Source organism: Monodelphis domestica, chromosome 5, assembly GCF_027887165.1.
Source record: "Monodelphis domestica isolate mMonDom1 chromosome 5, mMonDom1.pri, whole genome shotgun sequence".
NCBI lineage: Eukaryota > Metazoa > Chordata > Mammalia > Didelphimorphia > Didelphidae > Monodelphis > Monodelphis domestica.
The window spans coordinates 30,687,553-30,826,038 of NC_077231.1; the positions used below are offsets into that span (position 1 = coordinate 30,687,553).

The 138,486-nt window shown below is 47.9% G+C and overlaps 9 protein-coding genes and 2 long non-coding RNA genes across 18 annotated transcripts in view; 1 reads left to right on the forward strand and 10 right to left on the reverse strand.

The window, feature by feature from the left end:
* Positions 1–6,066: 6,066 nt before the first annotated feature.
* On the reverse strand, positions 6,067–50,770 carry HOXC4 (homeobox C4). 4 transcript variants are annotated; one of them, XM_056798018.1, is made up of 4 exons: positions 27,164–27,284; positions 8,917–9,175; positions 7,782–8,350; positions 6,067–7,278 (listed from the first exon to the last, which is right to left on the reverse strand). In XM_056798018.1, exons 3-4 carry the CDS (start codon positions 8,218–8,220, stop codon positions 6,920–6,922), a joined length of 798 nt encoding a protein of 265 aa, XP_056653996.1. In that variant the 5' UTR covers positions 8,221–8,350; positions 8,917–9,175; positions 27,164–27,284; the 3' UTR covers positions 6,067–6,919. The 4 variants fall into 4 exon arrangements, with proteins under 4 accessions (XP_056653996.1, XP_056653998.1, XP_056653995.1 ...); XM_056798020.1 differs by lacking the exon at positions 27,164–27,284 and adding an exon at positions 50,059–50,770 and having other exon boundaries at positions 7,782–9,175; XM_056798017.1 differs by having other exon boundaries at positions 7,782–9,175.
* Positions 30,047–35,036, reverse strand: HOXC5 (homeobox C5). Its single transcript, XM_056798022.1, has 2 exons — positions 32,180–35,036; positions 30,047–31,443 (listed from the first exon to the last, which is right to left on the reverse strand). The coding sequence occupies exons 1-2, from the start codon at positions 32,631–32,633 to the stop codon at positions 31,229–31,231; spliced, it is 669 nt and encodes a 222-aa protein (XP_056654000.1). The 5' UTR covers positions 32,634–35,036; the 3' UTR covers positions 30,047–31,228.
* HOXC6 (homeobox C6) lies at positions 35,172–47,437 on the reverse strand. 2 transcript variants are annotated; one of them, XM_007506208.3, is made up of 2 exons: positions 37,256–47,437; positions 35,172–36,477 (listed from the first exon to the last, which is right to left on the reverse strand). In XM_007506208.3, the coding sequence occupies exons 1-2, from the start codon at positions 37,653–37,655 to the stop codon at positions 36,146–36,148; spliced, it is 732 nt and encodes a 243-aa protein (XP_007506270.1). In that variant the 5' UTR covers positions 37,656–47,437; the 3' UTR covers positions 35,172–36,145. The 2 variants fall into 2 exon arrangements, with proteins under 2 accessions (XP_007506270.1, XP_001364878.1); XM_001364841.5 differs by having other exon boundaries at positions 35,172–36,453; positions 37,256–47,433.
* Positions 50,771–55,569: 4,799 nt separating the features above from the next.
* HOXC8 (homeobox C8) lies at positions 55,570–63,030 on the reverse strand. Its single transcript, XM_056798021.1, has 2 exons — positions 58,874–63,030; positions 55,570–57,341 (listed from the first exon to the last, which is right to left on the reverse strand). Exons 1-2 carry the CDS (start codon positions 59,307–59,309, stop codon positions 57,049–57,051), a joined length of 729 nt encoding a protein of 242 aa, XP_056653999.1. The 5' UTR covers positions 59,310–63,030; the 3' UTR covers positions 55,570–57,048.
* Positions 63,031–66,838: 3,808 nt separating this feature from the next.
* On the reverse strand, positions 66,839–69,919 carry HOXC9 (homeobox C9). The gene is made up of 2 exons (XM_056798023.1): positions 69,166–69,919; positions 66,839–67,246 (listed from the first exon to the last, which is right to left on the reverse strand). The coding sequence occupies exons 1-2, from the start codon at positions 69,701–69,703 to the stop codon at positions 67,002–67,004; spliced, it is 783 nt and encodes a 260-aa protein (XP_056654001.1). The 5' UTR covers positions 69,704–69,919; the 3' UTR covers positions 66,839–67,001.
* A 10,815-nt stretch (positions 69,920–80,734) lies between these two features.
* On the reverse strand, positions 80,735–95,566 carry HOXC10 (homeobox C10). Of its 3 annotated transcripts, none has more exons than XM_056798026.1 (3): positions 95,486–95,566; positions 85,494–86,019; positions 80,735–81,823 (listed from the first exon to the last, which is right to left on the reverse strand). In XM_056798026.1, exons 2-3 carry the CDS (start codon positions 85,906–85,908, stop codon positions 81,546–81,548), a joined length of 693 nt encoding a protein of 230 aa, XP_056654004.1. In that variant the 5' UTR covers positions 85,909–86,019; positions 95,486–95,566; the 3' UTR covers positions 80,735–81,545. The 3 variants fall into 3 exon arrangements, with proteins under 3 accessions (XP_056654004.1, XP_056654003.1, XP_056654002.1); XM_056798025.1 differs by lacking the exon at positions 95,486–95,566 and adding an exon at positions 86,420–86,558; XM_056798024.1 differs by lacking the exon at positions 95,486–95,566 and having other exon boundaries at positions 85,494–86,376.
* On the forward strand, positions 86,652–88,607 carry LOC130454391 (uncharacterized). The gene is made up of 2 exons (XR_008912036.1): positions 86,652–86,837; positions 88,072–88,607. It is a non-coding gene; the product is annotated as an uncharacterized LOC130454391 (long non-coding RNA).
* Positions 95,567–96,434: 868 nt separating the features above from the next.
* Positions 96,435–100,745, reverse strand: HOXC11 (homeobox C11). 2 transcript variants are annotated; one of them, XM_056798027.1, is made up of 2 exons: positions 99,764–100,745; positions 96,435–98,411 (listed from the first exon to the last, which is right to left on the reverse strand). In XM_056798027.1, the coding sequence occupies exons 1-2, from the start codon at positions 100,438–100,440 to the stop codon at positions 98,030–98,032; spliced, it is 1,059 nt and encodes a 352-aa protein (XP_056654005.1). In that variant the 5' UTR covers positions 100,441–100,745; the 3' UTR covers positions 96,435–98,029. The 2 variants fall into 2 exon arrangements, with proteins under 2 accessions (XP_056654005.1, XP_056654006.1); XM_056798028.1 differs by having other exon boundaries at positions 98,104–98,411; positions 99,768–100,744.
* Positions 100,746–101,717: 972 nt separating this feature from the next.
* LOC130454394 (uncharacterized) lies at positions 101,718–108,959 on the reverse strand. Its single transcript, XR_008912037.1, has 3 exons — positions 108,711–108,959; positions 106,053–106,211; positions 101,718–103,466 (listed from the first exon to the last, which is right to left on the reverse strand). It is a non-coding gene; the product is annotated as an uncharacterized LOC130454394 (long non-coding RNA).
* Positions 108,960–120,097: 11,138 nt separating this feature from the next.
* Positions 120,098–121,820, reverse strand: HOXC12 (homeobox C12). The gene is given in 3 exon segments (XM_056798029.1): positions 120,098–120,362; positions 121,210–121,466; positions 121,468–121,820. Coding segments are annotated over 3 exon segments (834 nt in total). The 5' UTR covers positions 121,806–121,820; the 3' UTR covers positions 120,098–120,123.
* A 9,516-nt stretch (positions 121,821–131,336) lies between these two features.
* Positions 131,337–138,486, reverse strand: part of HOXC13 (homeobox C13) — a 7,750-nt gene continuing 600 nt past the window's right edge. Inside the window, exons 2-3 of the mRNA XM_056798031.1 lie at positions 138,219–138,486; positions 131,337–133,212 (exon numbers count right to left, since the gene is read on the reverse strand). The exon at positions 138,219–138,486 is cut by the window's right edge and continues 392 nt beyond it. Coding sequence (XP_056654009.1) covers positions 132,956–133,212; positions 138,219–138,486 — 525 coding nt within the window. The 3' untranslated portion in view covers positions 131,337–132,955. The remainder of the gene's footprint in view (positions 133,213–138,218) is intronic.

Here is a 138,486-nt window from a genome sequence, read left to right on the forward strand (position 1 = left end):
TCCTTGGGCCTAGAGACCCACAACTGGCAGGTTTCACCCTGAGCTCTGAGATCCCGGTTCTCTACCTGGGGAGCCCTGATCCTATTCCCTTAAATGATTTTCCTTGGGAGACTCCGATTTCTAAAAAGCTTAGAGGAAATGAAGGGGGGGGGGATCTGCTAAAGGCTCCCTACCTTTAGTCCTTGCCTCCCCAAATTCTTCCCTTTGCCCAGACTCTTCAGGTCCCCTCCAGTTTTCCAGCCCACCAGATGCAACTGCTTACCCCTAACTCTCTAGACCCCCGTCTCTTTTTCCCTCTGGCTCAGCCGCCAGCCACGCTGGGCTGACAGGGGAGTCAACAAGTAAATTCTGTCCAGACCAGGCTGATCTAATTCACAAGACAGAAAGGAGGCCAAGGGGCTGAAATAAGGTGGGGCAGTTTCCTTGGCACTGTCCACGGCTGCCGGGCAGGAGGGGGATTCCCTCCAGAGGAGCTCTCCCCACGAGACTACCCCCCCTCCTCTGGTCTCCCCCAACACAAAGCTGTCATGCTTCCAATTCCTTCCAAGTTTTTCTTTTTGTCTTGATGTTCAAGGCTTGGTCCCATTTCCCTCACAAAAGCCTTGGCTATTCCAGAGGGTGGAGGTAATTATCTGGATAATTCAATCCCAGCCTAGGTTGTGACTAATATCCTGCAGATCTAGAAAATGCTTTAGCTGGCATCCTGAATTACCTGGCCTCCCACTTTCCTTGGTCCCTTTAGGGTAGGTGTAAGCTCTGGTCGAGGGGACCCAGGCATTCTTACAATCTGCCAGTGAAGCTCTCCTTCAGAGACTGACTACAGCAGGGTTTGGCTGGGGGGGGGGGGTACAGAGAAAGGGCCTGCTCCATTTGGGGGGGGGCACATTTTAAGTAAGGGTTCGACCCCAGAACTGAAGGGAATGGACTCATGGGCCATGGAATTCACCATTCCATGAACCTGCTCTAGGCGCCTATTCCCGATCACCCACCTCGGCTGCCCCTGCTCAACCCGCTATTGTCCTGCTGTCCAAAGCTGGGGCCGTGACCCAGAAGAATGCGAGAGGGCAGCCCTCCCAGCAGACACTGGAATGGAAGGTAGGTGCCCCAGAAACTTGGGAGGAGGAGCCTGGGAATCCAAGAAGAGGGCTCCCAGGAGGGCTGGGAGAATCCCCAGGCTTCCTCCTTCGCCCTGGACCCCCTAAACTCCAATCCTGTACAATGGGGGATACGTCTAAAAAGGAAAGGAAAGAATTTCATGGAAAGATCCCACGTCCCGTCCTTTTGTCTCCCAGCGTTCCTCAGGAAAGCAAAGACTATTTGGTAGGAACCAAGAGCAGGAGGGAACCTGCCTCCTACAGGTGCGGTTTTCTGATTTCTACCACTGCAAACAAAACCAGACCTTACCCTCCCTCTCCCCACCCTGTGACAAAGAGAAGACAAACAGGAGGCCAGGGGTAGAGAGAGGGGGTGGGGGACCATTTTCTTGACCCTGCCAGGAGTTTAGGTGTCCACTTCAGGTTAGACAAGCCAGAGAGATCGTCCTAGCCACGAGCATATTCGGATGGGGATGGGAAATTGAAATTCTTCCCTACATTGCTATCTGACCCCATAACCTCCCTGGCAGGCCCTCCGATGCCCTTCCCACATGCCTTTAAAAGCAATTTTACTGCCTCATCTCCCTTCTCTCTGACCCACCAACTTTTTGGACCACCATCAAGGGCCAGTGAGGAGTGGATGAAATCACAACAGCCTGACAGAGGAGATTTTGAGGTGGTTTGGGGGCTGACAAGACAGAGGAGGAGGGATATTTTCCAGTGTTCTGTCTCTGTTTTCTGGTAGGCTTAGAGCTGAGTTGGGAGAAGAGAGGAGAAAAACCCGGATCAAAAGACTTAAAAACAAACTGCTTCCTGATACATCCACTGGGGTTGTTGAGATGCTTAAGGGAATCTACAGCCTGGAAATTGGGGAAGGGGAAGAAGGAACGGGCAGGGAGGTTTCTGTGCCCAAAGAAGACTGGCAACAAACTAAGGATTTGGGCTTTCTCTTCCCAAGGCAAGCAGACCCAAAAATGAGTCAGAGAGAGGACCGAAGTTAATTTCAAGAAAGAAACCAAGGTAGTGAGTGTGTGGTTAAGATGAAGGTCGAGTCTCTTCTTTCAATCTTCTGATAGAAGCATCCTTTCCTATTTTTAATTCCCAAAGGGAAAACGGGAGGCCAAGGCAACAGGGGACCCAAGTCCACCCTGAGGAAGAAAACCACCCCAGAACTGGGAAGGAAGGGAGGAAGAGCCAGACCCAAGTGAGGCTAGCAGGTGAACGGGTCGGCAAGAAATTCTCCTGTTTCCCCAAAGCCCCCAAATGTTTAGTTTGGGCCCCTGCCCATCCAGATAAATCAAGACGACAGGTTAGGAAGTTCATAAAATTATATCTGTGGGTAATGACATTCAGAGTGCTAACAAATTGCCCCTCCAGCTCTGGTGGCTGTGGGGTAGTATCGTATGTATGGGGGACGAGGGGAGGGGATACTCTCCATCTCTGTTACCCAGCCAGGAGAGGGAAGACTGGGCTTTAATTAAAGTGAATCTCTCTCCAAGGTGGGGGGTTAAGGGGGGGGGGGAGAGAAGCTACTAAAAGAATAAGAAATATCTGAGAAAGATAGACTGGGGAGAAAGGATCCACAGCTTCCCCTGAATAAGGTGGAAAAGGCAATGGGGTGGCAGTGGGGAGGGGAGGAGACCTGAGAACAAAATTCCTCCTATACTCACTTTTTTCCCTACTCCTCCAACTCCAGAACCACGGCACCCTCTCACTAAACCAGCCTCAAGTCAACAAATCCAGTTCCCCCTCCATCCTAAGGAAGCAAATGAAAAGTACTGAGCATCTGGCCTGAGTGGCCCCCAGCTACCATCTGGCTCACCCCTGCCCTCCTCTCTTCTCTTAAGAAAGGGAAGACTTTGTACCTTCCTTCTGTCCCAGCCCACCTCCTCCAGGAAGGAGCCTGGCCTAGATTGAAGGAGAGGGAAACTTGGTGGGGAACTTCTTATAAAGAGGAGCAGGGCCATCCCGAGAAGAGAAGCAGCCAGGGTTCCTTTCTGCCTTTCAGTCCCTCTTTCTTTCTCAACGTTTTCCCCATGAGCTTTAACGTCACCCAAATGTGCTTCCCTCCTGAATTAGGGATGGGAATGCAGCTCAGACTCTACCACACCGAACAGACAACTTTCTTTCTCTGGCCTCCCTTCTCCCTTCTTCTCTGGTGGAGGACAGAGGAAATTTGGAGGGAAAAACTGTGTGTGTGTGTGTGTGTGTGTGTGTGTGTGTGTGTGTATCCACGTACAAATATCCACATCCACATAGAGAGAGAGATCGCCTCCCATCCCACCCCCAGACAACTCTACATGCTAACTACTTACATGTCAAGCGAATTTTTGACCTGTAGGGAATCACCAGGCGCTTGGAGAGGGACCTTGGAAGGATTGGTCACCGCTTCACCCACATCTTCTTTTTTATTTAGCCATTCGAGAGAGACACAATGCAATAACATGCATTCAGCTCGACTTGGCTCTCCCCTCCAGTCCACCCCATTACCATGGGGGAAAAAATCCACAGCCTTACAAAAGCTTCGAGACCCAGGGATGGTACATGGTGCAGAGCCCAGAGGGTCAGAGAAGGGGGGAGAGGTCAGGGCAGCTGGGGAATATAAAAGCGATGGCAGAGAAAATGTGTCCTCTCCGTGAACCTGAGTTGCATTCTCCCCTTCGCCTTTCCCCTCTTCTCCATCCAACTTCAATACCCCCCCTTCCTCTTCACCGCGAAGGCAGCCAGAATGAAAGAGTCCCGCTGGTGGGGAAGAAGAGTCAGGCTTGGGGCTCAGAGCCCCATTCCTTCAGGACAGCTTCTCCCCGGTTCCTGGTGGTCACGTCCAAGGCAAAGAAGAAATTTTGGAAGCCAGGAGAAGGCAGGCAAACTAGTTAAAGACGGGGCCCAGAGGCCAAAGCTACCTTGGGAACCAACCGAAACGAAAAGAAGTGCTATTATTAGTATTATTATCAATTATCAATAATGATGATGATGGTGGTGGCGGTGGCGATTGTTTCTCCACTGATCCAAACACAGAGAGAAAAGGCGGAGGAGAGCAAATAAACAGGACTCAAATCAATGTCCCAGATCCATCCCCAGTTGACCCCAATTCTCCTCTCTTTGGAAACGGAGGTCCCTGTGCTGAAGCAATTCTCATTGAGTAAGTTCAGGCAAAACAAGAAATTGGAATGCGCTGGGGGGTTGGAGTTTTCTCTCTACAACTTTCAGAAAGAGAAAAGCAATCCCCAAAGAATAGGAGGTTCCCGGAAAGATGGGAAGGCCCCGTTCTCTACCCCCTCCTTCACTTCACTTCACTTTTACAGATACTTTTTACAACCCCTCTGGAACATGCAAATCCTCTCCCCTTCTGACCCCAAACCAATTGCCTGGAGATGATGGAGGCCCGGGCTGGGATTTGGTTGCTAATTCACTTGATTACATAAAAATAACTTGGGATAATTATTGGCCTGCTCTCCTGGAGCTGGATGAAAGGGGCAGTTTTGCCCTCTCAAGAGTATGATCGAGGGTGGAGAGAAGAGGAGGCCTGCAGGACCCTTCTGATCGCCAAACTACAGCTCCACGACTACCCTATCCTGCCAGCAAGTGGATTCAAGGGAGAGGAAAAGCCAAAACACAACGGTTCACACAAATGTTCCTGGACAACTTGGCTCCTCTATCCAGGGAGGCCTTGCTCTCTGGTCCTGTCACCTTTCACCCTCAGATCTGGTCCAAGAAAGCAAGATTTTGAGGTAAGCCAAGCCAGAACAGTTTTTTTGTTTTTTCCCTTTCTGAAAAAGAATAGTCTCTAAGCTGCCTCCATGCCCTGAAATTTGGGCAGACTTCCTGGCCAGGAAAGAGTTTGGAGGGAGATAACTCCGATCCAACAGTCCAGTGGATTCAGACGCTGCCCTTCCAATAAGCAAACAAAATATGTGGATAGAGGTCACTTGGGCCTGGAATGACTGGCCTGAATTATCCAGATAACAAGGGGGGGGGAGGGCATTTCGTTATTTCTGGACATTTCGTCTTGAATTTCCAATTTGATTATAAACAGAATTGCTCCTTTTTCTTACTCAATCCTTCCATGGCCTAGATTGGGTTTGGGGGGCACATGGAGGTGGACTCTCTTTCTCTCTGCCTCTGTCCCATACCTGTCTGGTCTACGATAGGAGTTAGGAAAAAAAATAAAATCTCTCCATCCATTATCTCCCAACACAAGGCTCTGAGGCCTAGCCATGGAAGGAGGCCCCCAGAACCCCTGCCCTTCGCCTGCTCTACCATCACCACTCTCAAGCTAAACAAACAGAGGAGGGGGCTGCCTTGAAAAGGACTCTGCAGGTGTGTGATAGGTTGGGGGCACATCTCCCTTCTGCCCCCTCCATCCCAAAGGAGAGATGGGAAGATTGGGGGAAGCTGGGGAACTTGTCCCAGGCAACTCTCAAGACTCTAAATGGGTGAGAAGGTGCCCCCCTGCCCTTCCCTCTTCCCTGGGGAGCTCTGGTGATCTAACAAAGTTCCGGGTCCCCTTTAGGAAGGAAAGGAAACAAAAGATGAAGGACACCAGTCCACCTTCTCCTCTAGGACCAAGCTCTACTCTAACACCAGGAGGGAGACAGGGAGAAGAGGGTCCCTGCACATCCAGACCCTCTCTGCCTCCCTGCTGAAGTGTCCCCACTCCCAGAAGATGCCTCCCTCTCTGGACACTCAGGTGGAGGAAAGGGCAAAGGAGAAGGCCACCCTAGGGTGCCCTGTGAACCTCTGAGCTGAGCCCTCAGCCCCCCACACACAGACACCCACACACAGTCACCAACACACACCTCCCTTCCCTTCCTGGTCCTTCTAAGGACACTGGAAAACTGGAGGATGTTTGCTTAGAGTAAACTTAGCAGGCAACTAGGGAGAAGGTGGGATTAGAGCAGCAGCAGCAGCAGCAGCAGCCCAAGTCCCCAGGAGGAGAGGGGGAAGAAAAAAGAAACCATCAGACATGAAGTAAAACTAATTCACATTCACTGGTTTATTATTGATCACGGGGCACTTCACACCAACACTAAAATTCTTTATTGCAAGTTTTACAATAACCAAGGAAATTCAGTCCCCAAACCACAATGAGCACGAGGGGGGGGGGGGGGCCGGTCCTACCTAAGGGCTGGAGTTTCCGTCTCAGAACGGAAAGTTCTTTTTGATATTCTTTTGGCTCCTCAAACTGAACAGCTAGGAGAGGCTCCCGAGATGCATTTAGCTTTGTCTGCTGCCTTCCCCCCCTTCTCCTCCCACTCCCCCCCCCACAATGATACAAAAGAACTTCATAGCTTTGTTCTCCTTAAAATGACTTCCCCTCCCTCACCTCCCCTGATGCATTTCTCAATGCAAAAGGCCTAAGGGGGAAAAAAGGAAAAGAAGAAACAGAAGAATTGGCCTAAAAACGTCTCTTTCCTTTCCCTTCCCTCTTTCCCCCTGCGAATTCCCCAGCCCCGGACCATCGCACCTTGCAATATATAATCTCTTTTGTTTTTGTGTCTTTTTTTGCTTCTTTTTTTTCTTAAAAAATAAATAAAACCCCCAAACGGCCTAAAAAAAGCCCCGCAGGTACCATGCTAAGACAACATCACATGCTTCAAAGGGTCCTTAACAGTGGAAGGGAGAGAAGGGATGGGGAGGGGGTGGGGGCTCGTTTCCACGTAGCTGTTGTTGTTTCTGTTTGGAATAAGCGAAGGACGAGAGGTGGGGGGGGGAGGGGGGAGAAAGAACCAAAATATATATTTATATATATTAGATTCTATAAATAAGAGTCAATTTGTGTGGGGGTGGGGTGGGGACGGGGGCGAGGGGGTGTGATTTATGTTTTATAACCTGGTAATGTCCTCTGCTCGCTGCTGCTCCTGTGGTGTTGAGCTTTGGGAATGGTCTTCAGTAGGGCCGGGGGTGGTGGCGGGCAGGGCGCTGGGCGCCGCTCCGGCGGCCGGTGGGGCCGATCTGACTTTGGTGTTGGGGAGCCGGTGGTCCTTCTTCCATTTCATGCGACGGTTTTGGAACCAAATTTTGATCTGCCGCTCGGAGAGACACAGCGAGTGGGCGATCTCGATCCTTCTCCTCCGGGTCAGGTAGCGGTTGTAATGAAACTCTTTTTCTAATTCCAGGACCTGCTGGCGGGTGTAGGCTGTCCTCGAACGCTTGGGTTCCCCTCCATTATAATTGGGGTTCACTAGGGGGGAGGGGAGGGGGATGGGAAAAGCAGATAGGGGGTTCAGAGGCAGCAGGCTTTCCTGACCCCCAACCCCCACCCCCTTCTCAGCTCGGAGGAGCAGGAGGGGGAAAATAATCAAGTCATCGAACTAAATGGGTTATAAAGAACTTGAGGGACGGACGCAGAAGACTTTGTAGTCTAATAAGGGGGGAATCCTCATTGTAACGCCACTGAATTATTTATGCGCCCTTAGAAAGCGAGCAGAGTTTTCTCACATACATAACAGATCCTAGCACATGGCTCGGACTGCCCAGAGTAGCTAAGCCATAAAATTTATGGGGGATGTAATTACCCATTCTCGCTCGTAAATCCAGTTCAATTGTGCTAACCCAGAGACGCTCCTGGAGAGAGAGAGGGGGAAGGAGAGAAAGGAGGACGGGAGCCGGAGGGGGACTGGGGAGGGTGGGAAGTGTAGGGGAAGAGGGGAGGGAGGAGGAGAGCAAAAAAGCAAAGTTGCCTACCCGTGCTAACGTGGATTTTTTTCATCCATGGATACACTATGGGCTGCTTGGATGCGGCGCTGGAGGGATGATCTGGGGCTGGCTGGCTGCAGGCTGGCGGGGCTGGGGAGGGGGAAGTGGAGGAGCCGGAGAGAGGAGCTGGCTCGCAGAGCGGCTGCGATTTCTCGGGGTGATGGTGCCCCGCCTGAGCCGGCCCGTGGCCTCTCGGATTGCCCGGTCCCTGGAGACTGGTACAGCTATATTGGCGCTCGGGATAGCTAGACCGTGGAGGTGGTGGTGGGTACAGCTCTTGGTGGTGATGTTGAAATCCTGATTCCCTGGTCCGGCCGTAATATTCCGGACTATGCTCAGGGATGTAGCTATTTTGCGAATATTCCTCGCATGGAGGAAATTTCGGATCGATGTAGTTAGAGTCCATCAAATAGGAGCTCATGATCATTAATTTCTGGAGTGGAAAATAATTTTTCTCGCTTTGTCGTTTTTCTGCTCCATAAAGCCCTCCTACTAGCTAGCGACCCTGTAAAGTTACTTTCACCATGTGACTCCGCCGGCCAATCACGCCAAGCAACCTAGTCCCCGGATAAGGAACAGAATCGCTTTATTCAAAATGTATCCAATTTTTTTCCTGGTGGTGGTGGTGTGGGGGTGTGTGGGGGGCTTTGTCAGGGGGAGACCAGCCCCAGGCTGCCCGGAACTGGGGTGTCTCCCTTCAAGCCCTCACCCAGTTGGATCCCTCCAGCCCAAGAAGGCGAGGGGAGCCCCCCAGGCAGTCCCAGGCAGAAAGGAGGAGAATCTGATTTGGGGCGTAGGAAGATGGTGTGAGGGAGCCCCACATCCCAGTTGCTTCGCGTCTCCTCGTTTGGATGTATTTTCACCCCCCAATGAATACATTAATGGTTGTGTGTCTCAGTCTGTCTAGGTCGAGGAGCAGCTCTCCCTTTTCCCATGAAGAGTGTGAAGTTGGAGCAGGGGACTGGGAATGGAGGTTGGGTGGAAGAAGGCACCAGACTGAGCCAGAGAGGCTGAGAAGATCAGAATCCATGCCCTTCTCTGCCCCACTCAGACGCGCTCTTTCCAGCCCTCCTCTCCCTCCCAATCTGCCTGTGGGGAGGGGGGTGGGGAGAAAGAATTTTACCTGGCAGGTAGAGCTGGCTGTGTGCGAATGACTTTGATGTCATGCCTGAAGGTCTGGATACCCTTAACTTGGCTGGAGAGAGATGCTATGTCTTTGGAAAAAGGCAGAATTCAGAACTCTTCCTCTGGGCTCCCCCATTCTCACAGCCTCTCCCCCTAGAAGCAGAGCTTCACCTTGCCTTCCATTCTCACTGGTGGGACTTTTTTCAGGGTCCTACCTTGGCTTTCCAGCTCTGGCAAATCATCTAAAAGGTCTGCATCTGAGATTTGGGAAGGAAAAAAACTGGTAACATTTACAGAACTCGACCAAGACTGACCTCCGTCTGGAGCTATTGCCCAAAGAGATGCAGAGAGCCATATACCCACAGACGACTCCCTTTTGGTGTGATAGAAGGCTGTGTGATTTCATGGGGATACCTGACAGTTGAGTGTAAGGCAGCATCTAGGGTACACGTGTGTAAACACACTCACACATGCATCCCAGAACACCCTTGGCTCAAGGCTGAGTCAGAAGAGCAGAACTTCCCCCGTCCTCCTAGCAGCCAGAGTTTGGGGGAGACAGGGAGCCTGGTAGGAGTGGGGTCCTTTTGGTGGAGGGAGCACTGGAAACCGGGGAAGGGGAGAGATTCTGGTCTGCAGAACTAGGTTCTGACTCAGCTGGGCCTAAGGGGCGGGAAGGGAGGGACAAGGAAGAAGAGAGAAAAGAGTTGGGGGGGGGGGCTGGTATTGGGACCTGAGGAGACGCCTACCGAGGCCCTTCTCCATCCCCATTCCCCTCAAATTAGACCACCCTGACGGCTTCCAGAAGGGGGAAGGGGGAGAGAAGTAGGAACCCCACCAAGGTGGGGGAAATGAAGGCCCAATACACGGTGCCCTGGCCTGAGCGGAAGAAGCCACTTCATGACATCGATTCCAAGGAACTGCCCCTGGATAAGTCCTGGTTTGGGGGGTGGGGGCAGGGGGGCAGGGAAGAGGAGAGGAGAGAAGAGTCAGGAAGGGAGGGAGCCGGGTCCCCTTGTTGTACTCGATAACAATTATAGTTTAAAATCATAGCTTGCCGGGCCCAGCTATATTTTACTTGATAACAATAAAAGTGACACATAAAGTTAACTGTTTATGTTTTATTTATTAGACTAAATCTGCCAGCGGTGGTAGGAGCGTTTGCCTCGTCGCTGCAGCTTTTATAGGGCTGTAAAACGTCATAAATCAGTCTAGGGGAATCGCCGAGGCTCTTTGTGTCGGAGTAGGCGTGCTGCTGGCGGCCGCTGCCTGCTCCCTTCTTTCCACGAAAAGTCATAATGTGATTTTTTCCCCCTCTGATTTTATTATTATGATCGCCGCCGTGATTAGTCAATCTACCTTTAATTCGCCACCCTGCGCTGCCACTGCCACTACGGCTGCCTCCCCTCCCCTCCCGGCCTGGTTGACACTTGAATAAGTACCTTTTAAAACAGCATAACAACTATTTGAGGGTTTAATTAGAACATCTGCAATTAAGGGAATGGGAAGGGGAAAGGAAAGGGAGAGAGGGAGAGGGAGGGAGAGAGAGAGAGAGAGAGAGAGAGAGAGAGAGAGAGAGAGAGAGAGAGAGAGAGAGAGAGAGAGAGAGAGAGAGAGAGAGAGAGAGAGAGAGACTAGAGCAGGGAGAGTCAGTGCTCATCCCGTCTGCTTCTAGAACTTGGATGGGGAGAGGGGGAAAGATCTCCTCTCCCCCTAAATTAAGCCCCCTCCCTCTCATTAAGAGATTGAGGCGAAGAGGGAAAGGGAGGGGACAGAGGAGAATAAAAAGAAACCAAATTAAACCTCCAAATAGCAGCTATACACTGCTCTGATTGTTGGCAAACAAGTTTATTCATCTTGAAAGTGCTACCCACTCCCATTTTCCTCTTTTTTGTTTCTCCTCTGACCCAAGGCTTCAGATCAAAGAGTTTCCTAGTCTTTTTCTACCACACCTGCCCACCAGTATTATACCTATATCCTTCAGTACCAAGGTTGTGCATACCATAGACTAGGAGCTTTGGCTATGCATGGGGGTGAGGGAGTGTGTGTAGGGAAAGGGGCACATTCCTTCTCCCAGAAGGGGAGAGAAAGCACCCTTCTGGTGCACACACATACATACCCTCAATGGGATTGGGGTGGAATGCTTGAATTCCCCGGAGCCCTGAATAATCCATTCTGGGAAATCAGAGGCTGAGTTTCCAAACTTGGTTGAAAAAACTAGGTTGGGGGTGGGAGGGAGGGAGCAGGAGAGGCTGATCTGAGCATACTGAGTTGGAGCAGGGATTAATTGGGGGAAAGGAAGATTCTGTTGGAAGGAGGAGGTAAGCAGAGGAATTCCAGGCTAGGGGAGAGAATGACTGGCTAATAATCATGGGCTGGAAAGCAGTTTTCTCCGCTGGGACACTGAAAAGTCAGGATGCTATCAGGTGAGACTGAGAGAGAAGAGAAGGTGAAGAAGCTTTTCACAAATATTCAGAATCTCCTTTCTAGGCCTGATGCTGGTGGAATCTTCCTCTTGGATCCTTATCAACATTCTGGATACATGCAAACACACATACATATAGGTCTTATGCATATATGTGCATGTATCTGTGTGTATACATACACATGCATTTACATGTGTGTATATTTACATATAATATATATCCATCCTTCATTTCCTCCCCTCTCACCTGTGACTTCATCATTTAAGGGAGCTTCCCAGTGAGGAAACACCTTCACAAATGGAGAGAGAGAGTGAGAGAGAGAGAGAGAGAGAGAGAGAGAGAGAGAGAGAGAGAGAGAGATGGATGGATGCATAATTGATGGATGGATAACTGATGGATAGTCAGATAGATAGGCAGACAGATAAATAAATAGATACTTTCTCTATGTGCATGGATATCAGAGGGGAATGGCTTTCATCATATGTTAGGGGACTCATCCACTGAGATTTTCTCTGGAAACATCTATCACTCTCTCTTCCCAGCCCCAGCCCTCTGCTCTCCAAACTCCTCACACTCTCCTTCCTGTTTCCAAAGACTAACCTTTGCTAGACTCAATTGCTTATCTGCACGGAGGACCACACAGATGCATGCCTGAAAATCTTCTGGTTTTGCAGGTACGGCTGTGTTCCAGAGACTACCCTGCCCACAGGGCCAGGGATTGAATTTAACTGCATTTAGCTAATATTAACGACATTGTTAGCTAACAATATACACACAGACATCACGCTAAATGCCAGCATGTGCGCCATAAAGATGCCCACACACCGGGATTTAATACCATATTTGTACATCTCAATGAATTTTTGGATCCGAAAAGAAATCTGGGTGCTGATAGCCACACACTTGGACGGCGATAGGACTCTGTGCACACACACCTATTTCTCTATATACACATATATATTTGATGAGAACTGCATACACTTTCCCTGTGGTTTGAAAGCTATTTTGTGGGCAAGCATATCCATAGGTTCTTTACCTCTAATGACATACATGGTTCAACCATGGAATATTCCACATACCCCAACTTGCTTCCTTCTATAGATTTGCTGCTTGTACACAGGACCCAAAGAGGAGCCACTGGGGCTTCCATGGCGTGTGAAAAACACTTCCATCCTAATCTCCTCAATCCTTTTGTATTCCCCCCTCTGCCTTCCCACCCCCATGGCCAGCTAAGCTCATCCTCCTCCCCCTTGCCTTATCCTAAGCAGCCATCTCTCACTCCAGCCATACATGCATCCATCCTGCGATTTCCTAATTTTATTTTTGTTTGCTTGGTACATTTCCCCCTGCATTTACGGTCTCTGTGCCCCCCCCCCCCTCCTGTCGCCTTTCTCTGCGTCTAGATCTGGTTTCTCTTTTCGGAAACATGTTTCAGTACAAAGCGCTTCCCTTCTGACAGTACTGAAGAAAAATAAGTGTTCATTGTGTGTGTGGCGTTATTGTGTCCGGCATTACCATATTGACCGTTGGATAACCTATATTCGCTCCCCCCTCCCATTAACAATCTGTGGCCCGAGAACATAAGTAGCTCTTGAGACTTTGTGATGCTTAAAAAAAAAAAAAACAAAACCACCCTCAGCCTTTAGGCTTGCCCCACTCCCTCCTTTTCCAAGGGAGAAAGTGTGTGGGGGTGGGGGGGAGGAAGGGGTGCTTCAATTTGGATTTGGCGATTTTTTTTTTGTCTTTTTGGTTGGAGGGAAAGAATGGGAGAGAAGATCATGGTCGTCCCCTCCCCCACTCCACAAACTGCAGGATTTTTTGAAAGAAAAGAGACTTCCACAGCCCTCCCTCTTTTTCCTTTCTAAATAAGTTGACTTCTAGATGACAAGTAATTAATTCCATTTTAATTTCTGCCCCCCCCCCCCCAACAACTTGAAAGCTCCAAACTGAAGCGAGGTCCCCTTCTGGTTTTGTTCCTTTATGACGCCTGGCAGACAGGACTAATGTATGCAAAGGAATATGCAAATGCTTAATTGATTTTTTCTTAAATCTCTTGTCAGTAAAAGTAATGAATTGGTCTAAAATGATTTTAATAACCCGGACGTGTCACTAGAAAATGCTCAACCTTCCCCACCCCCCACAATCGCCCATAGTCTCAAAAAAACCAATTATGGACCCGTTCATTTCCCCTCTTTTAAAATATTAAAGATGAATTTCTCTTGTTTGTTCGCAGATCATGGACAAGGTCCTCTTCTGACTCGCCCCCCTTCCCCTTCCTTTCCCTGGAATTCAATTTTCTTCAAATCTCGTTTAAAGTGGCTTTTTAAAAAGTGGACGCATTTTAATATTGGTTAGACAGAGTGACCCGCATTTCACCTCGGTTGTTTGACTTGTTCCAATAGGTCACTGCCATAGAGTTATTGATGGGGAAACTCCATTGAAATTTGTCTCTTCGCAAATGGCCTTTAGATCTTCCAGTGAGTTCAATAACTAGTTATAATGTGGAAGGGGAAAAATGAAGGCCCTGGGCTAACGAATTTGATGTTTCATTTTTATGCTGGAGAAATTGTTAGTTTGGGCTTTGGTCTCCACATCCCCCCCCCCCAGCCCCCTTCACACAGCCCGTGCGGGTCGACTGAATTCCACCCCCCTCAATGTGAGCCTCTGCTCTTGACCCCCCACCTCCTCCTCCTCCTCCTCCTCCTCCTCCTTTTTTTAAATTTCATTTTTACTTTTTCAATCTCCGACCCTTGGATGGAGGAAGCTGAAACTACTGGAGGTCTGTAAGCCGAACTTTCATTCTTGGAAAGGAAAGACTTTTACTTTTAATGGGGGTGGGGGTGGGAGTGCTGTTGTGTCTTTTAAGGGCCTGCAAACCAGCCTGGCTTTAGCACGGCTTAGTGAAGGCGCTCCCAACCTTTGCTGGCTCCTGCAGCTGGGCAGAAATATTTTAGCGAGCTTGCTGAGGACTCCTCTAAGCCATTCAATATGGTAGAAACTGCGGGCAGACTCAGCTTTGGCCCCACTTTTAGTGGAGAGGAACCCAAGGGTTCTGGGGCTGGGGGCTGTTTTAAAGGAGGGGTTGGAAGAGAGGCAAACAGGCTTCTTTACAAGGCCTCGGGGCCAAAATGACTTCTTCCAGGCCGACTCGCTGGCTGGGGACTGGCTAGGGGTCCGTCACCCATTTGCTGGACTTTCTCTCTCCTTAGCCATCCCTACATTCTCCTGGGGAAGCCTAGAAGCCCAGGAAAGTGGGATCAATAAGGTTGATGCAGAGGGAGCCTAGAGAAATGAAGGGGTCAGTGGAGAGGATCTGCTTTTTGCATACGGTTTCCCTCAGGGAAAAGGAGGTCCTTAAGCTTCTCCAAAAATTAGAAAATAGCAAAGTTGCTGGGGGAAGTCCTTAGCTCACTGCCGAAATAAAGCTGGGGAAAGGATAATGCGTTGGAACCTCTGCTCTCTAAACTCTCCTCAGGTCTATCTACTTCTCAGCTGACCCAGAGTCGCACCAACTTACATCTCTATCAACATTATTATTAATAGTGATAATAGCAATAATAACGTTTTTCCACCGGCAGGTCAGAGAGCCCTGTTTTTCCCTTAACATTTGCCCCCTTTTCAAGCAGCGATCCCCCCCCACACACACACACACTTCTTGCCAAAGGACCCTCTAGGCCAGCTCCCTAAGCCTTAGGGACCCCTGTTTTTGAAAATACAGAACTCCCTTACCAACAACCCAGTCACTACAAAACCCTAGGCTTCCCATTCTCCAGAAAGAGGGCACCGAGGACAGATTGACGGATCTAGGCGTTCTCTCCGCGGGCCTGAGACCTAAGACCCCAACCCCCTCCCTCAGTACCTCCAGATGAGGTTGCTCCAGCTCGACTGAGCCCATAGATAGGTTCTCTCAAGGACAAATCAATCGTCTCCGGGGATGAGTACCCCACTTCCCGAGCCTCAGACCCGCTAGAATCAAAACCAAAACAAAAACGAGGGGGGGGGGGATAGGAGTGGTAGAGACCAAAGCAAAGGCCTGAAGCAAGGCGGACTTCTGAGAAGAGACATCCTATGTCTTCTCCGGCCAGGCGGGGAAATGAATCAATAGTGACCGGTTAATCAACTTGATAGAAATCCCTCTCGCTTTCCTGACGCCGTCTCTGCCTGAGCTGTGCGCACCTCTCTTCCACTGCAAGCTAGAGAATTCCAATCCGCCTCTTATGTTCTCTCACCCTCTTTCTGAACCCGAAAACTCTCCCCCCTGGGAACAGAAAGAGCCCTTACCTAAGTGAAGCAAGCCACCCAGAGCACTGGAGATTCGCTCCCACGTTAACAATTATTTTTTATGTTAAAAAAAAATATATATATATATTTAATCTAGTCTGTCTGAGCGTTTAAATTTCCCCACTTCCCTTTAAGATTTTCCTCTCGGCTCTGAACCATCTAATACACTTAGTATCGCTGCTGTTTCCACACTAGGCTGTTTTCGCTTCAATAGGATTCTCCCCGAATTATTCCATCTTGCTCTAGCGTCCAAAAAAGAAAATAAAGCCATCTTCTGTCTCTTCCCTGGGTATGCTATGCTATCTCAAATGCTGTTCCTCTTTCAGTACCCCTCTAGTCTGTTCCCAGTTCGAATTTAACTGTGTTTCGCATTCGGCTACTGTGCCATCCAGAAATATATGCAAATATAGACCCTTCAGTTTGTTTGCGGGTGCCTTGACAGAAATCGGGACAGCAACCTTTTCTGTATTTGCGCCTAGTGATCCATTCAGCTCTTTAAGCGCGTATGGATGGGGCTAGGGATGAGGCAGACCCCTGAACAGACAGACACCTCTCTGTGGAGTCCGTCTTTGGGGTTGTCACCAGTGGGTATTTTCTTACACCTCTTTCTCTGTGTTCCAACAGTTCGGCGGGTCCCTGCTCTCGTACGTTCCGGAGTTGGGGCTCCAGTAAAAAGGTCTCCAGTCATGACCTCTGCAGGCACAAATGCAGACCCACACTTCTGCAGAGAAGGTAAACCCCTTCCCAATCGCTGTGCTCTCTCCACTGTCTATGGCTAAGGGGAAGACTTGCGTATAACGAAACAGTCCCAACTTGAACCTGGAAGAGCGAGTACGAACGCAGAAGGACGGGAAGCTGGGTTTGCTTTTAGTTCTTCCCTGTATGCCTCCCCACACCTTCCCAAGGTGCTCGCATACCTGCTCAGGAAAAGCGGGGGGGGGGGGGGGGGGGGGGCGAGATCTTTCTGTCACTGCTCCCTCTTCATTCCTCGTAAACTAAATGCCGGAGGCTTTGAATCTGCCCAGGCCGGGGTTGGAGGGATTTAAAGAGGGGAGAAATCAAGGTGCAAGAGAACTAACTGTGTGTGCAATTTCCGAGGCTCGGAAAGAGGACCCAAGAAGGGATGGCGATAACCTTTTCCCGCGCTGACTTTCTGCCTACAAACTATTTGATCGGCCATCAGCGTATTTTTCCAGTTTAATTTCTCATCTGTTTACACCTAATAAACGCTTCTCGCTTATTCCCTCACGTCCTTTTCATTCTCTGATCCCTTCCAACACTGCAGCCATTAGTTACTATTATTGGTATTTTTATGAGGCCCTTTCCCCGAGCCCAGGGGGCTGGGGGGGGGGGGGACCTGATTTTGGGCTACAGGGAAAACTTCAGCGAAACTTCACGTAGTTACAACCTTGACCCCCTTTCCGCCCCCAAGACTGACTCCCCCAGCCTCAGTCCCCTTCCCAGAGCAGAAACGTTACAGGATAAATAAGAGTTCGCCTGCTCTTGGTTATTAGAATTCTGAAGACGTTGGCATGTGTAGTGATCATTAGTCAAACCCGCGGAAGCCAAAGGAGCCGAGGAGTTGGACAGAAGAAATCTTGGAAATGATATACAGGAGCCGGCTGGAGCATCAATTCAGGCCGATAAGAACGGGGCTGCTGGGAGCTGGAGGGGGGGCGTAATGTTTAATTGGGTTTTGGGTACCTTTCATAATTGGGGAGGAGGAAAGGAGCATTGAAAGCCCCAAAGGGGAGACATTACACTCTTTTTTGGTCCCCCAATGAAAACCATGAAGATTGGGGACAAATTGAACCCCACCTCCGATACTCTGAGATCCAGGGGAAAGAGGAGGTGTCCAAACTAGCTTTGGGGACAACTTGAGAAGAGAGGGAAGGGAAGAAAGTTTTAGGGTGCTACCCTTTTGGTAATATCTCAGGATTCTCCCTCACTTCATTCCTTCTTTTTAGAATGAAGCAGCTAGGGCAGGAAGCTCCAATGAGTAGAGTCAGAAGGCAAACGGGTGAGATGAGAACTCAGCCCAAGGATGAGCAAAGAATTTGGAGGAATGGCAAAGTATCTCAGGGAGTCCACAAGACCAGGCAGCACGAGGGATATAACCATTCCCTTCTTCTCGTTTAGGCTCCAGCATGCGATATGGAGGTTGTAGGGCAGGAATGCAAAAAGTAGGTTAGGTCAGACCTAGGAGTGGCCAGGGAGCCATTTAGTCTGCTGAGTAAATACTCCAGAAAAATGCCTGTCCCCCTATACCCTTCATAACAGAAATGGACAGAGGTATGAAGAGACAGCCTCCACCCCACTCCCCAGTAGACATTTATGGCTAGGTAGGGGCCATCTCTAAAAAAAGTCTAAATACACAAATATGCATCTGAAGAAGGCCAGAAAAGTAGAAGTGTAATAAAGAACGGATATTTGAAACCAACCAATTACATGATAAGAATAGACATGTATAAATACAAAAGTAGTTTTCTGCATTTGATTGCTGAGGAAATGTTCATTTAAATTAATAAGGGAGGTTAATAAATATGTACTAGCAAATTCATTGGTATACACAATCCATACACTGGGCAAAGGGCTATCAGTGTGGATTTGAATTTAACTGAAATGTCCAAATATGCACCCACCTATTAAAAGAAATGGCTAAAATGTACACTCAGGTATGGTAGAGAGAGAGCTAGCCCCTAGTGAAAGACCCCTCAACAGACACTTCTGTGGTAGGGCAGTATATGAAATAAATAGTATCTGGCTGTATACCCAGAAGAAGATCTTGAAATACACAACCACATGTACAGGACTCTCTCTAGAAAGGCACATTTTTCTCTGGACACGGATGTCCAAGTTAATGTGTCTCTGACGTCTAGAGGTATCAAATGCAGACGCATCTCCAAGCCAGGAAAGGCACTGGGTGTGATCGCCATACAAGGACCCCATAAACAGAGAAATACATACCCTCATTTATAGCATATGGGGTATTTCTCTTGAGAGAAATATTAACCCTCAAGTCTGGGGGCGGGGAAGGCGGGGAGATCCGAGGCATTGCTTCTGGTGGAGGCAAAACTGAGGCCGCAGGTGGGGGATTCATTTGGCTCTATCCTCTACCCCCTTCCCCTCCTCTCTTTCTCTACCTCCCTCCCTCCCCCCTCACCACCAGACCAAGGGAAAAGCTCTTCCGACATGGGCCTCGGATACTCCTCAGGCAGACTCAGAGGCAGCGGGGGGCTCTGGGTGTCACGAGGGGAAGGCTCGTTAACATTACGAAATGGGGTCATTTGGATAAAATATGATTTTGTTTGGAGGCAGCTCCACAGAGAGGAGACATCAGGCGTGTATAGCATAAAGCCACCAAGGAAAGAAGGCTACCCACACTTACTCTCATTCACTCGCACACAGCTCTTAATTACTCTGTGCCACAGTCCCAGAGCACTGGCTTGGATGGGCCAGGAGCTTGCATTCCCCTCCCCCTCTCCCCCCACCATGATTTTTCTCTTTTGCTCACACAAGCCCCAGTGTAAATCTCACAAACCCTATATCTGGGGGAGAAGGGGGTCAATGGAGGCAAGAAGGCCCTTGAAGAGGGAATCCTTCCCGATCCTGTCTGTATGCCCTGTCCCTGGTGCATCCCAACACGTTCAGATTGCTAGTACAAATAGCTCTTTTCTCTTTTCATTCAGTGTTATTTGGGGGCTGCCTTGAGGTTTGTGGAGTTTTTATCTTCTTGGGGTGAAGGGATGGGGACAGGCAAGACAGACCAAGTGTCTACACCTACAAAATAAGAGGGACAGTTGGAGCAACTCTCCCCTCCAAGGGGGGAAAAAATGAAGGCAGTCTTTTTTTGCTCCACAGAAAAGTGAGAATTTCGGGGGCCAGGAGGGAATGGAAGAGTTCAGTTACATAACTTCTAATTTTCCAATTTATGGTGTGTGTGTGTGTGTGTGTGTGTGTGTGTGTGTGTGTGTGTGTGTGTAGGCCATGAAGAAGCAAAAGGAGGACCAAAAAGAGACAGACAGACATACAGAGTCAGGCAGAAACAGAAACAGAGGGAGACCTCTTCCCATATAGGTGCGCTGGGGAGCTAAGAGTCAGAACACAGAATTTCCCTCATGCTTCCTCTTTAATTGGGTTTTATTGGGGGGTGGATTTGTCGGGGAGGGACAATAGTGGAGACTTGGGGAGTGAAATGCCTTTTAGATAGCAGGCTGGAGAGCATTTACAAAGCAAAGCCTCAGATGCCATTTCCTGGGAAGGGACCAGATCAAAACAACCTCCTCTCTGCGTTTATGACCCTGTCTCTCCTCCTGGCGGAAAAACACCTTCAATAAAACTTCAGTTTACACCCTGTCCACTCCCCTCCCCATCCCACCCCCAACACTCCTGCACCAGGAATGGAAAATCAAGGAAGCATAATTCAAAACGGCATAGGCAATAACCACCACCACACCCCTTACCCCTGATTTTTCCAACTGATGAGAAAATTATCTTTTTTTTAAGTACTTACTGAAAAAGATTTTCTCCAACGTCTGTGCAATCAAGAAGTCCAAGAGGATTTAAGTAACAGATATTCCAATGGGCTAACTCCCCAAGCAGTGGGGGAGAGGGAGAAGGAAGAGGGAAGCAAAAGAAGATAAAGTTTTCCCCTTTGCCATTACCAGAGTTTAGCCAGTACAATCCTGGCCAAGACAGAAATAAACACACCAAAGGTCACTGGAGAGAAGGATCTGTTGCCAGTGGGGTCTGCTAGGTGAGTTTGGGTTTCTGAGGCACAAACTTGGATCGACTGGGAATTGCCAGAGGGATAAGGATAGGTGAGAAGGGAAAGAGAGAGAAGGTGAGAAAAGAAGGTTGGTTTAAATTGTTGGGGGGAGAGCAGCTAACTTCCTGCCCATTGGAGAAACCGGAATCTTTGCTACATACACAGATCTACAGGCACAAACATGCACATGTTTATAATAGAGAGACAGAGGTCCAAAGAGATGTAGCGTTGTATATGATATCTACACCCATTGTTAGGTGAGCATATAGAGCTCCTTGCTGGGGATATCTCTACACATCTGTGGGTTTGAGGATAAACAAACACATCCCACTACACACAGGAACACGCCAACATTGTATGCAACATATTATGTTACAGACCAGATGTTATATTTGATATCATTAGTTACACCTGGGATTCCTTATCCAGGAATTCCTAAAGTATGTTCTAAATCACATGGTGAAGCTAGTATTGAGTTCTTCCCAGGGTATATGGATGGTATAAAAGAAAGAGAGTACAAAGAGGCCCTGGGACAGCAGCAATGCAGAGCAGCTCCAATCCCCTCCAGCACACATTGGGCAACATGTTAAATCTAACATATTTTTTTCAAAACCTTCCCTACTGTCTTAGAATCAATACTAAATACTGGTTCCAAGGCGAAAGAGCGTTAAGGGCTAGGAATTTAGGGTTAAGTGACTTGCCCAGAGTCACATTGCTAGGAAGAATCTGAGGCCAAATTTGAACCCAGGACCTCCTGTCTCTAGGCCTGACTCTCCATTCACTGAACCACCTACCTGTGCCTAACATGTTTTGCAATACATTGGATATACATTCTGAAGGACTTTGGAGGAGATAATCTATTCCAATCACTTTATATTATAAATGAAGAAACTGAGGATCCAAGAGAACAAACACATAGTAAAGTCACACAGTAGCAGAACTATGGTTAGAATTCATATCTTTTCATTCCATATCCTTCCACTGTATCATAAATTCATTTTTTTCTGACTGGGTTTCCTTCTTCATTCCCAAGGAACCATTGGAGAGGAAAAATCTGGATCTCTAAAGGAATAAGGAAGCACATGGGCAAAGATTGATATTCCTCACATTCCATTCTACAACAAACACCCTCTGCCCCAAGTGCTGAAGACCCTTCCAGGCTCTTTTCATTGGCATAATATACAGAAGGAAAAAGCTATTGATTTATTGATTTATTATTATTATTGATTTATACAGGCTCCATAAAAAGAAGGGGACTAGAAAAGGACATCTCCTTTCCTATTTCTCCTTTCTAATCTCTCTTCCTCAGAACCTCAACAGAACTACTTTTTCAGGAGGTCCCTTGATGTCCTCATTTCAAAACTGGGTTTTCTCCTACACTATAGTATAACCAAGGGGTTGAATTCAGAGCCTTTCTCTTGCAGAAAAATACTCAGAGGTGTTGTCTATGCAAGCATAACAAAACAACAACAACAAAACAGGGAACTTCAAACAAACAAACAAAAATCTCATCTCTACTTCTCTCCTTTCAAACCTACTAGTCTTGATGGAGAGTGAAAGTTGGTTTAGTTTAAACAATCCTCAGGGTCTATCTTTACTCAACTGAAATTCTCCAGAGAAAACATTTCCCAGTGACAAGATCAACACAATTACTATATTCTCTCTCCACCCACACCCCTCACAGATTTAGTGGCTTCAGTTATCTGAAATCCAATCTGATGATGCTGGATTTTGAAAATTCGGTCCCCAAGATCTGACCTCATAGCAAAAAAAAAACTATATATATATATATGTTTATATATACATATATAATTATATATGTACATATACATATATAATTATATATATATATATATTTCTGAATAGTAAAGAGAGGAATATAGGATGGGTGATTAGGTGATCTGTAGAAGATGGGTTTTCAAATCAAAGATTCAATCTCAACTTCCACCATCTGTCCTTCTTTCCTTCAGCTTTTTTACCTAATCTTTTTACCTGACCCCAGGGATCACGTCAATGTGGCTATTTGCCCTCCCCATTCCTCCACTTAGAAAAGCAAATAAATATAAAGAACAAGTCAAGAATTGGAACAATGGACACTCCAACTTTTTCTCCATTTACCCAATTAGGCATCCTCCCCATTCTTTTTTTTTTTTTAATCCTTACCTTCTGTTTTAGAATCAGTACTGGGTATTGGTTACAAGGCAGAAGAACAGTAAGGGTTAGGCAATGTGGATAAAGTGACTTGCCCAGAGTCACACACAGCTAGGAAGTGTCTGAGGTTAGATTTGAACTCAGGACTTCCTGTCTCTGAGCTTGACTCTCAATCTATTGACCCACCTAGCTTCCCCCTTAGAACTCAGTTTGAAGAAAAGGAAAGAATCCCTCCCAACCTAAAGAGGGACAATTGGATAAGATGACTCGAGGTTGTATGATATATCCAAAGTGTGGAGGGGAGAAACCAACATTTTAGGTGAAAGGAAGGGGTCATGGAGATGGGGTGGGAAATGAGGGTTTAGAAGCAAAGGAGAGAGGCATTTCCCCTTGCCAGTTGGACTGCAAAACAAGGGAAAATATTCTTGGAACAAAATTCTGAAAAAAAAATAAAGTTGGAGGCAGAGAAGATCCTAGGTGTCTGTATCACCCTTATGATTGACTCCAAAGACAGGTATTTTGTAAACCAACCTTCACCACTTTCCCTGCCCCTTAATCCATTTTCTAGCACAGACACCCACCCACATGAACTCTGGTTAAATATATGCCCTCTTAAATAGGGCACTCTCACTACACCTTCTTAGACACATTAATGCACCATCATTCACACGGATATACATATGCAGAGACAGACTCTCTACACATGTACTGTTACTCTGTTAGACTTTGCACATATATACACAAACACACACACAGATCCAATAATTGACATTCTTCTCTGGATAAACTAACCTTAAATAATATTTTTAAAAGAAAAGGAGGGAAGAATTAGCAACCCAAACAGATTTATGGTTTGCATCAGAAACTCTGTGCAATATCCACTTGACTATTGGCCCTTTCTGGACTTTCTGGCCTGTCAGGCCCCTCCATCCCCAGTTATGTTTAGGCTTCTCCCCCAAACAGGAACCACCAAATTCCATCTTTACAAAATCTTCGCTCCTTGCCTTCTCTCTTCAAACACTCATTTCTACCACAAACTCTTGACTCATCTTTAAGGACGTTTTCTCCCAGGTCTTCCGAGTCTTACTTAAAAGGTAAGTTCCTAGAGTCTCTCCTGACTCTGACCCCACTATCCCCACACCTCACCGCAGCACCAGGCTCTCTCCCCGGTCGCTGACAAAAGTGAAAACTCGAGGGAAATTGAGCACTTGTGAGATTAGGTTCTAAAAGTCTGCATCAAGGGGATTGCTTGGAAAATAGAAGCCATTAAAGCTTACCATCCAACACAAAGGGGACAGGTCCACACTAGGAATCACCCGCACAATTCCCTTCCACCCCACCCGTGAGCCTCAGTAACCCTTTAGCTTTGGACTTTGAGGACTCAGATTTTGATTAGAGACCCAACATCCTTAAAATCAGGTCAGTCGAGCTCAGGGCTCCCCAAGGTAGGATGGGAGCAAAAGAAAGAAAGAGTCACAAAGAGAATGCCAGCACCATTCGCGGAGCAATATGGCTCCCAGTCTTGCCTTGTTGGTGAGGGCAGATTAATGTTGGGGGTGGGGGAGTGAGTGTGGGGACAAGGAAAAGACATGGGGGGCGGGGGGAGGGAACAGAGAAAGAGACCCAAGGACTTTTTGTTGATTGGTTGGAGTTAGGCATGTGACCCTGCTTAGCGCATGCCTGATTGGTTGTTTGACCTCTCCCTGGGTTAGAGACCTAGGAACAAAAATACAAGCATTCCCTCCTGCCGCAGTGAGGATACCTTGGCACCTGATGAAAGGGCAAGCAGTGTTTAATGCCCCTTCTCCTCTCCTCAGAGGAACCAAGTTCATGCAAAGGTGGCTCGGGGCGATAGAAGGACCAAGAAACTGAGTCCCCTATCAGCACCTTCCTGTTTCCTGGTGAAAAACACAAACCAGTGAAACTGGCCAAAGCAAAGTGCCAAAGGAGGGCAGGATTGGGGGTGGGGAGCGGGGGGTGGGGGTGGGGTGGAAGAAGGCGACTGGAAATACTATGCCTAGGAAAGTGAGTAAGAGCCCAAGGGAGGGAGAAGAGAATTTTCGACCAGATTTGTAGGTCAGACACACGCCAAATATACGTGTTTGTGTGCTATGTTTAAGCTGGGGTTGTACGTGAGGCTTCAAGTCTTCATGTTGATATTGATATTGATATTGATGTTGTTTGTATGTCCACGTTTGTCTTAGACCCAGATCTCCTGACTCCTTCCTTTCCTCGGAAGGAAACTCAACTGTCACTTCCATCAAAGCCGTGGGGAGAAGCGAGAAAGCTAGAGCAATAGGATGAGGGGGAAGGGTCAGATGGGGAATATATCCCAAAGCAGAGTCAAGCCCAGCGCCCCAAGAGAGACGTTGCCTTGTGCGCCCTACTGCTATCCATTTTCCCAAAGTCTCCCAAAGGTGACACTTAGAGTAAGGCTGAAATTAGGGCAAGAGAAGAGTAGATAGGAAGATGCATACTTAGGGGTGAGGAAGGAGCCAACAAGTGGGCAGAAGGCTTGGGAAGATTAGGAAATGGGAAGGGGCTTCTGAAGAAAGATGATTAATAAACATATAAATGGTTATTAATAGAAAGACTAGCCAAGGGGGTGATGTCGAAGAAAGGACCCCTTGATACTTAACATTCCTAGAGATCCCATTCTGAGGTTAGGGAAGGCCAGGCTCCCTACCCCTTCGGGTGAAAGGAAAATAGAGGGCATTTGGATGCTTTTATTGGCCAGGTCCCAGACCTAAGCTGGAGCAGTGTGGTGAGGATAAAGCAGAGAACAGGATTTCTTAAAACATTCATTCCTGTTGCACCCATTTGGTGTGGGAAGAATAGATTTAAGCCATAGCTAGAGTGATCCCCTAAATAACCCCCTCTGGCTCCATAGCTCTCTATCTCTGTCTCTACCCTCTCTACCTTTTCTGTGCCACTGCCTTTGTCTCTGTGGATCTCTTTCTGTTTCCCTCTCCCATTTCAGGCTTTTGGTTTGCTCTGAGTCGATGTTGGCACAACCCTTTCTGCCCTTCTCCCACCTCCAACATTGTTTTGACATCCAGGTATCATAGCCCCTTTTCTTTGAATAGGTAGTTGTAATATCTTTCCTCTTTTACTTCCCTAGCCCCTCTTCCTCCTGGTTCCTGGGTTTGCTGGTTCATTTTGAGGAGCTAGCATTTATCCAGAAGCAATTCCAACATATCCCCATCTCTCTGCCATGAAGACTCCTTCAGGGACATCAACTCACCTAGACTATACGTGTGCACGCTTTTCCTACGTAGCAGATGGTGACGCATAATGGGGGGAGGGGAGAGCATGTGCTTTCAGGTGTGTAGGGACACGTGCCTCTAACACACAGGTTTACACACTCTTCTCTTCCTCCTCCCTATATTTAGATCAGACCTTAGGAACTCAAAGCACTAGAGACGTACCCATCTGAGCAGAGTGTTTCCGAAAAGAGGATTCTTTCTCCCTACTCTACCCCATTCCATCTAGATTCACAGGGCTCACAAATCCCTCTCAAGAAAAACAAATAAACAAACAAAACCTTCCATCGAATTATCCTAGTTTCCCCTGGCTCTCAGGAAACTCCTGACCATCCTACAGGCTAAGAAAGGAAGGGGGATTTTATTAGCAGCTTGAGGGAGTAAGAGTAGCTGAGAATCCCTCCCTCTTCTCTCAGACTCTACCATGACATTGAATTCTAAGGACCAGGAGGGAAAAGTTCCTTCCTTTTTCACCTCAACCACTGGCTTGGCCTAAAAAAAAGCAAAACGAAGGAGGGGTGAGGTTTGGAGTTATTTCCCTAAATCCTGGGACCAGCTAACCTCCAACTGAGAACTCCCTCTCCTCAGCCCAATTTGGGAGCTCAGGAGTGTCTAAGCCCTTGAAGGATGAAGAGAGGGGAAAAAGTCAGGGGACTCCAAGCTCCACTGGGGGAATGAGAAAGCAGATAATCCTTTATTCCTCCCCTCCAGCCTACCTCTCATTCCAACCAGTGCTCATGTCTTCAAGACAGTCCAATCCAGAAAAGTTTTGAAGTCAATTAATTATAACCAAGGGCAAGAGTGGAGAGAGTGGGTAGAGGAAAGAGTGAAAAGGGATGGGAGAAGAGGGAAGTTTGCTTTGCACTCAGAACAGGAAGATTTCAACAAGCAACCAACACAACTCTGTCCCAATCTAGACTTCTCAGTTCTCCCAGGCTGGAAAGGTTAGGGGAGTGAGGTAAATGAACTAAATCCTCCCTCTTCCCTAAGTCCCTTATATTGAATAACTTGTGATTGGGAGACACTGCGGTGAAGGGGCAGGAGGGAGAGATCAGTCAAAGAACTTAGCACCCCCCCACCCCAGCCCCCCACCTTCAGTCTTAACCTACTACTCTCAAAGGACCTCAGCTCTCCTCACCCAGACCCAACCCCAGGCTGCCTTGGCTGTCTTTTCTTTCCAAAGGACTCCTTACCCTTCTCTCCCTTGAACTGTTCTCACAACTAGATGGGGGAGTTCTGTGGGTAAATCGGAGAAAAGGAGAGAGAGAGAGAAGAGAGAGAGAGAGAGAGAGAGAGAGAGAGAGAGAGAGAGAGAGAGAGAGAGAGAGAGAGAGAGAGAGAGAGAGAAAATTAACTTACAGCGTTCGCCTGGGATTCATTTGCGAAGATGTAACCTCTCTTAACATCATCCCCAGCCGCCGTAATCCCCTCTAACTGCCTGGCTCTCTGTCCTAGCATTAAACCTCACCAGCAGCTGCGTTGCTGGACAGTTAAGATTATATATGATGTAAATATATTGTGGGTTTGTCAGCTCTCCCTACACCATAAAACTTGGTTTAATGACATCACGTGGTCCCCCAAGAGCCACTCACGGGCCTGCCTTCAGGCCATTCACATAAATAACCTCCAAAAGTTTCAAACTCCTAAATTCACATAGAAGCCATGCGTTATTTCTCGAATGCTCACTTACACTTAAAAAGCCCTCTTTGCTTCCTCCCTGTCCCCCACCCCGCACCCCTTGCATGGTGGGGGGGAGGGGGAGGGTGGGTCCTTATTTATTTATTTACTTACTTAGTTACTGACTTATTTTCATAAGGACCTGTCGCCTTCCGTGGTCGTGTGATTTTTTTTTCCTTCTTTTTTTTTCTTCCTCTCTCCTCTTATTCCTCAGAGTGGGCCCGTGCCCCCCCTCCCCACTCCCTCGGGAAGGTAAGTCATGCTTCTTCCCCTTTTTTTTTTTCTTGCTGCCATAAGGGTTGGGCTCTAGGGAGAAGGGAGGGGGCAGGGGAGAGAAGTGATCCGTGGTCTCCGTTTGGAACTCCTATGCAGCCCACCCCCCAAAGCAACTCTCGTGAGAAACGCAAAGGCCAAATATTTAGACGTTGTCTGTAGTTGCCAAGATGTTCGAGTCCCAGGCCCTGAGGCTGGAGATGGGGTGTCGATTGGGAGCTTTGACTGTTTTGGTCTGGGAAACGAAGCAATAGAGAGCCTGGGTGTTAGGAGGCAGGAAGGCCCAAGGCCACCATGACAGAAAGCTGAGCAAAAGGAGACGCTGGAGCTGGCTCAGAGAGACAGCAGCAGAGTCTATGCAGGCCTAGAGGAAGGGGAAAGTGAAAAGTGACTCCGGGTTTTTCAGGAAGAGAAGGGATAACCACCTGGGAAGAGGAAGTCATTGGGGTTTCCAGCAACGGTCTTCACAGGTCCCCTGGGGTCCTATTGAGAGCTCCATTCTTCCACTCCCCTGGGTGACCCTGGGAGGGCCCCACTGGACGGAGAGGGACTGGGGAGCAAGCGCCGCATCCTCTTTCTTAGTTAACTGCTACCCATCAGGAGACAACAGCGATTTTCCTTGCTTCAGCGATCGCCCAATAGTTTTACTCAGCATGGAGAAAAAATTAAAATAACTCCCTGAAGAAAATTATACATTTTATTTCAGAGAGAAAGTGAGCTAGCGAGACAGATAATTTGCAGGGATCACAGGCAGGGAATGCAGTTCCAGGGACCCCAGAGGAGGGAGTCACAACACCAGCCAAACCTTCATTTAGAACTGGGTGTTCAGACCGAGTTAAATGGCCTGGAAGGGGACATAGAGGAGGGTCTATAAGGGGAAAGGACCCCGTAGATCCCCTCACAGAAATAAAAAACAAACAGAACAGGCTGTGCTGAAGGGAAGAAGAGTCAATACAGAGGATTATAATACATCCCCAAACTCTCCATTCTTAATAATCATAAATATGATCCTCACTTTCCCTCCTACCCAACCCCTGGTCTCCACTTCCTTGGGACTTTCTCTTTGGGGGCCTTAGTAAATTGAGGCCCAGTTCCTGGGATTTCCCCTCCCACCCCCCATCCCAGGCAGTTCAGGAGGGTGGGGAAGGGTAAAATGGCATCAGACTCCAACTCAGGAAATTACCCCCATTGTAGAAGGCGGGGAGGAAATGCTATAAACTTTTATGGGTCCTTAGACTGCTGTTACATTTGTTTCTACTGTACATTGCTTCCTCATCCTGCCACCCTCCTGTCCCCACTGTCCAGTGAGGAGAATCCACAGTGTGCCCCCCCTCCACAGCCAGCATCACTGGGAATTTTTTGCCTCCTCTTTCCCCCTAAATGGACCCTAAAGGACATGCAACAATAGGTACGTCAATAAAACACAAAATAGATTTGAGCCTGTACTGCTCCAATTACCCAGATAATTAGCATGCCTGCATAGCCCCTTGCTCAACAAAGTGGGGAGACAGACCTAACAGACCTATTTTATACCATACAGACAAAAGCCCGTCTCTTTCCCCCTTCCATCTTCACACACACACACACAATTTCATGTAGTTCTTCCCAACAAGATTTTAGCGAGAACATCATATGTCACCACCTCTTTTTCCCCTGTTACCATCAAGATGCCCAGACAGGGTGAGCGGCTTCATCCCAGGAGATACCACTTGGGGAACCGTCTGAGTCCCTTTGTGGACAGATTCAGCCTTTCCTAGGTCCCCGTCTTTCCATTTGCCTTTCTCCTACTCCTGACAGTCTGTGCCAAAGGACTCAAGAAAGGAAACCTGCTACTTAGTTCCCCCAAAGCTTCCCCTCAAACTGAGAGGGGAAACCCTGGCCACTGAGCCATGAATCTTCAGCTGCTTTTTAGCAGAGTTCAGTCACTCAACAGGACCCAGGGAAGGGTGCCCCTATACACAGATTACCTATATAAACAGAGATTATATCATCTATACAGAAGGAACACATCCATACAGCAGAGCATTTATAACTGGTTCTGTTTCAATGTATGCCCCCAGCCAAACCAAGCAGAAGGTGCTTCCTCCCTCCTCTCCAATTCTGGAGGCCTAGCTATCTAAGACACCCTTCTCTCCTTGCCAATCAACCTGGGATCCCCAAAGTGGGTCTTCAAAGCCCTTCCTTAGGAATGACCTCCGAAGGTAGAGGGCACCCTACAAAAACTTTGGATGCCCCCACCCCGTTCCCTCTCCCTTCCCCGTCAAGAAAAAGAGGATTCGGTGGCTACCTTCGGACTTTATGTCTATTGGTCTTTATTCAATATGACAAAATATAGTTTCATAATGGACCCGGAGTCAATAAATAGGTGGGTGACAGTGGTGGAGGAATTTCCTCCAAAGAAAGTTGCCAGAAAGGGACTACATGGTCACCAAGCGTTGGTACTGGAGTCAGAGAGCACATCACATGAAGGTGGACCCCAATACATACAAACAGTGCAGGGACTCCGGGGAGCTGGCCCTCGGCATGCGGGGAGCTGGTTTGGGGTGAAGTTCTTCCCCCCAAACTCAAAGGAAGAGGAGTGCTTAGGGACATCGAGAGGGCCTGGAAGAGGGGGTCCAGAGTTCGTTAAATTTTTCCCCTTTCATATGTAAATCATAAAAAAATAATAATAATCTAGTTTAACAAACAGAACAAACCAACGAGAACAAAAAAACAAGCCCGCTCACACACAGTCAGACATCATCACTCACACGTAGAGAATCCCTCAGCACTGGGAAAAAGCCACCCGGCCTGGGCCTGGTCCCAACTCGACAGCTCTGGAGCAGGGTCCCCTCTAACAAAGAAAGGCTGAAGGTCGGCTGAAAGGGGGAGTTCCACATTTCAAGCCCAGGGGGTTCAAAGGTGGTGGCTCTGCCCAAAGAGGGTTGCAGAGGGTGGTGTCCAAGCCACCCCATTACCGGCCTCTCTTTCAGGAAACCAGGGATGAAGGGGTCAAGAGTCTGGGGCTAGGGGGTTCTTGGCTGCCGCCTTGACTGCTGGAGGCAGAGGTACGGGGAGGATTTTGAAGGCAAAGAGCTCTTTCCCTTCTCGGCCTGCCCGGGTAGGCAGTCCCGGTGTCTAGATCATTTTAGTGGGACCCCCTACGGAGATTTCACTGGGTTATTGGGTCGCCAGGAGGGCTTAGGGAGCCAGACTGAGGAAAATGTGAATGAACACAACAGCACACTCTGAGCCAAGCTTCGGCTGGAAAGCTGAATGCTAATCGAAAACGCTTTTGTCTGCGGGGTTGGAAGAGTCCGTGACAAATCCCCCCAGTCCCCACACGCACCTCCACCCCCAGCCCCTAAAAATGTTCACACACACACACACAAACACAAACACACACGGAAGAAAATGAAAAGTTTCCCCAAGGTAGATCCAAGCCAACTAGAGAAACTATTGGAAGGGTGCCGTATCCCCAGCTCCCTCTTCCTTTTAAAGAGCCTCTTTGCTTTTTAATTTGGAATCCTTCTTCCATTTCATCCTTCGGTTCTGGAACCAGATCTTGATCTGTCTCTCGTTGAGACACAAGTTGTTGGCGATCTCAATTCGCCTTCGGCGGGTGAGGTAGCGGTTAAAGTGAAATTCTTTCTCTAATTCCAAAGTCTGGTAGCGCGTGTAACTGGTTCTGGATCGCTTGCCGTCTGTCTCTGGAATATAAACCCCACCCCAGCAAGTGCAGGAACGGGTGAATAGTTTTTTAAAAGTCCCACCGTCTCCCCACCCCACCCCCACCCTAAGATGGGTCTCAGAACTAGCCCCATCGGACTGGAGAAGAGGGCAGGCGGGCAAAGGGGTGAGGGAGGGAACGAAAGCAGCCACTGGCCCTAGGGAGAGGCTAAGACACTTGGCTCTGAGCTCGGGAAACTTTCCGCTCCGACACTCACTTACCCAGAGGGGGCCGAGGGGGATGGGGAGGGAGACCCGGACTCCATCGAGACAATGAGACCTCCAGACCCGGGCACAAGGGGATCCCCCTCCCTTCTCCTCCCTTGCTCCCTCCCTCCTTCCCTCCTGGCTGGAAAGCCTCCTCAATCCCCCCAAATGGGAAACGTTTCCCTCATAAAGGGGGTGATGGTGAAGAGGGGATCCCCTCTCTGCCAGGCCAGTGTGCCTTACCCCTCAGATCCCTCTATTTTTTTAACTCCCTCCCTCCCCCCAAAAAATTGAATATTGCCTTTTATACACGTTTTGTTCCTATGATCCAATTATGTCGTCGTAAATTTGGGCGCATACAGCCTCTAAGCCTTTTAGTGGACAGTTTTACGAGCAATTGATGCCTGCACCGTAAAATTTATGGCCGCAGGTTTTTTCTTTTTATTTGCCCCGTATGGCCTATAAAACCCAGGCGGACCCGAGCGCACAAAATGAAGCCCTAAAGTTTACCGTGGCTCATGTGGAGTTTGGTCATCCACGGGTATATTTGTGGCGGGGCCGGTGGCTGACTCAGTCCTGCGGGCTGCCCAGTCTGAGCCTGTTCTTCCTTGATCTCCCCACTCCCCTTAGATCTGTCCTCCAGCGCCGGGCGAGCCGCCTTCTGATTGTACATCCCGGGGTTTAGAGGAGCCGGTTCGTCTCTGCCCAGAGCGTGTCCCGGAGCTGCCACCGTGGTACAGGCGGGTCGGTCTGGGTGAGGTCTAGGAGTGGCAGCCATGTCTAACCCGTGGAGAGAGTTGGAAGGAGCAGGCGGTGGGAAAGTGATGCTTAAGTCCAATCCACTGTAGCAGTACCTGGATGGCTGCACCTCTGAGACAGATCCATAGTTCCCACAAGTTTGCATGCTATAGGCAGGAATATTAGGGCTTTGCTTATAGAATGAATTGGCTACGTAGGAGCTCATGGCGGGGAGGGACGAAAAAAATTTCTGCACCCTTTTTGATTAAGGGTGATTTGTGACTCTTTGAAGTTGAGGGGTTTTTTGTTCTCCAAAGTGCACAATTTATAGGTGGAGATATCTCTTTCTTTATCCTATGCGCGCTTTCCAAATAAGGGATCCTTAAATAGAGTCACGTGACTCCAGCGGCCACTCATAAATTCGGCTTGATGACCTCCGGGAGGTTAGTGATGGAAGCCGGCGAAACGCATCTTGATATGTTGGCACAGCCCAACCGAGGGGAGAGGGATCGAGAGAAAGGGAGAGAAGAAGGGGGAGAGGAAAGAAAAAAAAATGGTTGTTGGAATTAGGGGGTAGCAGGGACAACGAGTCCACAGCGACACCTGGCGTAGGCTCGTTAGTACTGCACTCCGGCTTGTCCTCGCCTCTCCTGGGTGGATTTTTCTACCCTGGCGAAGAGAAGCTGTGCTGTTTGCTACACAAACCCCCCTGAGTTGGCCTTTTAAATTGTATTTAATTTTAAGGAAAGATGGGGCCTCGTTTAGGATGCGCAGAGGGGCTTTTCTGAATAGATTGTCGCCCCTCCCTCCCCCAGGGCCTTCTACGATCGCTGGAATGAGCTAGTTTACAAGAATTTGTGTGTGTGTTGGAAAAGGGGGGAGAGAGCTGAAAGGGGAGCAGACGCTAAATCCTTCATTTAGTGGTGGCTGGAAGTGGGTCTATTTCCACGTTTCCTAATTAAAAGGGCCGAAGCCTCTTGCCTCGGGGGGGAGGGGTAGGAGCAAATAGAGCTCATTAGATTGCCAAAACGAGTGGACTTGGAGGGGGGGTCCCATCACTCGGGAGTGTTTGGGGAAGGGGAATGCCTGCATCTACAAGAGTTGGGGAAGCTGAGGTGGGTGTTGTGCAGGCAAAAGAAGACTGAGGGGATGTCTAAGAAGGCCTTGGAGGTGAGGAGAAAATAATTTTGATTAGACCTCACTTCACATCCACTCAGATCCACCCCCAGAGCAGAAATCAGAGTCAGTTAGTGGGGGTAGTAGCATAGACGATGGGTGTTTTATGAGAAGTCAGACACAAAAGTCTGTCAATGAATGTGGTTTGAATGGAGAAAGGGGTATCAATGTGTATGTAACACACATGTATCCAATATGTCTCTATAGGCATAGAAAAGAGATATTCTTTGAAGTCACAGGAAAGTAGGATTTGTATAAATTTTTTAAAAAATCTTAAATGGCTATTTCAACTCTATGGGGCAGGTGTTTGCAGGCAGGAACTTTCTGAGGCCTAAGGTATTCTGGATTAGGTTCCTAAAAGTCAGACTCTCTATGAACTATGAGTTTCTTTGGAGAAAGGAAGGAAGCATGATAGAAAAGAGGGAAGACTTTGGGGTAACAGAGAGGAGAGGGGGAGCAGCCAGCTAGAAGAGGTCCCAGATCAGGAAGGGAGGGACATGGGTTCCCAATTGGAGGAGAGCCCATCAGGATGTCTCCTGGTTTTCATTCCTATTTCCCCAACTCCAAATCACTTTCCTTCCTTCTTCCTTTCTTCCTTCCTTCCTTCCTTCCTAGGGAAATCTCTGCCCCTGGATTGAGAAAGACCAAGATCTAGCAGCTGCCTGAGATGTATGGGGTTTGAGAAATCTTTGTTTTTGATTCCTCTTGAAGACCCCAATTTGAGTCAGGCTTTCTAAGCAAGGGAGAGGACAAGAGAAGGCCCAGAGCAGGGGAAAAGACCAGGGTGAACTTTGTTTTCCTCCAGATTTGGAACAGTGAAGGGTAATCTGGAGGAGAAGGAGGACTGGGGTGCTGATGGGAGGCCAGTGAAGAAAGATGTATTTTTCGCTCTTATGTCTGTGTCCCAGCAGAAGAAAGAACTGTTTCCCATCTTGATTTTTCTTATCGTCCTTGCATCTCCAAATCCTCTGCGAAATGCCTCCAAATCGGTTCTTCACCTTTTTCGCTGCCTCCGCCACACATTTCGCCTTTGCCAGCCCCTGGTTCAGGGGTCAACTTGCCAGCTTTTTCTCTCTTCTGGGAGCTCTGCGCCTGGAGAGAACTTCTTTTCTGTCCTGGATTTTATTTGGGGGGTGGGTGGGAAAGATGGGGTCAGAAGGCAAATCTTCAAGGTTTGGAGTCTTTAAGGACACTCTGGGTGTGGGGTTTGATTCCGACCTGAATTATTATTGGCTTTTAGAAGGACATTTTCCAGTGAGAAATTCGATTTTTTTCTAGGGGGGAGGGAGTGGGAATCGAAGACTGCCTTTTCCCGGGGAAGGGAGCGAAAGGAGCTTTTCTCAGCTCAGAGAAGGAGGACAAAGAGGAAGCGGACAGAGAATGTTTCGGGGCTCCTGCTCGAGGAGTTTTTGAGAGAAAGAAAACCAGAGGGGAATGGAAGTGTACAGGGACTGGAACTGGGGCTGCGGGAGAGAAGCAGCCGCCAGGGGAGGCATAGAGACGCAGCAAGGACTCGGCGCCAACACCAACTTTCGCCCACGATGTACTGGAAAGAGATGGGGCGAGCGAATGAGCAGAAATCAGGATATGAACTTTTAAAAATAATATCAGTTTTATTAAATACTCGAGGACCGGTCTGGGAGACGAATTTATACAGGAGGGTAACACGAGGGGCATTTTTTTCTTTTTTGTATTTTTTCTCTTTTTTTTCCCTACTGGCTAAACAAATTTCATTCATATTTCTTTCTCCTTTCAGTCCCCCCACACCTTTTTTTTTTTAATTTGGGATTGGAACATTGACGGCGCTAAACATAAATATAAATACAGAGACCACAAATACAGCTAAAAATATTCACACAGAAACTGTCACAGTTTGTTATATGCCATAATGACCCCCGAGGATTCTTTAAATACGATTGGGCTATGTTGGAAAATATGTCGGAGCTTCGGGGGGACTGAGCTGGGGTACTGGGATTAGAACTGGGACCGGCGGGGCTTGAAAGAGGGAGAAAGCTTTCTGCCCACTCCAGCATCCCCCTGGGTTGTTTAAGACCCTAGGAGTATCGCTAGGCAAGGCCTCGATGACTCACTCGCCTTTAGAGCCCCTCTGGCCCCTGGGGATGCGGAGTAGGAAATAGGCGCCTTGTGGGTCGGCTCTTTGCTGCTGGGCCTTGGAGTGGGGCTTGGGGTGCAGGAGGGCTAAAGATCCAGTCCTCATTCAAAGTGAGCCCATTGGTGTCCGAATCGAGGTTCAGAGACCTAGGCCCCCAAGGCCGGCGGGATCAGGGAGGTAAAGGGAGAGGAGGCCGAAGAAAGGAAAGGAAAGGAGGAAGGGAGGGAGGCAAGGGAAGGGGAGGGTGTTTGGGAAGAAGGAGCAGGGCGAGATCTGACTTGAAGGTCCACATTTGACTCCCTAGTCTTCCTGAGGGAGTCAAAATATAAATTGTGCCAGTGATAAATATAGGGTACGTGAGAAAGGAGGAGAGCAGAAGGTCTGGGGAGGAAGAGGAGAGGAGTGAACTGGGGAGTGAGGGGGGTTGGTAGGGGGAGGCGAGACAGTTTTCACTCTTTCTGTTTTTCTTCTTCTGTCTCTTCCCGCTTCTCCTCCTTGCCGCCTAGGCTGTCGGCTGCGGCCCCTCCGCCGCCCCCCGACAGCGTGGAAGTGAGATTAGACTCCTTTTTCCATTTCATCCGGCGGTTCTGGAACCAAATTTTGATCTGTCTCTCGGTCAGGCAGAGCGCATTGGCGATCTCGATCCGCCGGCGCCGGGTTAGGTAACGGTTGAAGTGAAATTCTTTTTCCAGCTCCAAGGTCTGGTATCGAGAGTAGATCTGCCGGCCGCGTCTCCTATCCGCCCCATAGCCGACCCCTAGAGATCCGGACACAAAGCAAACTAAAAACAATTAGTAAGGGGGAATGATCCCTAATAATTCACCTAAGGGGGGGAAAGTGTCCTTGTCCCGCCCAACTCCCTCAGCACCCTACTGTACCCCTGTCTCCTCTCCTCTGCCCCACCCCCACCTTTATTCCTCGAAGCCCCACAGAGGGGGAATACTTGGACCCCAGCTTCCTCCTAGGTCCCCCAATGTAGGCAATGGGCATTGTCCCAGAGGTGAGGGGATTAAGAGGAGGGTGAAGTGCTATTAGGCTGAAGGAGGAAGTCTGCAGCCTAAGTTTAACGGGGGGTAGAAGGGAACCCCAATTACTTAGGGGAGGGGGAAGAGAGGAGAACCCTCTAGAAGTGCATTTGACTTGATTTTCCCTACTTTCTTAGGGTCCCTCCGCTTCGCTCCCTCTCCTAGCCTTTAGAAACTTCTCCCCCTCTCTTCTCCTCTCCCCTCCCCCTTTACTCTTCCACTCTGCCTGACTCCACTTTTTAGGGGTTCCCCCAAGCCTTCCCAGTCCCAGTTCCCAGCCTAGCCTCACCTCTCCCTTAGCTCGCCTGCGACCCCTCCAATCCATCAGGGGAGAGGGAGCGAGGGAAAGGGAAGGAGGAGGGGGAAAAAGGAGGAGAAGAGGGGGCCCTGTCTCGACGCCGGCGAAGAGAGGAACGTGATTGTTTTTATGGCGCTATAAAAAAAAAAAAACTCTCTCCGCCAGTTCTTCTAGGGAAGCTGCTCAGAACGCCAGTTCACTTTATTTAATTTATATCTTGGAGCTGTAAAACTCACCACTGTGCGAATTCATTCGCTGCATCCAGGGATAGATCTGGATACTGGTTTTCTGGTCTTGGGGAGCAGTCCTGCTTTGCTCAGAGCTAAAGTCCTGGGCCATTGAGGTCTGTGTGTTGTGTGCTAAGGTGTTCTGCCTGCAATTTGAGAGCATGTCTTTTTCCTGGTAAAAGGAATTAGATCCATAGTCATACGGCCCCCGGCTCGAACTGAACACGACATTCTCTTGTGGCGAATAAAAGGGAGACGAGTAGATCCGGTTCTGTGCCACTGCCGCTCCATAGGTCGAGAAATGTCTCACTGGATCATAGGCGGTGGAATTGAGGGCGACGTTGGGGAGAACGTCCTGACCCCCGGCGAGATGGCACGATAAGGACGGGTTAGTGAAATAGGAATTCATCCCTTCGCCTTTACCTGGTCGGGCTATGATTTCTTTAATATTTATTTCTGTCTCCAGTTTGTACTCGGAACTAGATGGTTATAGGGACGGCTCCAATCCAGGACAGACAAAATGACAAAGTCAGCTGACCCCCTCGGAGCCAATCGGAAGCTAGATGTCAAGAAGGGGGAAAAAAATCGCTCCTGCTTCTGTTGATTCCCTAGTTGAGACTAAGTGTGTGCATTCAAAGTAAGACTTGGATTTCTTTTAATATATAATATATTAGGATATAATATATATCGGTGTAGGAAACCAGGTTTAGGGAACAGAGGAAGGGGAGGAGGGGCAAAGCAGGCCCTAGAGCCAGCCATAGAGGGAGAAATTCCCCTCATGAAAATCCCACAACCAATGCTAACCCAGATTAGATTTGCCCAGAAGCTGATCTGAAGGAATCAATGCGTTTCCATCTGATTGTGTTATATGTATGCTCGCATCTCTTTCCCTAAAATTGTCCCTGCCCAACTCAGGGTTGAGCCCCTCAGTGGGCTGAGGAACAATAAGGCACCCACTCCTAGTTTCCGGGCTCCCTCTGAGTGGGAGCTCAGACAAAATACATGGGTCTTTCTACTGTTTAAAGAGCAAAACATTTCGGAGGAGGAAAAAAAATTCCATTAAATATAGTGGTCAGTGGAGAAAGAATGGGCCTGAGAATCTTGAATGTGGAGTACATTTGGGGGATCAATTCAAAGCCCACGTATGAGACTAGGGGAGCCCTCAACTTTACAGAGAGAGTGGGAAGTTATAGAGGTGAACTGGAGTAAAGGGGACCTGAATTGTGCTCTTCTGCTTCCCCAGGCTTCTCCTGGGGACTACTCTTGAAAGCATTCTTCTTAAAGGGGAGAATTTTGTTTACAAGGTTTATAGGGTTGTTTGTGGTCTTGTTTTTATTTTTTTTTTTTAAAGAGGGGGAGAGAGAGAAACAGAGAGAGAGAAACTCTGAGGGGTTTTCTGGAGACATCAACTGTGTTTATGTTGGAGAGAATTTATGATATGGAGAGGGTTGGAGCTGGTGGGATAACTCACTGAAAATCAGCTAGGAATAATGTTCTTGGAGAATATAAGATCTGTTGGGACTGAGGGACTCTCCGTCCCCAAACCTGAAGCTCTATGTCCCCCTCTGGACCTGCTGCTTGTCAGTAGATAAGCACCCAAACTCTAGCTTCCAGGGTTTGGAACCCAACCCAATAGAAAATACTCCCTCAAACCAAGAGGAATGTGGCACTTGGACCCATGTACCCTCTCAGCAACCTTCATCCCCCATCTGTCCCTCTTTTTTTTTTTTAACCAACTTAGTGCATTTAGCAGAGGAAGGAAAGGAGTCGAAGGCTGCAGAAGGAACAGTAGTGGCAGAACATACTTAGCAGAAGGTGTTGTGATGAGGTTTCTCTTCTGTTAAAGTCAAACTTAATTCATTGTCAGCGACATAACCCAGAGATCCTTTGATTTGACAAAAGGGGGGCTGAGGGGGGGTTGAGGAAAAGAGCCCATATTTTTCTCCCTCTTTTTGGCTATAACAAGAACCCGGATGTCGAAGGATTTTATGATCTTTTCCTTCTGTGTAACAAAGCGAAGTAATCAATGGGTAGCAATAAAGCCATAAACGGGACTACACTGGGAAAAAAAAAAACTCGTTAATTCATCTTCTATAACATTACGGTTTCCCTGGAGTTTCGCAGGGGGGAAAAATAAAGTTTGTAACAAAAAAGAAGACAGTGTGTCGTGGCTAAAGGAGAGAACATGTTAGCTAACATGTTACCTTGTTACTCGATTGATGTGTCTTCCTGTGAAGCAATTTGGGTTGCCTATTTAAAAAAAAAATCATTCCCATTCCAGATAGTAGAGGCAGACGATTGGGGGGGGACCCTTCAATTGTTTAGGGATTTCCTCATGGCCTTCATGCTTTCTCACCACTGAGGTGGAGAAGAAAGGAGGGGGTGGGAGAGGGATTATAAATTAAGAAAGAAATTTTGACATGTGTTATCTCATTTTTAATAACACACCAGCACACGCGTGTGTTGTGTTCCTCTCTATAGTATCCAGATGCCCCCGAATTCATGGCATGCCTAAGCAGTGGTTTGCAACAGCTGGCTTGGTCTCCAGGCTCCTGTAGGGTAGGAAAGGGCAGAGAGAGAGAACGTGGAGAGGGAGGGGAAACTAGAGAAGAGGCAGAAGACAGATTTTTGAACCCCTAGAATGTAAGGCCACCCTTGGTGGGTCTCCCCACCTCCCTTCTGCTTGAAGAGTGGCGGTGGGTGTAACAAGTAGAAGTGGCCGGAAGAGAGAGTAAATTCTTCCCCATTCCAGAGAGTGATTGCTAACAGAGATAAATCATGTCAATGATATTTCCTTCAAGATATTAAATTGTTGCAATGTACAACAAATTGAATGATATAAGATTGGATGTCTTAATGAGGTTTCGTTTTCAATGAGTCTTGATTTTTTAATGTATTTTTTAAAATCTTCTCATTTTATGGATGGGGGCGGGGGAGGGAATCCTCGGAACCTTGAAAGGGCTTCTGGGGGAGCTCCGAGGTGAACCTCCCAGCCCGGATGCCTAGGTCTGCTCAGTCCCCACCCCACCCATCTCTAGCTTTTGCCCAGGTCGAAAGAGGGTGTGGGGGAATCTCTGCATAGAAAAGAACTCCTTGGGCCTTAGGTGCTGGCCGGCGGGGGTGGAAGACCTGAGCGATAAGAATGTAAGTCTCAGTCGTGGAAAGTTAAGTGTTTTATTACATCCCTAAACAGAGGGCAAAGACTTAAAGGTCTGGTGGATTTATAATGAACAGAAAGCAGCTGCTGGGGGGGGGGGGGAGTGGGAGCGATATGGAGAGAGGCATGAATGTTGGAATGGAGATAGAGGAAGGAAATTTTAAAATAAATACAAATAAATTCCTTACCACTTAACACTTGCAGGAATATTAATTTAAAAGCTCATACCTCCCTCACCTTGGCTTCCTGAGGGACCGAGTCTCCCCCTTCCAATTACATCTCTAATTACACCACTGAATTTTGCTGGAGGGATTCACTCCGAGACAGGGAGAGGTTTTGGCCTGAGTGGATGTTCTCCCCAGTCTGATTTTTCTTTCTTTTCTTCTTCTTTTTTTCTCTATCCCATTTCTAATTTTCTGGCAAAAGAAAACCTGTCAATGGGGGGAGAGCTGGGATTTTGATTTTTTTCTCTCCATATTTATTTTTCCCCGTTAAATTTGTCTGAAAACAATTATGGAAACTCATCAGCAGAAGCAAGAACAGATGTTTTATTAAAACTGCAGCTCAGCTCTGTAAATATGCAGAAGTCCCGGAAAGAGAGGGGTGGGCGCAAGGGGGGGTGTTGAAATTGGCGATGGTGGGGGTGGGAATTTGCTCTTTGTTGCTACAAACCAGACTGGGAGAAATTATCAAATAACCTTCACCAGAAAGGATCCCCTTTCTCCCCCCTGTTTTCCCCTCTATCCTACTTCTCCCAAATAGGCGTTCACTGGGGAAATACGTGCAGAGTTGAACACATTCAAAGCTGGCTCTCTCTCCCCTCGGTAATTAGCGGATTGATGAGCTGAGTTCAAAAACCCCAGAAAAGGGAAAAGAGAGAAAAATCTCTCACTTCCCCCTCCCCTCCCCTCTCAACCCCCAAACCACATGCTTTCCATGATCACTAATTATAGGAGAGAAGCTAACTTCAGACGCCTGGGCCTGGAGATTGGAGAACAAGTCCCTTAGTCTGAACTTTATGCAGATCGGCAAACGTGGCTGTTATGGAGGTTAGGGGTGTCTTTCCGAGGCTGCGTTCAAGCTCACTCTAATTCGCTCTACTCTCCCCCGATTTGCCCAACAGAAAGGTAGTTAACGGCGTTGAGCTTCCATTTAAATTGAGATCTGTCCCTGAGTAGGGCTAGAAGACACAAGTATCAGTTTTTTCGGGGTCAGAAGATCCACCCACCCCAAAGGGGATAATTCTTAGGCAGCGGACTTGGTTCAAGCCGTATCACTTCCCTAGTCGTTCGCCTTCGGTTTCTCTTTTTAATGAATAGTTACCTCCACCCCCACCAGAAGCTCTGAAGCTAAGGGGTGCTGAGGCTTAAGGGGGGGTTGAGTGGGAGGGGGAGCAAGAGTCATCTCAAGATAAACTCTGGAGCCTGTATTTTATAGCCTTCCTCGACCCATCTCCAAACCGTGTAACAATCTTTGCGACTGTAAATTCCCTAAGCACAGGCAGACAGACAGACGCGCACACACACACTCCCCTCCTCCGAGGGCCTCCTGCCGTAGCCTCAGAGTCTGCAAAACTGTATTGTGTCTCTCTCGACACTTGCTGCAGTAATGAGGGGGCTCAGCCTCTCTGCTTTTCATCCCTGATGCCAAACAGGAGGTGCCCCTCTCCTAACCCCCGGGGCTGAGCCCCATTTCAAAACCGGCTCCCGTTAGGGCTTCAGGAGAAACGGGCCAGGTCTGTTTTTGTGCCACAGGGTTGGAGCTGAAATCCCTCTTCTAGAGAACAGCCCGGATCAATAATTGCTCAGGCCCATCTCAGCATTTCATTATTTGCTGAAGGCTCTGCTATTCTTGGCTCTCCTGGGGAGTTGGCTTGAATATGATTTGATTTTTTAAAAAGGAGATGGGGAAAAAGGCCTACCAATGTGTCCTGAGTTCTGTACACAACCCCCTTTGATTCCTGCCGAGCGCTCAGAGAAAGATCGAAAAGATATTCTTCAAGCTGCAGCTGGAAATCAGGGACCCAAACAGGAAGGGGACAAAAGTGGGACCTTGTGTCCTGATCCCCACATACTGGACTTTCTTGAGTTTTAGAGTGGGGGAGTGGAATAAAAGAGAGCATTCCAACCCTCCAGCTTGCCAATGTCCAGTTTGGAGAATCAAAATTCTCCTTTCTTTCCAGTGTTTAAGAGATGAGAAAACAGTGGTCGAACTTTGAAATCTCTAACTAAGAAATGGAGCCTTTCCCCACCTGATATTATCCAATTCAATTCCCCATTTCACTCATGTGTGAGGTGAGGATCTCCTGGAACTTGATGGGGAGAGGGGGGTAAAGGAAGACGCTGAATTCTGGATCCTGTCAGAATACACAGGAAATCGGGAAACACCTCCGTGGCCCTCGCTAATTTACTCCTTATTTCAGGCAAAGGGGAGGAAAAAAAGAATAGTGGTGGGGCTGTTTTTGCTTTATTTGCAATTAAAGAGTAGTGTTTAATGAAGGACCTCTCATAGTATGTAAAATTTCCCCTCTGTTGGTACTCCATCCCCCAACTTCTCTGTCCAGGTTTCTCCCCTCTCTCTAATCCCTTCCCCGATCCAAAATCTGGAACCCTAGTTTCTTGGACATTTTTAGTTCTTGAAGTTGGAGAATATAATAAAGCAGAGGATCTTCATTCCCTTCTTCACACACACACAAACACACACACACACACTTGTCCATGCTTCATAATGCCAAGTCCTGGAAATGACAACTCACTCCCACTAGCTTTGCTTCCTCCTCTCTTCTTTGCCCAAGACATCTAAATATCCATGGGAGAAGGGGGGCAATATATTGAATCTACAAATAGGAAACCTCATTATGCGACTCTGCTTCCTACTTTGGGGGAGGGTAGCTCGAAGGCAGTGGAATTGCTGTGTAGGATCAGAAAGAATGGCCTTTCCATCCTAGCTACAGAGAAGGGGAAAATCACAGAGTATTTCCATTCCCAGACCTGAGAAAGGTCGATGGGATGTGGAGAGAATTGGGGGAGATAGGTATTCTGCTCTTTGCCAACTTCCCTTCTGTCTTGCTACTCCCCTCCTCCTCTTCACCCCAGTATTCTCCCTGCATCCCCATGACTTTCACGAGTTTCCTCAAATCCTAGTGTCGCCTGTGCCCATTTCAGGAGAGTTTATGGGAATTGTAAAATTCAAGAACCTGGCGTTTATGACGTCACAGTGAGTTGTCATGAGGAAATTGTAAATGTCGTAAAAGTTATATACAGCGGGAGTTTTGTGTGTGTGTTCCCTCCCTTCCTCCCTTCCTCCTCCTATTCTCCCCCCTTCTCTCTCTCTCTCTCTCTTTTCTTTTTTTTTGGCCTAAGTTTTGCTGCTCGAAAATAAAATGTTATTATGTTCTGGAACGATAAGCCAACAATGAAGCATCGTCTTCATTTCCCTATAAATAATTTTATCCTTTATTGTTTGCAGACCTGAAAGAACCATTTAATCTGCGCTGGCAAAAGGGGGAGAGAGATGGGGAAGGGGGGAAATTAATTCCAGAAACGAGAATATTACTTACTTCGATGATGCTCTTTTAGATTTGATAGCTAGGAGCAAAATTAAAGGCGAGGAGCGAGCTCTCCGACTCCACACCTGGCGAGATTGGAGATTTATAGGATCTTTAGCGAAGGGGCAATTTAATTTTGTAGGATTTGCTTAAATTCACTGCTATTTTGGGGGGCTGGGAAAAGAGGGGAGGGAGGGGAGAACGATACGCTTTATCTAGCTTTATGAATCCTCCGACATTACCCTGATTTAAAACTCAACAACCTGCATCTCAGGGAAAAATCCTGCCAAAAGAAATGGGGGAAAGGGAGGGGGTAGAGAAATAAAACTTTCTCAATGACTAGATCCCATTCCAGGGTTCGTCACTAAGGAAGAGAAAAGAAAGTGGGAATGGGGGAGTTTACTTCCCATCCCCTCCACCTCCTGTATACTCGGAGGTTTATTGTGTTCCAATAATTCCCTCAATCCTATAAGTAGCTACCGCTTTTAGGGTGCCTGAAGTCTCACCCACTCCAAGGGAGGAACTGGGCCAGCCTGGGCCCTGACGGGTTGAGGGTCACCGAGGCACAAAGGTTCTCTCAAGCTAGCCGCTGGTTTGGCCGGTTTCTAACACAGGGTGGCAGCAGACCAAACAAGTAAACAACACAGACACAATAAAAATGGGGCGGCTGCCAACAGCAGGGGAGGCAAGGCAGTTCTCAGTGTCGGCTGGATTGGGGTAGGGACCTTGGAGAGGGGAGGCTTTCTTGGCCAGGGTCCCCCGAGTTCCTCAGAAGCAAGGCCTGAAAACCAGTCAGCGCTCTCTCGCTCTCTCTCTCTCTCTCTCTCTCTCTCTCTCTCTCTCTCTCTCTCTCTCTGTGTGTGTGTGTGTGTGTGTGTGTGTAAAGGAAACTCCTGACTGAAGGGAGCTTCTGGAACGAGTTTGAACATGATAGCCAGGGGGAGAAACAGGATTACCCAGGAAGCTGGGGGGAGAAAAATTCTCCCCCTACAGCCAAACTTCGCCTTTATGTGTTGGTTTTTCTTTTTTTTAAACCAAAATGTATAATTCTCTTCCCCCTTAGTCTCTCATAGTCCTTAAGGGGCTCTTTTAGTATCCCAGTGCTCTGCCAAAGGAGGGTCTCAAAGTCCACAATCCCCCATTTCTCTTTCAGCCTGGGATCCTAGAAATCTCTTGAGAGAGATAGGTCCTAGGCCCCATTCCCCTAGCAGCCGGCCTCTCCTCTCTTGCTCTGGCCCTGGCACAGTCTCCTATGGAGGGATTAAAATGGTATCCACAGCAGTAACAAGATATTCGCCTTTCAGCCCAGTTCCATAAACTCCCTAATCCTTCCCATTGCCGCAGCAAATCTGGAGGAAGAAGGAGACTTCTCTTCCTTCATTCCATACACTGGCTACCTCTGCATCCACTGGCCATTCTTGCCTATTTCAACTTCCATTCAAAGACACTGCCAACTGCCCCAGTAGCCAAAGAGCCAGAGAACCTCAGACCGAAAATCCACTTCAGAGGAATCTTTACTGCCCTTATCAACACCACCTTGAGTAGCAGGGCCACTACCACTATCCCCAATGCCAACCCTCCAAAGGAGCAGGGATATCCAAGAAGGGACAGCTGGGACTCCCAGTTGAGCTGGAATATTTGCCCAACTGGTTCCCAGTCTCCAGTTGAGAGGGTTTGCACCTCGACCCAGGAGAAAAGGAAAGGTTTGCAATATAATGGAGTTCACCAGGACCGAGGGGGCCCTATTGTTAATTCTATTCCTCCTTAGAAAATATTATCAGAGCTAGAAAATAATCCAGAAAGTATATGAGGAAGTAGACTATGTACAGGTATTTCTATAAGCAAGGGACAGCTGGGCAGACCCCTATATTATTCTGTGTGTATGTTTAGACATATAAACTCATCTCTATACAACACACTATTCGTGACATGAGAGCATCTCTCCATATGCCAAATATTCTGTTTAGAGGGTATATATATATATATATATATAACAATACAATAATAATACAAATAATAATTCAAAATATGACACGACTATAATGTAAAAATAAAAACATAGGCACAAGCATATAAACATCAAAATTCATAATTATTCTTTGGCGAAATTCACACCTGCACACACACACATATATATATATATGTTTGCAATATTAATCAAACCATATGTAATCAAATTCCCTGATTAGAACAAAGCAACACATAAAATGATATCCAAATCACCTCTACGGATAACAATATAATATTCTCTTGGGGTGGGGGTAAAGAAATTCTTCTCTTTAAACAGCTCTGCACCAAAGAGAAGTTTTACAAATTAGAAGGAAAACGAAGAGCCAGGATAACAATAAATGTAGTTTCTGACTACACCAGAATGGCCTTGCTTGTAGTAATATATTTCTATCACCATGTGCAAGCATTTTATAATGAACCAAATATATGGATGCCTATAAAAGAACGCACAGTATTCTCTGAAACAGATACAAATGCATACAGGTTTCCACATACATTTAAATAAACGTTGTTTCACTCACAAACTTAATGTGATTTATCTGTATAGCTTTTGTTATTATATATTTGGCACGAATCTATTCTCTAATTTTTGCATCAACATGTCTATGTATGTATATGCAGAAAAACAGAATAAATACACATCTGCACTATGTGGGCGCTCTATAGACGCTTTTTATGGCGACAAAGTACATTTAAGCCATCGAACCCAGATATTTAAGTGTTCCTGCGTTAAGGGGGTAGGAAGATAATAGAAAAGGAGAGCAAAGAAGGGATGATAGGAAAAAGGCCTAGAGCGGTGGCGCGATCTCTTGTCGGCGGCAGGGCCAGAGTTTATACCTCTAGTTCAGAGGCCAAAACAAGGGCCGAACAATCGCCGCAGTTGCCTCGATTTCCCAGATCCCTCCCTCTCTACATCCAGTCTAATGGGGGTTGGGGGGGGCGGTGGTCTGTGGAATGGCTGCGAGATAGGAAGGGGGAGGGAGGGTTGGAGCAGAGGAGAAAGGGTGGAGAAGAGGGAGGGAAGGAGGGAGGGAGGGACAGAGAAGAAAATCAATGGATTAAAAAAAATTTCGGGATCATTCTGCCAACTGAGGGGAAAATCCACGCGGCCTTTTGAGTATCCTTTCTGCCCTTCTCTACGCCCCTCAAATCAGGGCACCAACCACGACAACACTGCAAGCACCAACCTACGACTTGAGCATATTCAACCAGATTGCAAGACAAAATCCGAAAGAGCATAATACACTCCACAGACAACGCCCCCCCCCCCCCCAAGTGAGAGTTTTCTGGTTTCATTTTCCAGGTAAATTCCCATTTTCCCCAATGGACTTCAGGTCCAAAGGGGCCACACTGCTTCAAGGAGACGCTGCTTCTCCGCCAAACAAAGCTCCCCGGGTCCCACAAGAGAGCAGCTCAAGATCCCCTCGATGTAGCTAGAGCCCCTACAAATAATAACAAACGAAAGCGAAAAACAGAGACGTCTCACCCGAACGCGGCTCCCACTTTAATCCTTGGGAAAGTCCTATTTTCTGTCCACCACGGTTGGCCATTCCAGGTTCCCATCGTCTGCCAACCCTCAGTCTGAGCCCCAAGACTCCGGGGCTTTGGGGAGCGAAGCAGGGGACAGGGAATAGAAGGCGCGGCCTGAGTCCCCGGGGCGCGGCCAGCTTCTCTTACCCAGAGTCTGGGCGAAAGAGCCGGGGAAGGCAGCAGAGCTGCGGCCTCGGGCCCATTTGGAAAGAGCCTAGCCCTTTTCTAGCTCGTAAACAAGAAACGCGAAATTAGCCCCTCAGCCCTGACGCCTCTGCTGACACACAAATCCTATGGGGAGGGGAGAAGGGGGAAGAGAGAAAATCCCATTTCTTCCCCCCAGAGACCACCATAAAGGCCTTTATGTCTAGTGCAGAATGGAGAAGATTTGGGGGTGGGTGGGAGGGGAAAGGACCACTTGGGGTTGGGGAAAGGACTTTGAGAACGAGGGCAAACAAAAATGGCTTCAATTGACTTAGACTAAGTTGCATTGATGTTTTTTATTTTTGTCCCCAAAAGGGGGGGGGCGCTTTTTCTTCCCTGGGCCTTCCCCCCTTGTGTTCCAATAGGATTTACTACTAGGTAAGGGAACAAGAAAGAAACCAGGAGCTGGGCCGCCCCTCCCCCACCCTATCCCGAAGACCCAAACCTCTGGGGGGAAGGTGCAGGGGGTGAAAGGTTGGGGAGGCTGAGGAAGGAGTTCTTGGAGTTGAATTGAAGGAGATCTGTAACTATGCCAATCTGCCAGGTTTTAGCGACTCTCCAGAATTCCTGGTAAACAAATCTAGGTGCTCTCAGTAGTTAAGCTTTGGAGATGAGTGTTTTTATGGGCACACGCGCAGGCTAGCGTAATCATGAGCACACCAGTATAGAGCAATGTCCCCCTTTTGCCAATCCAGAGCTTTGGAACATCGAGGGATGCCATATATCCTATCTCAACACATTCATAGGAATGGACATTTGGAAGAAATTAAGCCCCTGTGTTATGAAACCATATGTGTTAGGTTAAAGACTATACAACATGCCATTAGCACCAATTATTACCAGTATTCAAAGTACCTCTGGCTGGCTTGGCAAGTCCCCTCCCCAATCCCTTGAGCCCCTCCAGCCAGCCCGCCGAGCTGTCCCCTTTCAGGAGGCTTCAAACATCCGAATCGGGGACAGAGACGACGCCACCTTGGACTTCCTGACCGAAAGACCGACAGCTAAAGACTCACAGATATTCAGATCCAAACCCCCGAAATCCCCGCTGCGAAGCTCCAACGCTATCCCCAGGCCCCCTAGGTCCAGGCCTCTCACCCTGGCTCGGGCCGGCCCAGGCCAGCCCGGAACAGAGAGGCGTGTTCGAACAGAGAGGCTCCCCGGGGCGCTGGGAAGCATTCTGTTCCGCTCTCCAGCCCTCCTGCCCTAGCTGGGAGCCAACGCAGCAGGATTTTCTCCTGTGCATCCATAAAACGATCAGTTTTCGCCCGGAGGAACAGGGGAGATTGTTTGATTATTAGGGAAGGAGGGGAAACGGGGGTGGGGCTGGGAGGAAAAGACTTAAATTTTCCGAGGGGAAAAGACTTTTCATTTAATTTCTTGATTTTTGTTTGCATCCAATGCTACCCTGGCCTGAATCACACGGAATCCCCTCCCCCTACCGAGCCCATCTCCCCTTTCTCCCCACCTCCACTCCCCCCTCCCTTGGCTCTCTGTTCTATCCTAGAAGACAGGGGAGACAGGGTGGAGTAGAGGGGGTGGGAAGCTCCCCCATCAGCTGACTTGCACCCAGCCACCAGTCTCTCCCCTAATTGCCAATTAACTTGGACCAGCCGGCTCTGTGCATTTCGCTTCCTGCTTGGGAGGAGAGCCGAGCACCCGCAATGCGCATGTGCATCCTTTCCAGCTTACTCACTTAACTGAGGGGGGCGCTGAAAAGTTTGTTTGGGGTTATGGGGAGGAGGGGTTGGCTTGCTTGTTTGTTTCTTAATTAATAAATGAAGTTTTCCTCCCCTTTGCTCTGGAGTTTCAGCCTCTATTACCCTTTCTTTCTAGTTCCATTAGTCCACGAAGCATAAGTATATGAGCAGACAGTTTTCAAAACCAGGGGGGTAGGCCCCATCAGCTCCCACCTCATTATAACGCGGGCCTGCCCAGCAAATTGCAAGACCTCCATCTCCTTATCTCTCCAAACACATCAGACCTCAGCAGAGATGGTGACATCACAATACATACTTTCCCCTCCCTACCCATACCTCTAATTTAACCCCATTCCCTCCCTCCCTCCCTCCCTCCCTCCCTCTCCCCCTCTCTCTCCCTTCCTCCCACCCTTCCCTCTCCCACCCCTCTCTTCGATCTCCCCATCTTGCTCCCTCCTCTCTCCCTCCTTCTCCTCTCCCTCCCTCCTCCCCACCTCTCCCTCTTTCTCCTGTCTCCCACACACTTTCCCTCCCCACTTTTACCCACCAAACCAGCCAGCCCCCTATTCCTCTTTAGTCAAGAGAATCTAGTGATATCCTCATCTTTAAACAGTCACCCAGCTATGGATCATTAGTTGCACATTTGAACCAATAAGGAAACACTTACCCAGCGTTGCTGCCACTCTCCCTTTCTCTCTCTGCCTCTCTCTCTCCCTCTCTCTCCCTCTCTCTCTTTCTCGTCTTCCCTCTCATTCTGTGCCGCTGCTGAGAGTCTGTCTCAGCTCCCGAGAATATAAAAAAAAATTGTCCTAATAATAATAATAAAAAGAAGCCTAATAAAATCAGGGAGAGTTGCCAGGAAGGGAGGGGAGGGGGAAGGCATTGGCATTTTGCAGTTTACAACTCCTTCTCTCCCTGGCTTCTCCATGCCCCTGGGGGGAAGGGGGTGTAGGAAGGGGGGCAGAGAGGTACCGGCAGCTCTTGCCTCTCCCACACACACACCACCCTACCCTACCCCCCCTCCCCAGATGCCCCCAGATTCTGGCAACTCCACCTGGGAGGAAAAAAGGGGGGAGGGGAGAAAATAATGAATAATCAGGCTAATAAAAGAAATACTATTAATAAGGGGGAGCGCCCAGTTCTGGTTTCACTGGCAATGGTTAGGCTCTTAAAGGGAGGACTCTTCTGCGGAGCTCTCCGTACGGACAAACCACAATAAAAAGTTCACGTTCATGGATGGAATCCACATGACTTCTTGTGGCCAATCCAACTTGTGAGTCGATCGTAAACTTTTATTACTCAGCTGTAAATTTTCTGCAAACAACCGGGAATGCGATGCATTTGTGTAGCGTGTGCAAATGGGAGCCGCTGTCGCCATGTTTACCCAGTTCTCTCCAAGAGGGAGCATCCCCCAGCCCCCCACCACACCCTCACCCACCTCCCACTCCCCAGAGTCGACAGAGCTGGATGTGCAAGGGGGAGAAACTGGGGAAAGGAGAGAAGGAGGACACGAGAAGGATGGGCTCTAAGGGTCATATTCTTCCTCCTTTATACGTCCCCCCCCAAAGGAATATTTTTTAAAGACAAACGAGGAAGTTCTTAATTTTAAAAGATGAGCAGAATAAGCTGACTGGAAAGATCGTGAATTCACATACAAGAGAAAATGGGAGGGACTCTCTCCTTCCTATCTCCTTCATTTCTTCTCAGAGAAAGCTAGATGGACACCTCCTAAGGTTAGGGTCTAGTCTCTTCACCGTATCCACTGGCAGGATCCAAGGGAAATACGCCCCCCCCCCCCAAAAAAAAACACGCATACACACATCCAGAAAAAGTTCCCTCCTCACTCATCCAGAAATTAGAGGTCAACGGTTTGGTTCTTCTCCACCCCATCACTGCCCACCCCCTAGCCCTTCCGACTCCTTGATCTAGATCTATTCCTCCCAGTTACGACCCTCGAAGAAGACTCCGAAAAGTACTTGAGAGGCCCTAAAATCATATAGTGGGAAATTGGGAAGAAGGGTGGAGAAGAAGCTACCAAAGCATTCTCAAAATTTTGAGAGCCACGAATAATCCTTCCATCGCTTTCCCTTTTTCTCCACCCGCCTCCTTACCCCCCAAACTGCATTCTTCCATATTATCACTGATCTAAAGCCTTTCTCTTTCTGAAGCCTTCCTCTTCCCCAGATCTCATTCTCATCTCCATTTCATTTCATTTCTTTCTTTTCCTTCCTTCCTTCCTTCCTTCCTTCCTTCCTTCCTTTCTTTCTTTCTTTCTTTCTTTCTTCTTTCTTTCTTTCTTTTCTTTCTTTCTTTCTTTCTTTCTTTCTTTCTTTCTTTCTTTCTTTCTTTTCTTCTTTCTTTCTTTCTTTCTTTCTTTCTTTCTTTCTCTTCTTCTTTCTTTCTTTCTTTCTTTCTTTCTTTCTCAAGTTCCGCTCTCACCAATAAAAACCCAACTTGTCCGTTTCCTATCCCAATCTTGGAGATTTGAAAGACCTGGCATCGAGTCTGTCTCACCCATCCACCCCTTTATTGCCTCTATCATTAAAAAAATTTCTGCCCTTCGCTATTTAAAAGATAGCCTAACCTAAGTAAGGCCTAGCTCAGCTCTTGAAAAAATGTATCTTCTCACCCCGATTCTTGTCACTCATTGCAAAGTGAATTTCCCCTATTTAAAGAAAAAGGGGGAGAGTTCGCTGTAATCTTTCATCATCCTATCTATATTGTATCTTCCCCGCTCAGGGAACGGGGAGATTCCCCCCCACCTTTTTTTTGCCCGGCCTTGGCTACTTTGGGCGACCTTCTCATTAATATCCACCCTGATTTCTCCTTGTCTCTTTAGTAAAAAGAGGGTTCCTGTTGCTCCCCAGCGCAGGGGGCTGCCTCCCCAAACTCCTTTCCTAGTAGGCAACCAGCCCTTTCAGCCGGATACAGTACCTTGTTCACTTTACAGACCTACCCATAAATTTTATAACAGGTAGTTAAAAGTTACGAGGAGGAAGCGGCCAGCCCAGCTTCTCACAATAGACAGAGCGAAGAATGGGGGAGCACTGCCTGGAGCTCACCGGAAATTTCGCTCCTCAATTCAGGGCACAACCTGTCCCTTTGCCTCTCTCTCTTTTAGGGGGTGGGGGTGGAGGGAGAGAAACCTGTCCTAGACGGGCAAAGATTAAGCGCATGAAAATCCTCATGACGGTTATCTGAGAGAGAATCACAGACCCCGGGAGCCCCAGTCTCTGGTGCAAATGTGAAGACCGACCCCAGAGATCGAAATTCTGCAGCTCCACATCTCTAACGTTCTCCCCTCCCCCACCTCCCCTCCATCACCACCCCGACTTCACTCCCTTCTCACCCACCCTGCCAAATCCCCGCATTCATCCCCATGTAATTTCCTCTCGGAGTGGGGCGAGAGAGACAGAGAAAACCAGGGGGAAGAGTTTTCTAAAAAATCAAGAGAAACGAATTTCCCCCCAACTTAATAGCTACATTATCTTGTCTCAGCAGCGGAGATTAGAATAATAAATTCAGGGCGAAATGAACAAGATGCTACAACTCAGCATTTTGAAAGATACTATTTTTCACAAATCACAAATAGCTCTCCGAAGCAAATTTGATTGGCTAATAAAAAAAGTAAAGGATGAGGGAGAGTCCTTTCTCCAGGCGGCGGAATGGTCCCCATTCCGGTAATACAGCGGCAATGAGTGTTTGCGAGACGGCGCTCTAAAGACAGCGAGCGCACTGCGCTCCCAATTACTTTCCCCCATAAAACTGGATCCTATTCCTCTTCACTCCTTAGAAGAAAGTGGGGAGAGGTGGATGGGAGGGGGGCTGAAGAGAGGTGTTCTCTAGGTTGCAGCCTGAGAGTTAGCGCTTTATTCCCAGGGGCCCCCCCCGGAAAAGATGCCGAGGATTAGGCGCCCTAGGGGTTCTCCGCCTTCCCAAGTCACTCTCTAGGAGCCAGGTTGGGCCTGGCCGAGGCAGTAATTGTAGAATGGATTGGAAAAGACAAAGTCGTTCCTAGAGGTTGTGGGAGCAGGCCGAGCCATTTAATGCGGGTTTTCTTCCTTTTTTCCCCCTTAACTTCGTTGTGGGTGCTTAACATTTTAAATGATGCTTATTGCTAATAAATAAATGCATTGACCAAGTATCCAGTCTCTCTCCCTAGCCTTTTGGTAAAAGCACCCGACTTTGGGAGAGGATTCCAGCGGAGGTTAGAGAAATGGACATTTTCCTAACCTCCGAGAGGAGCACCCGAAAGCACGAGGAGCTGATTACCTGGCTCGGTGCGTACATGGGGTCCAAGAGAGGAAGGAGGGCATGAGTGGGATTTTCGAGAGATGTGCGATTTGGTTCAATACCTCTCTGCTAACTCCTCATAACCAAGACGTGTCTCCTTATTTCCAAATGACCAAATCTTAGTGCTAACACCACCACTGCCCCCAAATAAAGAAATAAAAAGCAAACAATAACAATAGTAAGAAAACATTTCGAATATGAATCCCAAAACCTTCAACAGAGCAAAGAGCTTTGCGCACCAAAAAGAGAGACCAGGGAGGGTTCTTGACAGAAACTGTGATGAGAAATTTGTCCCGAGCTTAGATAGATGAAATGATTGACCAACTTGGGGGGTGGGGAGGGAGGGAGGAAGGAAGGAAGGAAGGAAGGAAGGAAGGAAGGAAGGAAGGAAGGAAAGGAGGAAGGAAGGAAGGGAGGGAGGGAGGGGAGGGAGAAAGGGAGGAAGGAAGGAAGGAAGGAAGGAAGGAAGGAAGGAAGGAGGAAGGGAAGGAAGGGAGGAAGGAAGGAAGGAAGGAAGGAAGGAAGGAAGGAAGGAAGGAAGGAAGGGAGGAAGGAAGGAAGGAGAGAGGAGTTGTAAAGGAGGGAGAGGAGGAAGGGAGGGAAGGAGAGAAAGAAGGCAGAGAGGAAGGAGGGGAAGAAAGAAAGAAGAGAAGGAGGAAAAACAAAGAGAAAACCATTCCAAGACTTAAAAATATTTCATTGTTTGGGGTCTGGTTTCTAAAGCCAGGAGGTCCAGTCTCCCTTGCCCCTGAGTACCAGCTGAGTCAGACTAGTTGTATCTCTGGAATTTGGGATTGTTTGACCAGAAGTCTATAGTTATAAACAGAAATCTTATTCCAAGACCCCTGAGGGGTCCTTCCCTCCTTTGCTTCTTTTTCTTGACTTGGTCCTGTTTCCCCCTTTATCTTCAGAGAATTGAGAGAGGCAGGAAATTTGTCCCAGATACCATGAAGCCAGCTCAAGGATGGAACTGAAAGCTCGTGACAGATATCTGAGCACAGATTTAGACATCCTCATCAAGGTTAGATCTTCAAGGAACTGGCATTAGACTGAGGGCAGGGCTTGGCTAGCCAATTGCCAAGATGAAGCCGTGAAAGGAGTTATGATCAAACAACTCTGGAGATTATGTGACTCATCCTTGCTCATTATCTTGCCTTAGACTCTCACTAACCTTCAATTTAGACAATTCTTCCCCCCCATCCAACTCTGCCCCCCCCAATCTTAATTCCCCTTTATAGAATCAAGATTGTTTCTGTCCCAAAGATTTTTTTCTGAAAGAACAAACCACACAGAAACTATCCTTTCTCCCACAGATGCCAGAGTTATATCTGAGAGAATCTGGGGAAGAGATGTTATGGGAAGAGAGTACTCAAAGGTTCTCAAAAAACACTTTATTTTCCTCTTTCTATGCTCCCATTCTTCTGATAACTTGCCCTTAACCCACTTAGGAAAGAGAAAAATCAGACATGTGCATGAGGGACTTTTTGTCTGGTTTGGGAGAAGATGGGAGATGGAAGCTGGAGAGTAGAGGGGGTTGAGGAAGACGGGACAAGGCCCAAAGAACTAGCTTCTAACTCAGACAATGAAATAAACTCTGCTCAAGGAAGAAAACTAGGTTGACTTATTTCCCCATTCCTCCACAAGTGTAGGGTCCCCTTATCCTATGATGCACCCCTTTTCATCTACCGTCTTTAGATTTAGCTGAGAGTCCTGTCTCTCAGTTCTGCTTAATTTGACACTTATTCCAGTCATAAGCCATACCCAGGAAGAACTTCCAGAGACCCCCAAGCTGTCTGCAGAAAGAAGAGAAAGTGTACAGGATGGAGAGAAGAGAGAACATTAGAGAGGGGACAGAGAAGAGAAGGAGACTCATTCTGGGCTCCGATTTTTGTTTTTCTCCTTGTTTGTTTTTGTTTTTATTATGTTTCACGTATACAATACAAAGTACTTGGACCAGAAACAGGGCTGTGGCCACACAAAATCTACATTCATAGCTCGACATAAAGACGAATGACCAGAAATTATTATTATAGATATATTTTTTTATCTTTTTTTTTTCTTTTCTTTCGAGCACGTTGCATAAACAGATAGTTCAAGACAGTTAACTATACATTCAGTGCAATTTAGTTCCTACTCTACTGGGTATCAAAGCACAATAAAGGAACACACAGTACTGGTGAGCTAGGCAGTTTTAGTTGTTGGGCACCTTCTTCATAAAATAAGCAGCGACAAACGACAACAAAACCGCAATACGAATACTCTCAAAGCAGGGCTTTCTTCTATAGGTAGTAATACAATACGCTGGAGGCTTATAACGGTTTTTTTTCTTTTTTTTCTTTTTCCCCTTTTTTTCCCCCCTCCCTCCTGGGATGGGAATTTTTTCTTTTTTTTTTCTTTTTTCTTCAAGATTATTGCAGGTTCCCTTTAGGTAGTACATTAAAGATTTATTATTATCATTATTATTATCATCATCATCATCATTATTACTTCAGAGAGCTAACACATATAGGGGCTGGGGGAAGCTGGACACAGAGCTGCTGCCTCTTTGGACAACAGAAAACACAGAGCACTGGCTGGGAGACTGACCGTGGCCTGACTGGAAGAAATTCTATAGAGAGAGGCTACATACTGATCTCTGCTTCCTAGGGGTGTGGGGGTAGCAGAACGTCAGGTCTCCCTAAGGTTCCAGGAAAAGTCAAGGGAGTCATTCTAAGTAGGGACTCTTCCCCTCCCTCAAAAGGAACAATGAATGAGAGGGGAGGGGGGAAATCTAATAATATAACCACAGCACAGAAGAAAAAGCAAGGAACCCCCTCTCCTCTTCCCTCAGCTCTTTCAGAGCCTGGGGGGAGGACTCCCCAATAAAAATAAATACCAAAAAGGCAGTGAGGTGGGACTGCAGTTTATATCCAAAGGGAGAGCAGAGAGGAAGAGGGACAGATCTGAAATACTAGGGGAAGAGAGAGGCTGGAGGAGCATGTGTGTGTGTGTGTGTGTGTGTGTGTGTGTGTGTGTGTGTGTGTGTGTGTGTGTGTGTGTGTGTGTATGTTTGTAGGGGTTGTGGGGAGCTTGTTGAGGCAAGAGCCAAAACTTTTCTATGTGTCTAGATTCCTCCTCCCGCCTCCACCCAGCACCATCCCAGCACCCTCATCTCCCCTCCCCAGCCCCCAAAAATATAAAGCTAGGGGGAAGTCCAATGATCGTAAAACCAGAGTTACAAGTATTTGACAGGTAGTTACAGTTGTGAGTCTCATTCTATTCTCTATAAAAGCGAATGACAGTCGTAAACTTCTCAATTTATCCTCTACCATAAAACGAAACTTCAAGGGAGTTGCTAAAAGAAAAAAAAAATCTTTTCCCCCTTTCAGTCCTTGTTCTCCTCTTTTTCTTCCTCTTCTTTCTCTTCTTCCTCGTTCCCTTCTTCTTCTGTTTTCTCCTCATCTCGGGCTCCAGGAAGTTTATCCTTGTTGTTCTCCTTTTTCCACTTCATCCTCCGGTTCTGGAACCAAATCTTCACTTGCCTTTCAGTCAGTCCCAGAGCGTGAGAGACCTCAATCCGTCGCTTTCGTGTCAAATATGGATTAAAGAGAAACTCCTTTTCTAGTTCCAAGGTCTGATACCGGCTGTAAGTTTGTCGTCCGCTGCGCCGCCCGGGAGCTGAACAGAACAAAACCCCAAACCTGTTATTCTAGGAGTCGGGAGGGGGGGGGGGGGATGGGTGTCTCTTTCCTTCGCTTTCAAAAGGTTCCCCCTCAGCTGCTTTCCCTCTACTTGAAAGGGAAATGGGGGAAAATGCTGCTAGGAAAAAGGGAAGTTTGGGGTTTTGTTTTGTTTTGTTTTGGTCTCGTTTGGTTTGACTTCCCTTTTACTTGGAAGGCGGAGACGGAGGTGGGGAGTAGGGCCAGGGGGCACTAAGGATTTGATAACTGGGGCTTTTAGGAGAAAGGGAGACCGGGCAAGTTTCTCTCCACCACCACGGCTACCTCCAAGCTGTCTCCCTTAATGACCTCCGAAGCTTTGTTGTTTGTTCTATGTTAGCTTTTGGAGGGGAGGACTGGGGAGATAATCATCCCCAAAAGAAAGGAAGCCAGGGGGCTAAAAGAGGGAAGTCAGAGGGGGATGGCAAGGTTTGTGTATCACTCTTCCTACCTTCCTCTCTCTCCCTAGTGCTTTTCCAATAAGAAAAATAATTAATCTACTAAAATGTATTATGGCTTGAAATTATTGCTAACTAGAGACCACCAGATTAGTCACAGGCTCTGCCTGTCAATAACTTTTCTGTCTCTTTTCCCCCTTTGCTTCGAAATGGGATAATGAGACCCACCCTGCTTAGAACTAAAATCTGAGATAACTTTGAGGGTCATTCTGCAGCTATTTCTTGTCGGAAGGAGAATGCAGTGCTTCTCACCAATGGGGGTGGGTGACGGGACAAATATAGGGAACTAGGAGCTGGACAGATTTCCTGCTTGTGTATTTAGAGAGATGGAGACATGCCCTTAAGGTGGAATTTGTATGTGGACACCCCTTTCTCCCTTCCTCTTCTGCCAATTGCATTAAGTTGAGCAAAGTTGGGAGAAGTCGCTTTTGTAGACCCTTTTGAGAGGGGGAAAAGGGGAACTCAGCAAGTCCAAATCCTGACCATTGGGATCTCCTTTGCTCTTCTGGGATGGCTGGGGGCGGGGAGAGCGGTGTTGGAAGGATACTTCTCGTTACCTCCTTCCCCAGACAACACTGTTGGTCCCCCTGTCTCTCCGGTTCTGAGTTGGGCCCTAAGCGGTATAGAGAGCTAGGGCTTCTGAATGCTAATAACCTCCAGGGAACTAAGACCCTTTACACTTTGCCCTAAAACCAACTTTTATTTTATAGATTGGTAGGGGGAGGGATTTTTTTTAACCCTTTTCACCCAGACACCACCTCCCCCACTCCTCCCCTTTCTATCCTTCCCCAAACCCTCCCAGGCAAACCCCCTCTGCTCTCAGGGCCCAAAGAGAAACAACGATACCCACCCAAACAAATGGGGCGGAGTGGGGGGGGGGGGAGGAGGGAAAGGGGTTTAGAGGAAGACCCAAAACCGGGGGAAAAAAGGAATGCGAACAAAAAGAAAGTGGGGGGGGGGCGAAGGGGGGAAGACCCAGAAAGAGACAGAGATAGAGAGAGCGACAGAGAGGGGAAGAGAAAAGACTTCTCACCGTGGGGTCTCATCCATGGAAACATGAGACTGGGAGACGAGTTTTGATTTAGGTGCCCTTGTCCTTCGTTACTGTTACTGTTGGCGGAGGATTTACAGTCGGGATATTGCACGACGCTCGCCTCTTGCTGAGCCCCATAAAGGGGCTGTCTGGGGAGCGCCTCGTAGCCATAGAATTTGGAGGCGTCTCCGTGGCAGCTGAGGGAACACGGGTTCTGCTGGTAGCCGGAGTTGGAGATGCTCGAAGTTCCGTGGTGGAAGAAGTCTTGGACGTGGTGCGAGGCGTGCTGGAAGCTGGGCGCCGTGCTGCCCGGGCCGTATACTAAGGCATGGCTCCTACCCACACTTTGAGGGAACCGGCAGTCGTAATACGCCGGTTCCAAGGACTCACCGCCTTTGTATTTGGAGAACAGGGGGTTGACAAAGTAGGAGCTCATGCTGGGAGCATGAAAACCCCACGGCCCCCTCTCCTATGACTCCTGATACCCCCCCGCCCGAGACCTCGAAACACTGCCCCCCCCAGATGCAAACCCCAGGCTTACTGGCTCCCCTGGGTTGAGCTAGGCTGGGCTAGGGGTTAGGGACGGATTGGGGGCGCGCCTGGGTGCCTGTCTCTGTCTGCCTCTGCCCTCGTTCAGGGCAGCTCCATAGGCTAAGGGGGCGAGCAAGGCGACGAGCTAGGCTGGCTGGCTGCTGCCGGCGTCTCTCCTTACTGTCGGTAGGTAGAGCTCTCGCTCTCTCTCACTTCGCTCTTTCCTTTAACAGCCCAGGCGAATTCCTCAGACTCCCGGCGGTGGCGGCGCTTACACGCGATTCGCGTTCATCAATCCACGACATGAAGACAGGCGAGAGAGAGAGAGAGAGAGAGAGAGAGAGAGAGAGAGAGAGAGAGAGAGAGAGAGAGAGAGAGAGAGAGAGAGAGAGAGAGAGAGAGAGAGAGAGAGAGAGAGAGAGAGAGAGAGAGAGAGTTGGGGGGTTCGTGGAGGGGGGGACCTAGAAGGAGGAAGGGGAGGGAGGAAGGGAGGGGTAGAGGAGGGATGGGGAGACGCGTGTGTGTGTGTTGGGGGTGAGCAAACCAGAGCTAGCAGCGAGGGGCTGATGCTTCAAGGTGCGATTTCCTATTTGAAGGTGCCTTTTCCTCCACCCCCTTCCTTCTCTCCCTTCAGCCTTTCTCACAGGGAAAGAGAGATGCTTACATGTCACCAGGTCAGCTTAGGTTACCTCAACAGGTACAGAAACCTCAGGAGGAGGAATGGGTCACCAGGAGATGGAGGCCAAGCCCCCCACCCTAAAGAGAGAATCTCCTAACCAGGGTAATTGTAGGGAGAAAACAGTGGCTACAATATTCAATACTCCCTACCCCTGACACACACACACCCTGCCTCCCTAGTCATGTGCAATGGCGAACTCTTTCCTTTTCTCCCAAAGGGCTAGAACCTTGAGCAAAGGGTAGCTCAGTGGAACTGGTATGTTTAAGATTATTCCAAGGATGAGATACAGAGGTCACTTTCTCTGACCATAAGGGGTGCTGGGTGGTTTCTGGTTAAAAAAAAAAAACTTATCCTGAACTCTCCTTATCCAGAGAAAATGGTGTCCAAGGAAAAACTAGAGGAAGTAGAGAAAGTAGATAGATAGCTTGTATGTTATAACTGTCCCCCAACACACACATACACACACACACACACATGCATGAACAATGCTGAAAAGAAAAAATGGCAGAGATGAAGCTAGGCTTCTGGGCTGCTCTCTGACGCCTTTTTGCAGGTGGTTTTGTTGTTGCTGTCCTTCCTATTCTCTTTTAAGGGGGTAAAAGGCCTGTCTTGTATCCTCTTCCCCTCCCTCTCCCCCATCATCTCTTATCCCCTGGCCTTTTTTTTTTACTTTAAAACCTGATTTTTAAATCTGCTCCCCAAATATCTGCTCTTTGGAGACCTCTATTCTTTTGGAGAACTGGAGGGGACTGCAGGATAGGAATCAGCACCCATTCTTTAATAACCTCATCTTCCAATAAAACAGGAACTATCTGGTTCTGGAAAAGAGACTTGTTCCTTTTCTTTTCTTCTCCTTCAGCATTCCAGACCTATTCACACAACCATGGATATGAGATGGAAAAATGTCAACAGAGCTTCTGTATATATTTACCAACATTTTCTCTAGGGGATTCTTTCCACTTCCCCTCTGGCCCAAAACAAATTCAAGTTAATTCCATTGAAAAGAGAATTGCAATCCACTTAGCATCTGGCTAGAGAGACATCTATATGAAGCTTTAGCTATATACAGAAAATCAGAAAGAAAAATACTTGTGGGCTTTGTGTATAGGAATTGAGGCAGAGAACAGGAACGGGCTTTCTTCTATTTTCCACCTTTGCATGTGAAGTTATTATAAAACTATTATACATACAATACTCTTTATATATAGAAATACACATTGTACAGTCTATATGAATTTCACAAGACAGGCATCTCTATATGTACGGATATTTACATAATATGCCATATTCGTTCCCTAGCTTTATGTTCGTTGCATTGTGCATACACCATACTGTTCTGTATATGAATGCTTACTATGCACACAATAATACTGTATATGTACATAATTTCCGTTTACATATTTGTAGGTTATATATGCACACATATATCCACTCAACTTACAGTAACACATAGGACCATCTTGAAACCTTTGCAATTCAAAGAAATTTGTTTTCTTTTTTCCTCCAACCTAGATTTAAGATTGTATAAGGGAAAAACTGAAAATATTTTTTCTTGCCCCCTCCCAAAAACATGATCTAAGAATGGAGAAAGGAATGGGGAATGCCCAAAAGAAAGGGACTACTGAGGAAATAACCTGGGAGCTCTCAGATTCCTTCCATTTTTACAATGTTCTTCAGGGAATATGGTGTCAGCAAAACCCCGAAAATGTGAAATTCTATTGCCTTGAAAGGAAGAACCTAGAAAAGAGCTTTTCTATGAAAAATCTGCACCATTGTTTAGAAAATCTCCATCAGAAATTCAATCCAGATTTTTTTGGGATCCCCTCCCTACCATACTCAAAACACAACTGATTCAGCTTGGTCTATACCGGCTGGAACATTTCTCCCTTCCGGCTACCACACATACCCCAGCAACCCAAACGAGCACATTTGGGGATGGAGAAAGGCAGAGAGGGAATTTTCTGAAAGGTGCCTGTTTGGAAGGAGCTCATGGGATCTCTTAGTTCCCCACACCTAACCCAAGCCTTGGAAGAAAGGGAAGATGATCAGAAAGTGTGATTGCTGAAGTTGTTAGGGTGAGGAGGAAAGACTGGTGCATGTAGAGAAGGGGTGCATTATAGGTGGGTGCTCTCCCTCTAGAGATCTCTCAGCAGGTTCCCCAAAATGAGATATTTCTGGAATTCCACAATTCTCAGGGGACTATGAGGGACAGTATTCCAGGGAAATGTCATAAATACTTTACCTTCCTGCCCCATAGGAGGCCAGGCCAACCTAATCAGCTCTCAGACTCTTTGCCTTATCTTTTTAGGGGGGGGGGAGCGAGAATATCTCGACATTTTATGGTCCAGAGAAATCACCGCTATAAACGCATTCTTCTCCGGCTTTGTGTCTTGGAATGCGACTGGATCCCCCGAGGGTGGGTGGTGAGGGAGAAGGCTCCGGCTAGCAAAGCGGTGTGTGTGTGTTTGTGTGTGTGTGTGTGTGTGTGTGTGTGTGTGTGTGTTCATGCGGGTTCGAGAGCCATGGGCTAGCACCGAGTTGTAATAGACTGTAGCTTTTGTGATTTCTCTTCTTTAAAATACAGAGCATTTAGTTGGATCCTATGGCTACCCTAGGCTAGTAATAAAGGAAATGTTTGGACGTCACTCTCTCCTTGCCGTGCATTTCTCTCCCGTGCTGCTCCCCACCCCGCCTTTGGTACCACGAATTTATGTCTATTTGTCCGGGTCATCCTGGGTTTGTGTTTTAATTATGCAGTCTATTTTATTTCTTATCTCCTGGTGGAAACAGATTATTTTTCCTCTGAGACAGAGCTGCGAGGGCTCCCTGACAGGGTGAGGGCCCTCGCTCTCCAGCTTGCATTAGATATTAATTTACAAATCATAGGTGAGAGAATTTATACATATTTGTTTAGATTTGTGTGGTGGTGCTAAGATTGATTCCGCTTCACTTCCCCCCCACTCCGCCATCCCCCGCCCCCACAACAGTTCTAAAGTGTAGCTAGCATAGGACAAACCCCGCAGAGTGAATTCTAACATTGAGCAATAGCGCCACCTAGCGTTCAATTGCATCAATGCACGCAGTCGGGGAAGGGGGGGTGAAAACAGAAACAGCGGGCACTTCGCGCTAGGTTCAGGTTAGAAATAATGTGGAAACGTTAGGAGTAAGAAGTCTCAAGAATAGTGTGAGGGAATTGGGGTGGTAGGTCGGAAATGGCGCTTCCGGATCTCTCGATATCCAATCTCTAAGCCCTTAAATTAAATATCTCCAATAAAATTCCAATGGTTGTTATTTTATACTCCTTCCCCCACGTCCAAACCTTGCCTTCTCAGCTTAGTTCAGTGTGAATTTAGGTTTGGGTTTTTTTAAAGCCATATCCCATTTCAAGCATCCACATCCACATGCACACTCGGACATCCTCCCCCACATCCCGATCCTTACCCTCTTCTCTGTCCCTTTTCTTGGCCCATTCTTCCAAAGGCTTGACTCTAAGGTGGGACATTGAATCCTCTGTGTGTCCCCCTCCTTGTTTTTAAGCCACCCCTTCCCCCCATTACTTCCAGCCAGTGAGGTCCTGTTCTCTGTGCCCCGTAGACAAAACATTCCTATAATCCGATTTCAAAGGAAAGAGCGTCCACCTTATTTAAACCATAAAACAATTAAGCCCAGACGTCTAGCCAGCTCAGCGATGCTGTTTTGTTCAGTCCTATTCAGGACCCAGCTCAAGGAGACAAACAGAGCCATAAAAGTGGCATTTTGGAGCTGCGGAAATGTACCTATCAGTTGCTTCCCGAAGTCGAACAACCTTTAGGGTTTTGTTAGCCTTACAAAGGAACAGGGGAAGATGTGGGAGGGGGGGGAAGGCTAGAGAAGGAGGGAGTTCGCTACCCCCGACTCGTCCTTCCTTTTCTTCACCTCCCACAGATGATTTTAAAAACCCATAAATTACAGTAAATTAAATCACAAATTGGGCTAGGATGCCCCAGGAAGGACTAGGAGAAGTGTTATAACGGTACTGGAGTTCGAACCCAGGCGTATAGGAACCAGTTACTGTCTCTAGTTAGCCCTATCTCTCTTTCTTTCTCCCTCTCTCCTTCCCAAGAGGGAGCAGGGAAGCCGGCCCCAGGCCAGTCACACTGAGATGGAAGATGCAAAGAAGAGAGGCGGGTGCAGAGGGGTTGGAGTGGGCCCTGGGGAACGAGGGAAACACGACAAGATTAGTTGATACTTTATAGGAAGGATTTTAGGGAAATACATATCTTCTGGGCCTAGGGGATTGGGGTGGGGGAAAAGAAGGAATAAAGAGGGAGATCAAGGAGCAGGCTTTCTTCAAATGAAGTTTAGTGGTAGGATAAAAGATGAAACTGGATCCCAGCCGAGGAACAAGGGCAGGGAAATTGGACAAGGTGTTGATGGTGGAGCTGGGGTAGAAAAAAGAGGGAGGATAGGGGAGCAAAGCACCCTCTAAAGGGTAAAGAAAAAAAGAACTTCAAGAATGTGGGAAACCAAGCTGTTTGGGGGTGGAGTGGGAAAAACCCCAACCTGACTGATACATTTGTGGGGTCAGATTTTACTCCTCAAACTTTATACATTAAAAATAGCACTTTTAACATTCTTCATCCTGCCTGGATTAGAGCTGTGTTTATTAAGTAGTTTAGGATATGGAGAAGCTTTTGGTGTCCAAAGCCCCCTCAGTCTCCCTTTTAAGGGATTTGATTGGGGGGGGGGGGAAGAGGGATATGGATGAAGGGTGGCTCTCAGATTATATTAATTTTTATGCCCATGGACACATCAAGACAAGTCCACTACTAACACCACCCTCACCAGAATGGGACAACTTGAGATATTAAAGGGCCATATTTCACACAAGCTGAGTTTAATAGTTTCCAGATTGGGGGATTTCCAAGAAAAGGGGAGCGGAGCTGGGGACCAAGGCTTGTCCCAGCCTGCTCAGAACTGCTTCTGATTAGCTGGATGGAAACTCTTTTTCTTTAAGGAAAGGAGTTCCTAATAGTAAGGTGCCCTCAGTACATGTCCTCTGGCAGTAACCCATTCACTTTGGGGGGGGGTCTTTTCAGACAGATACTCTGGGTTCACCTGACCTGATGAAAACTCCTATTTAAAAAAAAAAAAAGATCTCGTTGACTCTGGACATTTCATAAGATGTTGTCCCACCACTCCACATCCCAGATGAATTCAGGCTAGGCACCTTCCCACCACCTCCTGGAGCCTGACCCCTTCCGGAACAATAGTGCAAAGTGAAATTCACAGGGATAAAAAGGGCATTATAAAATTAGAATGGTACATAGTGAAGAAAATCGAAATGAAATTTACTTCTACTTGCACCTCACTCTCCTCCTCATCCTCTCTTCCTTCTCCCTCTCCCTCCTTCTTTACCTCAACCTGCCTTTCCCTTTCTCCTTACCACCCCCCAATTCCCTGAAATCTTCTCTCACTACCACATACACCCCGTCCATTGACTGAACCTGAAACTGCCCCTATCCTTTCTCCTTTCTTCTTCCTTCTCTGCCTTTCGTTCAACTATTCCTCGAAGCGCCGGCACTCTCCTAGGCAAGGATCCAGGTTGGGATTTCTCCCAGCACCCAACTTTCATCTTCACCTATCACCCCCCTCCGATCTCATGTAGTCATAAATTATTACAATTCATTACGCCAAGGGCAAACATTCTATGGCATGTCTCCCCACCCCCACCCCACGCCCACCCCCGTGCCCCAGCCAAATCGGGCTAGAAGTAAGTAGAAGAGACTGGCCTCCTTGGTCTCTCTGCCTGCCCCCTCCCCCCCCCCCCCATTCTAGCAAAACTAGTCACTTGCTCTTCCCAGTCAGACTGTCTTTCCTCCTCCGTTTTCATCATCCCTGCCCCCTCCCACCACCACTCCCCCCCCCAAATGCGTCGAAGGTTTGCCTCAAATTCCAAAGCGGGGTTAGAGGAAGAAGAAATAAAGAGGTCTGGATGCATTTGGATGTCTTGTTTTTTAAGTGACTTCGATATATTAACACAGAGCTGTTCTACCATAACAAACAGAACGACAATACAGGACTTTTGTGTGACTAGAAGGGAACCCACGAATATGTACAAGCCCCCCAAAAGCCGTCTAGGCGGCCAGCGAGCCAGCTTGGGGCCTTGGCTCTGGCTCGGTTCCTGGCCCTGGCTCCAAGGAAGGGGGGGAGGAAGGGAAAGAGGGAGGGTGGGAGGGAGGAAAGGAGAAAGGGAGAGAGAGGAAGGGAGCCCTGCTCGGTTTGGACTGCAGCTTAAACCCAGGCCGCTAGTGCTTCGGGGCCACTGGCTGCGTGGCCTCTCTTTTTCCTTCTTTTTTCCTCTTGTGTCTTTTCTTTCTTTCTTTCTTTCTTTTTTTTGTTTCGTTCTTGTTGTACAAAATCTACACGCAGGGCACCCCCAGACGGGGGAAGAGAGACACGAACCAAATAAGATACTAAAATAATAACAATAATAATATTAATAATAATAATAATAATAGAGATATAGAGATTCAAGTACTGGCTTCTCTGAAGAAAGGAGGAAGAAAATCACATGTTGTGTGTGTATGTGTGTATGAGCTATGCCGTTGAGCTGGAGGAGAGAACACGGTTCCCCTCCTCCCCGCCACCTCGTCGCTTGGGCGAACTAACTCTAAACACCAAATTTTCAACACTGAAATTCCCCCAAATCACATTTTTCTTTCTCTCTTTCGTTCTTTCTTTCTTTTTTAAAGGTGGTCCACTTTTTTGGGGGGGGGCTCGCCTTCTCGCTCGCTCTCTCTCTTCCTCGATTGCTTGCTCTCTCGATCTCACTCCTGCCCCGGTTGGGGTATTTTGTGTGTGTGTGTGTGGTTTTTGTTGTTGTTGTTTTGTTGGTGGCGGTGCCGCGGTCTTCGGCTGCAGCAGGGTCGCTGGCTCTTAGGATTGCTCCTTGTCGGTTTTCTCCTTGTTCATCTTTTTCATCTTCATCCTCCGGTTTTGAAACCAGATTTTGACTTGGCGCTCGGTGAGGTTGAGGACCCGGGCCACCTCGTACCGACGGTCCCTGGTTAAATACATATTGAACAGAAACTCCTTCTCCAGTTCCAGTGTCTGGTATTTGGTGTAGGGACAGCGCTTCTTCCTTGTAGAGCGAGCGTGGATCCAATTTGCCACTGGGTTACCTAGGGAAGCCAGGCACAGAGCTGGGTCAGGGTCTCCTTCCAGCTAGCCTCCTTCTACCCCCACCCCACCTCCATGTCCTGAACCCCAACCCTAGTCTCAGACCAAAAGGCTGCAGGCCCTTTACTACATAAAACTTATATATTTATGTGTGTGCGTATATGTATGTATATACACACATAATTGAACCTGAATTTGAGTATGTTTTTATTACTATTTTTATCATTTTTGGCTGCTCTCAGTTTCCCCTAATCATATCTTCCCTTGGAGGATCTCACACCTAAAGCTATAGGAAATCCCAAGCTATCAAAACCCATAGTCCTTTCCCCCTCCCATCCACCCCCACCCCCCAGCTCCAGAAGTAATTCGAGAATATCCTCATAAAAAGTCCAAATTCCCAACCATTTCATAGGCCCATAAACGCTTCTCTCTTGTTTTTTATTTTTATAGCGAGGTCCCTCTCCTCCCTATGTTCCCCCTCCCCCCTCCCAGCCCTCCACCAAGTCCTGAAATTTCAGCAGCTCTGTTTTCCTGACCCTGAAGTCCTTTGCCTAGTAGGTCTACGAGTCCCAGCTCCAGCCCGAGTCAACTCCCAGCTCTCCTCCTCTCTCCCAGTTAGTTTCCTGCTCTGGCTTCGATCTGAACCCTGCTGAGGCGAATTCTCAGGATGATGCTAGGGAGACAGAACTCAGGAACATTCCTGGAGAGTACCATAGCTCTTCCCAATGCTGGCTGAGATGGGGACAGGGGCAGCTCAGTTTTACTATCTTCCCCAATTTTAGTTTCATCATCTTCCCCACCTCCTCTTCTCCAACCCCAAGACAAGCTTTCAGAAAGGCTTGCCTCCAGTTTCAGGTTTATTGAGGTGGCTGGGGGAGGTACAAGGGGAAATGTTTCAGAGAGCTATAATTAGGCCCTAGGTTGGAGCCATCACTAACCCTTCCTGAGTCTTTAGGAAGGGAGTCCTACTGCCTCCTTCTCATACCTCCCCTCATGCTGCTCCTACCCCAGGGACACTTTGGATAACCTTACTACTGCTTCCCCAGAAGCTCCATTCATTCATTTCCCCCACTTTGGCCCTGTTTGTTTCTTGCTTACCCCTTTCCAACCCCAAGTCCAGTTTGTCCTCCCATATCATTCTGTACTTTCACTGTCCAAAGTGCCCTGAGGAGGGGTGGTCAATCTGTTCACATAAGGAGATGCTTATCTCTCAGCGAACCCCTTATTTTCTGTCCCCCCTCAGCTTTCCCTCAGCCCACACTTCTTCAAGGCTAAGGTGGCATAGACCCCTGCTCCTTCTATCTCCTTCTGTTTCACAACTCTGGCTACCCTGACACCTCCAACTTCCTATTCTTCCCCACCCCCATTCCATTTCAGATCCCTTATCTCTTTGCCTCCCTTGGTGGTGGTGATGATGGTGGTGGTAAGGAAGTGAATACAATTTTCTGTTTTATGAACCTCACATGGAGAAGGGAGCCCTGGGGTGACTGGGCTAGGGGGAGGCTTTGATTTTGTTCCCTTGAGGGTTTTCCTCTCATATCTCTCCATCTTCCTCACCTCTTCCCTCTCCCCACTTCAAACTAGAAAACGAACCTTGCCCTCACCCCAATGCCTGGCCCTGCCTCTGTTTCTTGGAAAGTGAAGCTAGAGCTCTTAAAAGCTTGGGGTGGAAAGGAAGTGGTGGTCAGGGCCAGACTTTTATGAAAGCCAAATCAAGTGAGGAGTTGCCCCTTCTCCACTCTTCCACCCTCACCCTGATCTGTCTCCCCACATTTCCCCAGACATTCCGGTCCTTGAAAGCCCCCCAAGGTAATTCGCTTTTATTGAGTCCTCCCCCCTCTCCCAGAGGTTGTAATCTGGCTCTGCTACCCACCCCCTCCCCTCCTGTGCCGGTTGTAAAGGAAAATTCCTCCCAACTTACTCGGGTCCAGTTCTGTCTTCTCCTCTTTGTGCTTGCTGCTGGCCAGCGCGTCCGACTCCGGGGAGGGGAGAGCCTGCGGGGTCCGGTCCCGAAGCTCCCCGGGAGAGCCATACATGTAATCTGGATAACTCCTCCCGTCCCCCGGGCCACAGTCCGCCCGGCGGCCCGGATAGGCGTCGGGTTTGAGGGCGTAGTGGCGTCCCCCAGCTGGAAAGCTGGGGAAGGAGACGGCCCCGGACAGGGGCTCCAGCCAAGTCCGCATATACCGCGTGTCCGCTCCAAGGTGGGGCTGGTGGGTGTAGGGGTGGTAGACGACAGACGACTGGGAGTGGACCGGAGCCCAGGACGTGGTGAACACTGCCGGCTTGGGGGCAAAGCTACAGGACGGAAAATCGCTACAGTCCGGGACCAAGCCAGTGGGTCTGGCGGCTGCGGGGTGAGCCCCAGTGGCAGGGAACCTGGACGCTAGGAGATCTTCATTCTCGTGGCTGATCAGGGAGTCCACGTAATAGTTACTGATGGGTCCCGTCGCCGACATCGTTAGAGGGTTTTACATACATAAGATTATTGTATGAACTGTATATGTACTTTTTATCTGCTCACAGAACAATCAAGGCAGGTAATTATTTTTCCAGCCTTTTCCCCGCATCCTATTGGCTCTTCGACCCCCACGTGATCGTATTTACCCAAAAATACGGCGCGGATCAATGCGCAGGGGCTTTTTTCCCCTGCTTTTCCCCCCTCTCCTATCCACCCCCCCTCCCGCCCCCAGCTGATCCCCGGAACCTGCGTTTTACCGGGGGGGGGTACCTCTGGAAATAACGGGCCTCCCCCTCTCATTCTCTTCTCCAGGGTAGCTCGCATCTCGTTAGAGATACCCCAGCACTTCTTCAAGGCCACCCCTAAGACGCCCTATCCCCCCCATAATTTTTCGCCAGGTGAAAAAATTTCACCACCTCCCCCAAATCCGTTAGCCCCAGTCCCCTGCCCGCCCCAGGCGGGGAATAGGGTGTCCTGAAGGGGGAGGAGATGGGAGAGGTAAGGCTGAGGAACTATTTCTTGACGTAATCTATCTCTGTCGGCTCCAATGCTCCCGCAGTCTGTGTGCGAGCAGAGATCAGGCGATTGTCAGTTCTTAACGTGGGGCTTAAAACATGTTGTTTTTTTTTTTTAAATAGCATATACATCTGTGTCTATTTCAATGTCTTCATCACTGTAGGGAAGAGCGAGGAGACCCAGGGAGATGAGACAGGAAGTAAGGGGGTCTTTTCCTAACCAGAACTGCGCACCCCAAAACTATGGCAGAGAGGAGGGAGAAGAGGGGTACAGCAATGAAGGAGGGTAGAAACTATGCAGCCAGTTTTTTCAACCTTGATTGTGTAGCCTCGGAAATCCTTTCCCTTTACCATAGATAAAATAGGAGTCTTTATTTTTAATTTATTGTCTCTGTCTATTTATCTTTCTTTCCTAGCTTCAAGAAGTGGAGGAGAAACCTACACAACTTGAGTGGATTCGCCTAATCCAGCATTTCTGTTCTGTTTTCTTTCTCCCCAACCTACCCCCCCCCAAGAAAAGTCACTCTGTCTGTCTGCACACAGAAGACAGAGATACACGAAGGAGAGAGCCCTTGGTCGTCGGCAAGTAGCTTGTTTTTACGTCCGTCAATAAAATTTTTATGAGGATCATTTGATTGTTCATAAATGTGTCTTTCATTAAATAAAAGTGTAGGCTGTTTTTGGAACGAGAAAAAGGCAATGCTGTGTTGGGAGAAGGCAATTTCTTCAAGGGGTATAAACAGAAGTCAATGAGAGGGGGTAATATGGTTTCGTGGGAAAGGTAGGCAACTTTATTTACATCAAATGGACAAGTTGATTCTCCCCATTCCTCTTTCTCTTATGATTTGATCTGTATACTCATCTCCACTACCCCATGACCCTTCTGCATGCTACTTCCTTGTATCTGTCAGTGTGTCTGTCTTTCTGTCAGTCTGCCTATAGAGAGAAATAGGTAAGGGGAAAGCTAGGCAAGCATAGAAAATTCGATGTGTGGGGAACCAGGGATGGAGGAAGAGGGAAGGGAGAGAAGTCTGGGGCTGGAGTAGTGCCCCCAAGAGCAAGTCGGATCTGGCACAGAGAAAATGGCATAGAACGACTTAGGAGAGAAAGGAGGGTAACATTTCAGGGTCACGGTGGAGGAGACCCTGGATCTAATGGAGGGGGGGAGGGGAGCAAAAGAGATTAAGTTTGAACAGAGATGGGAGAAGGAGGACTTCCAAATCAGAGTAACATTTCTCCCTATCTCTCTCCTCAATCTCCCCCAGGATAGGACCAAACAGGGGAGGTGGATGATTTTCTTTTCTGTTGACCCAGACTCTGTGTTGGGGATGGCGGGAGCAAATGTAACCAGAAGAGGGAAGGAAGGGGAAAAGGAAGAATAGGAAAAGGAGGAGAGAGAGACAGAGAGAGACAGAGTTGGGGGGAGACAAGAAAGTTACTGGGGACAAAGAAAGAAGGGAAGGGAAGACTTTAGAAGGAACCCCAGGTCTGTAGGCCCACTCCTTGCTACTCTGCCTTTCTCCTCCAATATGCCCCCAGTTCGAAGGAGTTCTCTATTTCGGTGGAGCGGGGCTTGATTTTCGACGCATGGAGGGATAGAATAAGCTCTCACACTGGCTATGCGGCAGAGTCCCTCAGTTCGAGCAGTGATCTCTCCGCTCTCATTCCCTTCTCCTTCTTATGGGGTGATTAGAAATGAATCTCGATTAGTAAGAGCGATGGAAGGGAGTGGGGAATCGGAAAATTTTCAGTAAGAAAAATAAATATCCTTTTGCCCTTGATGGAGTGTGGTGTTTAGCTGTCAATCAAAAATATCCACCGGCTAGTTCAAGGAAAAGATCAGCTCCTGGCCCCTTAGGCAGCGGCTTCCTCAAAATTCCATGCTATCCAACAACTTCGCCCTGGCGATTGTCCCCAGCCTCGGTGGGGAGCAGGACGACAGCCCTGGATCTGTCCCGAGACTGGTGACAGCAAAGGGATATGAAAATGTCCTTTACAATGGGGGAACTAGGAAGCAGCCACAGAGAGGGGGCGGCCTGGGGACAGCCTCAGAGACATAAGCAGGAATAAAGAAGGAGGAAAAGAAAAGAGGGAAAGAAGGAAGTGAGGGGAGAAGGAAGGGTAAGAGGGAGGAAGAATAGAGAAGTGGAAGGAAGAGGGGAAGAGAATAAGAGAGAGAAAGAGGAAAGAAAGAAGAAACAAGGAAGAGCGGAGCCTAAAGAAGAAAAAGGGAGGAGGAAAGAAGGATGGGCTAGAATAGCGGAAGAGCTGCTCGGAGGAGAAATGCCATTGTGCAGACAGGCATGTCCAGCCCCGCTGCCGGCAGGGACCTGGCTTGTTGGCCGCCCAGCCCGGCCCCCTCCCCGGATGCAGGGCGTATAATTCCATCCGGATGGAAGGACACAAAGGAGGGAACGGCGGATAAGGGGCTTCCTCTGCTCGGGCTGAGGGGTGCCCTGCTCTTGTTTGAGCAGCTCCTGCAAAACCAAATTGAGGAGAAGGGGCCAAGAATACCAAATACACCCCTGTTGGCAGCCCGTGGTCTTGCTAGGGGCTAACTCACTTTCTATGCATACAGAATATGGAGAAAAGGAGAAAATTCCCCACCACCTCCCCCAAAACCCATTCCCATCCACTCCTACATCTCAGTCAGTCTTAAATCGAGTCTACCTCGGCCCTCAGTCTCAGATTACTGATACCCTTCCATCAGGGTTTTCCGCAAGGAAAAAGAATGCCCTGAAGTTATCTTCTTTATTAGGAGGGGGGATAGTATGGGGGGCAGTCTCCCTGAAATATAAATTGTTGCTATAAATTGTCGTCTCTTTCTATCCTCTTGCCCCTCTAGCCACCCCCTATCCCTTTTCAACTTCATACAGCTGTCTTCCGATCTCCTGACTCTTCTAATTATTCCATGACAGTCCAAGTCCCCTGACTTCTCTTCTGGCCTCCGGATTTCTTCAGGAGTTAAATCCCCCATGAAACTGAGAGGGGATTTTCACCTCCTTTTTTTGAGGGCCTTAACTTGGACATTTCCTCCTCCACTGTGAACCAAGTGGACTCCCACCACCACCCTCCACCTCAGTTTTTAAAATGGCATATTTATCTCCTTCAAGTCTCTGCTGAGAGTGATAGATTTGAGGACTGGAAGGAGAGTAGGATGCAAAGTCCAAGTTTTGTCTCACAGGACCTTCCCCAAAGATGCCTCTTCCCCCCTCCCAGCAACTTCCCATTGATTTTGTTCCTTGCCCCCAACCTCTAAGGTCCCGTGTTTGTGGTGGAATGGAAGGCCAAAAAGTTGGGACAGAGATTCTCCTTCAGAAACAATCTAGTCTTCAGGGGCCAAGAGAGCAGAGAGGAAGAAGATGAAGGGGCTGCTAAAAAGTGCCAGGTCATTATTCTGGCTTGTTCTTAGTTCTTCGAATTTCCTGCCAGATTCTGCGGCGCCCCCCCCCCCCCATCCTTCCTTTCAGTTTCACTCTGAGTGAGATCTGAAGAGGACAGGGAATGCATCCAGCTGGATGAAACTGAGGCCACGGAGAATCCCCACGTAAGGGGAAGAAAATATTTACCAATTCGTTTTCTTTTTAAAAATTTTTGCTTCGGGGCCTTCCCTCTTCTACCCCTCAGGGCTCTCTTCCCCCCATTAATTCTTCTCCAGGATTATGATGCTCACTCCCCAAATCGCTGGAGATCTTGGAGAAGGAGGAAGCATGATCATTCTTTACCACTCCCCCACCTACGCCGGCCTGGGCAGCTACGACCAAGCCAGCGCTGGGGGACCCACAGACAGGCAAGAGAGTCGTCGTACCCCTCTTCCCACTCCCTTTCTCCGCCTCCCCCACTCCCACTTCTTCCCTCATGCTTTGAATTCACTCCAGTTCAATCCACACTGTCAAGTTCGTATTAAAACTAAAATGGACTTTTCTCTACAGTCAGCCCCATCAGCCCCTCCCTGCCCGCCTCCTCTCCCTAGCGGCGGGCGCCCTCAGCCCGTCTCCCTCACTCTGCCGGGAGCTCCCCTCCCACCCACTCTCCAGCCCTGACTCTCCTTCCTGTCCTAGGTCCATCTGCTTTCATTCTCTTCTGGCCCAGATGTAGGCTCATTTAATCTAAATGGGTACGTTCTTTCTCATACCTTTCTCCTATCCCCCTTCATGCTCTCCTCCACTTTCGCCCCTTCTCTCTCCTTTTCTCTCTTTGTTTCGGGAGAAAAAGCTGGTTCTAACGCCTTGTTTGAAAGAAGAAACTGAGTCTGGAGGAGCAGGTCTGACAAGGGAGGGAACCCAGGCGTCCTGGCTGCACACAGGACACTGGTTTGTCCTCCTCAGGTCAGTATCTCTAATCCATCAATACAAAAAATTCAGGTCTCCAAAGAGAAAACGGAGCAAAATGCCCACTAGCTATCTCAAACACACACACACACACACACACACACACACACACACACACACACACACACACACACAAAGCAAACTGAACGGGTTGCCTTCGGATCAACAGACATTTCCCAGCCCGCCCAGGAGCCTAAGATTCTAAGGAACTTGTTCCAAGGTCCCCACATAGGGCCTGTTTTCCACGGAACGAAGCTGAGCATTGGGCGGGGGGCGGGGTGGGGGACCAGAAACCGAGGGAAAGGACTGGGGAGCTGGCCCCAGGGCTGGAAGCATCTGTCCGCTCGCCCCCCCCCCCAACCCTCAAATCAAGTTGTGTTACCTGCCTCTTTGTGTCGTGTTTGTGTTGCAAAGGATTTTGCAGTGACTTTGGATTCTAGACTAGGGAGTCGAGGTGGCGAGAGGAGAGACAATACAACCAAACCGAAGTACAATTAAGGAGCCCGAGCTGCTGATCTCTCCCCCTCCCTCCCCGCCTACACCTACCCCACCCCCTCCCCTGGATGGAAGCCTGCAAGCCCGAAATCTCCAGGCGACACAGGAGCCCCAAGCCCAACAGAGTACCCACGATAACCACGGAAAGGAAGGAAAAAAAAAAGAATCCTTCAAACTTCTTGTATTTAGGCTCAACCCTGCACAGTGCAAAAGAATAAAATAAATTTCATTTTGCATCCCGGAGATTTTGCAAAGCGATTTAAAGCCGACAGCGGTGACTGAGTCGGTGGTGGACCTTCTATCAACAGAGACATTAAGCACACACACGCACACACACACACTCATCAGTGTGTGTATAAAATCAAATACAGGTTCAACATTACATGTGGCCTTAAGACGCCGCAGGCGCATTTCCCTACCTTTTCTTCTTTTTCTGTGGCCTCCCATGCCAAGGACCCGGACGCCATGGTTCCCCTTCCATGGGACCATTTTGCCCTTAGGAAGAGCCTTCTTTACCTGCTGGTCTGTCTCCCTGTGGCGGCCGCAGCTGCCGGGTCGGCTCCTCCAGAGGCGGCTCCCCTCCCCGCCCGCCGCCGGGGAGAGGAGAAGCCCCCAGCAAGCCGCAGCCTCCCTCCCTCCCTCCCTCCCTCCCTCTCGCTCCTCTCTGGGCCCTCCCGCGGGCGACCTGCTCTGGACCCTGTCCAGGTAGCTCCAACTAGAAAAAAAAAAAACCCTGGCCCTTTAAAAAAGGAAGAAAGAAAACCTTAACTTTTATTTATTTTCCATTCTCTGGCCATTGGTCCATATCGCTGGAACCTCCTGGAAATTACCCAGTCATCAGAGCACAAGATTTTCAGCCAACGTTCACAAGAGGGAGAAGTCTGGGGTATATGCTATGCTATATATCACATATTAAATAAGCAAAGCACACACACACATATAAAATAAATGCGCAAGCACAAATAGATCTAGCCATGGTTCTTTCCTCCCTGGTTTTCCACAATTCACTAAATACGCCGAAAGTTCTCTTAGACAGCTAGGAAGGTTGGCTCTTCTCCCCACATCCTAGAAGAGAGCCTTACCTGACTCCAAAAACTAAGCCGTGTTCACCTTCTCCTTAGACCACTTGTGTAGAAGTAGTCCTTTGCCTCTCCTTTCAGCTCCAGCTCCACTGTCGGCCTCTGCAGTACTCTCTACCCTCTCTGGGCAATCTTTCTAAGGACCCTAACATTCTCCCCCCCCCAAAAAAACCCCACAAAGATCCCAGCCCCAGTTTCTCCTCCACTCCCATTCTCACCCTCACCTCCCCCTCCCTATTCGAGCCTGTACTGCCGCGTTCACCTGTTCAAGAGATCGTCTGTCAGTCCCAAGAGATAGAGGCGAGGCGAGGGTACCAGAGTCAGGGCCCACCAGAGGCCAAAGGGGAAGCGCCAATTGGGGTAGGAAGGGTCGGAGGAGAAGCGAGCCCACTGTGGCTGGCTGTGTGTCTCTACGATCAAGCCTCTCCCTCTCGCTCTCTCCTTGTCTCCTTCCCCCCGCAAGTCTCAAACACACACGCGGAGAGTTCAGCTCTATAAATCCTGGCTCCTCTTTCCCATATCATAATTAAAAAAAACCAGTAGGGGAGGTTTTAACTTTTATTGCGATTTCTGGAGTTGGGCTGAGGAGCATATATTAAGTTTACGCTTATGCGCTCTCGGCGGGGAGGGTCCTTTAAGAAATAAAAATCCATCTTAATATCCGCAGACGAGAAAGATAATTTTTTCCCTCCTCTTCACGCTGTTCTTTCGCAAGACTCCCTTCGAGCGAAGCGAATAAATAATAATCACCATCTTCGAGACTACTTCCCGCACCAGGGCCAGAAGCACCAACTCAGGAGACAAAACTTGGCCCTCGCCTGGGCCCTGCAACTTCTCCTAGCAAATTTCTAGAGATCCTGGGGGAGACACTCCCACAGTGCACCCCCATATCTACCCACTCCCTGGCCCCCCTAGGAGGCCTGGCGAAATGGGGAGCCCCAAAGCCAGAAACCAAGCAAATCGTTTGAGCATTTCGGTCCATCTGGGAAAGTCTCATTCTAGCTGCAGCTCGGGGCTTGGGGCCTCTGCCAGGAAAAGTCCGCAGGGTCTGTACTCCTGAAGAGCTAGAGGCTGCCCATCTTCTGCCCAATCCTCACCCCAACATCAAAGCCAAACAAACTAGCAATAGACTTGAGAGAGCGAGCACAGGGAGCAAGCAAAACTCCCAGGCCAGGAGAGCTCCTCGCTTTCCCCCAGCCTGAGGCGGGCCTCTGTTCACTTTCCAGAATCCCTCCCTGCCCCTACTTCCTTCCTAAGGATACATCCAAATGCCAGGGGGATCCCCCAGTCCCAAAAAGAGAAACAAGATTCCTGGTCAGGAAGAGGAGACAGACAGACAGACAGACAGACAGATAGATAGATAGATAGACAGACAATCTCAGCCCCTGAAAGAAAGACTTCCATTTTTCCTTTCCAGCTTCCATTTGGTTTCTGAGATGCTTCAAAATACTTCCCTTTGTAATAGAGATAGAAATAAATATATATGGGCACCACATTAGATATATGTGTATTTTTAGTATACACTTATATCCATAGACACGAAAAGGATCTGCAGAATGTAAACAGTGTGATGTATATATATATATATATATATATATACATATATACACCTAACATGTACCACGTAAACAGATTGGGTATGGTATGTAGAGATCAATACACATGTATCCATATTATATTTGTGTTTTGGGGAGGAATCTAGTTTTACATCTTTTTCTCATTGGAAAGTTTATAGGATGTAAAAAAAATAGAATAATCATTCATGGAGCTTCCTTTTTCTGGCTTTGTCTGTCTCCATCTCACTGGAAAAGGGGGGGTTCATCTATCCCAGTCTTTCTACTCTACTTCTTTGGGGGTTCACAGGGAGTCCTTGCCATTGAGGCTTCAGAAGAAATGACCTAGGAGCTCCAGGCCAAACTGGGGGAGCTGGAGTCAGTGACTTGGGGTGGAGTCTTTGCAAAGTTTTTGCATCTCTCAATGCCCCCCACCCCACATACTATCCAATATCTTGCCAAAGACCTGTGCTAATAGATGAAGAGGTAATGCCCTGGTCATTTATTGCCTAGATATTTCTTTTGGAAAAGTGGGTTAGATGGACTCACAGCCACAACCAGATAGAAGACACAGTCAATTTCCAGGAAACATTGGCCCTTACTGTCCAATAGGATTGGGGAAGGTCGCTGTTGCTTCTACTTGGACTTGATGGCTTCCTTAGGATGCAACACCCCCCAAATCAACCCACATTCTTCGATTCAGAGATGAAAGGGGGAGGTAATTTGGCTAGAAGCCAAAGCTCTCATCTCTTGTTTTCCCCGAAGTCACCCCCAACTTTCTAAGGATCCTTGCCTGTATAATTATATCCCTATCCCTAGTTCTCTTCAAACAGATTTTTTTTCCTAGGGACATGAGCTGGGAGTTGGGGGGGAGGGAGAGAGAGAGAGAGAGAGAGAGAGAGAGAGAGAGAGAGAGAGAGAGAGAGAGAGAGAGAGAGAGAGAGTAATCATTTAGGAGGAACTCTACTCCTAATTCCCCTATCTAATTTTCCCTCTTTGGCACCCCCATCTGATCTGGTCTGGGCACCAGACTCCAAAATTTCATAGAAATTCAGCAGGAGTTTCTTTGTCTAGTTAGATCATATGGGGGACTGGAGACAATAGCTAGGGGGGATTCATCTCCCTCAACAATTAGGATTGGGTAAGCCTGGGGAGAGGGTGGTATAAAAGAGGGGTTCCCCAAGACCAGTATCTTCCGTCCTGGGCTTCTCCCCCGTTTATACCTCGACCTCCTCAGCTTCTACCAGCTTGAACCCTGGTGGGGTGGTGGTAGTAGTAGGGTGAACCCCTAGGGAAGGTAGGTGGCGGGAGTGGGGGTGGGGGCCCTCGACGAAAACCGACTGATGTAACTCAGGCAGTTTCTTGTTGCCGAGTTCAAAACTCAATCCCAACAACATGAAACTACCTAAGCCACAGATCAGCTGAGCGAGTAGGGCAGGAGACTCGGCTCTCCGGAGGAGAAGAAGGGAAGGGGGAAAAAAGAAGGAAGAAATTCGCTCCCCGTCCCCCCTTTCCACCCCCATAACCTCCCTATCCTTATCCTTTTGTGAAGTAGAAAGACTAGCTTGGGAGATGCCCCGACATCCTGTGGTCACACTCCTGATATAAGAAAATCTCCCAAAGAAAATAATGGGGAGAAGAGGATACCTTCCTTTCTACCCTCAGAGGCCCCCCTCCCTCCCAGACACTGCAGTGGAGGGATTGCTGTTTCTTGTCTCTAGCCATCTATAAGGAGAGATGGACAATTAGTTGTATTCCCTTCATCAATAGAGTCCAGTTCTTAGAGTTATCCTTCTGTCTGTCTGTCCACTAGATCTTCCTTCTGTCTGTGTCAGTCAGCCTAAATGTATCCTTCCCCTCACCCACCCTTCCCTCTCTACCTTTGGCTGCTTTCTCCATCTATCTTTTTTTCCTTCAGGGCACACACACTAATTTGCCCTTATCTTGCTGTTCAACTGCAGGCTCGTGGACTGGAGACCAAAGCACCCAGGGCCGCTCCAACCCGCTAGCCACTCGGTCTCCAAACCACAGCGGCCACGGGAGAGAGGACAGAGGGAAAGGGAAAACGCCAGGAAACACCAAGTCGACCAAAAGACACCCAAACACTAAATCTTAAATCCCATTGCCACACTCCCTACTCCTTCAGTCCATTCCCAACTGTCGATCAGCCCGAGCAACACCTAGACAGAGAATAGCAAGACAGAAAGCCCCTCGTGCCCTCGAGAAACCCGCACGGTCTGCTCCCAAAGAGGTCCAGTCCTCGCCTCCTCACCCCCCATCCAATGCTGTTCCAAGGAGAGGAGGAAAGGTGGAAACTGAGCTGCTCACCGTATCTCCCCTTCGCTGGTAGAAGCGACAAAAAAAGTCCCCCGATGGCGCCCTTACACGGCTCAATCGAGACACCTTAGCCTCTTCCCTTCCCACCTTGCTCCTTCACCTGGGGAGCTCGGCGAGTCCCCCATTCAGCTTCGAAAAGGAGAGAAAGAAATCTCTTCTCTTACCTTGGTGCCTTCTGCTAGTGGTGTCGAGGTGGAGGAAGGCGAGAGGAGGGGTGGGTTCCTCACCCCCCCTCGGGCGGTTAAGTTTATTCCTCTCCTTAGGTGGGGGGGTGGGGGTGCCTCTCCTGGTCCCTCCCCAGGAGCACTGGGGAACGGCTCCCAGCACCAATACCCCAGGCAAGCAGATCCGTCTGCCTCTCAAGATTGCAGCTTCGTCTCTGCCTCTCTTTCCCTCCTCCAGTCACCTTTAAATGCATCTTTTACTGCGGCACCACATTATATTTGCAGATCATAAAATCCACCTCTCGCGCGTACCAAGACCGTCCTGACATTACTGTTTTATGACCTTGACTTATTGTGGTCACCTGGATAATATTTAAATCAGCGTTATGGCCTCTCACTTATATTAAACCCGCCAAGAGACGTTCTAGAAAGCCTTTAAAAGATGAGTCTAACACACAAAACACACACACTCACACACTCACACACACACAAGCTCCCTGGGAGGAGGAAAATGGAGCTGAAAAGCACTTTTAAAAAATATACCCATTTGAGGAGTAAGGTTCTGGAAATTTATTAGGATTTGTTTCTCCATTTAGGAAGCTACATGCAAAAGATACAACATACAGAATATCTTTAAATAACACGACGACCAGAGCTGGACTTGTTCAGTTTGGGGGGAGGGGGACACTCATTCTGGCTTTGCCCTTTCCTTTGCTTCAGAATTGTCCCTCTGGATGGACTCTGAGATGTCATTTCTCAGGGTAGGGATGGAGGTGGGGGTGTCGGACTGGGGGCTGGGCAAGGTGGGGGACAAAAGCTGTACAAGTACAAGACACGGAGCAGATTTCTCAGCTTGACTTAGCTCTACATTCATGGGGTGGGGGTAGGGATGGGGGGGGTGCGTCGGAAGCGCTGGGTGGCTATAGCAAACACACGACACTAGCCAAACTTTCCAAAACGTCTATTACCCTAAATATACAATGCAGAGAGGAAGGAGCGGCTTTTAGAGTGCTGCAGGGGATACCTTACGTTTTCTCTTTCTTTGAACTATGTGGATGGATCCAACCTTAACTCTACATGGATTACAAGGATGCTGAGTGAGAGTATGCACACACACACTCACATATATAGTCACAGGTATGAGTATAGGTATAGATATAGATCTTCTCTTGCTTAGATTGAGGCTTCTTCACTGCACCAACAAGAAGTCCCTCCGAAGGAGAGTCTGAGATCTTTTTTTTTTTCCTTTTTGCATACACAGTGCATTTATACCCGGGGGGGGGGGGGGGGAACTCTTAGCCCGCACAAAGGGGGAGGAGGGGGCGGGGACAGAGAGGGGGCGGGAGGGGGCGGGGAGCCTGCGCGCTCAGGTGAAATTAAAATTGGAGGTCAGTTCGCGAATTCGATTCTCTCGGTTCATTTTCTTGAGTTTCATTCTGCGATTTTGAAACCAGATTTTGACTTGTCTGTCTGTAAGGTTAATCGTCTTGCTAATCTCCAGGCGGCGCTCTCGGGTCAAATACATATTGAACAGAAACTCTTTCTCCAGTTCCAACGTCTGGTGTTTAGTATAGGGGCACCTCTTCTTCCTTCCGCTCTTTGCTGTCAGCCAATTTCCTGTCGTGTTTTCTGCCTTTATATCCTCTGTTAAAAATAACATTATTGATATAAGTATCCCACTAAGACTCAAAACATCGCAGCTCACTATAGAGTTACATGGACTGCGGTGGGGAATGGGAACTAAGAGCGGAAAGGAGCTGCTCCCCCCCCCCACCCCCACCCCCAGCCCAGAGACAAGGTGTCCATGGCTCTGACTTCAGGACTGAACAATATCCTTAGGGTCTAGTCCTTTTGCAGGAGAGGGCCGAGAGGGCCGGAGGGAAGGGGCAGTCTAGACTTTCCGGTGGGTTAATTCGTTCTCGTTTTTTTAGGGCACCAAATCCAAACAGAACTAGAAGAACCCAGGAGATCTAGATTCCTTTAGTTATTCTCTTCTAAAACGGTTACTTACAGGTCACCCCTAGCTGTCTAACCCTCCCTTGGCACTATTTCTCCTGGGGAAAAATCATTAAGAAAAGTCCTGTCCTTGTTTGAGCTGAGAGAGTCTGATTTATCCTAATCCCAGAGACAACTGCAATGAGTCTTTGGCCTCCAATGGCCTTTTCAGTCTAGCAAGGGAACTTGCCCGAGTCCTTTGGGGTTGGTCACCTCTGGATCATTTCCCTCCACTAATGCTCCATTCCCTCTTTTCTCCCTCCACTTTCCAGAAGAAGCAGCCTCTGCACTCTGACTTCCTCCAACAACACTTTCCTAACTCTTCTCCAGCTCCCCCTCACCCACAAAAGTGTGTTGGAGGACAAAAGGGGGGTAGAGACTGTTGGGTCTCACATATTCACATTTAGACATCCAAAAGACACCCACCTAGGAAACTTCCTTGACCCAGAGGAATTGGGGAGGGGGGAGGAAGAAGAAGAGTTGACCAAGAAACAAGCTCAACCTTATAGACTCAGAAATTATATATATATATATATATATATATACATATATGTACACACATTTATATATAGGTATATACACACATATAAAATACGTGTGCACACACATATATGTGTATATGTATAATACATAAATATTGTACACAATATGTACACAAATATTTATACACAGAAATATTTTACACATAAACACAAACAACTTTGGTGTGTATACAATGCAAGACATTAAGTTATATATACACATATGTACATATTGTGTAGTTTGCTTAGGTTAAATGCATACATGTATGACATCAAATTTGGATTCAATGAAAATGCATATACACGTGTGTGTATTGTATAAACCATGGCAGGGTTCTATATCTTAAATGATTTTTATTTGATTCAATGAGGGGGACCTGCAGCTTAGAGACATGTACATCTGAGCCAAGTGGATTATTTCCAATCCACTACATCTGAATTTGCCTTTAGCTGAGATTTCTCACCAATGCCACCTCCAAATCCTTCTCTGGCATGCAAGGGTTTGTATATGTGTAATATACAGGAATATATGCACAAATGTGTATATATGTGCATGCACACCTACATACCAATAGGTCCCTTTCCTTAACATACTGCTTTACAAGAAAAGGAGAGGAGGCTTTGGAGATTTGGTTGTGGGAAAAGCCTGGCCAGAGACAAATTCAGAAGTAGTTTTATGGAGAGGATGCTTATTGCTAAGGTATCGGCTTTGCTAAATTGCATGTCTGGGCCCCCTTATTGCACCAAATAAAGGCTCACATGAGATATAGAGTTTTGCCATTGTTTGAGGGAATTGAAAAGAATGGCTAGGAATAAGACAAAATTCAAACTTGAGGATTCAGGGAAGAAGCCGAATACCCCATGTCGTCTTCCGCCTGTTCTTCACCATGTCGGCCTGTTTTTATGAAAAGAGGACCACCAATCCCAATCAATATCCTGGCTAGTTTAATTTCGATATTGGAAGGGGTGTGTGTGGAAGGAGGAAATGATTAAAACAGAGAAATGATCTTCTCTACCCTCTACCACAGCCCAGGTGGAGGAAATGTCTACACATGAGAAAACGACTGGTTGTGTGAGATTTAGCCACACAATCATGGGCTAAAAAGGGGAGAAGAGTCTTTGGGATGGGTGAAGAAGGGCGAGAGAAGAGGAGTGGGTTTTTTGTTTGTTTGTTTTTGTTAACCTTGACTTTGCGTGGTTTAGTGTTGGGATTCAGGTCCCAACAAAATACATCTTCCAGTATGGCCGGTGCATGGGTGTATCTGTGAACTGTATTTAACATGCAAGCAAATATTACATCGACTCTCCAAACCTACATATGTGCGTGAATAATGCAAACACGCACATCTCCTTCAAGGAGCCTCTCTCCCTTTGGGATAAGGGATGGACTCTATCGCCCCGGAGGGCTGGGCTTTGGAAAGGCCAATTCACCAAGGTGATTTTCAGATGCCTTTGCATAGGGGCGGGAAGATTGAAAGTCCTTTACCCCAACCCTCCAAAAAGCATATGTGTGAGTGAATGTGGGGGTGTGTGTGTCTGTAACACACGAATCTCTAGACGGACATGTATAGCTCTCATTCATATACAAAGCAGCATAAGCATCGTGGCTCCTGGGCACTCAATATTTCATCAGCCTTTATACCCAAATGAGTACCCCTTATATACAGCCTCCAGCTCACCAGCGGCGTGGGGAGCGGGTTTATTCCTCCCTGTTGTACTATTCCGATACATCTCTCTCCAACTTTTCTGAAAAATTCATTTCCCTCACTCATCTAGCCCCCTCCATTTCCTCAGAATCCTTTCTAGGGAGCCAGGGAATGATCACGATCACAGAGATCCAGACTCCTTCAGCACAACTGAATCTTGAACCCTGAGCTCCAGCGGAAGGAAGCTTCAGTTCCTCCAACCAAAATCACAATCATACCCAGTCAAAGCCACATTCACCCCGGGCAGAGAGGAATCCGCTCTCCACAAGCCACATGCCCACATAGCTCTCAAGCCCTCACTTGCAATTTACCCTAGAAGCCAAAATTAAAAAAAAAAAGGAAAGACAGGAATAAGAAAGAAAAAGAAAATTTCCACCCCCAGACCAAACGATGACCAAGCTCAAGGCTCAGTCAGTCCCAAATCCCAGCAGTAGCTGGACTGGAGCATCGGGGAAAGAGGGTCTGAGAGCACCCTCAACCCCTAGTAGCCTCGTTCTCCCTGCAGCTTCTTAGTTCAGAAAGCCAGAACAAAAACCGATGCGAAAAAATGCACAAAATCTAACGAAAACGACCACGGCAACAACTTTCAACCGGGAAAACGCAACCAACTGAATTCTCGATTCCCAAGCACTCTGCCGGGCCGCTCACTGCTAGCAGATCGCCATTTTAAGCTATTTTCAAGCCTCTGAACCTTAGGCAAACAAACAAATAAATAAATAATAAGCCTCGAAATCAGCCCCGAAGAGATGGAAACGCAAACACTGGGCAGCTAACAGAAAGCCCCCAATAGAAAGAAGCACCCCACCCCCAACCATTCTGCAGGCAGACGCCCAACCCTGCGCCTTCCAGCCTAACCCGTTCCGGTTCCGCAATGTCCTATCCGATATTAATAATAACAAGAAGCAGCCACATTATCCATTCCAGTGTTATAAATATTGGTGTTGTTATTACTAATTTCGGGGGGGCAGGAATCCTCCTGCCCCTCAGTCCCTGATCCACTCCTCATCCATGTCCCCCTCCCCCCCCCAGGTTACGAAGACCAAGTTCCCACCGGTCCCAGTCGGGACCCCTTTCCCTCTTGCCCCGTCTTACCTTTCGCTTCGTTATCTGAATTATCGGTGCTGGTGTCTGTAGTCTTACTCAGCTCCTTCTCGCTTTCCGAAGGACTGGTTTTGGGTCCCGCCAGGCTCTTCTCCGTTTTGATTTCGTTGGGGCTCGGGGTCTGGCTGTCCGACTTGGGAGTCTCAGGGAAACTCACTTTTCCCCCAAGCTGGGGCGATTCCAGATGTTCACCACGGGGATGGAGGCTAGCCCGGGGTTCGAAACTCGCCTCGAACTCGGTAGCCCCAGAGCAGTGGGGCGGTTTTTCCAGGGTGGGGTAGCTCTGGCTGGCTCTATAATAGCTGGGGACAGGGACTTCGTGCTCCCCGAGGCAGGACTCGGGCAAGGGGTTAGGGTAGAGGGCTGTCTCGGGGCCACTTTTTGCCCTTTTCTCGGCGCTATACATGCAACACACATTCTCCTCCTTGACACTAGTTGGGTAGGAGCAGGACGACAGCTGTCTGCCAACAGGTTGTTCTATACGGTACGCGGTTTTGGGATCGCACCACGAGTCCAGCTGCGAAAGGTAAGACGGGTAGGTGTTGAGAGAGAGGTTGGGGCTGCCGCCCTCGTCTCTCTTGGAGAGAGAGGGCACAATCCCACAGTTCCTCATCACCCCACAGTTGAAGTCACTCCCGGATTGCATGTACATCCCTGGGTTGGACGTATAGGTCTCCGCTCTGCAAGACGCAGTCAGGGGCTCCAAATACGAGTTAGGAGTTACATGGCGAGGGCATGTCATTTTCAGAGAGAGGGGTTTTTAAGGAGCAATACTACAGCCGAGGAGCTGACATCTTTTTTTTTCCCCATCCGGGGGTGGGGGGTGGAGGGGGAGTGGAGGGAGTGACGAGGGAGGGAGGGGGGAGGGCCTCGGTGAAAATATCAGCTCCATAATTATCCAAGCGCTCGGTCCTCACCATGTGACCGCTAGACCAATGGGATTTGAAAATGGCCTTGACGATTCAGACGGCCGTGACGTCAGCGGGGTCAAGTTGTAGGCAGAAAGAGCGCGCATCGTGGAGTAACAGCGCCACCTAGCAGTCGACTCTGAGTAAGAACGTCAGAGACCTTCACGTTGAACAAAGGAAGAGACCTGAGGACTGGTGAACTAACGGGCGGGGGGGGGGGGGGGGAATGGGGGAGCGATGAGGGAGGGGAGAAGGTGAAGGAGATAGAGATGAAGGGGTTGTGGGGTAGCGGGGAGAGCGGTGTTTATTTACCGGTAGCTAAAGTATATTTGCTGGAGGGGGGTCGAGGGAGGGAGAAAAAGAAAGACAGGCAACTGGAAATAAAAACAAAGTCAAATTCAAATTAAAAGGTCAAGATATGCTTCAGGTACTTATTTTTTCCCCTTCTTCCTTTTCTCTCCTCCCTCAACTCCATTCTTTCTTTCGGCGTATGTATGTATGGGAAAGGTTGTCTGAGGAGCTCTGAGCCATGGGTGACCCTGAAGAAGTGGGGGAAACCCAAGAGGGGCTTCCAATTGAACTAAACTTTTTTTCTTCTCTTCCCCATCTCTCCGGGTAGTAATCTGAGATTCGGGAGGGCTAGAGCAGTGTTTGTCAGGGAGAACGGTTGAGAGTCAGGTTCCTGCTGGCAGTTTTTAGTAGAAAGAAATCTCATGGGGTGAGATGGGGGAGAGAATCTCAGTAACTTCGTGGCTCCTCCTGAAGGAGTTTCTGATATGATATCAGGCATTCCCCGAACAAGAAAGTATTCTTTCCCTCTCCCCAGCACTCCCGTTTGGACCCCCCCCCCCCGCCCCCATTATCTTTGCCTTTTTCACTTCCCTATCCCAGCCCGCGGGTTTGTAGATGCCATTCTAGTCTAGGAGGCTCGCCTTATATCCGGGTTCGTCTCCACTTGGAAGGGAGCGGGCAAACCGAACTCTCCATGTGATTCGTGAACTAGCTTTCCCTACCCTTTCCCCAAATGGGAAGCCGTCTACCTGGGAAGAGAAAGTGAGAAAAATCAGGAAAATAGCCTCGTTCTTGAGGAACCAGTGGCCAAAGGCAGAAACCCAGGAGACAAGTCGAGGAAACAGAAGTTGGCCCAGGATAGTCTAATGCACGAATCGAAACGAGAGCCGAGGGAGATTTTTAAGGGTGGAGGTATAGGGGAGAGTGGCTCGTTTATAATAAATGGAGGAGAGAAACAGGAGTGATACAAGTTAGAAGTAATTATTTCCCGCTTGCCTTTCTCCCAAAGCGAACTACACACGCTCTCTCTGTTTCCCCCTCCTCCTCTGGAGAAACGGGACCGAAGAATAACTGGTCATTCCGGTAGCCCCACATTTTTCCCCCTGGCTGGCTGATCCTTTTCTTGGGATTCCACTTCCCCAATGGTTCCCTCCTGACTCGAACCCGCTAGGCTGGGGGGGGGGGATAATAATCAAAAGGGAGTAGAGCTGACCATCATGCCCTGAGGTTTGATGAAGCAAGCCGGGGTGCCTCCCGGGAAGGGCAGCCGGGCCTTGGCCAGCAACAGTAGTGTCAAATCCCGGGACCAACTAAGGAAATGAGAGGGTTGGAGGGGTTTGGGAGAATAAATTGAATTTTCTGTCCTCCAGGTCAGAGAGAAACAAGATTTGGAGCGTCCTGCTGCAGAAGGTCCGACCTAGTGGACAAGGAGGAGGGTGACTTGGGCCGCTCCCCCCACCCTGCACACCCCAATTCCCAGAGACGGAATTGGTTTGGAAATGATTTGAGTCAAGAATTTTCTGCAAGCGTCTCTGGGCTTGTTTGGCCGGGAAATAGCTCCGTGGCCAGCTGAGCCATGTCTCGCCGTTTTCTTGGACAAGGTTAAAGGCTTTAAGGCAGCAGAAGAAGCTCAGGCGGCTTCACGCAAAGAACCATTTGTCCCCCCACCCCAGCCCTTTCCCACCCCCTCCCCCCTTAGAAAGCGGCCCTACGCTTTATGGCCAGTCTGTTTGTATTATCTGCATAGTCTTTTCCCACCAGTTTGATCGAAACCGTTCGCTTTTACGAGGACCCAACGAAAATTCCCCCGTCATATTTATCAGCCGAGGATAAAAATTTAGTATGGGAACTGATATTTCCTCATTTATAGGGCGATGAAATTAAAGACCAAAGCAATTGAGAATTATATGGCTTTGGGGGGCTCTCCCTCCCCCTCTTTGGCTGAGCTTTTATTTTCCTCCCTTCCGGGCCCTCTCCCCTGTCCTTATCATCTACAGCCCCCAAACTCGCCTAGGAATTTGTGCCTCACCCCCTCCATCCCGATTCCCCAGTCCCACTATCCTTTCGGGCTTGGCGGTTCTTTCCGTGGTTCCCTGGGTCTCCCAGCTAGAGGGAAACTGAGCCCTCTTCGCCACTGCGTCAGTGGAGCCCTAGGACTATGTGGCTGTGCTGAATAAGCGACCCCTTGGACCCAAGGCTCGCTTGGAAAAGGGGCTGGGGGCCGAGGGGCTGGAGAGAAAATCCAGATTCCCCCTCAAAGCCAAACAAAACCTCCATCCAGACCCAATTTGGGATTTAAATAGAGAGAGGAGTAAAGTTCCCGCCCTTCAATTCTCTCCATTCGGCCCTGACCCCCCCCCCATAAAAACACACACCTCAGAGCTTGTATGGGGGGGGGTGTACACTAAAAAGAATCTTCAGGGTCATTAAGAGGAATAATAATACCCCTTCCAAGGAGGTGGAGACAGTCTTTGCCTCCCACCTCCTCAACAGAACAAATAGTGTTTAAAGTTGAAATAATTAGAAGTATGATAAACACGGTCCATTAATGAAAAAAGAAATCAAATTCATCAGCTTAAGTGGGACCCCCGGTGGGACAAATGTTCGCCTCTAATTACGCAGGATAAAAGCAAACGCGGCTCTATTAAAGCAGGAGACAGTGAGCAAAGAGGACTTTAATAACTTGTTGGGGGGGGTCGGTTTTACAGACTTTGGGAGGTAGGCTGGAAGTGAGGAGCATGGACCCTAGAGTGCTCTGAGAATTGGAAAGGGGCTAAAATGAAGACTGGGGGTGGGGGGAGTGAGGCTAGAGGCATTATCCTTTTAGGGTTCGAGATTTAGAGAAAATTCAAGATCTTCTATAGGCCTCCGCCCTCTCTTCCCTGACTCTCCCTTTCTCTAGGCCATGAGCAAAGGCAGATTCCATCCTATTGTCCCGACCCTGGCGTTCAAAGACACCCAGAAAGCAGTGGCCCGTCCCCCCTGCCTGAGGGCTCTCGACCTAGGCCCTAGGCCCCAGACTTGAAGGAATGAAAGCTTCCAAGCACACATTCCTAGCAGTTCTGTTCTCTTCTAGCTTCTGCCTGCCTGCCCAGTCAATTGAAAGGAACAAATCTCTTCCCAGGATTTCAAAAGTTTAGTTTGAATAAATATCTGGGTGGGAGTGGGTAAAATTTTACTAAGGCGAGGATTCCATCAGTGCCCTCCACTTTTCTTGTTTTCCGAAATTTGTCCTCCAGTTGATTTCTTTTTGTTGCTACCTCCCGGCATTTTCCCTTCGGGCCAGGAAAGGCAGGGGTCCCCCATTCCGTTGATGATGGAAGGATTTGGGGGATCCTTCAGGCATCTAGGACACCCATCTGCCTCAACCCAGTATAGGCCTTTCTTATCTATTTTTTTTCTGCTGCTCCTTTCCCCATAATTCTAGAGTCAAAAAGAGATATCTTCCTAGGGGTGGCCCTGGGTCATTCGGCAAAACCTTTCCCAGAGATGCCTGCTGGGAACCCCACTCTTCAGCTAGAAGGCTCCTTATCAGCATGATATTCACTAAAACCGGACTTGACTGTAATGGAGAGGACACTGCTCTATGGTGAGGAATATGGCTCTCTGTCTAGACTAAATCTGACCATGTGGGTGAGAAGAACCAAGGGTCATAGGCCAGAAGAGTCTAAGAAGCTTTAATTTTCCAGCAGAAAAGGGGGAGAGAAGTCAGGAGAAAATAGGGACGGGAGAACTGGAAAAGAGAATGAAGGATACCCCTACTAACTCCTCTGAAAAATAAGGGAACTTTCCTCAAAGACAGCGATTTTATTTTTTAAATTCCAAAGATGGTTAGAAAATATAATAGGATTCCTCCCCAAACCTGCGCTCGAGTTCACGGACACACTGCCTTACACAAGTGTTGGAATCGCTTCCAGCGAAAGACAGATCGAAGGGCACAGGCTGCATACAGAGATCTAAATTACAGAGATTTGGAGATTTTTTTATTTCTCCAAATTTGTGATCTAAGAAAAACCTAATTTTCTCTCCCCTTTCCCTGCCTCTGCAAGAAAAGGTTTTGTTTTCCTCGCTCAGCTCTGTCTCTGGCTGCCCGCCGCCGTGAGGATCTTTGGTGAAATCTAAGTAAAGCTGATTGCCCCAGGAAGATTGGAAAAAAAAAAATAGGTAGATGTCTTTGGAGGCCTCACAGGATGGGAATATGCACAAATTGAGGTTCTCAAATCTACTTGGGTATGGAGAAATCCAGGCTCTGGGGTACTTAGCTGCCGTGTGAAATAAGCAGCAGTTTTGACTACCAATTCGAATGTGTTCTTACATATATACATTTATGCATTCTCTTTCCTACACACACATCTGTATCTGGCTATTTACACTGTACATATCTGTAGCTGAGAAACACCAATTCGGACACCGATACACATTTAGCAGAAACTTTCAGGAGAGGGGAGCGATCCAAGATCGCTATACATCGGGCTGATATTCTTCCGAGGTATACAGATAAACACCCTCTTTTCTCACCCTCTACATAAGAATACCACCACTACCATCCCAGTCGGAGAACACTAACCCCACCAATTATCTTCTTACTTCACCCGCCATTTACTCGACACCCCCCTGCCCCCCAAAAACAAAACAAAACAAAACCCCAGATAACAAAACCTTCGAAGAAAGCAGAAAGCAAGCAGTTCTGGGGTGTTTTTTTGGTGGGGATTTTTTTTGAGAGCCACAGGTCACCCCAGCCCTCTGGTTTTATGGTTTATTTCCTAAATGCCCTTGTTTCCCACCCCTAAATTTGCCTCTTCAACCATCCCTGGCTGCTGAGAGGGCGTGAGTTGAGGCTGAGTGGATCAGGCGGGCTGAGACTCGAGAGAGAGAAGAGGAAGAAAGTCTGTTTTCTTTAACCTTATTAAATTCTCTTCCAAAGTGCAGGGATGAATTCCAAAGTTTCTTCCTCCAGCGCTTCTCGAATCCAGACCAAGATACCTTTAGAAAACTGATTTTTTCCTCTTTCCTTCCTCTTTTCTTTCCCCCCTCTATTTCTCTTTCTTTATTCTTTCCCTCCCTCCTTTCTTCTTTCATTTCTTTTTTCTCCTTCCTCGTTTTCTATTTTTTCATCCTTTTTATCACACTTTATATTTTTCTTGACAAAGTTGATACTGCAGCAACTCTCACCTCTTCTTTCTGTCTACCTTTCTCTAAGGAAAAAGCTGTAGGATTTTTATGGAAGCTCTGAGGCTCCCCACCAAAACACCCCAAGCCCAATAGATTTGCTGTTGACCTTCTCAGATTGCTCCAAGAGGGAAGTGCCAGGGAAGACTGAGAGCTCTCCTTGAAAAAAAGGTGGAGGTAAGGGGTGCTACAATCCAGGCCAGAAAAGACCATTTGAAGCAAGAAATATGGAAAACAAACAAGTTTCTTCATCTTTAGGAGAGCTTATGTTTCCCCAAACCTATGTCCATTTAACACCCCCCCTCCCTAAAGGTTAATAATTGATTCTAATACTCCCTACCAGCTCCGAGTGGCTTTTCCCCTTAGTAGGTCACACAATACTTCTTTTTCTTGATCTGATTGGCACTCTAGGACAAACATGAATTTGGGGATACTTTGCGCAAAATCTGTAGGACTGGAAAGTGGAGAAGTAAAATTTAGCTGGTTGGTGCCTCTCTATCTCATTTTCCTTTCTCTACTCTTCCTTAGTCCTGGCAGTCCAAAAATTAGTGGCAAACTGGATCAGATAATTCACCCAAAGACCCACAGGCAGAGAGAGCTCCTAGGTTTGCGGTTTTAAGTCCACTTCCCCAGCACTCCGTGTCTTTGTTCTCTGTTCTCCGCCTGGTCCTGAGGTCGACAACTCTCCGGAAGCCACTGCTGAGGAGCTTAGGTTTCTTGACTTCTCAGTCTCTGTCTCTGGACTCAAAGCCTCTTCAAAGCCATTGTTGGCCCAGCTTCCCAGCCTGAGGCTTCTGGCTGGTAAGATCTCCGTACATCAACCCTACCCAAATCGTTGCCTGGATTGGAGTCAAGGTTATGTTTCTCAACTTCAGGGCTGTGTGTGTTTGCGTGTGTCTGTTCCTGTCTCTCTCTGTGTGTATGTGTTTCTGTGTATGTGTGTATGAGAGAGAGAAAGAGAGAAAGAAAGAGAGAGAGAGAGAGAGAGAGAGAGAGAGAGAGAGAGAGAGAGAGAGAGAGAGAGAGAGAGAGAGAGAGAGGAAGGGAGAGAGAGAGAGAGAGAGAGGAAGGGAGGGAGGGAGGGAGGGAGAGAAACGCCCGACTAAGTGAGACAGTGAGCACAATTGTTTGTGTGTGTGTGTGTGTTGTGTACATGCCTAGAATTAGGTCTGTCCTATTCATATAGGTTTCTCTTCTTTGAGGTAATCCTAGAAGATGCCTTCATTTGAGGAACTTTGAGAGAGGTATATTGAGAAGAGAAAAAAAAAAAGACTCCATTGGACTTCTGAGTCTCCTCCTGAAACTCAGGTCCAAGGTGGGAACTTCTGTAGAACAACCCTCCTCCCGCCCTCCTCCACCTCCACTGTAGGGAGTGCTGAACAGTTATAAGCTGAAAGTGAGTAAGACCTAAGCCCCCCAACCAGCACTGACACCCCATCTCTTAGGGAAACATAGGGCATAGATCCAGGATCTCACTCTGGGCTGACAGCAAAAAAGGGAGGGGGAAGGAAAAAGGAGAGGGGAAAATCTTGTAAAACTTTTATGCCAAACAAAGTTCTGAAAACTTCCCCAGTGTTGCCATTTCAAAAGGTTTATAAGAATAATAAAGAAGTGTTGTCGCGTGGACTAGTGTGGACTGATGGGAGATTGGTTAAGGGATCGGAAGATAGGAGAGTGAATGGGAATATCAGCTCCAGACACCAAGAACAGCCCTAGGGGAGACTCTACCCTACCAGGCCTGACCAGGCCTAGTCTTTCGGACTCTTCTCTGAGAGGGGAGGGGTTAGAGGTGGCGCCCTTGACTCCCTTGAAGTTCAAAGTTCTTCCTTTCCTTGGTAAGAAAACCCCTGAACTCCCCACCTGAGAAATCACCGTTAGTCTTTCCCACAGCCTGGGGAGGGATGTCTATATTCTCAGTCTGAGAGTAATAGCTGGACCCATCCCATCTCTTTCCCAAATGCTCCATTTATCCGATGCTCCCACCCCTTTTTGTGTCCTGTGTTTCCTTTCCAAAAATACATTTTGGGAGTGGTGGGAAGTATAAAGATCTAGAATTTAGACTAAGTATATCCTAAGGGTCCCCTCCAGAGGGATGGGTATCTGAACTTGCAAGACTCCCCAACATCCTTAACTCTTTCTCTATATATATCCCACTATATTTTCAAGTCCTTCCAAGTCTCCCTTGCTCAGTATCCCTAAAAAGGTAGGGGGAGGGGCCCGCCAGGGCAAGGGGCCCAGCGGGCTCTCCCTCCTGGGCCACACCACTTAATACCCTTGTAAACTCCCACGTGCGCTATAAACTTGGATTTTACGACCAGCATTCCTCTTTAGCTCCAGGAAACTTTGAACTAGGCCTCGGGTTTATTTACTGGGGTAGGGGGTGGGGGTGGGGGGAAGGAGAGGGTTTGGGGAGCCGAAAGGCTGAGAAAGGAAGGAGGCAGGGGGGGGAAAGACAAGGAAAGGGGGTTGTGGTGTGTGGGTATTGGAGAGGGGAGTTCCAGGAAAATTCCCTCTCCGATCTGTTTACTGTTTAGTGCGGAAGCTTTCTCCCACAGGCCAGACTGGGTCGTTAAGGCCAAAATGAAGCTGGTTTTAGAGGCGCGGGGGGCACTTTATGGCGGCGTCTAGACTAGTATCTTTTGTTCCTGGGAAGCGCCGCTGTTAGTGGGGATTAACTGAAGCTACAAAACTCGATAGCGGGCTCCACTCTGGAGCAGCTCTGACTTGGTCCAATACTTATTCAATCAAAGGTGGATTTTCTTAGAGGGTGGAGAAATAATCTCTGTGTCTCTCTCCCTGTCTCTCTTCCTCTCTCTCTCTCTCTCTCTCTCTCTCTCTCTCTCTCTCTCTCTCTCTCTCTCTGTGTGTGTGTGTGTGTGTGTGTGTCTTTCTCTGTCTCTCTCTGTCTCTCTGTCTCTGTCTCTGTCTCTCTTCCTCTCTCTCTCTGTCTCTCTCTCTTCCTCTCTCTCTGTCTCTGTCTCTGTCTCTTTCTCTCTCTCTCTCTTCCTCTCTCTCTGTCTCTCTCTGTCTCTCTGTCTCTCTGTCTCTGTCTCTCTCTGTCTGTCTGTCTCTCTCTCTCCCCCCCCCCCCCACAACTCTCCTCTCAGAGCGGGGCAGGGGAGAGCCTTGGAAGAGTAGTAGCAAGAACCAGAACCCTAGAGATCCCGGCTTGGAAGGATCAGGATGTTCAGAGAGAATTGTTGTCTTCCTGCCTCAACACTGCAACCAGCTATCCCCGTGAATCCCCTCTCCTCCCGCCAAACCCCAACCAATTCTTCTACACCCGGCTCCTGGAGGCTTCGACTGAGGCTTCAGCGCTATTTTCCGCAAAGCCAGCCGAGTCTTCCCGAATCACTGGAGTGCTTTTCCTTTCTTTCTTTCTTTCGGTTTATTTCACATATAAGTCCCGCTCTCATTTTATCGGAAGCATACCACCCTCCCCAAGTCAGCCAGACACCTCGCTGCTCTCCGAACCATAGAGCAGAGAAATCTACACCTCTAGTGCGCGCGCGCGCACACACTCACTCACTCACTCACTCACTCACTCACACTCACACGCAAATGCTCTCACGACCTTACAGCAAAGAAACACACGTGACAAACATTCACACTCACCCGAAAATGCTCGCCGATATATTCTGCATGAACTGTGCGTGTCCCCTCGGGTACAAAATCAGATCTAAGCAGAGAGTTAAATAAACCCACACAGCACGGAGGAAAAGTGTGCTCTTCCCCAGTCCCCTCTCCCCCCCTCCCCCCAGCCCACCTCGGAAACGAGCGCGGTGGCTCAGCCGTGTCCACACGCACAGGTTAGAAATCGGGCTTAACTGCATTTAGGGGCAGGGGCAGCTCCTCCGACAGCAAACGAAGCCTAATAGCGAGCGTTTGGCTCCTTTGCTTTTACCCAATAGACCGGTGTTGGAAAACGTTTTCTGCGAATTGAACGCAAACATGTCCGCTTGGAGAGAGTGCCTGAAGGAGGGCATGGAATCCTCCCAATCCACAACCCGGCCCTCCAACCTACTGAATTGAACTGAGTCGAGTGTAACAAAGTGGAGAGCCCCCCACCATGGGTCACTGGCTGACAGGCTGAGGAGGCCCACTGAGGGAGTCCCTCCCTCCCTCCCTCCCTCCCTCCCTCCCTCCCTCCCTCCCTCTGTCTTCAGGAACACCCCATGCAAATACAGTTTGGGTGCTGAGGCTCCTCTCCCTGCCTCCAAACAGCCACCTCCTCCCTACAGCTCCCCCCTTCCCCGCGCTTCGATGTCCCTCTCCATAAAACAAATCCTGTTGACTTTATACACTGGTAGCAGCAATGTTGTAGGTATACAAGAGGCCCAGATGGATGGTCCGAGGACAGTTCTAGCTCAAGCTTGTTATGTCTAGAGAAACCGTGTGGTGTCCTTGCCATTTGTGCTGGTGGGGGTGGGGGGGATCGGGAGAAGGAAGGAGAGTACATGGCCTTAGACGTTGTATTCTGAGGGTGCCCTAGGTGGGACGGGGTGCTGTGGGCAATTATCACAGTGCCCCATCTCCCTTCCCCCATCTCAGGGCCTCGGGTCTCTCCCCCCCTTCTCCCTCCCTCACTCCCTCGCCCAATAATCACCATATATAAAAATTCCAATACAGTCTTCTCGTGAAGGGGGTGGAGGAAACCCTGCAAATTTAAGTGCGACAGACGGAGACATCTGGAGGGAGGGCGGCGGAGCCAAGAAAATTCCTATAAATTTCAATTCGATGATGGTTACAATTAACTCCACAACAAACATGCGCTTAAAAGCACAACGTTGCTGGCAGTTTGGAGCAGGCCCCGAGTGCACATGAGAAAGAAGAGGATTAGGAGGGAAAATGGAGTCTCCGTTTCCTCCGCCTGAAAAGGAAGCTACACACATCCACTCATCCCCAGGCGCGCACACAGAGGGCAGAGAGTGCCCAAGCATACAGGAATGACTGATTACACACACATCCCACGCATCTCTCGTCTCTCGCCTCTAGTCTCCCACCCTCCACAGCCTTTCTTCCCCCTTCCCATCCGGAAATGCCTGGATCTGGTGTCTCTTGTGCCATACATGGAGTGGTTGCCACACTGAGAACTTGGAGAAGTGGAAAGCCTAATGAAAGGGTTAAATGAAATCATTTTGAACAGAATGGAATCTTTTTATTTTCCACAAAAATTCACAGAAATCCCCCCCATGGGGATGGGTGGGAATTGCACACACGTACGCACACGCACACGCATACATACAAAGAATGGGTTCTTGGACTTTTCGTTTTTCTTTTTTCTTCTCCCCGACATGTGTGGGGAGGGGGGCAAAGGGAAAGAGAATTGCTTGTGAAATGTATTTACAAAAATCCGGGGGAAATTTGGGGAAAGTGTTGAACTTACCCTCCCCAGCTTTCCTTTTTTTTCCCTCTCCTACACCTCCCCATTTTTTCCTTAAAAAAAAAAAAGAGGTAACAACTGCATAGACTATAGATAGAGATGTAAAAGACGGGATGGGGGGAGGGAGGGTGCAGGGAGAAAGGAGGGGTCGGGAGAAAATGTCAGGAATCTCGCACCAGAAAAGAGGGCTCAACATCTGTATAGGAGAAGACAGCTCCGTAGGTTCACAGCTGTGCACCTAGGTGCAGACGGAGGTAGGACACGAACTCTGCACACCTAACACCAAATCGAAGGTACATGAATTTCACACCATGGCAGGGTCGAGTTGCTGCTCCCCCACCCCACCCCCTTAGGAGGTGGAAAGAAATTGGGAAAGGGCTGGGGGAGGCTCCGGGCTCTCTAGTTCTCAGGCAGGGGAAGCTACCAGGTTTTTGCTCACTGGGAATGGAGAAAGGCATCATTTCTAGTAGCAGGTTAGACTCTGATGCCCACCACCCCTTTGCTCTTACCCGTCCAAATCCAACTATTCCAGTAAATTGTTGTCTTGTGTGGTTTTGCTTTCCTTTCTTTTTTAAATAAAGAGTTTTCATTTTGGCCAGAGAGGATTTCCACTGGTCATCTCCACCCACCCACCCCCAATACACATAGTCCCTGACATCCACAGTGAAAGTCACAGACCAAATGTGGAGACAGATAGCTCTGGGGAGAGACTGGAGGAAGGGGTGGGAAAACTGGGGAGCCCCACAGCCCCCCATCGGCTGACATAGTCCAGTTTTCTACTCGCAGAGAGAAGACCAGTTAGAAAAAAATAAAATAAAATAAAAATAATAAAATAATAAAATAAAATAAAATAACCTTACACCTTCTTCCCTCCCCTGACCTCCCCCTCCCAGTCCAAGGTTTACAGTAGAGCCCAGTCCAAGGTTTACAGTAGAGGGTTCCCAGAGAAATACTGCAGCCGGTCTCTGCTTAGTTTTTTCTCTTTCATTCTTCTGTTCTGAAACCAAATCTTCACCTGTCGGTCTGTCAGGTTCAGCATCCGGGACAGCTGCAGCCGCTTTTCTTTGTTGATATAGACGTTGAAGAAAAATTCTCTCTCCAGTTCCCGGATCTGGAATTTCGAATAAGGGCAGCGCTTCTTTCGGGTCCGGGGGGCGTCTGGAGGTAGGAGGGACAAGTACAAGGAGAGGGGGAAAGAGACAAGTCAGACGCCAAGGACCCCGGAAACCTGGGGAGGAGACTCCCTCCACCCGCCCCAGCCCGGACCTCGGGCCTTTTCCTTCCATCCTGACAGGGTGCTCCTGAAAGCCGGGCACAGGCAGCCTCCCAACCTCACCGGCTCCAGTTTATATGGACCAAGAGGCTCTGCAAGCGAATTTCCCCCGGAACTGCTGGGCCTGCTTATATTAATAACAGACTCATCTAGATTTGTTTGCACGTCATGAATATCAGCTATTTTTTAGAAGAGTGGAGCCAGGAAGACACAGGAAGAGGCTGGAAGGAGGGACTAGGAAGAAAGAAAACCAGTAGCTTTCTTCACATTTGCCTATATCTTCCTCTCAGTCTTCCTTCCCCTAAAGCCTCCTACACTAGGGGCCTCTTCTGTTCTGCCTAAGTTTCCCACATAGCTGTCGGGTCCTGAAGCCAAAGGAAGTGGAACGGAAAGCGGGGAAACTATTAGGTACCAGGCGTTCAACCCACTCTAGAGATCCAGGCCAGGAGCTGATCGGCAGGAAGCGAAAATGGGCACTTTTCTACGAGGCCGCCTCTCCCCGGAAGCCTGCATTTTTAGTTATTGCATTTTGCAGCTTAATAAAGCTTCGGGGCTTCTGACAGCCAGGGAAAGCCCTGCCACTACTTTCCCTAGACCCCGCAGAAGGAAAGAAAATACAAGCTTCTGTAACTGGCCCTTCACCACCACTTTCTGCCAGTGGACTGTTTTGCCCCTTGCCCTAAGGACTCCCAGACATTTCGTTTCCATTTTTAAAGAAAACCTAAAAGGACACGAAGCAAACCAGCCCTCGATTGCCATTCTTGTTTAATGTTCTGCTCAATTGCCTCTCTAGCCCCCCCACCCCCTCTCCCTCTCTCCTCTCTGCCTCACACTCGCCCTCCCCTTTCTCCCCCTCCACTCCTCCCCTCCCTCCCACCCCCCTCAGCAGTCCAGCTCCCCGATCCTTCCTTCCTTAAATGCTCCTCTAAGTTCACGATCAAAGTTAATATCGCCCGCGATGGTGGCGCTTTTAAAAATTTCACAGACTAAGGGAGATGGGGGGGGGGGTTCACAGAGCATTTCCAAAGAGCCCTTTTCCCTCGCTCCCCACCCTTTCTCCATCGTAAAAAGTCGAGTCGTTGGGAGAGAGGGCTTTGTAGGTTATAATAAAATCCTTTGAATGCTTATAAAACTCCACATAAAATCAGACCGACCCAAAACACGAGTCAACACCCCCCGCCTGCTTTCCCCTTCCGCCCTTAACCTCCCCCAGTTTACTGGCTAGGAGACTCGCTACCTACTGGAACTGGTTCCCTTGCTAGCCTCTTTGCTGGCGGAGTGGGACGAGCCGGATGAGCTGGGGTTAGTGTTCTCCTCCTCGTCCTCCGGGTCTCCTCCGGACTCCGGCCGGGGAGCTAGGACCCCGGGCTGGGGGGGATCGGGTTCTCCCTTGCCTTCTCCCTTGCCCACGCATGGGGGCTCGGCCGGCCCGTCGCTCCCACAGTAGGCATTGTCGAAGAATCGGTCGAAGGCTTGAGGCAGGACGCTGTTCTTGTTGACTGACGAATAGAAGCCGGGGCCCGGGTGGGGGGCGCTGGGGTGGTGATGGCTGCCGTAGGAGCCTTCGTTTTTCATGAGGATCTCGGTCACGGTGGAAGGAGGGAGGCATTCCCTGTGCATGAGCTCGTCCGCAGCGTAGCAGGAAGAGTAGCTGTTCCTGTGATGCCATTTCCCCGAGGTCTCCAGGCCATAGGAGACCTCCCGGACTGGGGGCACTTGGGTGGAGTAAGGGTAGGAGATCTGGCGAGAAGGGGCCTGGGGCAGGAAAGAAGAGACGGTAGAGAACTCGGGCACGTAGTAAGTGCAGCTGGGCAGATAGAGATTGGAGGCGCAGCTCCCTCTTTCGCCGAAATCAGCGCCCCTCTCTTTGCGCGACGGCGAGCAGAAGTTACCCAGGTTAACCGAGTTAAACATCGTTCTCCTTTTCCGCCTGCTCTAGATGGAGGTTTTGGACCCAGTCTAGCGAGGGGGGAAAATTTTGGGAAGGCGAGATGACGCGTTATCCGTCTTAGTCTCTCTCCCCGAGCACGTGATCCAAAGTAGATATTGTCATATATCAGTTCGGAGCACTTCAGAGACGTAGGAGGGGTTCTCTCTTAGGTAAGACCGGGGAGGTTCAGGCGATTGGTTTGAGAACACCGCAGAAACATTATGAAAATCAATTGCAGATTTGTATTCCTGTTCTCTCGTCACTCCCCTCTTCTCCATTCCAGGGAGCGAGCAAAAGGGGAGAGAGGGTTGGGGTGGGGGTGGGGGTGGGCGGACGGAGAGGGGGAGTTTGGGGGGCCAGTTAGATTTTCTTATCCCTACTGCTTTTCGCCCCTCAGGATTGGGGGAAGGGGAGGGGAGTTCTCACATATGATAAGGGGGTCTCGCTCCCTCTCCCTCCATCTAGACAGGGACTTAGGTGTGTGTGGAGGTGGGGAGGGCTGACATTCACTCCTCTCCCAATTCCATCTGGGAAGAAGTGGATTTATTCCTCTTTCTCTCCCAGGGTTTTAATGATCTCCTCCCTCATCTACACTACACACAGTAACCTGTTTGGCCGAATGAGAAAGAGTTTGGTAACTTCTCTATAGCTTCTGGATCTGGGTGCGGAAGGGGAGCACTTTCCTTTCCCTTTGGGTGAACAGCAAGGTGAGAGAAGTTTCCCAGAGGTTCTTGAGCCCAGGTTTGAGCATCCCAACTTTTTCTCACTCCTTTGCTCCCTTCTCAATCGCTTTGGGCTCTGAAATTAGTCATCTATCAGAGGGGAGAGCCAAGGAGTCCAGCCGGTGCCTGGCTAAGTCTGGGAAAAACCTCTTCTAATGTTGTGTTAAATATTTAGTGAGAGAGAGTGGCCCTGGTGAATATTTCATGCCCGCCTTTATTGTCAATCAATGCAGAGAAAACTACATCCACTGTGGATTCAAACCCCCAAACCCCAAAGAAAAAGACCGATCCAAGCCATTTGTCTTATATTTTCCTTCCTCCCTCCTACCTTTCTGGATCTGGCTCCCACATACATCCACTGCCAATTCCTTACTCCCTTTCGGGACCCACGGACCATAACCAGACAGGACTGCAGGAAAACCCCGGGGTTCTGGGAGCCTCTCTCGAGTTTTAGGGTTCCACTTTCCCCCAATTCCCTCTTCCTGGAAATGCTGGGAGATTGGAGGCTTCGAGGCGGGCCAGCGGTTGAGGTGCTGATCTAAACTGGTGGGGCCCCCAAACTTCATTAGAGGAGGCGGGTCCCAAGTTTGGGGAAAATTTCCATCTCCCAAGGCAGGGGTGGTGACAGCTGCTGACTCCCAACCCCATTTCCTCAGCGGAGTTTCTGGGTTGGAAAAGGTTTGGGTACTGAATATTTTTTGTTGTTATTGTTTCCTCACTTCCAGGCAGGCATAGTTCTTTCCTTCTCATCCCTTTGGTTTTTGGTTCCCTCTGAAAGGGCGAGTCATTTCACCAGAGTTTTCTAATGGGGGATCCTCCCTTACCCCAATCCTTCTCCCACTCACCCTCGGTCGGACCACACTGGACACAAATGAGCAGGAAAAAAGAAGTTTATTTGAAGGAATGCCAGACTTGCACTTGGTGAGAAAGAGAAAACGGCTTGGGGCTAGAAGGACATACATGGCAAATGAGACATTTCCAACAGTCTTCTCCACCCTCACCCCCCGAAAAAATGGCAATAACCCTAAATGAATTCAGACGCAAATGGTGGAGAGCAGGTTCACTAGCTTCCCTTTTGGGGGAGAAAGCTGGCCAGAACTGTGATCGTTCTGGACCTTCTAGCTAGGCGACTTGTTTTCATTTTTATTTCGTTTCCCAAGGTTTTGTTTTCTTTTGCCCATCCAGGATATGTTGGAAATGGTAGCCAGAGGAATTTCTCTAGCCTTCGTCTAGGGACCCCCTACCCCAGTCTTCCTACCCTCAAACCAAATCATCTTCGTATACTCTTTGGCGCCCGGCTGCTACTGCTGCCTGTGGGTGCTGAAAAAAAAAAAACAAAAAACAAAACTTGTACTCCATTAAAGGCAACATCTGGAGCCAGCGGTGGTCTCCGTCCCAGCCTAAGGGCTGGGCAAGCTACAGCGGACACCAGCATTCTATTGTTTTTGTTAATATCCTAATAAGCTCTCTAAACCAGGGATGAACTCAAGATCCCAAATCCCAATTTGCTTCAATCCCTTTCGAGGTGCCCCAAGCCCCTTTCATTCCATTTTGCCTTGGTTCGGAATATATGCTGAAAGAAATGGAGAGCTTTCATATTCAGAACAAATAAACACACACACATATAGCTATCAAAATTAGAAAATATAATAGAATCGGTAAAAATAAGAGTTTTAAGAAGAATGGAAAGGTCAGAGACAGCTCAGAAGTTAGCCAAAATAGTCGTTGTCTTTTTTTCTTCTCTGTCCCAATTAGAGAGTAATTTGGGCCAGGGTTTTTAATTATCATGTTAGAGAAGTATGGACTGTAGCTTTTATAGGTCCACTAGGACCCCACGGTGCTGTTTTTTTCCTGAGAAACAAGAAGATTCCCCATTCTAAGATGGGGCCTTGAGTTGGGGAAAGGAGTAGAGACACCCCTTTTTTCTAGTAATATGGAACTTGAGAGAGACAAAGGGAGTTGCCCCCACAGGTCAAGGCTATGACTCCCCCTCCTTCCCCTAGTCGAACTTCTTCCCCCATCCTAGGGCCCCTTCTCAGACCCCAGGCTGGGGGCCTGGAGGGGGCGGACTGGTTGGGGGTGGTGGTGAAGGATCAATAGCCTAAGAAGTAAATAGCTGTGAACACCCAGTGTAAAAGTGTGTGTTTGGGGGGTGGGGGCAGTTGCTGCCTTCCTGTGAGGAGACAGCTGTTCAGCCTTAGCACTTGAATTTGACCACCAAAGTTTATTCCGGGGCCACCATAAAAGTGAGACCAGCGACGGGAGGGAGCAGCCGGCGGCTCCATTTCCTTGAGACAGAAAAGAAAGAAAAAAAGTCAAAGGAGTTGGAACTATGGAAACTATGAAACTATGGGATTTCCTGAAGCAGGCGACACAGTGCTTGGGGAAGGGGTTGCTTGCTCTCTTCCCTAAAAATTCGTCCCCAAAATTAACTAAAATCTCCTTATTTAAATTTGATCTTTGTTTGCAAAAATGGGGTGGGGGGACTATTAAAACCCTTCCTTTCACTCCAGCCCCAACCCAATCAGGACTGGGTCTGGGTGGAGGGCGGGTGTGAAAAGCACATGGCTAAGGCAGCCGAGGTCACTGAGGCGTTGATTGGCAAATATGCCCATGGAATGGCCTGGCCTTCTCTTTCTGGCTCCAGAGCCCCGCCTGGGAGCCTGTCCCTGGGACTGGGCCATCTGGAGAGAGATCGGGAAGCTCTTCCTATGTCCCCTCCCATCCAGTCCATAGGCAATTCCCCGAGCAGCTCCTGGCCTGGCCGCTGGCCCCTCTATGTCTGTCTCCAGTTCTGGAGTTATGGAGTGGAGGCAGCCAGAGAGTTCTAAAGTGCTCATTTATTTCAACTCCCAGAAAATTACTCCTGGATCCTCTGCCTCCCCACCTCCCCACTGAGTAAAGTTGCTCTTTCATGTCAGAGTCAGGAGAGTAAGACAGGCTGAGGGAATAAACTAATTTCCCCCCTTTTTTTATCAGAGGGAAGGGGGGCAAATATCCCCATACCCTCCTCTACTTTCCCTCCTCTTCCACTCACTCACCTACAGGGAAAATGAGGGTGTTATGACACAGGAAAACTTAACAGTGGAACAACGTAGTAAGTCACTCCAGTCCTGAAACCGGTGCTGGCCCCTGCCCTGGGTTCCCTGCCTATATCGTGTTCCCTAGATTCAGCGGCTGATAGACAGCTACAATTTCTTCAGGTTCCTTTGGCTATTCTAAACTCTCTAGATAGGTTTGTAAGTCTTTGGGTTCTCCTCTCCCAACCTTGTATCTCTGAAATCTCTTAAAGAAAGGGGGGAAAGCATCTCTTCAACGGGCCTTATGCTTCTGAAGTCTGAGGAAATCGTGGAGGCTATAAAGTGGGGAGGCTCTCCTTTCCTTCCTAGTTTCCTCTTGATGCTTCTTGTTTCCTCTCATATTTGGGGGAACAGTTCTTTCTTCCCGAAGGCAGTTGGGCAGCTTCTTTAGGAATAAGAAGAGCCCAGACTGGTTTCTTTAAGTAAGAAGAGTATGGGGTGGGGTGGGGATAATGGGGGCCAACCCCAAGTGTCAGAAATTAGTGTCACTGGAAGGACCCAAGTCCGAAGGACCTGAGGACAATTCCAAGGGGGAAATGGGTCACTTAATTCTCTTCTTAGACCTGAGCTCTAAGTTTGGTTTCACGTGGAATCAATAAAGCAAAAAAGGAGAGAAGATAGAGAAGACTGCAAATCATGCAAAGATGGTTTGAGTATTGGGAGGACCGGTAATTTACTTTATATTTATTTTCTTTTCCTTTCCTTTCCTTTTCATATTTCTTTGTAGGTTATTTTATTTCCTCTTTTCTATTGAGGATGTATTTCCCTGTGCATGAGTTATTCGGCTTTTCAGGGAGAATCTGCCCAGATCTAATGTGGAGGCTAGTGGCTGGTGGCCTGGCAGAGATTGTCTCCGTTTCAGTTTGGGGCCCTGGGGAGCTGCTGCAAGGAACAGAGTGGAATGAAATGGGGTAGCAGCCCAAGCCTAAAACTACCCCGACTCTTGTTTCTTCTCTAGAACCCCTCTGGCTCTCCCACTCCCCGCCTGGGCTGAAGCTTCATTTCAGTAGATGGGAAAGGACTAGCCTGCCAGGAACTGTAGGAACAGTTGGGTTGCGGGGAAAACTCCCTAGCTAACCACCTCTCTCAGTCTCAACCCCGCATCCCTAGCCAGAAAAAAAGATAACAAAAAGCATTGAGCAGTGCAAGTTCATTTCTGCCATTTTAAAAAGCCCATTTTACAAGTTGGTTTCATTGGCTCATTTGCCAGACGCCCTAAAAGCAAGGCTATAGGAAACATGTGGACTAGGAGGAAGTCTTTCTTCTTTGGAAGCAAGAAATATTCTGCCCCATTTACTTATTGCACAGGCACAGAAAAACTGATTCTCCCCATTTCCACCTGGGACACCTGAACGCTGGCTATAGCTAGGACCTCAAAACTCCTAATTCAAAAGAAGATTGAGAGGAATGAGAGAGAGAGAGAGCACTAGGGAGAGGAGAGGTGAGGAGGGAGGACAAGGGAAAGAGAAAAGGAGAAGACAAAAGTGACAGAGGAAGAGGAAAAAAGGGAAAGAGAGAGGAGAGACAGAGTAGAGGTGAATGCAAAGAGGAGAGCAGGAGAGGTGAGAGGGGATAGACTGCCGGATGCCATTCTCCCTTTTTAGCGCCTACTTAAAGTCTCCTACCCAGTCCTCCATGATCAAAGTGAGATGGCGGCATTTTTATGAGATCAACTTCAGGGGCTCTTAACGTGTAATCAGACACCTGGGTCGAAAATGAAAAGGGTAGAAATAACCCCAGAAAGAAGAGAAAGGTGGTGATGTCACTTAGTGAGGAAAATCAGATGAAACTTACCAAGAAAATTCTGGTGACCAAGAATGTTTACAAATTGTTTCTGCTTCTAGCAGGAAATCTCATCCATCCTTCCACCAGTGACTCCAAAGTGGAAATGTCTTTTCTTGTTCTTTGTAGAGTAGCAGCAGTGGGCATATCCAAGTATGGCTCTAAAGCCCCCTGGATTGATAGGCATGATATAGAGGTACTAGTCCTGGTACTATGAGAGAAAGAGTGAGTGTGCAGAAGAGTACTGCATCCATCATATACTAGTTATTATGCCAGCTTCTTTTATTTTGGTCAACTTTTGGATCACTTTCCATGATCTTTCTCTGTACCTCAAGCCAGAAGGCTTCAGATAAGGAATTTACACCAGAGAATGATTGCCTGGCCCCAAGCTTCGGGAGCCTTATTGCTATCAAGCATTGTCCATTGTATGGACTTTTAGCTGTGTACATTTGAGAAGCTGAGAGATTGATGGCTCCTTGTTTGGCCGTGTGAGCGTGTTGCACGGATGTGTAGGTGTGTGTCCTTCATATATGAATGTTTGGGATTTCTGTGAAGCTAGTTGTGTGTTTTGCATACATATGTTTTTACACATTATGTTGTCTGTATAGTAATATGAATGTGCTGGAAGTGGATCTACATGAATATCCTGGATGAGTGTATGTGTATACATGTGCACATCTACGTACATGAGTAGAGTGAGTAAGCTTGCTTGTATATATGCCTAGTTACTTTACTATATTGGTTTCTGCATATATTTATAATCTATCTATATATATAATAACATATGGCTCTGTTATGTGTAAATGGATAGGTTAATGTGCTGTGATGGATTGTACATTATGTGTACTGGAGTGTAATATGCTTCTGCGTTCATGGGCGCTCATCCCTATGGACAATAGGCTTTGGGCACGATTTTCTTTTCAGTGAATCTGAAGTGGAGAAATGTGTATCAATGTGCAGAGTCTTCACCCATTTCTCCCTATGCTTTATAGTCATGTGTACTGTGTATATGTATTTGTACCCAGAAGGGATGGCATATGCTTATGTCTGGGTGAGTGGGGGATCCAATAATAAGTTTGGTTTCTCTGTAAAAATAGTTCTTGAGGGCTCCCTGATCTCTCTTATTTACCTGTACCCTTACTCTCTTTGAGAACCTAATCTCTGTCTTGTTGAACCTCTGAGAGCACTCACAAAATCCCCCGAAAGAGTCCTCAGTAGCCTTGCTGGCTTCCCTTCTCTTCAAGTGGACCCCAAATTCTACATTTTCTTCCAACTTTTGGTTCGGAGATGAGACATCTTGCCTTCCCAAAATATTTAAGACTTCATAATGATATTGCTTTCAGTTTAAGAGATAAGGACAGGTAAGGACTGATCAGTTCTGATAGGGTGCTAGAGTTCCCTCCTCCAGATACTTCCCTTTGTTCCAAGGGTTAATGGATGAGGAAAAGGCATCCCCACATACCCCTAACACTTGTCTTTTCTGAATGTTAAAAATAGTATGCCTGGGGAGGGTAGAGATGGATACAGATGATAATCAGGAGGGTGTGTATCCCAGGTTTGCCTGAAAAATTGTCCTATTCAACTCTTTAATTCTTTCAATCCCACTTCCAGTTAGCCAAACTAGCAAGGAGAATCGAGCTATAGAAAAAATTTTGTTTCTTAGATTAGTTTTCTTGTGGGACATGCTTATGTCTATTTCCAAGGGGCCAGGAACTTGTTTTTTAAATCCACAAAACTTTAAGGACAACAAAGAAATAGAAAATCCTCTTACTTTGTTTTCTATTTGGGGAGTGGAGGATCTGAGGGAACTGAGGGAAATAGGGACTAGACTAGAGAGTAGAGATCTCTATCAATCCCGGAGACACTGGGGCCTGAACTGGTGGGATTAAATTCCCAATCACAGCGGAAATATGGGGGTAAAGGGAATGTAAATGGGAGAAAGGGGGTGTATTAGAGTGAGGTAAGAGGACAGGCAGAAAGGCAAATCTCAGGGCAAAGTCGGCTTCAATCCAAGGAGCCGGTTCCTTCATTTTCCCCCATTCTGTTGTCTCCCTCCTTTTCCTTTCCACTGGGAGTTTATTAGAATTTTTTTTAAAGAGGTCATTCTGGATTTGAGCTCCAGAGCAGGTTGGAGACATTTGGCAAGATGTTGGAAAGTATCCATGTGGAGAAACTAAAAAGAACTTCAGTTGGAGGATCAGAAAAGAAATCCCACTTTTCCCTCCCTTCAAACACTCATGCTAGCTGGCTCTTTACCCAAAGGATGATCAATTTCTTCCCTCCTCCCCCTAATCCGGTAGCTACCACCCAGACAGGCCCAATCCTAGAGCTCCTATAGCCTTCGGGTAATCAGACTCAGGATTCACTTCTCTCTCCTATCCAATTCATTCTCAGCTCTCTCCTTGATATCATACCAAACCCTAGTTTGTTTGTTTGTTTACCCAGTCTGGAGGCACCAAGGTCCAGTACAAGCAACCCATATGGTGTCCATTTGGCCAAAGTTTTATCTCCTTCGCCCCTCTTTCACCCAATCTTTGCTAATTTCAATTTTAAGATGCTTCTTTCTGGGTCTCACTCCCCTCTTCCCCGACTGAGCTAATAAATGAAAAATTAAATAAAGAAATAAATCTCCTCCCTTCCATTCCCTCCCCCTTTTCCTCTCCCCCTTACCGAGTGCGCTTCATTGTTTTTCTGAAGGAAATCGTAATGTTCAGACATTTAAGCTGAAAATGGACTTTTCTTTATGACGTTTAATTTCCTCTCCAACTCTTACGACCTGCTCAGCATCTTGCAGGAATAGTATGGATTTGAATTCAGAAGAGAGAAAGGAGGAGGAGGAAAAGAAGGAGGAGAAAAAGAGGAAGACGGAGGGAGGGGGAGGGGAGGGAGAGAGAGAGAGAGAGAGAGAGAGAGAGAGAGAGAGAGAGAGAGAGAGAGAGAGAGAGAGAGAGAGAGAGAGAGAAGAGAAGAGAAGAGAAGAGAAGAGAGGAGGGAGGGAGGGAGAGAGAGAGAGAGAGAGAGAGAGAGAGAGAGAGAGAGAGAGAGAGAGAGAGAGAGAGAGAGAGAGAGAGAGAAGGAGACGGAAGGGAGAGACAGACAGGGGAGGAGGGAGGATAGGAGGGAGGGAGCTACCGAAAGAGACAGAGCAGAGGAAGAGACTCTAAGGGAGAAAAGAGAAAAGTTTCCGGGCAGTCTTTCAGTCTTCATTACCTCTGCTTCCATTTCCGCTGCTTCCGCTGGGGTTAGGGGCTGCATGGTTTCGCCCCCACCCCCAATAAAGGGAGGGGTGAGGCCTTAGGGGGAAAAGGCCCCAAAGAGGCCAGTGTTTACAAGACCAGAAATGCCACGGCCATGTCCCTGGCCCAGAGAAAGCCCTGAAAATGGAGGACTAACGCCTTCCTTATAAGGTACGGTGCTAACTTGACCTTCACTTTGTAATGGCGCCCCCCGCCCACCCAGACTGCCAGCGGGCAGCCAAAGTCTCTGGACAAAACAGGAAAGAGAGGAATGGGGCAGCTGAGAAAGAACTACCAAGGCACCACTCTTCTTCTTCATCATCATCTTCATTTATCTTCTCTCTGTCGGTCTCCTTTCTCCATTGTCCTTTTGTTCTTTCTTGGTATTTTCCCCTCCTTTTATTTAGTTCTTTCCTTCTTTCTCCCTGGCTTTCTTTCTCTTCTTATCTCCCTCTTTTCCTTCCTCTCTGCTTATTTTTTTCTCTCTCCTTGTTCATCCATGTTTCTTCTTTCTCTTGCCTCCACTCCCACCTTATCCCCACCTCATTCTCTCTCCAGTTTCAAAGACAAGAAGAAACATTTCCAATCCTTTCCTAGAACTGATCCTTTTTTATCACAGGAAAAAAGTTCCCCAGAGGGCAGTTTAACTTGGGAGGCAAGTGCCAGAAAATAAGGAAGATTTGAGGGAGAGGGACTTTTCTGGGAATTCTTAGACCAGAAGCTCAAATAGAGATAGCCATGAACTTGTCGCCAATGTGATCATTTTTTTCTCCCTCTAATCTACACTCTTACCTCCTCCAATTTAATAGCTCCTCCTAGCTGGGCCTCAAGAACCGAGACTGAAAGGACAATGCATTTAGTGTGTGGGTGTGTGTGAGAGGGGGCACACACAGAGTGAGGTGAGGAAACGAAATTCGGCTGGCCCAAGGCCGATTAGTTTGTGGCTCTGAATTATTTTTTTTCCCTGCTTGACTGTCACAACCTCCCTTCCCCAACTTTGGGACTACGAGAAGAGAAATTCTAAAGCAGCTCCTTAGATGCATATTTGCTTTGCACTCCTTCCTACAACTCCCAGACTGGTAAGAATTAGGGGTTTCATCAGAAACACCCCCCCAACAACAATAACAAAACAAAGAAAAAGGGGAACGGCTGTTGTCTCTCACTGGTTTGATTGTATCCGATCCTCATCTCCAAGGCCTCTTGCCTAATAAACTCTAATCATATCCTATGCAGCTATAAAATGAGATTATCGACACCCATATAATTATGTATTATTCACTTAATTGTGATGATTAAAAAACATCAGGGGCTAGGTCTACACTGGCAAAGGCAAACTAGGAATTGAGAGCAGATCATGGCGGGAATTGTGCCTAAGGACACGAGGACCTTAAATCCCCCTTTGTTTTAGGATCCGAAGGACCTGGATCACTGCTTATTTTTTAATCTGCCCATGGACCTACATTTCTATCCCGAGTTATAGGAATATCTAATTTTCAAAAGGGTGTGTATGTGTATGTAATACATATATACATAATATAGCCACACATATAAAAATAGATATTAAGACTATGCATTCTTTTCCTCTTCTTTTGCTCCTTTCTCTCCCTGCAAATACCCAAGAAATGATCAGACTATAGGAGTGAAAATATCTTCTCTTCAAACACATATAGATACAACTATCCAGATAATTGTCTAAACTCTTTGTTTTACAAGGCTGTGTATACCCTCCAGGATGTTATCTGGAAGCCCTAGAATGTATGTGGAGAAGGGAGGGAGAAGACTGAATTTCAAATGGAAGACCTCTGAACAATTTTTTTCATCTTACGTTCTGAGACTTTAAAGTTCTGTTTAGTGTTACAGGTTCTTCAGTAGAGGATCTTTGTTTCCCTTTAGTCATATTTTTTCTCTCACTCCTGACCCCCCCCCTTTTTTGGTCCCTTTAAAAGAGGCTCAGATCATCTTCTGCTCTTAATAGATGACTATAAAAATAAAATTAATTCCCCCCCTGCCCTTTAATATCAATATCTCTCCATTAAGTGTGATCATGGGCAAGAATAAACAGAGAATTAAGTGCTGTAGCCCAATGCTGCAATTACACCCAAGTTATTTTATTTTATTTTATTTTATTTTCATTGAACCAGGTTTATCTTGGGGTATACGCTTTACAATGGGGAGGGGAGCTTTTTTTTTTTTTTTACAAGCTCTTTGGGCCTGAGCCAGTTCTGATCACTGAGAGAAAACCTAAAATAAGCCAGAAAGAAAGAGAAAGAGATGAGCACAAACAATGTGAAAAGAGAATCAGGGAGGGCAACTGAAAGAAAGAAAAACAAGGCTCAGAAAGAAATAGGAATACACAGAAACAAGAGGATTTACACAAAGAGAAAAGAGAGAGCAAATGGAGCTAGAAAGACATATAGAGAATTACATGTAGGGTTTATATAAACATGATTATTCATCTCTTTTTTCATTCTGAATTTTTGAGTCCTCAGAAAGGAGGAAAGAGGATGATTCAGAAACAAGATTTCAGTAAGGTTACAAGAGAAAAATCAGAAGAAGAAACAATTACCCAAACCCCCAACCAATATTTCTCTTCTCAGATAAGTAGACAGGGGTCCTGCTCCCCAATTCCCCTTCCATTAGAAGAGATTTGTCCCATTCTCCCTGTCCCCCAATCATTTCTGGGGACCCATTAAGTTCCTCTCCCTATCACCCAGTCTCTCCCTGTCTCCCTTATCCTTTCCATCTTTATGATGAGGCTTGTTAACAAGACCAGCCAGCCGGCTACATATATCTCTACTGAGCCCGCTCAGGCGTGGAGCTGGCGGCTGTAGGTAACTACCAATGCACTAATTAATTGATTCCCTCAGATAGTAAAATACCATCATGTCTACACAGAAAGTCACCAACTCATAAAAATATCTTTACACACATATCACCAGAATATGCACATATATAGTAAGTACTTAATAAATACTTTATCTATTTAATAAATACTTTATATATTTAATGATCATTTAATATATATCTCCACATTGATTTTAAATCTGTAATATTATATATGTATATATTCCCAGATTGGTTATATATAATACATTGTATGTAATCTCTGTTTCTGTGTGTGTGTAGTGTATGTGTGTGTGTGTGTGTGTGTGTGTGTGTGTGTATGTATTTGTCCCCAGTTTTTAGCTGCTTCAAGAGAATATCTGATCTAAAGTAATTTAGGGGAATAAAATAAAGTTGCCTCTCTATTTAAAAAAAAATTACTGTATATGTAATTAAATCCTGTAAGAAAAGAAAAATCACCGTTGGAAGAGGGTTTGGAGGAAGAGTAAATTATTTAACGTCCCCTAAAGCTTTTGTAGACTCTGCCTTGGGACAAGGAGCTAATCCAGAATCTGGGCAAACTGGAATGGTTTGATTTCCATATGCAGGAAAGGAAGCTACATCAGGTGGTACCTTTCAGAAGCAGACTGTAAAAGACTTTGGAATCCTAGTCTGAAACATTCCATGGACCTGAAAAGGCCTTCCTCCTCTCCTCTTCTAATACTGGAAACCCCTTTGGCATTTCCTGATCTATGAGAACACTGTAAGATCTAGCAGTATTTATTAAGACAGGGAGGAACTCCGAGCCAAGATCTACCTACCCTATGTGTTCAGAAAAAACGACTGAAGGGAGTTGGGGTTGTTCAGTCTCTAGATCTTTTGCTCTCCCTGCTTTCTACAGCTTCCAATAATTTATTATACTTGGGCTGAGGCAAGAGTGTTGTGATGATGACTATACAAGCAGAATATAATTATAAGCAATATGCTTACCCACATAATTATGCATTTTGACACCTGAAAACAAGATTTAGAAAAACAAATAAAGATGGAAGATAGAGGCACTAAATATAGAAACACAGATTGTATGTATAGAAGTCATAGTAGCTATAGATAAGAACTATGGCAATCAAAAGAAATGTAAGATACAGGAACAAGACACGGATATAAATATAGATATGCTCCGAGATTAGATCGCTGGTTAAAGTTAGGTCATCCCTCCTCCCTACCTTATGAATACAGAAAAATGCACACTGCCTCCATTCATATTATAGATGTAATGTAGAATATCTTCTTTATCTATTGGAATTGCATGAAATTTGGGCACACTGATGGAAATAGCAAATTGCCTATAAGAGTGCCCCTTTTGCCTCTAACTCCCATCTGCTTTTTTTTTTTCTCACCAGGAAAAAGAGGATAGTTTTCTTACCTGTTGTTGGTGAGGGCCAGGGTAGCTTCCAGCCTAAGCAGGACAGAGCAACTTACTCATGGCCACCCATGGGTCCCTGCCCTACCAAGCCCTCTGACTGAAAGCAAGAGAATCTTATCTGATTGTGGATAAAAACAATACATCACAGGGGCTCAAATCGTCCTTGAACACACACCTTTTCTTCATGAATTGCTAGAATCTGGTGTCAGGAAGATGAACTCTACTCTCTACAATGTACTGGAAACATTACTAACCAGTTTCCCTTCTCAAAGGCCCAGAACTAGAATTCCTGGGATTTGTGATACTATTGACTCCCTGAATTCTGGGGTTCCCTGGGCAGGGCCTAGAGATTTGTCCTTGGAAGCAGAAGGAAAGGAATGTCTGGGCTGTGTGAAACAGGCAGAGACAAGTACCTATCAGTTCTATTCAAGTAAGACACATGGAACTGGGATGAATCGGGTTTGGCTTAAACTGTGAGGTAATTTTGTGGTCAGAGAAGGGTGACTGGGGACTGAGAGGCTTGGACCAACAGCCGTCTCTGGGTCACTGGAAGCCTTTAATGCTGAGCTGAGGTTAGGATTTGGTTACAAATTCCTGTGATATGGCCAGGAGCCTGAAATCTCCCATCTGCAGAGCTCTGGGAGACAAAGATGGATTTATCAATGGCATATAACACTCTTACTAGCATAGGTCATCCCAGCCCTTCTCCTAACTTCAAGAGGAGCTCCCTCTTGGCCAGTTCAGAAAGATTGTGTGTCAGTGTGTGTCATGTGTGTGCCTGCGTGTGTTGGAGACCGAAGAATACTCAGTTTTCCAACAAGGCTCTCAGGAAGTCTATCTTCCATTGTGTCTTCACAACCCATTCCTTTCTTATCTTACTACATTATATCACTTGTATTGTGTTGCATCGCACTGTGAATAAACTGTGATCCATTCTTAGATTCTACATTCTTATAAGCACGTGCCAAGTTCAGTTACCTGACAGCCGGTAGAGAACAGAGAACCAGAATGCTGCACCTTCGGCTACATTAGAGCCTTTTGGACCTTCAGGGAGCAGGGCTATGCTGGTATCACAGCCACCTCGGTGGAGCTGCTACGGTCTGAACTTCAGAGACTGAAGTCTAAATAGCGGCTGGGTGGAGAGCAGCCCCCAGCGTCCTCTGGGTGCCCCATCCATCACAGGCTCCAACACTTCTTTTGTCTCAAAGGAGCTGCCATTGGAGTGGGCAGGGCGCCGGGGGGCGGCACTGTGGAGCTCCGGGGCAGCTTGGAAAAGGAGTTTCGGGGTTCAGAAAATGCTAGCACTGATTGCGGAACAATGTTCCCGAAGCTGACAAAGCCTGCAGAGAGTGCACGGAGTGCCTATGCTGGCGGACTGTACTTCTAGGCATATGGCCCTCTAAAGACTTGCCTACGTACTCTTCTTGCACACTACAGCTCAGGCGCACAATCACATACAGAAACGGCCGAACATAAACATATTCCAGAAGTCTGGTCACAGACAGAGAAATCTATTGACTGGTTTTTTTGGTTGGGTACTGGGGCAAGGAGGGCAGCGTCAAGGGACTTTTCTCTTTGACGGATCCTGTCTAGTCCGTGCTAGAATCTGCATAGGGAGCGAGCTAAAAGAGGGCCTTGAGAACTTTCTTTTGTTGCCCAGACGAAGACCCAAGTACCAGCTCCTGGAAGCCGGCTCAGTAAGGATCGATCGTCCGCCTCCGCTTTGAGCGGGAAGCAGTGTGTATTAGCGTCGCTTGGGCGCTGTGGAGCCGCCGGGCCTGTCTGCGGCGGCTCAATATTAGGCTTCTTTAAATAGCTCAGGGACCAATGCCGTTTACACTGGCAAAGCTGGTCAATTGCGCGAATTATTAGCTCCAAAACCGATCATTTCATACGCATCATTTATATCCACTCTGATTCTCTCTCTCTCTCTCTCTCTCTCTCTCTCTCTCTCTCTCTCTCTCTCTCTCTCTCTCTCTCTCTCTCTCTCTCTCTCTCTCTCTCTCTCTCTCTCTCTCTCTCTCTCTCTCTCTCTCTCTCTCTCTCTCTCTCTCTCTCTCTCTCCCCCCCTCCCTCCCTCCCTCTCTCTCCCTCTCCTTCCTGGGGTGCTCATGGGGGAATTTTATTTCTGAGAATGGTGTGGGGAGAAAAGAAACAGTCTGTACCTTTCCTGATATATTCTACAATCTCTCTCCAAGGGAATCCAAACCTGTGGAGAACACAGCTGTTTGGGTCCTATATCCCCATTATCCCTTCCACCTGGTTCCCTGGAATGGAGGCAGCAGTACAGTCAGAAAAGCCAAGACAGGGGGAAATAAGTGGGATATTTCAAACAAAGGGAAAATATTGGTCTTAAATCTCCAAAAGAATTAGGTCAAAGTGAATTATTTGAATTATCTGAATAATGATCTTTGTTTTGAGCTTTGGAGGTAAGGAGACAAGCCCCTTGCCTCCTCCTGTTGAAGGCAAAGACCCCGAAACAGACTTATTTCCATTCTAGTGCCTTCCGTTGCCCTCACACCTCTCATGTCCACTGGGACATTTCCAACTCTGCCTGAACTCTATTGGCTGTTTTTCCAAACCTCTCCTGTTTCCAAGAAAGGACCACCAGGACGGCTCAAACATTGCATGTTGAGAGCAGTAGAGATTGTGCCCCCCCCCCCCCCAGTTGCATACAACATCGACAGACTCTAGCATTCATTCACACACTTATTGGAGAACATTTGTGAAAAGAGATTCTTATTGCCAAGTGGCCATCTCCTATTCGAATGGGGGGGGGGGGAGCGGGGGCGGCGGTTCTTGCTTTAGGAATAGAATAGTAAAAAACTGGCTTGCTAGAGAGACGTCTCTCTAGTTCTCGGATAGGAGTTGAGGGAAGGAAATAGTAGGACCGAGAGCCGAGGAAGAGGGAGACCGCAGGAAACCCGGAGCAACCGAAAGGAAACTGGAAAAAATGGTTCTGGGCTCTGGGCAGCTAATTGTGAGCATTAATCCCGTAAGACATTAAAGGAAAAGGAGTCAGCTCCTGCCTTCAGCACTCGCCTTTTCCGGGGTGAGGGCTGTAAGGAGGAGACCATTTAATAGACTCAGAAGCGCGTATTTGTAAAACATATGGACCTTCTCTTTAGAAGGGTTTCTTCAACGATGAACAGCAATTCCTCCTCCTTTTCCGAAGTCAGCGATTCAAGAGTCACTCTGTTAGGTGCCACGAAATGTTCCCATCCTGGGCCCCCCAATTCTCTCTTTCGAAGAGACTCCCACCTGCAGGTGAGCCAGGACTTCTCCGGATCTCTACAGGTTCTGACTTCCCTTTCCAGTCTAGTAGCATATGCTCCCTCGTGCCTGCACACTGTTTTAGTTCTATTCTCTCCCTTCCTCTCCCTCCATTACTCTTGTTGCCGCGCTACCCTTCCCCTAACAGGCGAGTTTACCGCCCCCATTTTATCTCTGCCTTTAATTATTTGGAGCTAAAAGATGACAGATGCCTCAACTAATCGAGGTTGCTCTCTCTGTCTTCCTGGTGTTGCTGCTGCCGCTGCTGTTATTTTATTATTATTCATTATTTTTTATTATTCACCTGACCGGGGAGAAAGGTGGAAATAAAGAGCGGACTCGGGAGGCGAGTTTTCTGGCTTCCTCCCTCCCTGATGAGGGCAACGGGGCGAGAGGAGCCGGTTTGCTTTTATTGTTCTCAGAAAATCACATCGTCATACATTCATGTTTTAATTATTATTAATATTAATATCGTGAAGCGACTTTGTACAAGGACTATATAAAGCTGAAACGTGCTAGAGACAGACATTTGTATAGGGACCCTACAGAGAACTAGCGAGAAGTGGGGGGGGGGACGCAATAACAACAGCGAGAAAAACTAGACAAAGTACACGCAGGAATAGGGGCGACAGAACACTGGGAACAGAGACACAGACTGACAGAATCTCACAGAAGAGTCGTATTTAAAGCAATGGGGAAGAGGGTATTGCATATTATCTTTGTAGTTCTTTCCATCAGCTCGCTGCCCCTTTCCCACCCATTTCCACATTTGAGGGTTGGACAAATTGAGTTTGCAGATTCAATCTCAGATGTTAAGTGTAGATCTTAGAGAGGTGACCAGCTGCTAGGGGCTGTGGGTGGGTGCAAGTGGGGGGAGAATATGAGTGGGTCTGAATATATCTGTGTCTGTGTCCTGTGATTGTGTATGAACAGATGTCGTGTGTCTTCCTGGTTTGTATGTGAATGAATGTGTGTAAAGTGTGTGTGTGTGTGTGTGTGTGTGTGTGCAATCAGGAGAAAGAACAGGTGTAAGGAAGGATGTGTGAATGTGCATGTTTGTGTGTTGTGTGCTTGGCTTTTCTGTGACTACATACATGTGAGAGTGCCTGTGTGTGAATATATAGGTGTGTCTATTTGGGTGCATGTGTATGTCTCTGTGAAGGCTGTCAGACATACCAGTGTGGGTGTCACTGCCTGGCCCGGAGAAAACTGTTGGAGATCTTCTCGGAGAGAAGAGTTGTCTTTCTTTCTGGAGAGGGGGCAGTCACTCTCCCAGGACCCTCCTGAGAACTTGATACCCTGTCTCCTTGCCTGTTGATCTACTCTACAATTCCCTAGAGTTTGATACTCTCATCCCCATGGGAGGTACCCAGAATCATTGACTTATTCCTAGAAATTAGGAGATTTTAGAAGCAATCAAAATCTCTGCCAAAAGGACCAGGAACAGGAAGCTTTTTAGAGCCACCCACCCATCTGGAGGTTATGCTGGGGCTCTAGTTTAGTTTATTTACAAAAATTTTGTTCTAATGGAATCATGATGACATTCTTAAGGAATTCTTTTAAAAAGAAAATTATATGAAATCTCACTTAGTCTTCACAAGGACAGCTCTTCAAGGATCTTCCCCGTTTGGCCTTTTATTTCATCTCTCCACCATGGTCCACTTAGGGAGAGGGTAGAACCGGAGAGAAATGGAGACAAAGGGCAACATTTGGGGGGTCAGGGGTTGTGGGGGGAAGGAGAAAGAGGGAAGAAGAGGGAGGAGAGAGAGAGCAGCACAAACCAGGGGTGGGGGAGGAAGATGGCTGGTAAGGAAAGAGGAGAACTGGAGGAGGAGGGCTAGGGCCCCAGTTCATTGTCACAGGCCTGGGAAATTAGGGCTGAGAGGGGGAGGGCTCCAGTATCTCCTTAGCCCCCCTAAGCTCTATCCTCCCTGCCTCGTAAATTACAAAAGTTCTAGCCTCCGGCCATGACCATGAACGCCAGAAGCAAAGACAGACAGATCTGCTTCCACAGTTGGGAAATCCTGGCTCAAATCCTCCTTTTCCCTCCTACCCTAATCCCAGCTATAGGGTGCCTAGACCCTTAGGGTTTTTTTTTTCCCCCAGATCCTAGAGCTTCAAGTCTTCACTATCTGCTTACACTAAATTGAAGCTTCCTTTCCTACCTCTCTTCTACTTTCCAGCCCATTCTCATCCCCAGAGCTTTTTATCCTCAGGTAGAATCAACTCTTCCACTCCCCTTGCCTCCATAACATACCTCAATAGAAATAGAAGGGGTAAGGAAGAAGGGGATTCTCTCGTTCTCACCTAACAACCCAAGGCATCCTGAACTCCGCTTTGTCCTGCGGTCTAGATTGGAAGCTATAGATAGGTAGAATACGATCTAAGTATGCACGGCTAAGTATCTCATCCAATCGGAGGCAAGCCCCTGCCACCACACAGATTAAGCCCGCCTTGCCCATGTCTTTGCGAAATGGGGGTGGGGTGGGGTGGAGAGACTAGTTTGTACTGGAGCCAAAAGCAGTTCTCAACCCTATCCGGAGAAAGGAGAAGGCCTTGCTTGAGAAGATCTGGGAGCTGTTTGGAGTTTCAATTCGAGTCTCTTCTTTCTTCTTTACCTTCTCTCAGTTCTCTCTTTCTCCAGGCAGCCCCAGGACCCATTTCCCCCTCTCTCTTTCTTTCCACTCCCCCTTCTTGCTATCGTGGCCTCACCCCTTGGCCTTCAGTCTAAGAATTTGGAAAACTCTGGTTGTGTCCTCTGCTTGGAGGCTCCCTAACAGTCCAGCCTAAGTATCAGGAAAAAGAACCAAGGACAAGGGATTTCTAGTTGAGGTGTTGGGCAGAATAGATGGTCATGGAAGAAGGGAGGAGGTCAAAATCTCTGATACTGGCAAGATATGCCCTCACTTCATTCGGAATTCAGATTGAGGAGCAGTACATGACAAGGTTCCCACCCCTAACTCAATACATGCCTACAAAAATTGGTTCAAAAACCAACAACCACCTGGAAATAGTTTTGACTTCTTTCTCCCACCCCATCCCACCTCAAGAGGTCCGAATCTTTTTTTTTCCTCCCTCTTTCTTTTCCTCTCTCACTTGGCCTGGCAGAGCTGAAGCATGGTAGTGTTGGAAAGGAACTGATTATCAAAACAGACATAACCAAAATACCCGGAGAGGGGCCAAAGCCCCGGGCCTCGAGTTATAAGCGGGGTGACAATGTCTGATGCATGCGGTCCAGCGGCCAGGCGACCAGAGAGTGAGGCTCTTCCCCTCTCTTCACCAGGGGACTCGGTTTTAAGTCTGATGTCGCCTCTTTCTGTTCCCCCTAAAAGAAGGAGAGGGCCTGCTCTCTGAGCAGAAGTCTTTTCTTTTTCATCCTCCGGTTCTGAAACCAGATCTTGACCTGCTGGTCACTAAGATTCAAGCGGTCCGAGAGTTCTCTCCTCCTCTGGCGGGTGATGAATTCGTTCACCATGAACTCTCCCTCCAGCTCCGCGAGCTGCAGCTTTGAGTAGGGTTTGCGCTTCTTCCGGGACCGGGTGTGCATGGGATACCAGGGGGTGCCTGGGGAGGAGGGAGTGGGCACAGGACAGTTGGCTTTGGAAGACGAGAAGTTGACAATACAGAAAAGAAAAAAAATAACTCAGTCCTTCCCCAGTCTCCCTTGTCTCTCTCCCCATGTCCCTTATTCCTTTTTTTTAACTGCTCCCCAACAGGCTTCTCTGTCTCTGTTTCTTTCTGTCTCTGTCTCTCTCTCCCTTTCCTAAACCCCTCATTATTTTGCTCCTCTTTCCCAGTCATACTTTCCACCTCCCAACTCCCCAAATCCCTCTTTCTCGTCTCTACTAGTTATCTCTTCTCCCTAACCCTTCCCTTTTTCCTCTTCTCAATTCTCAATTCTTTTCCTGGAGAACCAGCTCTCTTGCTCAGGGAACCCTAGGACAAGAAGGACTGACATGACCCAAAGGGGAAAGATAAACAGAATCCAGTTGCTTTCTTAAAGAAAGAAGAAGCTTTTAAGGCGCCAGGGTGGCGATCGTGAGTAAGGTGAAGGACAACAGGACGGTGGGACCATTGGGAAGGAGGAAATGGACCCTAACTCCTACCCCCTGGAGCTTCCTGGCCTTCAACCCTCTAGCAGGCGGAAAGGGAATTTCTCATTTTCTTTTATAGGGATATTTACATGTTTATAGGCCTTCCCCCCCTCCCCTTTTCTCTTCTTTTTCTCTTTTTTAAAGAAGCACTCGCTAATCAAACATTCGACCACCCTAAACCGCTTGGGCTCCGAACGCTCCCAGTTTCTGGATTCCGACAGTCGCCCGCCCCACGCGGCTAGCCCCTTGTCGTGACAGACAGCCCGCTCTTTGTGCCAACATGGGTTCTGGGCTGAAATGGAGGAAGGGATCCTTACCACTGGTGGAGAGCCCGTTGCCCTGGCCTAGGGGCGACACCAGGTTGGCCCCGTCGCCCGCGCCGCCGCCCTTGTTTCCCTCGTTGAGCAGGGACGAGCTGGAATCGGACTCGAGTGACTGGCAGGAAGGGGGATCGTGGGGGGGGCCCGCAGCGCCGTCCCCCCCGCCACCGCCGCCACCGCCTCCGGCGGCGTAATCGTACTTGAAGCCCATAGACGGCGGCCCCGACGGCTCGAGCTGCAGCAGCCCGCCCCCCTCCCGCCCCCCGCTCCTCGCGCTTCAGCCCACCGCCCTCGGCGCACGCCTCGCGATAGTAGCATTTGCTCTCCTCCACCCGGGCCAGCTCGCACGTCCGGCCGAAGGACGGGTTAAGCGACACAGGGCTGCCGAGATAGGGCTGGGGATAGCCATTACACGGCTCCGCCGACGGCCAAGGCAGCGAGCAGACGTTGTCGCGCCGAGGGTAGGACAGGGAAGGCAGACCGGGCAGCTGCCCCCCCGAGGCGCGGAAGTTGGGGAAGTAGAAGGTGTCCCCCGTGTGGATATTCACCAGCGGCCCCACAAACCCGGGATTAAGGAGATTATGTTCGCCCATTTCCGCGGGGCCCGACCGAGAGCTTCTACTTTATTGCTATCTGACATTAAACATAGTTAAACCTGCGGACGCGTCCCATTGGCCGCTGCCGGTCACATGGGTTCCTGCTGGAGGAGGGGTAGGGGGAGGAGGGGGTGGGGAATAAGAGACCCCCCCCTCCAACACACATAAACAGCCAACACCAACTTCTCTCTTCCCCTTTTCTTTGTGGGAGGGGGTATGCTACGTTGGAAGGGGGGGGTGTCATTCTTTAGATTCTAGTTGCTAAAAAAACACATACACACAAAATCCAAACCAGGGAGCGCAGCAGTAGTTCAACCTGGGGCGAGGAAGAACTATGAAAAGAACACACAGAAATCATACACACTCTAGTGACACATGCACGCCCCCACACCCTCTCCACCTACCTCCCCCACCCCATGTATCCTTTCGCCAACAGCTGGCCGAACGCAGCCCGTCCTTCTTTAATTAGCTCCTTTATTAACTAAAACCGTTGGAATTTACAATATCTCCCCAATAAATTACTATTAGATATTGTGTCATATAAAGTTTACTGGCTGTTTAAGGAGACGGATGAGCCCTTTGGCTACAGGGTTTATTTACAGTAGAGAGAAGTGGGGGTAAGAACATGTTTCTCGCCGGGTTCTCTTTCCCATTCTGCCTCCGGGACCTTTTCTCATTCTCTTTCCATTGGTTTCACTCCAGGAGTTGGGAGAGGGCACCACAGAATCTTGGGGGCAGGAGAAGGGTCCTCCTACCCATGAACTGACACGGAGGGAAAATGATGCCCCAGGCCCTCTTTCTCTACCCTTCCCCCCACCCCCAACACACCTTATCCACCCACTTCCACTCCGAATGCGGAAGGCAGGAGAGAAGGAGACATTCGGCTCCACACGCTTCTCCCTGCCTGAATCTGAGTGGGGTCCACTCCTTAAAAGATTGCTTGCAACAGATTAACTCCTTCCTCCAGACACTTGCTCTGGGGAGGGACGTGGAGGAAGACTCCCGAGCAATAAGAAGATCCCAAATAATCGAAGCGATCGGGTGCCCTAGAAGAAGGAACCAGCCTAGCAAAGGACACGGCTTCGGCTGGAGTCCAGGGTAGACCTGGAAGACGAAAATCTGTAACAGCTTGGAACTGAGGAGTATTACCGAACAGTGAGCATCCTAACCCAGAACAATTCACATCAATAACTTCCATTGTGCACCCTGGAGTGAGAGTGAGGACGTGAAGAAATCTGTCCAAAGTCTCCTTTGCCTGCAAAATGGTATTCATAGCTTCAATTAAGCACCTAGCTATCAGCAAATAAAGACAAATACTCTCGCCTTAAACTAATGGAAATTAAATGATGAACAGGAAAATAGATAAATGTTGACCTTGTCTACGGGGTGCTGAACCCCCGAATTAAAACTAACAACAGTAAAAATCTGAATGTTTCATAATATCCTAGAGTTAGAACCAGTGTGGACCAAGTATTCGGATACTTTGGGCTAAATATTTCAAGCTTTAGTGAGATTCTTGGCGATCTTAGACTCAAGATTATTGGAGAAACAAAAGGCATATTGAAAGTGAGAAAGAGTAGTTCCGAGGAATACAGAGATATTTGGGCATATTAATAGAGAAAGAAAAAAGTAGATGATTCACACACCAGTTGAAAACGAGATAATTAGTCAAAGAAAAAAGGAGGTTCACAAACAGATATTCTACTTCCCTTCCGTCTGCTAAAGGGACATTTCATGGAAGGAAAAAAAAATCCAAATTCTTCAAATTCCACCGCTCCCTGGACGATTTCATATCCTAAAACCATCGTCTCTAAGACAGACAGAAATGAGCCGCCACCCCCCCCCCCAACCGTGAATCCACTAGCTCAGACTCTTGGCAATCTCTATCAGTTTTCCCCCTTTTCCCAACAGTGGGGTGTCACGGAGTTCGGATGCCTCCCATCCCCTTCCATCTCTGGCTAAATCCTAGTACTGGCCCTGAAACTGCAGGAGCCCTCAGATCGGAGCGCCCCGGGAAGGAATTTGGACCACGGAGAGATGGCAAATCAATATTGGTCCTTTCCGGTTGCAGCAGCTGCCTTTCTAACCCAAAGAAGAGGAGACAAGTCGGGAACAAGTCTCTGTTTTTTTCCAAACTGGGGGTTAGCCCGCATGACAACCAACTCTATGCTCAGCCCTCTGCTAGTGCATTGCCAGTTATTGTGGTTAGATGTTTCCACTCTAATAACAAATTATGCTTATTATTTTTAATTTAGCATTTTCCTTTTAAGTGAGTCTACTGTCAGTGTTCTAAAATTTAAGCTGTTTTGGTAAGACCAGCAATATCTTATTATGGCTATTTTTATCAGGAGAATCCAGTGCAAATTCACACTGACAACCCCGTTGGGCAGGTCCCTGGTTGTAGGCTTCATTATCATTGTAAGGGCTAGTTATTAGTATAATCACATTTCAAAGTCCTGCAGTTACTATATGGGGAATAGGATTCTGCCTTTCCTTCCTTTCGCTTCCTTTCTCTTTTTCCTTTATCCTCCAGTAGAGGATCGGGAAGGGTTTTTTGCCTCTCCTCGCCTGAGTAGGCAGCTAGGAAGCCTCTTCCCTGGTACCCAATTCTCCTAGACTACCAGCGTCAAACCAAATTAAAAAACTGGATAAATTGACTATAGGATAAGCCAGATGTATGGGAGTCGTGAGGGGGAGAAGGGATCGGGAAAGAGAAGGCATGTGTATGTGTGTGTGTGCTTTCCCTGTTTAGGGATTTATTTTTTTCTGGGTCGGCTTGGCAAGAATAAAATTATCATTAGTGGAGTCAAAATATGCCAGCTTTGCTAAGGCATCAGGGCTCCAGAGGAGCAAAATCTCCATCTATACGAGAGACTGTGATCCCCTCCCTTTTTTTTTTTTCGTTCCTCCCCCTCGGAAAAGGGGATAAGTAGAATGAGCCTGAGGACACAGTGTAAGGAATAGCATACCCGTCCCCCCACCCCCCTTTCACTTAAACCTTTCTCCTTAGTTCTTCCCTCATCTCCTTCCCTTTAAATTAGAAAATAGAATGTTTCATTGTGTGGAAATCACTGACCGGGCAACCCAAACTACCCAATCCGCTAAGTCCCCTTTCCCTCCAACCTATTTTGCTTTACTCCCACCCGAGTCCAGTTTATGTTGACCCGAGTCGCTTTTGCCAATCTACCCCTAACCTGCCCAGAACCATCCCTTTATACGACTTATATCTTATATCTTATATCTCTTATATCTTATATCTTATATCTCGGGTTTGCCCACCCTATCGCGGTGGCTGACCCAGAGAAGCAACGGATTCGGGACACCATCAGAGACCCCGGCAGAGCGGCACATTCCCAAGAAGCTCCAGCGAGGACATACATAGGCTAGGTCCCTAGCCGGAAAACCCAAGGAGAGGCATAGTATCATCCTATTGTGGAAACCCTTCTACCTCAGCCAATTCGGCGGTGCAGGAGTAAGGCGTAACATAGATGTGATTCAGCCTCTGAGATGGAGATGGAGAAACAGCCTTGGGCCGAGGACAGGAGCCCTACAGGGCTTATTGACTGATGCCGCCAGATACAGGGAGATATCAATCAAATAAAAGGCAGAGACAAAAATCAGCTTCCCAATGGTGGTCACTGAAATTCGGCAATTTCCTCACTAATTAACTCATGGATTAATTAAAACGGACGGAAGGGAAGAGTCTCCGAGAAATCCTTTAAAAATCTTGATTATACACCTTCCGGAGCTTCCACTCAAAGGAGACACATACACAGATCCTTTCTCCACAACCACACCTTTGTTTCTGTTCCCATTCACAGCCCTTAGTCGGTGGGAGGCGAATTTCCTACCGACTCAGCTCGCAGCCACATAGGCACTGTCCCCACTGGACCCTCCAGAAGGTGTTTCATTCACCAGCCGGAGCGGACCTGCTTCTCGCCTACGATTGGTGAAGGGGCTTCCCAGAGACAGCTGGGGCACCACCGCATCTTTACTGCGGCTGGGCTTCGGTTTGGAATCATTGGGGGTGCTATGATCTTTGCTTCCTGGCGGGCCCAGTTCAAGGTCACTGTCTAGTTTGCAGAGGGGAGAGGAAAAAAAAAACCCAGGGTCTGCCATTTATGCAAATAGGGCTACTTACTTGGGCCCCCCGGCGGGAAGTTAGCTAGGGAGGGACTGGAGGGGGGCGGAAGAGGAAGGGACTTGGGATGAGGGATGGAGAATGGAAACGACCTTCCTCAACTGAACCCCCTCAATCCCTGTCCTTCGCCGCTTTTGCCAAGCTAGCGCATTTGGAATTGAGGAAATAGCACTTGTTTTTGAGATGTGGAGATTGGAGTGGGGTCTGGGGGGGGGGGCGGGGAAGAAAAGAAATCTCCTAAGGAATCTTATTCCACATCTCATGTTTTTTTCCTAAAGATCCTAGGGATTCCTTTCCCCCTTTCCCTCAGTTGTCCCGCATTTGAAAGAAACTGTAAGAAAATCAAGTGGGTAATTCTGAGGGGTTCTCTTTTTTCATTGGGTAGTACTAAAGAATGTGAGAAAGAACCCAGGGTGCCAGCCGTCTGATAGGTTCACTCGTCTCTCCAGGTTTAGATTGGTAGAAGGTGGGAATGGGGACAGAAAAGGAGGATTCTCCTAACTGGGGAAGGCCAGGGCTGGGAGTGACTTGGCTTGACTTTTGGGTCTAGAAATCCACCTTCATCTCTAACCAATCAACAGACTTTGTCATAGTCTCCATCCACCCACAGACACACCTTGAAGCCCTGGATGACCTTTCAGAAAGTGATAGTGAGGGAGATGAAAACAACAACACAACAAAACACCTTCTACGACTTCATAGCTCAAAAGACTTCCATAGGAAGTGAAAATAAATCATCCGATTTTTTCTACCTTCTTCCCAATCCAAGGAACATGGAGCCAACAGCTCCTTTCTCTAGAGCGCAGGTTTGGCAAATTAACAGTTAAATATTTTCGTTGTATTACATTTTTCCCTCCGCCGCCAGTAGAGGATCTCCTCCGCCTAGTGAATTAGTGTCAGGGACGCCCGAGACTCCAGAAAGGTACAGAGAGCAAGTAAAAAAAAAATCGCCCAAATACCACACCCACAAGGCACCGCAGAAGGCCACACAAAACTCAGCGCTTCCTGTACCTTAGCTTTCCATCCTCGAGCCTCTGCCCCTTTCCGGGTAGCCACGCTGCCGCTGCCACTCTGCCCCCCTCCCCTCTGCCCTTTGCTCTTTTCTTTCCCGTAGCCTTCCGAACGAAGGTGGTGGGGGTGGAGGGTGATGGTGAGGGTGGGGGTATTGATGGGGGAGTAGGATTGGCCCTATACACCTCTGCCTCAGCAGGCTGGCCGTGACCATGGCCTATAGTGAAGCGCCCAGACATCGGCCCCTTTCTTGCCCAGCTTTCACTAGGTTCCAAACCCCTAGGAAGGTGGACTCCCAAACCTTCTCCCCTTCCCTCCTCCTCCAGTCGAAGGAGTATGTCAATGACATGTTTCTCCTCTCTTCTGGGGTAAAGTTGGGGGAGTGAGGGGGAAGCTGACGGTGGGATGGAAATGGGGAGAGATCAAGGCCCGTGGAGACAACCCAAATTGCCCTCTGGCTAGTAAATGGCCAGTTACCCGGATCTAGCGGCGAGAACTTACCTCGGTGACTGTCGTAGAGGGGGAGGGGGTGCTGTTAGCATCACGAAGTTCTCTTTTCTCCTCAATCCCCCTCCCCAGTCCCAATTGGAAAGTTAAAGCCGGGGTGACTGAGGAGGGTGGGGGAGGAAGGGCCCGGGCCAAAGGCTGAAGAATAGGGAAAAGACTTAGGGACAGTTTCTCTCCTCCTTTTATTGGTGTTATTAGCTTCCCTGTCTAGACTGAAGACGACACCTCCTCTATCTGTAAACAGAAGCGGGCGGGCTCCGTGGCAGGGTGGGGGGAGAGGAGGAGGGGATGGAAGAGAAGAGGGGGACGGCGAGTCGGCCCTCCCCCTCTCTGGCCACCGGAAGATCAAGGCTTTCTACTCTCCCCCCGCCCTCCTCCTCTCCATCACTCACCGCTCCCAGTGATGTCAAGGTCAGAAAGACCTAGTCACGGTCAAGGCTAAAAGAGGAAGAGACCTGGTTGGTTGCTGATTCTCTTCCCTCACAACTCCCCCCTCTCAACGGTTCCTTCGCCTCTGAAGACCCCAATCCTCCCTTCCAAGTGTCTCCAAACACCCAGATATTGTGGTCAACCGACACATCTGTCTGAACTTTGCTATTTGTGGTAAGGGGAGGGGGAGGAGCTCAGTACTAAACCAAGGATGTGGGGCGGGGTCCTGGACAGTAATATTGGGGGTCTGTCGCCTTTCTTTCCCCCACTTCCTCTTTCACAGAGTTTAGGGATGAATTTCACACAGGACCCGACCCCTGGACAGAAAGGACAGCCCAATAAACAGAGGAAGCGTTGGGAAGATAACCGTGAGCCTCGGACACAGGCTGTATGTGCTCCCTTTGAACTGACTGGGCACTAGTGTCTTCCTTCCCCACCCATGAACCTGCCTTTTGCAGCAATAGAGCGAGCAGCAAGAAGGCCACTGGAGAGAGTAGGGTGGAGGAGAAAGTGACCAAGAAGGGCACAAACTCATGGAAAATGTCATGGACTGATCGGCTCAAGGTGTGTGTTTCCCTTTGCAGGACATCTCTATTCACTCTTCCCTAAATCCCGCATTCTGCGGTGGAGTGAGAGATATCCAACTCTTCAGAAATGTCCCTTTCCTTGTCCTGGGATTATTCTGGAGGAGGACAGTCAGAGAGGATTTGGATTTCAGAAATAGGGAGAGCAAGGGAGAGCCACATTTGAGGGCTCCTGGAATGGGAAGACTTAGGAATTCCTAGAAAGGGAATGCAAGGATCCTAGTTTTCTGGAAAGAAGAATTTTCCCCATCTTGATACTTTGATGTGACTACACACGACAGTCTTCCCAATACAATCTTCTCATTTCACATGCACACATCCGCACCCTCCATAGACTCTCAGGCATAGGGACACCAAATATTCACTCCTCTATAGTTACAGGGTCACACATGAAGACTATCCCACAAATCTGGTACCTGGGAGAGGGGAACACACTTGGGGATGTAATTTAGAAGAATACACAGGGATTCGATTATACACTCAGTCCAGGCACCCAAATGTTTACCCAACATATTTAGAAACTGTCCACGTGAACCTCAGGAATGAATCACATTAAGGTGGTTTAGTGATACACATCCTCTTGGCCATGCAAGAATATTTGCATGACTTTACCCTTGGATATATGGATAATATGTGCTATTCCCAATAATAGCATCAAACACATAATATAGGGGGAAGAGAGACAAGTTATCAAGGAAGCCAAAGTATTTTTCTAGTTCCTCTCCCAATTCCACACAAAGTCAAGCAAACAACACATACAAACATAGCTTTCCACACAGCACCAACTCCCATGCATGGGTTTGTTTGTCTGTCTTTCACGCAGACATTCACACACCCCTTATGTAAGACACCGGACATATCTCTTGGGAACAGAGATATGGTGCAAAAATCACACAATTTAAGAGTCCAACAGGACTACTCCCTTTTCCCTCATCATATCCCAATGCAGCCCCTTTGAAGGTAAGTATTTCCAAAACACCAAAGGACCAGCCTCTCTTCCAAACCAAAAGTATTAACTTTGTGGTTCCCCATCCTTTGCAGGGCCCACGGATGGGTCCAGGGTTTGCTCATGTGGGAAGGAGAGATGGTCCCTTTTCCAGGATTGGAACTACCCCTTCTACAGATTCCCGATTTTCTGGTTTGCTGCTCTATCCTATGACAACGCAGCAGGCTACTCAGTTTTCAAGCACCTTTCCTGGTAAAGAAAATGGGAGGCCTCTCAGGAGTACCAGGGAGCCTCATCAAATGCCCTCTTCCGGGGATCAAGTCCCCACAAGACTCTAGTCGGTTCTCCAATATGGACGTAGTCGTTACTTTTCCCGCAACCATTTCTTCCTTGGAAGTAGAACGCAGTGATTTCTGAATGGAAGGGGAAGGCTGGGAGGACACAGGATAAACTCCCTTCCTGGGGGAGTAAATTCCCTGCTCTGTAACTCCCCAGTTCATATAAACGCAAAGAGCTGGTTCCCTTCCCCGAACCCCGGGAAAGTTGAGATCACTTATACTACGCCTACTCAGTAGGGGAAAACTTGCTGGGGGAAAAGAGGAGAAAAAGAATTTGGTTGGTTTCTGGGATCTCTGGTTTGGGGGGTGGGAGGGAAGAAAGAATCTCGCTAGCCCTGGGACACGTTTATTTAAATGGAATGGGAAAAGCTTGAGGCACCCGGCAATCAAGACCATGAATGCGGAGTCAAGAGAACTTCTCCGATTTCCAACCCGTCGCCTCGGGTCTTTCTGCGTCTCAGGAGAAAAGAAAATATTATATATAAATAAAAATTGCCGCAATAAAGATTTAATCTGAGATAACATTGTTTTAGGCTATATTGCTTTTTAAAAGTCTCTTAACCTGACAACTTAACGATCTCATTAACTCCGCCAGATAGGGAGATAGGGACTGAACGAGACCAGAGAAACAAATTAGCGGCCACGTCTACACAGGCAAAGAGGAGTAGGTTGATTCAGTCCTTTGGTGTCCCCAAACTCCAAAGAAACTGCAGGAAAAAATGGGACAGATTTAACCAGGTTTGGGGTTCTGAAGGAGCCCAGTGGGTAAGATCTGAAATGTCCTTTCAATGCTGCATTCGAAAGCAGTTGGTCTAGGGTGTGGGACTAGATTGGGGAGATCTCTGAGATTTTGAGATTGGTCTCTGTGCTCCCCACTTAGATTTCCCATCTCTGCTTGGGAGCCAGACACTGGCCCCCTTCCGACCTTCCTTGGAGTTGGACTCAGTTGAAAGAAAAAAGAGATTGTAAGATGATGGTTTCGGATAACTTCCAGCCCTCAGTTGACTCAAATTGCCATATGACAACCAGAATCCCGCATGGAACACTTGTCTCCTTCCTTATACAAGTGTCTTTGTGCACACTCATCTATCTATAGATGAAAACGCACAAAGACAATCGTCATCTTCGGTTACTGAGAGACTACTACTACTACTACTACTATACAGGAGAGGGATTTTGTCCAGGCTAGCTTAGTTTCCCCCTCTACATCCAAAGGCCTTATTCACACCCACTCACTTGACCATTTCAGTTCCCTGGATTTTTTTCACCCCAGAAAGCCACCAAATTGTTCTCAAACCCGATTCAACACATATCATGTCTTCATTATCTTTTCCCTGCTCTATTACCGGATTTCTGATCTCTGAGGCCATGTCTACATAGCCACAATAACCCAGATTAGTCTTCAGAAAGGAAATACTGGTTTAACCCCTCTTCAGGGGTATGTGCTATCAATTGAGTGAAGCCAGTTCCTTTGCCTTTGTACTGTATAGATTCTGTGGTAATGAGAAAGAGCCCTCCCTCAGTGGCATCCCTGAGACCAGTTGAGATTTTTAAGGAATATGAGAAATGAGGTCAAGACCAAAAAAAAAAGATATTTTATTTTAAAAACAGGTTTGTTATTTTTATCTTTTTGCATTCAGTACATTGTCATTCGGACACCACAATACTATATACAGATACAAGACATTAAAAAAAAAGAGAGAAATTTTAGAGTGATATTTTTTTCCCAAAGAACACTGTTTTGTGAGGTGCTAGTGGAGGGTGGGAGAGAACTGGGAAAAAAGCCTGGAACCCTGACAACCCAGGGCTGGTCATCATGGAAGGAACTATTAAGACATGTCTACTTTGCCCCAGAAAGCAGGATTAATTCAGGCTCCCTCCAAGAAAACTGATTTTGCTTGAAGAATCTGGTTCCTAGAGGAGGTCAAGGAAAGTATTGGGGCCAAAATGATTTGGATCAGAAATGATTCTCTTGTTGTGGAAGCATCCTGAGCTCTAGTCAAAGAGGAAAGGAAGCCTCTAGTGTGTGAAATACTCTGCTGTTCATTTTTAAGTGAAAATTGTGTTTTTCCTCTTAAAATAAAATGGGTTCCTAGCCCCTTCCTCATTCTCAATAAGAAATAAACATGTTAGCAGCTTCGTTATTATCTTCGTGTCTTTCTTGGACTTCTAATAGAGTGAGGAGAGTTGTAGAGGAAATAGCCCAATACAGGCTCAGGACAAGACTTCTATGGAGTGATTCAGGGCTGGGGTCTTAACATCTGGAAGGCCTTCCAGAGTAGGACTTTTGAGGGAGCCACAGAAGCAGGATGAGGCCAAAAGGGAGTGAGGATCAAAGCTTGGGAAGGAACAATATAGTACAGAGATACAAAAGGCAGGTCCAGGCACTGGGTCTTGGACTCCCCCCACCCCCCAGGCCAAATCATAATAATTATTAATATTGACTTTTAAAATATACACACAACTTATTGGGATATCTTTCAAAACAACTGCCCAACAGGAAGTGGTGAAGATCTGAGAGGGAAAAGTTAATCCTCTCTATCCTACCCCACAAGCCTTCATTAGGGGGAGTTTGTATTGCTCCCAGGAATACCAGGGGTAGAGTCAAAAATCCAGATTTTACCATAATGACACTGAACTTCATCTCTACCCTTCATATCTTTTTCTGGGGGGTCTGAAAGTGAGGGTCAAAGTGTGAATGGCTGGGAAGGAAGACACAATGAGGAGGATGAAGGCTCAACCTTCTTCCTGAAGGTTGTGCCTAAACTGCTCATCAGCCACTGATTGGAATCCAGCCCCTAAAACCCATATGAGCCCAAATGTTTCCGGATCCAAAGCTCTATTTTCCACCTGGAACAGTAGTGGGGTGGGGAAAGGGAATGTGTATATGCCCTCTCCACACCCACTGCAATCTTCCTTCCTTCCTTCCTTCCTTCCTTCCTTCCTTCCTTCCTTCCTTCCTTCCTTCCTTCCTTCCTTCCTTCCTTCCTTCCTTCCTTCCTTCCTTCCTTCCTTCCTTCCTTCCTTTCTTCTTTCCTTCCTTCCTTCCTTTCTTCCTCCACATTAATATTTATTAGTATTAATATTAAATAGTCAATTCACCGTCGAAGTGTCCATCGGTGGGCTCCTTTTATGGTACAAAGTAGGATATAAATAGGTGGGGAGGCAAGGGAGGGCTCAGGGCTCCAAGGTCAGGTAGAGTGGAGATGGGGCGCCTTAGCTTTGCTGACCACCTTCTTCTCTTTGACTCGACGGTTTTGGAACCAAATGGTGACCTGGCGTTCTGAGAGGTTAGTGGTGGCTGAGATCCGCCGCCTCTTCTCTTTGGTAATGAACTTGCTGGCCGCATACTCCTTCTCGAGTTCCTTCAGCTGCACCTTCGTGTAGGGCACTCGCTTCTTTCGACCCCTTCGATAACTGCTGACCTCAGGCTGCAGGGGGACTACGTCTGGAGAGAAACACGGGAGAAAATCTGTAAGATGAAGCCAACACTCCAGCCCTTCCAGAGATGTGGCTCCCCCAAAATGGGGTCATTCAGCAGGGCCTTCCCCATTCCCAACTTTGGTTTCAGTGAGTTGGGTAATTCAAGAGCTCCCTTTTAGTCCAATTCATCTCAATTATATAAATAATTCAAACACTAGCCCCCAGTTAGTTCATCTTGGTCTTTGTTACATGGGTAGTCCAAGCTGTTTTAAATAATGAATTTATCTCAGGTAGCTAAATAATTCAAACTCCAAACCTAGCACAATTTTGCCTCACTGACAAATAAAACAGAAGCAGTCTTCATGTTTTCTTGGATTTTGTGTAGGGAAAGGAGGAAAAAGGAAAGGAAAAAAAGGACACTTCATTATTGCATTGCCTCTTCTGGAGAAGGCTTCCCTACTCCTGCCAGGAAAACCTAACACAATGTTAGGGGAAATTCACCTTTGCCTTCTGTTCTTGGGCACTTCTTACTGCAATAGGTACAGTTAGTGAGAGAAAATAAAGCAAACCCTCGAAGGGGAACATGATAATTCCCATGCTCATCTTGGGTAAGAAAGTCCCAATTGTAGCATCCTATGGGTGGCCTTCCTCAGATGGAAGGTTTCTCCAGGCATAGGCATGCTCCCCCTGCTCTCCATGTATCTTCAGTGACTTTTCTGTTGGGTGAGTCAGAAGAAGCCCCCTGCCCCACCCTGGTAGGTGAGCAGAGGGACAGATCTTTCTTCTGGTTCTCGATTCTCTCTTCCCCTTCTTAAAGGTCCAAACTTTGCTTCTAACTCCCTACAGACCATTAAAGAGGTGCTGGCTCCTTTGTAGGCACCTCCAATCTCTTTCTCTGAGTCTGGGAGACTCTGTGTTTTCCTTTCCCCTCAACCCTCCCTCCTTCACTCCCCATATTCCCTTTCTTCAGGTTCACAAAACTAGATCAAAGAAGAAAAGTAAAATTGAAGCAGTTATTCAAGTCCTTTTATCCTTTCCCCCCAAAATTCAGAAAAAAAAACTCTCTAAGAAATTGCCCAATTTTTGTATTCTTTTTTTTTTTATATTCAGGACAAATTGTGTTGGGAAATGGATAGGAAAGGAAGAGATGGTACCTCCACTCTTTCTACTGCCAATGTAGATATATTTTAGGAATGTAGGCAAAAGTCCTCTCAGGGAGAAGAAGATATCAAATGGTCCACAGGAAAGCAAGCCCTTGTTCTTCTCACCCACTCCATTTGGGCACATTCCCAGGTCTACAAACCCTTGTCTACAATTGCTTTGACACTATGTATTACAGAGACTAGATGGTTACTGTGGTGTAACCATCCAAATTGTTATAGAAAAATAATCTCTGGGAAGGAAAGAGTAGGAAGAAGAAAGTGAATAATAGCAGAATACTGAATGACAATGACTTGGCTGTCTACACAACTCCACTTCCAGCACAATTACTGGACAACCAGGAAAATGTTCATTCTATATCTCTTTCTCCTGAACTAGCTGGACCAGATGTTTTTGTCTTTTTTTTTTTTGCTGAATTTAGTGATATATATTTCTCCCATGAAAAATCATCTACATTTTCAGATTCACAATATATCATTGTCTTATATTCAGAGAACCAGGCATCAAAATCATATACACATTGGTATGTTGAGGAAGGGGGGGTTTGAGTATATAAATTAGCTAAAAAATTATCCCCAAATAAATGAAACAAACTTTCTACTTATCTTGGAGCAAATATCCTTTTATGTGTTAAACCTCGATTTTCGTAGAGTATATAACATGAACACAACCCACCATTTTATATAAATTTTGCCAAAGAACCAGTTTGATAGGGTTTTTAAAAATTTTTTACACAGCTTGGTTGTTTTGGCCTCCAAAAGAAAATAGCCCACTTTCCCTGCTTCCTGTAAAAGCCCCCTCTTCACTTCAACTAGACTGTTTAGAAACAAGGATGTGTACGCAGGCAGAGAGATGGGGATACTTCTGGCATGGGACATCTAGAGCAGAAAGGCGGCAAACCTGGCGACATTCCAGAAAATTTGAAGACCAAGCCAAAGTATTAAGAAACCCGCCTCCAAAAATCCACTTGGCAGCTCAAACTATGTGGTTTGTGGATCAAATGAGAATTAGAGAATTTTCCAGTCTTCACCTGCCTCATTGCTAAAGAAAAAAGCTGTTCCATCTCTTTGTGTACCTCCATCCTGCACCCCAGAATTCTCAGTTCACCAAAATACAGTCTAGCCCCAGCCACAAGTGCCTGACTATGGCTATGCTTTGCCCCACATTCTTTGTGGCATTAGGACCTTGGTCTAAAATATTCGTCAGTGGGATCTTTCTCAAGTGCATCTGAGCCCAGCATTTCCAGGTCCCTTCTGTCTCTTTCCATTTCTCTCCCCTTGCAGCTTTTCTGTTCCCATTCCCCCCCTTTCTCTTCTTTCCCCCTTCCTCTTCTTTCCTTCTTTTCTCTGCTTCTTCTCTCTCTATCCTGCCTCTCACTTTTCTTTTCCTTTCTCTCTCCTCTTGCCCCTCTTTCCCTATGGATCTCTCAGCAAACCTTTCCTTTCCACTCTAGCACCAAAAATAAAATGTGATCGAGACATAATTGTGTGGATAATTCCAAGGGAGGGGATAGAGTAGAGAATTTTTTTTTAACTGCTAGAAAATCTTTTAGGGTTGTCCCCCCCAAATTATCCATCTCTCTAATCATCTACTGTTCTCTATTCCATTCTATGTATGAAAACCAAATCCCATTCAGCCAGAGATACACAAGAGCGACAGCTATGTATTTACTTCTATGTAGACTAAACACACAACAGTCTTGCCGAGTAACCTTTAAATCCTGGTCCTTCTAAAGGACTTCAAAGGTCTAAAGTCCTGGACAAAAAAGGATGGAAACTCATTTTAAGGCAGAAATGTATTTGTATTTAAAACCTACTTTCTCTCCCTGTACTGATTCACCACTACTTCAGTTATCCACATGTGTAGACGCACATGACATTCAGACACGCAAATATGTCGACACATACACATGTGCATGTGCATGTATGAATATATCGACATGTATGTATCTAACATATTGCCATCGTGATGTAGCTGTCGGGACTGAAATTTACATGCTAATCATACTTTTTACAAGTAGTAAATCTCCTAAGACTAGCTTAATTTAGCTTGGATTTTTTTTTTTTTATTTTAAAGCTCTATTGGTTTTCCTCTAGAAGTAGCCTAGGCAAAGAGGTGACTTGCTGGAAGGAAGGCATTTTCAGAGGCTTCATTTGCAGAGAGATTACTTTGTCTCAGTGGAACTCCAAGTTCCACACCCCCTATAGGCCCTTTAGGGCACCTAAGCTGGCTCTAACTACTTTACCTCACCAGCTCCCATCCACCATCTGCTGCCCATTCCTTGGGAGAGGGTGACACTGTGCCCCTCACTCTGGCCTGTTCCTAGACCACTCAAGGAGTTGCCCCTTCCACTCATTTCTCATTAGGAGCTACTGATTTCCAAACAAGCTCCATCTGAATAGAGGAGGGAAGGATCAGGGGCTTCAGATACAGAACTATTGGGACACACATGTAAATATTTGCACGTTTAACCTCAGACCCTGGCCCTGGAAGTTTGTGCTGTCTGTAGCCTGATCAGGAGGGTTCTTCTATCCTAGAGCAGAACTAAAAATGCGCTTTATTTCTGGTAGTCTATTGTGTGCGGTTATCAGCTTCTTCCAATCCCGTATTCCAAGGATTCCCAGGCCCAACCCTCGAGGGTCTTTTATTCTTTATGCTGCATCTCTAGGATGGGGGATCAAAGGCAGCGATGCCAGAGCAAGAGTGGTTGTATCCTGGTCTGGGCTGACACCGCCTCCCCCCCCCCCCCCAGCTCCCAACCCCAACCCCAGGTTCTTCGTGGTCCTCTTGCTGGTGGTCCCTCCGACCTCTCTTCCTTTACACAGAAGCAGCTAAGAGGACCGAGCTGTCCTCATCCAAATGAAGACAGGTTCTCCTCGGACCCTTCAGATCTCCAGGTCTGCCTCTCACTCTCCGCCAGGACTCAGGCTCCTCTCTTGGGACACAGCCCCCTCCCGTTCAATCTCTCCGCTGGCCTCTTCTTCCTATGGAATGGGGGCTATGGACTACTGAACAATGTCCTCCTCGAGGACCATTGCCTTTGGTCTTCCCCAGGTGGAAAGTGCACGGATCCAACAGCACAGTGAAGGAGCTGACAGAAGATCAAGGGCTTTCTCCCCCGTCCACCCTCACCCCCCAGCCTAGGGATCTATCTGCCCTTTCAATTCTCTCCAAGTCATCACCCTCGCCTCTGCTGCTGTGGAGACCCTCCCCAGAACGCAGGGATAGTCCCCCTATTGTTGGGGGTGGTGGTGGAGCAGTTAGCTAAATTTGAGCTCCAGCAATCAAGAAAAAAGGCTAATTTTCCAGTCAGGCAAGGGCGTTACAATTACGCGGCCCCCAACAAGTAAAATAATTAAGAATTAATAGTAAGGGAAAAGTCTTATGGCTAAAATGTCTCTAAACCGTCTGACTAATTCAGATCTTTAAAGATCCCTAGTGGTGCCCGAAACACCTGGGCCATCTGATTAGAGGAGATTTTAAGATCCTGCCTAGCATTTTCTTTTGTTTGTTTGTCTTTGCCTTTACAAATCAGGCCAATTGTGCGGCTGGGCCTGGGATGTGTTGGGGCGCCGGAGCCGGTATTCCCTGGGCGCTGGAAGCCCGGGGAGCCAGGCGCTCGGGCGCCTGCTATTGCTTCACTTTCGGCGGGGCAGCTCAAGGGAACGTGTCGGAGCAGATTTCCTTCAGCGGCGCATTCCTCAACCTAGCTCGCCCGGCCGGCTCCCTCAGCAGCCGGGCGCGCCACGGCCAGACAGCGGGGGTGGCTGGGGTGCGGAGCCCCAGGGGGTGTGTAGGGGGGTGGAGGGTGGGAGGCGGAAAATGGCGATGAGAATGGGGTGTGCGTGCCACTCAAGAAAAGCCCCTTACCTGGAAAAGGAGACTTCCAGAGGTGGGCTGACTGCGACTGCTCCTTGGAGCAGTACACCTGACTGTCCCAGCCGTTGGAGAGCGCCCAGTGCTGGTAGCCCTCGACGGGGATGAGGGCGTCGTGGCGGGGCTCGGGGTGCCCGCTGATGCCCGGCACCACGGACACGTCCAAGTAGCCGGGCATCGCCTGGTAGGAGCTGGCAAAGCTGGGGTAAAAGGCGAACTCCTTGGCCCTGGAGGATAAGTCGTCGCCTGGCAAGGCCCCCGA

What these genes read in the sequence shown, in the direction of transcription:
- HOXC6 (XM_007506208.3), bottom strand. Translation starts at nt 37,655, where the DNA reads ATGAATTCCTATTTCACTAACCCGTCCTTATCGTGCCATCTCGCCGGG. An exon ending in GCGAATGAATTCGCACAGTG is followed by an intron (nt 36,478 to 37,255) that starts GTGAGTTTTACA and finishes AATTGTTTTTAG; the next exon opens with TTTGCTTTGTGTCCGGATCT.
- HOXC5 (XM_056798022.1), bottom strand. Translation starts at nt 32,633, where the DNA reads ATGAGCTCCTACGTAGCCAATTCATTCTATAAGCAAAGCCCTAATATT. An exon ending in CAAACTCCACATGAGCCACG is followed by an intron (nt 31,444 to 32,179) that starts GTAAACTTTAGG and finishes TTTATATTCCAG; the next exon opens with AGACAGACGGCAAGCGATCC.
- HOXC8 (XM_056798021.1), bottom strand. Translation starts at nt 59,309, where the DNA reads ATGAGCTCCTACTTTGTCAACCCCCTGTTCTCCAAATACAAAGGCGGT. An exon ending in TCCATGGATGAGACCCCACG is followed by an intron (nt 57,342 to 58,873) that starts GTGAGAAGTCTT and finishes TGTTCTGTTCAG; the next exon opens with CTCCCGGGCGGCGCAGCGGA.
- HOXC9 (XM_056798023.1), bottom strand. Translation starts at nt 69,703, where the DNA reads ATGTCGGCGACGGGACCCATCAGTAACTATTACGTGGACTCCCTGATC. An exon ending in GAAGACAGAACTGGACCCGA is followed by an intron (nt 67,247 to 69,165) that starts GTAAGTTGGGAG and finishes TGGCTTCCCTAG; the next exon opens with GTAACCCAGTGGCAAATTGG.
- HOXC11 (XM_056798027.1), bottom strand. Translation starts at nt 100,440, where the DNA reads ATGTTTAACTCGGTTAACCTGGGTAACTTCTGCTCGCCGTCGCGCAAA. An exon ending in AAGGGAACCAGTTCCAGTAG is followed by an intron (nt 98,412 to 99,763) that starts GTAGCGAGTCTC and finishes TCCTACCTCCAG; the next exon opens with ACGCCCCCCGGACCCGAAAG.
- HOXC10 (XM_056798024.1), bottom strand. Translation starts at nt 86,244, where the DNA reads ATGACATGCCCTCGCCATGTAACTCCTAACTCGTATTTGGAGCCCCTG. An exon ending in TTCAGATAACGAAGCGAAAG is followed by an intron (nt 81,824 to 85,493) that starts GTAAGACGGGGC and finishes TATTTTTAACAG; the next exon opens with AGGATATAAAGGCAGAAAAC.
- HOXC4 (XM_056798020.1), bottom strand. Translation starts at nt 8,220, where the DNA reads ATGATCATGAGCTCCTATTTGATGGACTCTAACTACATCGATCCGAAA. An exon ending in AAAAATCCACGTTAGCACGG is followed by an intron (nt 7,279 to 7,781) that starts GTAGGCAACTTT and finishes CCTCCCCCCTAG; the next exon opens with TGAACCCCAATTATAATGGA.